This window comes from Patella vulgata, chromosome 9 (genome assembly GCF_932274485.2).
Source record: "Patella vulgata chromosome 9, xgPatVulg1.2, whole genome shotgun sequence".
NCBI classification, from domain to species: domain Eukaryota; kingdom Metazoa; phylum Mollusca; class Gastropoda; family Patellidae; genus Patella; species Patella vulgata.
The window spans coordinates 34,696,602-34,829,678 of record NC_065887.2 but is presented as its reverse complement, the minus strand read 5'-3'; the positions used below and the strand labels follow the sequence as shown (position 1 = coordinate 34,829,678).

The 133,077-nt window shown below is 35.8% G+C and overlaps 1 protein-coding gene across 1 annotated transcript; it reads left to right on the top strand.

Moving 5' to 3' along the window:
- Positions 1 to 20,988: 20,988 nt before the first annotated feature.
- On the top strand, positions 20,989 to 84,156 carry LOC126832687 (uncharacterized). Its single transcript, XM_050563554.2, has 2 exons — positions 20,989 to 21,229; positions 79,142 to 84,156. The coding sequence occupies exon 2, from the start codon at positions 79,182 to 79,184 to the stop codon at positions 80,109 to 80,111; it is 930 nt and encodes a 309-aa protein (XP_050419511.1). The 5' UTR covers positions 20,989 to 21,229; positions 79,142 to 79,181; the 3' UTR covers positions 80,112 to 84,156.
- The last annotated feature ends 48,921 nt before the right edge of the window (positions 84,157 to 133,077 follow it).

Sequence of the window (133,077 nt, the reverse complement as noted above, 5' to 3'; positions counted from 1 at the left end):
AAACTATGCATACTTATTCTTTGTACCCCAAGGAACATCCCTATCGTTTGGGGTGCATGCCCGACCCCAGGGGCAGAGCCACGAACTTTTTCTTTTCTTTTTATGTCTGTGTGTCGCCTATAGGCCACAATTCTTATTCAATCGTCTTGAAAAATTTTCATATGAATTGCTTATACCCTAAGTATGATCCCTATTGTTTTTGGTTTGGTGCATGCCCGACCCCCAGGGGCAGAACCACGCCCATTCCTTATATTTATTTATTTGTTTGTCATCTACAGACCGCATTTCTTAACGTATCAACTTTACATACTTATTCCTTATACCCTAAGGATGATCCCTATTGTTTTTAGTGCATGCTCGCCTCCCCGGGGCAGAGCCACCCCCATTTTTTGTATTTGTTTGTTTGTCGTCTACAGGCCACATTTCTTAACGTATCATCTTGAAACTTTGCATACTTATTCTTTGTACCCTAAGGAACATCCCTATCGTTTTGGGTGCATGCCCAACCCCCAGGGGCAAAGCCACGCCCATTTTCTTTTTTATGTCTGTGTGTCGCCTACAGGCCACAATTCTTAATCAATCGTCTTTAAATTTTTTCATATGAATTGCTTATACCCTAACGATGATCCCTATTGTTTTTTTACCTCCAGGGGCAGAGCCACGCCCATTTCCTTTTCTTTTTATGTCTGTGTGTCACCTACAGGCCACAATTCTTAATCAATCGTCTTGAAAAAATTTCATATGAATTTCTTATACCCTAACGATGATCCCTATTGTTTTTGGTGCATGCCCGACCGCCAGGGGCAGAGCCACGCCCATCCCTTATATTTACAGATCGCATTTCTTATCGTATCACCTTGAAACCTAGCATACATATTCCTTCTATCCTAAGGAACATCCCTATTATTTGTGGTGAATACCCAACCCCCAGGGGCAGAGCTACGCCCATTTTCTTTTTTTATGTCTGTGTGTCACTTGCAGACCGCATTTCTTAATCGATCATCTTGAAAACTTTTTTATACTTATTCCTTATAGCCTAAGGCTACTTTTTATACTTATTCCTTAATCCTAAGGCCGACCTCTATTATTATTTTTGGTGCATGCTCGACCCCTTGGGACAGAGCCACACCTAATGTTTGTGTGTCTTGTGTTTTGCCTACAGACCGCAATTCTTAACAGATTCTTTTGAAACTTTGCATACCTATTCGAAACGTCATTTTTTTGGAATAAAGACATCGATTGTTTTAAAATAAAAATTGTGTTCTGTTAATGTGAACGAAGTGTTAAACTGATAGCAGTCCTACAACCCAGTTTTATTTCACAGACCCTCAATGCAAACTGGACCATATCAAACAAAACAGGAATGTGGACGTATATTGCTGCGTTAGCGATGCTCTTGTTCCAAAAGTAAGCAAACACGAAATCTATGATTTAATCTACGAATTCGTGTGTGAGATCGGTATCATTGATATGATGATGATTCGTTTCGAAGACGCAGCAGTCTGCAAGACGTTGCTCAAGACGTCTCCACACACGTTGACGGCCATCAGCGTGATAAAGATGAAAGCGACTCTCATCACTGAAGAGCACACTTTGCCAGTCTACTCTTCTCCATGCCTGGTGTCCTTGAGCCCATATCAAACGCCGCTGATATCAAACTCGAACACGTTCCACCAACCTTACAATAGTATAGTGGACTGATGACAATTGAAGTGTCTGGCAATAGCACGTGTAGACATGCCAGCCCGGGACATTCCCATGGCTTCACTCCGTTGATTTTCAGTAAGTCTCGGCATCTCTGGCTCGATTCCTTCACACATACAATAACAAATTACGACACATTGACATTTCGCAGTTCATGTACTGCACATTAAGTTGAAAACATGCTTTTAAAGTGCTCACACACAATGCTGCACGTGAATATTGGGTTTTTCATGTGCATCTCGTGCAATTTTTTTTTGTGCACACGGGCCGATATTTTTTGCGTTTGGGAGCATTGTGTGAAACAATAGTTCATAGTATTGCATAATATTATACATACAAAACCACCTAGCAATAAAACATTTGGGAAAAAAAAGTGATAAGTTTTCCATGGCGCTCAGTATATTTGCTGTTACCTTGGACGTTTTGGGTTTTCTAGCTTATTATGTAATTTTGTTGAGTAGTAAACGCTGTTGTGTCAATTAAAGTAATTCGGTGCAAGTTTTGGTGTCAATTGTAACTTTTCAATAAAGATTAATGCTTTGTATTAGGTATCTGTCTGTGGTCTTTGACCAGAAAAGTCCGAAATTAACCTACTCCTCCACTCTATAACATTTTACATTACAAGAACTGGTTTATAGTTTTAAAACAATGATCTCTGGTAAGCAAATCTTCATCTCCTGAGCCAATATTTACTAATTAGATAATAGCCACTTCTCCATAATTAAATACTCAGATGTTATGCAGATGTGGGGCTTAGAGCCAGATCATCAATTACTTCTCCTTATATCGGCTAATTATAATACAGCATATGTTTTTACATTTATCAGTTTCTATTTGAATTAACAGTGCAAACTGTTCGCCTGTATTTATTTTAGCAAGGGTTAATAAAAACATGTCTATTTGTCACAATTCTTTTAACGATATTAGTTATGCAGGGAAAGGTTAGATTTATAATTTCAATACAGTTTCCTAAATTACTTCCAATTTAACGGATCTGCAGTTTGCCTGCTTGTATAACGTCCACAGTTTCCCCGAACACATCCCAGACTTCAAAGAAACAGAAAATTGTTGGAATTTTGAGTGATACTGAGAATAAAAATGGAACTATTGTGTATGGAAGGGTAACAGGGAGTAATTTTGGGTAGTTTCGGCAGACGTAATATATTCACCAAATTAAGAAACAATTTTAAATTCTAGCACAAGGTCCATGTTGATTTTTTTGCTATAATTGAATAAAGAATCTTGCTGATATTAGATGAAATTTGTAGACTTTCCCTAACTCGGTAACCACGAACGTAGTTCGTATTATTCTTAGCTCCCACCTCTAAGCACTAACGAGGTTTTGCATTGACGCAATCTACCAGATATGGATGGTTACGAGGTTGGTTAAGGTGATTAGTTAATTCCAATCTGTATATCTCAAAATATGTATGGTCAACCGTATACAAGTTTTGAAGCAAGATTTGATGCTGTTAAGTTCGTTTCCCATTATATTCAGCATTGGATAACTTCGTGTAAATCGTCCTAGGACACACCACTAAACACTACACAAGGTCGGAAAATTTGAGTAAATGTCGTTTATGCTCTTTTGCTTTCAGGGACATATCTAGGCATTTGAGCAGCTGGGGCTCCAAGGTTAAGACTACGTCAAGTTTGGCGTGAGGTCAAGTGGATTACTTGCGAATTTGATCAAATCCGACGCTCTGGGACAATGTTTCTGCTCATTTAAGTGCATACATGTATATGAGTAGAGTGCGGATAAAACTCTGGCAACTGGCAATGCGTCACACGTTAGTCTCTTCGAGGAGTTATGTCGATGAATGAATAAGGAGAAAAAATGTGAGTAATACCCAGTAGACTGGGGAATATTAATCTTATAATCAATATATTAAACAATGTATACTTTGATCACTGTTAGGGCTAGTTCCCTAAAACTATGCAATACCCTTGACCAGTAACTAAGGACACTATTTTAAAACTGAGCCTGGCATACTAAATTATTTAACTATTCGATGTGAGGCATAGGGACAATGAGAGGATGGGGCCTACTGATTTTCACCGTGCCCGTCCATCTCTTACAAAATGTAGGCTAATCTTGCAGGTACAATATATACTCTTCAAAAAAAGTAGGGGATATTCAGAAACAATACAAAACTGCGGAAATGCAGTGCCCTTTTTATTAGAGGTAACCAGTGTATGTTAATAACGGGCCAATTGCCTACACATGAACATAAACAGTTCATATGGGTGTCTTATCTGACGGCCCCATTTCACTCGCAAAGAGATACACTGTCAAAAGTGAAAATGGATGTTTTTGATTTTTGTCTTAATAATGAGTAATTGCTCCACCAATACTCAGATATTCAGCAATTCGTCGTGGCATGCTCCTAGTCAACCATCCAATCATGATTTGGGGCAGTCTGACCCACTCCTCTTGCAGTGCCACGGCCAATTCTTGCAGTGTTGTCCGTTGACGTCGACGAACACGTCTCCCGATCATGTCCCATACATGCTCTATAGGGGAAAGGTCAGGACACATGGCTGGCTAAGGTATATGGACAATATGGTGACGATGGAGGTAGTCATTCACGACACGAGCGCGGTGGACACGGGCATTATCATCTTGAAACATGAAAAGTCGAACTTCACGTTGAGCAAAGGGAAGAACTATCAGCGTCAGAATGTGGTCACGGTAGTACACACCAGTGACCCTTCATTGAACAATATGCAAGTCCGTTCTGCCAGTAATGGTGATTCCTCCCCACACCATAACAGACCCACGCCCGAATCTGTCATGCTGTCTGACGTTAACGTCAGCATGACACTCATTTACACGCCTCCAAACGCGAGCACGCTTATCGACGATTACCCCAATTTCTACGCTGCCTGCACAATTGAAGCCTGTTTGTCATGTGCTGACGAGTTAATGAAGGCATAACACGCGGTCGTCGCGCATGCAAATGGGCTGCATGTAGCCTATTTCTAATCGTTTGGGCTGTAACTCGAATTCCTGTAACTTGGTACAAATTTACAGAAAGCTGATTGGCCGTTTGTCCTCGATTTCGCAGGACCTGTGTACGAATGTATCGATCCTGGGCTTGTGTAGTGGCTCTAGGACGACCTGGTCGAGGTCTATCATCAACATTGTGTGTTTGTTGGTACCGGATCCACAGTCTGCTGATCACAAACTGTAACACATTAAGCATGTTGGCTACTGCTCGCTGTGTAGAACCCATTTGAAGCATGCCAATAGCACGTAGACGTTCATCATGTTGTAGACGTCTCATTGCAAATTAATCGTCACACACTAAAGAAAAGATACGCTAAACAGTAAATCTTATGCAAGAACCGATAGGAAAGCAAACATGGATAGAATAATCCAGCACGCGGCAGCTTTCATCAACCCTTCCTCGAAGTGTCAAATTTGACAATGAACCCCTGCCACGTGTATGGCGCTATTGCGTGTCGTACATTCAGTTCTGTGGCTAAGTGGGTAAGACGCTGGCTCGCTAGCCTGGAGTCCGAGAAAGTTCATCCAGATTTTCCGGCGTGGTCCCCCCTTGTCAGTGATGCAGGACGGAGGGCCTGACAAGGACAGCTGTCTAGTCCTTTGGACGAGACGAAAAACCGAGGTCCCGTGTATATATTAGAATGCACGTAAAAGATCCCCTGGCAGTTGGAATTCGTTATAAGAGAAGGCGATAGTGCCGCTGCCCGGGCAAAATTTCCCTCATAGCACACTGTATGGCGTATGCCCGTCTTCATTAGCCCGGTATAGGAGCAGAACAGTAGGACGTTAAACCCCATTTCATCTGTGAACATACTCTCAAAGCATGTCAAGTGTCGTGTCCATGACTATTTATCATATCACAACCTTCCTAAATATTTGCATTTCAATATCCCCTAATGTTTTTGAAGAGTATATGATTATGATTTAATAAAAGTTTATAAATTAATCTAAATGCTGCTATTATAATTTTTATGGGCCCACATTTTCATGTCGACGGATTAAGTTGCCCCTATGCCTGTCCGTCGTTCACATTTTCGTGGGCACATTCTTTAAATATATGTTAAGAATCAAATGTGTAATCAGGGAGGGGTGGGTCCAGAAAAAAGTGTCACGGTCGTGTGCTTTATCCTTTATCATCAGATGGTGAGATGGGGAGGGCATTCAGCGCGAGATAATAATATAGATATGTGTGATATCACAATTAATGGTTTGCGTCAATGAAATTGAATCCCAATGTGATCCTATTAATTCATTATAAAAATTAACGCCAACGGGGTGTTGGATTTCTCTCTTTAAAAAGCTCAACGTGTATGTATGCCTTCGTAATTTGAAGACGATGATGGCATCATAAATTGTCAACTGTCAAATTTTCTTAACGGGAATCTGGCAAACCCCCTGCTGCAAAATTCCTGGATCCGCCCCTGGTAATATTTAAAGAGTTGACATTTTACTTAGCTCATTTGGAGACTTAACATACGGTAATGGGGTTTCCCATGGTTACATGTGCATTGTGGAAGGCGGGATTATGGTGAGCATCGTTTCAACTTATTATTATTCAAATTGTGGATTGAATTGGCTAACACCTGCCCTTTAGATTATATTTTCCCCTACCCAACCTCAAGGGTTTACTATGGGCCCTTCGTCTTCCTCGCGCTGTTAATGATCTGATCGAAATAAAATTGTAGATTGAAACGTTTGCGTCACATCAGTCGATACTGCGAGCCAAACAACACGGGTTTTGTTTTGACAGAAATTCTACGATATCTTCAGATGATCATGTGATCATATGGAGTCAGATACAGGAATTTCTGCAACGTCGAATAGTCAACAGATTTCAGGTGAAACTATTACGTTAACAGATATATTTGATCAATTAAAATATCAAAAACGTGAATTGAAGCATTACCTTGATAAAAAATAATTTCATCCTTGAAAACGGAAATTAATGGGGCCTCCCGTTCCGTTCCGTAAAGAGATTAAAAGATGATAACAACATGTATGACGAGGTAGTGGTAATAAGAATCAATTTGTGTATAATTCTGATGTGGCTGATAATGTCATCCAAGCATTATGGGGAATAAGTATTGGTAAATTGGATCATGCAAAAGAAATCATTCATGATTGTCTAGATAAAATTATAAAAAGATCAAAACTTATCAAAATAGCTGATTGATCTGATTCAGGATGGGAGACCGTAAAGTTGTATGGAGCCCATTCCCTTGCTGATGATTCTGAAGATGACAAGAAAATAAACAGCTGAGGCATCCGCTTTGAGAAAAAAGGAAAGAGTAGCCAGAATTAAATCTAAACGTAAATTGCCATACAATGCACAGTTTAAAAATGTCTCTTTTAGAGTCTCTGCAGCTCAGACTAGGAATCAGTATTCGGAGAAATCAAGGATCCTGTTATCCCTGTGGAGAATCCAGCCACTTCAGAAAAGATTGTCCAAACCATTGGATCAGGGTCAGGATCAACCACCAACCCCATGAAGATATTGATTTTTTGAAAGATAAGTACTCGGATTCATTATATACATTCTATTGGAGTAGAATTAACTAATGATTATTATGAATACAAATATGGATCTGCAGATATTATTGTTAATTGAAAGGAGAACAGCTCCTCCCCTAGCAGTTAACCCTTTGTCAGTATCAGTACGGAGTAACGGTAAGAAGAGATTAATTTTAGATTTAAGATTGGTTAATAAACACGTATGGAAACAAAGTGTGAAATCGAAGATTCAAGAACTGCATTGATATATGTAAAAACACATTCTTGGGTGTTTAGTTTTGATGTGCATTCGGCTTACCATCACGTGGACATGTTCCTTACTCATAGATTATTTAGGATTCTCATGGGAATTTAATAACGATATAAAATTTTATAAATTTACTGTTTTGCCATTTGGTTTGACTAACGCCCCCTCTACATTTACAAAAATAACAAGACCTTTGATATCTAAATAGAGGGGGTTGGGGGAGAGGATTTTAATGTATTTAGATTATGGATTGGGAACACATTCCTCGCGTAATAATTTAATTACTCTAGCGCAATAAGTTAAAAATGATATTATTTCATCTGGTTTTGTACCGAAATCCAGTGAATCTTGCTGGGATCCGGTTCAAAATTTAAAATATTTGAGTGTTATTTTAGACACAGAAAATGGGATTATAAAAATACCAGATAGGCGAATTGATAAGGTAAGGAGGCCCTTAAAGAAGGTATAGAAGCCCTTAAAGAAGGTATAGAATTTTTTCTGAATCAAACTTGATGCATGTTAAACATTTAGCAAGTATCTTTGGTGAAGATTATTTCTATGTCTGTTGCTTTTGGCAATTTAACTCAAATTATGTCTCGATTTATGAGTCAGATAATAGCACCGACATTATCGTGGAATGCTTCAGTGGATTTTACTTCTGAAATAGTAAATGAAATTGTTTTTTAGAATGATAATTTATGCAAGACTGTCAGTAGAGCACTTGAATATAACACTTTTTGTGATAAAATTGTTTATAGTGATGCAAGTAATTCGGGCTATGTTAACTATTGTTTAGAATCTCCAGAGTGTTAAAAGTTCTACATGGCGGGGAATTGACAGCAGTATTAAGAGTGTTAAAATAAATAATTCATATTATTAAAGGTTGTAGAATTAAGTGGTTTACTGATAATCAAAGCGTTGTTAAAAGGGAAGCATGAAATTGGAATTACAAATTATTGCACTAGAAAGTTTCAGATTTATGCTTGCTCATTCAATTTCTCTAGAAATTGATTGGGTTCCAAGATTGGAAAATGAAAAGGCTGATTTCTATTCTCGCATAATTGATTATGATGATTGGGACATTTCCCAATATGTTTTTGGGAACTGGGTATACACTGGGGACCACATGAAGTAGCTTAGTTTGCTTCATCCCATAACGCAAAATTTCGGAATCCGGGTTCCCATGGAATCGACGCATCCACCTTTAATTGGGTTGTTTCATAGAGCGTGATCTTTTACATATGAAAATTCCCAAGGCATGTGGAACATTAATAGTGCCATTTTGGTATTCTGGGAGGTATTGACTACTTTTGTCCCTGAGACAACATTGAAACGTTTCATGTTTCTGGGTCGTGATACACACTGTTTTACTATTTGTAATTCTGGAAAGGGGTTGTTCGACAATAAAGATTTGGCTTTTGATATGATTGCATTAGACACTGACTTCAGGTTTTGATTTTAGATATATTGGTTTAGAAGATGGATCTATTTGATCTTATAAGTGTCTATTGAGTTGCCGATAGCCGGATTGTTTTTGAAGTTTTAATTTATTGGTCTATTTGACCATGTGGTCATGTTCATGTTTTCTTTGATTAAAGTGTCTATAATATAATAATTAAGACACATATATATATTATATGACTTGTTTTCCTATATAAATCTATTTTTTCAGGCTTTTGGCAATAAGATTAAAGATTTACCAGACAGTTTGACGGATCATTTTGTAAAATGACCTAAATTGTTAGAAATTTCCAGAACTGAAAGTACAAATAAAATAATATCGATATGGAAATCTAAAATGGAAAACATTGGCTGAAGAAAATGGTGTATCTTTTCAATTACCTGTAGATCCTCTTATGTTTTCATTGTATTTATCTTATATTATTTATAATAACGGTTCTGTCAGTAGGGTAAATGATGCCTTTATCAGTATTCGGTGGATACATAATTTAGTGGGTTATAATTCCCCATCTGAACATTTTATGGTTAAACATAGGGTGGGAAAAGAATGTTAAGTAAACCAATTAAGAAGAGATTGTTACTGTTGATCATTTATCTAAATTATATGATTTATATTTTGATAAGAACAATTTGTACCATTTAAGAATTATACCTAAGAACAATTTGTACCATTTAAGAATTATACCTAAGAACAATTTGTACCATTTAAGAATTATACCTATTATGTTTTAGAGAATTGTTCAGAATATCGGAAGGTTTGAATGTATGTCGTTCGGTTATTATATTTATCTGTATTTGTAGAAAAATCTAAGACTGACATTTATAGGGACGGTTCATGGGTGGTTATTTCGAAAGGGGATTCTAAAGTTTGTCCTCTTATTAATCGTCGTATCTTAAAGTTGCTAATATTTATGATGGCAGTTCTGAGTATATATTTAGAGCTTTAACTAAATGTAAATCTGGTTATGTTTAAAGAAAAACCAATAAATCTGTTTCATATACTCGCGTACGTGAACAATTCATAAAGGTATTTAAACCTATTGTAAATAATATTGGAGATTTTGGTTTACTTGGGATAACGTGCAGGTGGTGCCACCGCAACGGCTAATTTCGGAATCCCCGATCGATTATTCAAACGACATGATCATTGGAAATAAGAAAATGCTAATGATGGTTAGATTTTTTAGATAATGTACATAAGCTTTTAAATGTTCCTATGAATTTGTGTCTATAATTTTGATTTGTTCATTTCGCCCCGGTCTTTAGTTTTTAGCAGTTCAGTAGTGTTGCCGATATATCACATTGGTTATCTGTGGGGAAAGGGGGTACATTTTGAAAGAAGGAAGCGGGAATAGGATGAAAATATCCATGGCATATTAAATGGATTTTGGTAAATTAATTTCGATCACGCGGGTAGAAAAGTCATGTATTATATTCCATGGGGGAATCTATGCCCCTCCCCTACCTCCCACATACACACCCTCTCCCCCTTCCCAAAGAAAAACGAATAAAAATCAAACTAAAACAAAAACAAACAAAAAACCCTAACAAACAAAAACAACAAAGCCGATAACGTCGACATAAAAGTCACCAAAATCATTTTTGTAGTAATGGTCTCTGTCTCGTATAATTATACGCTTTTGTAAACAATTGCTGATAAACAACTATTTATTCATTTAAAAAAATGTTGTTTTAAATGGGGCAATAGCTGGTTTTAAGACAACGCTATAATCACTAGTATTTATTTTATTTTTCTAGCAATATTAATGATATAATTAATCATGATATGAATAAACAGCGTAGATATGTTCCTAATTAATATCATGCTGAGTAGATCTAAGATAAACTAAAAGTTCACATATAGTAAATACAGAAATTATTATGATTAATAAGTACTAATATGTGCTACACTGACTGAGGGTTCTTTGCAAATGTCAAACATGTTAAGTCAAAGGGTATGTATTATAATAGCACAACCTCATTGCGATTAGTATTATTCACATCTGCCCTTTTCTCTAACGAAAATACGATTTATAAACAAGCCACAGGTTGTTTCATCTAAATACTAAGTTGTAATGTAACATGGTTCCTATCGGAGCTGTGATCTGTCAGTGACAGCTCAATGTATAATAACAAGCCATGCTATAACCGTAAACCATTATATCCACAAACGTCTTAGTTTTAGAATTCGCATAGTTTACCACAGAAATAAGCCCTGTATACTAATATAGACAATTGGATTGGTCAACGCAATGTGAACACGAACATCAAAAAGTTTGTGTTGTACAACGTACACTGAACATCAGATTTGAATCAGTTTGCTTAAAGTATGCGACCATTCCAGTAGTTTACATAGAATAGATGTCTACAGAAACCACTGATAAAAATTGACAGAAACAAAGGAAAAACACATAAATATCGAAATGACTAAATCCCTTTAAATATGGAATTATTTGTATTTTAGAAATCAAAATGTAATATCAAAGGAAAATACCAACTGCGATAAATTCAAAGATGAACCTAAGTAACATACAGACCGCTTGAATCATGATGTATGATGTCTGGGGTATATCATTCTTTATGTTATCCTGCCAAACAAATAAACCATGTGACATTTCTTAAGGTTAAACGACATGAAATCGAAGTTGGTCCAAGACGAATATTTTTATAAATAATACCGATTTTTTAAATGTCATTCCCGAAACGAATTGGCTGTTTCTGTATAGATGAATGTCTCAATTTTATCATCGATCTTTTTTTTTGTGACAGGCTTTTCCTCGTTCTCATTTAAAGGGCGTATGACTCTATTTTTTGGAACCTGGGAATAGACAAGACTGGTTCTAAAAACACATATTAATGTAATATGATTGTATGTAAAGTGATTTATATTCAATTTATGAAGAAACAATGTTGAAATTTCTAATCAATTATGTTCGGTGATATACGTGAACAGTAATTACTAATTACTTCCACATTGGGTTGTTGGATATGTTTTTATTTGTTCATTACAAAATGGCGAAACCATAGGGTACACGGCCCGTGTACTGATTATTAAATGTTAATTGTGTCTTAAATATTGGAAATTAGGATCCTATAGTTTCACGGCAAGATAACAACATCACTATTGATTGAAATTGATCAGTATTGAGTTCTAATTTGTGTTTTTAATTTCGAATATTATTGAAAATATTGAGTTAAGAGACTTAACTCCTTTAAATTAATTGGTTACATATTAGTCTAAAGGGTTTAATTATAGAAGTGATTGCTATTGAGCTGTGCGCAGAGGTGGGATTCAAAATATTAAACTAATGAGTAGCTAACTGATTATTTTTCTCGAAATTTGGCATGACCCGATGTGCTGAAATACCCGGCCAAAATCAGTTTCTTATAAAAAAAAATCACAAACGAATGCGAGGGTATAACTAGCGTCAATAGTAACAAATATCAGCGCATACCTAGCAGTCGACCACATGAAGTGTCTCCGCTCAACCATGAATACGCTCTCCAAGTACCCGTCTTCACACTTCAAAGAGGCAATCAACATCTTCAGACCAGTTCCCGTAGAGTTCCAAAGCCAGCATGATTCCACATAATACAAGAAAGGCGGGGGCGGGGGCGTGCAACCTGTTAAGAAGCGGCCAACCAAGCAAAAACTGCATCATCGACCAAGGCTGCATGTCGGGCGGAATCTAGATTCAACCACATCTCCAACCCCTTCCATTACCCCATGACGCCAATGCCGCTAACCACTAGCCCGACAACATTTTTTCCAACCACAACATCTACAGGTGACATGTTTCCCCTTCTCACGCCTGCAATTTCACCCACGGTTGAAGCAGACCTTAAGCCCCACAAACGAACGAATCTCGTGACATCCATACTTGAATTGCTTAGTGAAGTCTCTGCATGTCATGTGTTTTTGTTGTTGTTTTTTTTGTCTCGTTCGGGGGTCTTAAGGTATGCTAAATACATCCAGAATACTTTTACTATGGTTTTAATTAAATAACAAATTCTATTGCGCAATCATACAGTGAATGGTGGCACAGGCTATTGTCATTGAATTACGTATACAGATGTTTTTCACCAGATAACAGTACCAAGGTTTGCTCTTAAAACCCAGTGCAAAGGTGACTAGACATATTGAAACGTAAGAGGTATTGGAAGTGACCCAACGTTCTAAAATACAAAGAAGTCTAAATATATAACATGAGGAATTTCTGATAGTACTATCTCATCGCTCGCTGCTTTCATCGACAACCATAAAACTATGATTTATCTTTTTCTAAACCAAAATAACTTGTTTTTGCAGTGCAGTTTTTGTTATTTAAACGAGAGAAACTAGCTGGAAAAAGTCATATACCAATTTTCTGTTGGCAAGATAAGAATGTTTTTTAGTCTAAGAAAATTTTGAAATATGCCACTTTAAGATAAAGACAACCCATCCCTGTCTTTCATTTAGAGGCGTATTTAATTCAGAATTAAATACTTTTAATGTATGAACAACTGTTATAAATTAAACACAAATGCAACATACAGAAAGATTAGCTCAAAACTACAACGGTCGGAAACGTCATCTCAAACTCTTCCTTCCCCAGCATAACCGAAGTCGCGGACTTTATCTTGCTTATAAACAGTCTATCTCAGAATTCCCGTAAGAAAAACCTTATATTGTGTTTCCTTATGGACAAAAGACTACCCTGGAAGAATAACCCGTTACAGTTTTAAAGAAAAACCTTCAGAAGAATAACCCCAAATTTCCCTGTATATATCCAAAGCCGCCCCCGACTTTCAGATTTACCGTTATAGGTTTAAAAATGTTCCGAACATAAACTTAAATACGCCCTAAAAACGAAACTACAACTAATTGTAAAATGGAAGAAGAAAAAACATCTGGAAAACTTTCACATACATTGCGTTTACATCTAACGTTCCTGTCGTACATGTGTTAAATGTCCAACGCCCCTCAAACGTGTTGATCTTACCGACTTTAACTTACCATCCGTATTCAAATAGTCAATGTAAATGTGTCCTAATGGTCTAAAATTGTACTTGTTAATTCCTTGGAACGGACACTTAAGCCATAACTTCGTTATTCTGTATTTAGATATAATCCAAGATGACGAAATTAAATTATAAAGACCAAAAATAGACTTGCTCGATACTGTATTCTGTCGCAGACTTTAAATTAGGGGGTTCATGTTATTCTCAGACAATAGGTTAGGTATAGTAGATCTTTAAGTGGTCATACTCGCCTTTCATCTCAGATATACAGTTATTGTTTAATGAAGATCAGTTTTTGTCTGGCGGTTGTACATATTTAAACATTAGTTACTTAAATATGACAAATGTCATAAGAATGTCCTTTTCAATATCGATTCTTGTTAGTTGTAGACTTATTTGATTACTTGTAATTCGGGTAAAAGTGAAAGTATTAAGTCGTGACCAGAAGGTTAACATGCCGTTTAGGTCCTTGACCGAATTTTTGATTTCTTATGAAATAATTGAATTTCATCCTTCTTCGGCCAAGCACACAAAAATGTCTTATTAGGTTAACAAAGCTGAACGCCACTTAACCCAATTATTGCGATCGACCGATGGATCAGTTATTATTTTATGCCCAGTAAGCCCAATTTGCATTTGGGTAACAAATAATGTTTTGGGCGCATACAAATAATACTAGAATAACAAGGCATAGTAAACAATGGAAAATGACACATGAATTATAAGGGCCGGACAAGGGATCAAGACGTAATCCGGCTTCAGGTAGGCGGGTAACTAAGGACTGAGATCCTACGCCGTCCAGGAATTGCTGCTGCAGTAGAAGTTCCTGCTGTGAACCGTCCCCGCAAATGACGTTACCGGAAGTAACGATCTTCGGCAGGTGCGGTCACTCTTGGTCGGCCCGAGCATGGACGGTCACGTGTTGAACCTCGCATTCGGTACCTATCCCAATAAAGAATTTTTTATCCTTAGATAATGACACTAAAAACAAGTAAGATTTATAGAAAAAAGCGACCCCGTTGAAATAAAAAAAAATTATGAAAAATGGACTGTGAGCGTTTCTTTTTTGGAAGGTGATATTTATACAAGTGATGTGTCAATGGGGTGGCCCTTTTCTTTCGGTGTGTGAGGGTTGCTTGTAACCTACAGAGTGTCCCGGATCTGCACTTGTACACATGACTGTGTCTATTATGGTTTGTGAACCGGGCCCTGTTTCACAAAAACTTAAATCTCCTTAAAATCATCTTAAACTAAAATTCCATCCTAACTTAAGATAGACGCGTTTCACAAAACCATTTTAAGCATTTTAGATAAAATCCACTAAAATAATATTGTAAGTTAAAATTGTATCTTAACTTAAAATAGTGGCGTTTCACAAAACTATTTTAGGGACAATTTAAACTAAAATCAATTCTAACTTAGGACAGCCGTCACCCTCTCCTAACTTAAAATCACGACATTAACAAACATTGATTAGAGCTACGTTGTGAGATCTATAGCGACATATAGATATATTTGGAATAATGATAATATTGCCTATGGCCCGGGTTATATATATAATTTAAACATACTATCATTCACAAAAATAATTTTCATTCAAATTATTTTCATTGCATCGGAAATATAGCTGCGGCCCACCCGTTTATTTTATTGTAAGGCAATATAAGCAGATGACGCCCCAAATTAAAACCCCAAGAACAAAAAAAGCCCTCAAAACCCCAGTAAACAAAACTCTTTGTTACTATTTTATATATTACCATGATTCAAGTATAAATTATACTATTTTCAAATAATTAATAGACCAAAAAAACCCTTAAAAAATAATCTAAACCCACTTCATATCTAATGTCTAAAAAAATATCGTTGTAGGCCTACAATTGTTTAAAATGAGAGAGAGAGAGAGAGAGAGAGAGAGAGAGATGGGTTTAACGTCCACTAGACAAACTAGATCATTTCGGCACTAACACTTGGTTCAATTTTATTTGAATAATTCGCTTGCGCGTAGGGTTTTTTAGTAGTGGGAGGAAACCGGAGGACCCTGACAAAACCCACGAGGTTGGACGGGCGACCCTACTCCCTGTCACGTACAACCCCGTCAGTCCTATAATACTAGATAGGCTACGCCATATGCAAAGTATTTATGGTTTTGGGGTAATGATGATTTATATAGGAGCCAAGGGTATTTTATATTGGGGAAAAAAATCATTTTTATTTAGTAAGATAGATAGGCATTATCTAATAAGGAGTGTGGCACTTTGGCATTTTCAAATTATTATTGAAAGGGTCCATGGGACTGACATGTCAAATCTAGGCATCGGAACATTGGTTATTTCGTGTATTAGTTTAAAAGTTATCAAAAATACTTTTAAAAATCGACAATACTTTAGTCTAGATTAATTGTTTGAGTCAGAAATATCACATGTTTGTGACAATTTCTCAATAGTTTCTGTTATCAAAAATATCATAAAACTACGAAATTCAAGCGATTTGGTTTATCGATACGCCTTATTTCCATTGAAGCCTGCGAGTACATCAAATGCCAAGGTCACGAAAGCGACATGCAAGTTCAAGGTCAACCAACTGATACATTTCGAAACGAATAACACGCCATAAACTTATTTATTTCATCTTTCTACGGCTGTCTGAACATGTGCAGGCGTTGTTACAACGTATGAAACCCTACTCATTGGTATTGTAACGGTTAGTTCAACCTGGGAACAGTTTTCAGTTCCGAAGCGTGTATGCTTACACCCTAAGTGTCCTGACCGTAAATGTGCACTGCGCGAGCGCAAGCAATTTTAACTAAAATCTATTAAAATTGCATTTTAAGTTACAATCCATCTTCGTGAAACGCATACAATTTAAATTTTCAATTTGATTTTAGATAAAATCTATTTTAGTGATTTTAGTTTAAGTTTTTGTGAAACAGGGCCCCGGTCTCTAATGTAATAATCTAGTGGATTGGTTCAAGTCCAAAAGACGTCGATACCAACACATTCAACATAAAAACCCACTTTCCACTATGAATGAATATCAAAATGAGACATAAAAGATTTATTATTCAAAATATTCATTAATATAAAAGATCTGTCTTGTCGTCTAATCCACCTTAAATTATCTCTGAATCCGGTAATGGATCTCTGATTAATCCGATTGAATCCAAGTCGGAAGATTATCTTGCGTTGATATAGCGTGGATTAAGCTGTATTTTGTCTGAGAAATGATAATGACGATCAGCGACCGGCAATACTATATACCGGAAAACAACATGGTATTTTCCTGTGTTTTCCGGTATATAGTATAGCCCATCCGCGAATTGCCTGCATGATAAAAATTTGGTAACGGAAATAGATGTGACAACCGCACAGTATACAACAAGATTGTAGACATGTCATCCAGACACACAACTATCGGTTTGAATACTAGTCGCCATTCAAATTAAAACTGAATTTCCTTAAAGCTTCAGATAGTTGCGTGCGACTATACATAGTTTTCACGAACAGCCATTACCACTTACCATTACGAGTATTCTCAACCAGTTCGATTTTGCCGAAAAGATGTGATCAATATGTTTGGTTTTTATGATAACCTTTTTCCCACAAATCAATGAGGTTTACACGACTAAAATATATCTGGAGCTACTCCTTTCAAGGTGTACACTAGACGATGCTGATAGTACTGTATAAATAAAACTCACTGCTAATAACAGTTATCGTGTTAAATTGAAATAAATTTCAGATTATGCAATGACATCGGCACACGCTTCGACTTTATCTTGTCAGTCTTATCGTACCATAGCGAAAATCGCAGTGTGTGATGATGGTTTTAAGAATAGATCATTTTGTGACCTTTGTATGTTATTGCAAATATGCACGTTTGTGTACATATACTTTTAAAAAATAACACAATATGACATATCTACGTAATAGTTGTTTATCACGACTAGGTGACTATGTATTTGATTCCTTTGTTGTGTTTGGAATATTATATTACTTACGCAATAAATGTTTTTGTGGAGACTAAATTGGAAAAAACATATGTACTTCTATGGGAATAATACCTTATTTGGGCTAAGATCTTTTAAAAAGGCTAATTCCACCTTATTAACGGGGACAGTATTTTCCATCTTTATGTCATATGACTCTTGGGTAGATTCGTGCTTCAAGAAAAAAAAATACATATGACGTATACACACGATTTCCCTATTACATACTATCTTTCCTGGTTTGATCACGAACTGTTCCAAATAAAGAAGGCGACACATACTGTTTCCCTAGTGCTAATCTTGATACACACTTTATATGTATACAGTATTGATTTTCTGTTATTCACTGACATACGGGACGACTTCACTTCTATCTTATGCAATTTTATCTCTGGCAAAAGTAAACCGAGAAATAAAGTGTGTAGTCTGCTACTGTGATGAATGGGCTCTAATTCTTATCAGGAACTGCGAGTTGGGGTTAAAGCCCCCTCATATCAAAATTAAATAAATTCTTTGTTCAGTTTGCTCATGACTTTTGCCATTGTTTCTATCAGACCGACAAGAAGGGATTGGCAATACTGCGAAATTTCGTAACAAAAAAATCATCATTATTATTCAAAACAACAATTACTGCTTTAAATCAAACTGCCGTGTTGAGCTGAAACACTTAATTGGCACTTCACACAATAGGTAAGAAAGTTTGTAGTTTAAGAGACGTTTAATATTTTTCAATATTTATATTCACCTGTACATTGCTTATTGATAATATTTTTATAGGTATTCGTCATATGTAATTGTTGTACTGTTATTTTGGAAAACCATTTGTGTGGGATTTAGTTTCCCCATTGGATACCAATTACTCGTATAGCGCCTAGGCGTGATTTTCTTTTATTCAGGTGGGGATTGTGGGATTTCTAAGATTAGTAATATTTTCCCTCAATAGTTCGTCTACTTTATAGAAATTCATTCTTTTCGCCTTATACTACCCTATGGAATTCTGTAAATAGTTTAGTCGAGAATCGAAGAAAATGTTTGGAATTTATATTTTCCGTCAGGTTTGGGAGAATATTATGAGACTAAAGGATCAGAAGGGAAACATGAATTCGGGAAATTGAGAGGGTTATCGCCCCTTCAGTAGTTTTATCAAATGATTGTGACATGTTGATGTTTTTGTTGTTATGAGGATCAAGATAATCGGAATGTTAAAGACATGACATGGGTTTAACACTGAAGTCAATGGGGAGTGAACGGACAGTCTGAGCTCATATACAAAATATATTAGTGAATAGTATGGTTCCTTAACATCTGCTGCTCTTTAAAGTCTGGCATTTTAAAACTCCGTACAGCAAATGCTACATTAGTTCTGTATTTGTATTCAAACAGGAGTTGAGTGATATTCTATAGGTATGCATGGTGTTGAAAATTAATGGAATGTGCTTGCACAATAGTTTGATTAATTTTGGATCAGGCGATACGCATCTTGCTGACCTTGTTCTTGTTGTTGTTTATAGGGGCGACGCTTATTTGAAAAAAGACCCAAGTCTCCGCCAATTCAACTACGATCGACATGAAACTTGTCATTGCATGTCTGACTTTGTTATGACCTCATAAGCTCGTACTTGTTAAGTGTGAACAGCGGCGATTGCACATACTTGTTTTCAGTTTCAATGAACATACGGGTTGATGGGACAGATGGGTAGTTTGAATTTCTTGAGAGTCAAAACCTAAAAAAAAACCACCAGCATCAAACAGTCTACGTTGACAGCGAAAAGTAGAACATTAAACCCCATTTCAGGTCATTAAACAGCGACGTCACAGCAATCATACACTCGTCATGCAGATGTCTGGGATATCACATGATCGTTCAAAATGGCGAATCCTTCATTACACCATAGTATTATTGTAGCTGTCTTAACCTATTCATTGGGTGTTTTTAACATATGAACGCCGGGCCTACGTTTAAGGAGGAGCCTGAAATCCCCAGTGGTTCTTCCTGGCCCACGACGGGATTTGAACCAGGAATATACTAGTTGAAAGTCCAGTGTCCTGGTCGCTCGATTACCGCGGTTCGCGATCTTCGTAAACGTACTACGTATTATTCTGGGCCAATGTCTTTAAAATCAAATGGAAATTGCTTTGCAATTTATTTTTCTACATTGGCAACTAACATATAGAGTCAAATCAAGTCCCAGGTTACGCTTGTGTTAAGGTTGTATCGTAGTGGTGTTCTTTTTTATGCCTTACCCCGAGCCTCTCAATTTAACGAACGTTTAACACCAGTGTATACACTAGTTTAGTACCAGTGTTAAAAAAAACACGATACCACAAGACGTGTTATTTTTAAATGTTCCACTTTTTTGTTTTTGTCTCCTGATCTAACGCATCCAATTGTTTGCAGGGACAGGCTGACTATAATAACCACCAAAAGAAAGATAATTGAGGCAAACTTCTAACTGCTGTCGGGAAATTAATTAACTGGGATCTATGTTGTATTTCTGTTGTCTCCATATATGGCTTGAACTGAGATTTGTTTTGACACCTAGTGTTAGAGTTATTTTAACAAGATAATAACTTTTATCAAGCTATTTTTATCGAACAACACTTTAGGTAAATACAAATAATATTGTTTATTGTGTCTTTCACTGTAGACAACAACATATACGCACTAAAGTATTTAATCATGTTCAATCTCCATAGCAACTGAAAAAGTTATTCCAGACATTGCTATTTCTCCACATAAATATTGTGAAATAGTTGGTGTATATTTGAGGAAAAGTATAAATTGCTAAGTCATTATTATTCATCACAGTTTGTAGTAACAGGTAAACAAGCGTGTTTTTAAACCCGAGTTAACAGAAGTTGGACTCTCTTTGATTGTTCTTGGTAGCTTATTCCATATTTATCACGTAGAATGGTGTATAAACTACCTTTGCTATCTGAGAATCCATCTGCAGAATGAGACGTTAGTCTTGTCATTAGTCCCGCTCGTTAAGACGTTCTTAATCATATACAAACACATACCAAAACATAACAACTATAAACACGAATCATTCATTGCCGGCAGTATTATTATACATGTGGAGTTGATGACGGGAACTGTAGCGGAGCTTGCCAAGAACGCCACACGATTTGACTTGAAATTCAGTCTACTTGTAGGGCCAGCTGCCGGCATATAACGGTTATTGGCTGCTGATCATTCTCACAGCTCGCATCCATTAAGTTGAACATCATATGTTCGGCATTACATGGAGTACTTATTGTGTATATATTTATTAAAGGATCTAGCTTAGACCTTCACTTAATTCTCAAGGTAAGTGATTTAAATATATTTTTACCGGTGAAAGCTTTAAGTTAAATTGGCATACCACTTCTACATTGCCAATGGTACATGTCTCGAACTCTCGAATGGTATCAGTAATTATTAAGCTCATGGCGACATTAAACACACGATATGGCATTATATGTATGTATACAATATAGGTACTTATACCTATGATAAAATATATCGTATAGTTGATGCCCGCGTGTCATCCAGATGTTGACTGTTGTTTTAATGTGATGCTTAATGATAAACAGGGGCAGTTTGTATTCGATTGTATACATTGTTCAAATATTTCCTCATAGTTTGAAGTAACAGTTTCGGGTTCCAATCTAAACCCAAACTAGCGGCCAATTTAGAAATATGTAGTGAGGGTGTCATGCACCATACACGATATGCCGAGTCATGCTTGAACACCTGACCTTTTCTGTTGTAATTTAATGATTTTGGATAAGAGTGCTGTCAAGTATAAATGATAAAACGGTACCATCATCAGGTTTATCTGATTAAAACATTGGTTTAGTGGTGGTGGGGGGATACAGTTGTGATTCCGACTGAACTTCCAGGGTACCCTTTTGTTCTGTGGAGATCAATAAAATACGATTTGTGTGTGTGACAAATGTTTAGGTCAGTTTTCGTATCAGGTTCACTAATAAATTACTGCACTATACTAACAACGCAATATCTTGTATTTAGCTATGGGTAATTGTGTTTTCGTGGGACAAAATACAGTGCCCTTCCTTGAATATCTCTGAAAAACGACCGATACACATAGTAATAGCACACCATTTCTATATTACCGTAAGTAAACCCTGGTTGGGACACGACATCCGTCTTAACTGGTACGGACAGGTTGAAAAGTATAGATCAATTCGGTTGAAACAAACTTTAGCCACCTGACGATGAATCGCGTCCAGAAAGGCTATCAACAGCAACCATTCAAGAAAACATTACCCGGGTGCATAACGTGGTGATAGCTGATTGACGATTGACATTCGTAACTTGACATATTGCCATTGTTGTTGCCATCTCTTATGAGAAGGTTGAGCATATTATTGCCAACGAGTTACGAATGACAAAGGTTTCTGCAAGATAGATGCCAAATCTCTTAATTGCGGATCAGAAACGTGTCAGGTTCCTGACGTCCCCTCTGATAATCTCCACCGTTTTGAATCAGATTCTGATACTTTTTTGGCTAGATTTGTAACCACGAATGAGACCCGTTTCAAATAAAAGATAAAGGAACTAGTCGGCCGTCATTTTCCATGTAATGATAACGTCATGTTAGGCGTGAACGACTTTTTTTAGGGAGACTGAAGAAAATTTCTTCCTGATCGGCACCCACACCTTGCAACATCGTTGGCAAAATTGTATACTTTGAACAGGTCTTTCACAGATAGGCTTAGAACTTTTCATCCAAACCTCGTAGCTAATGTTAATGGCGGCATATGTAATTGAAATTTCAAAATAAGGGAGATCTGGCTGCTAAAATCGATTATTCAAAATTTTCAATGGACGTCTTTGATTTTTTGTTTTTTGCTTAATTACACATGTTCAGATATACAACACGTGATAAATTGAGAACCTCGGTTTCCACTCCCATGTGGATTGGACTAAAAAACGTGTTTCAGACAGCAATAATCTTAAACAATTACAGCATAATCAATTATCTCCGAGCAGATATAAATTTTTTGATGGAAGTTCTCAACTGGCATTTAAGGTGCTTTATTTCTAATTCAGCTGGATTTTCTTTCAACATGACTCCCTAAGAAGAACACTGGGTACGCATCGGTGTGTACATAATACCGTTGTGACACCTGTTTTAAGGTGTCTACAGAATTGAAGTTTCATGTAGACACTTACTCCGCTAGAAAACTAAATCGCCATATGACACTATTTTATTAGTATTATGGGCCAGGAGCAACGCCGAGAAGAACAGTAGGACGTTAAACCCTATTTCATTTCATTTATTTCCGATGATATCACATCAACACGTTGATGATACCGGTTAGTATATAGATCAATGACATCGCCGCACAGTACCATTTGTCAACACATTACATTCATTAAACATTTACGCTTGAATGAGAAAATGAAATGAATAGAATAACTTGTCAATATTATATGCCGAATCGTTATATTACAATATACATTATAATTACATACTAGTATAATATCATACTGCAGCCGGTAGCTATTGGAGGTATATGACATTGTTTGGTATTAGGGGCACCGGGAGATTAATGGAGATTTATTATAAGCGAATGTACTTTTAACGGATTGATTAAATTAATGATTCCTCATTGCCACGGAATCATACCATAGGTCCAACAGGTGGTATTCCATGAACAAATGACACCAACTCAGCCACCTAATTATTTTCGAACGATTTTATTCGATATCAAGGGCATCACTGATATTTGATTTAACACACTCTTTGGATTGAATATTACAATGTCACGAAGACTAGACCTACTGTCGTTACCGCATCGAAATAACTTTGATTGACGTTGGAATAACATGCGTCATTCTTCAAAGGAGACGTAATAACGGTTCAATGTCAGTGAATTAGCTGCTAATTGAAAGGAGCTAATTCTCTATTGTTTGGCGTAGAATATTGGCATAAGTATTGGATATCAGAAGCCCATCTTTTCACTGTAAGATAACAACATCAATGTCGATTTAAATTGACCAATAAGTCCTGTTTGCAATGTCGAAGACTGCGGATAATATTGAGTTAAAGACTTGCGTCCTTTAACTCTTCTCGTCAACACGATACTTCGTCATGTTTACAATGGCAACGTATGCTTTTCTACGGAGGTGAATTGTGTCCGGACAGCCGCGTTTCTGCCTAGTTTTTTCTATCGATTTCAAGCTGCCAAAATTTCTTTTACATGCACGAAAATGTACACGCCGGTGGAATTGGTTGGTTTTCCATCTCACTGAACGTCTTAGGCAACATTTTACTTATGAATTCCGCTGACGTCTCCCCTGACTATTGTTCAATGGCTGAAGAAGATCGAAATATTGAGTTCGTAATTTGAATAATTAAGATACTCTTTCTTGAAAGTAGAAGGATTAATGTAAATTAATCTTCAGATGTTTCTTCCTTTGGTAATTTTAAAACTTAAATTATTACGCATTGCTTAATGCCTCTCTAAATATAGGTTGATCTAACCGCTCCGAATCTAGGGAATATTATATTGAAATGTAATAATCAGAAATCCATTTCATATAAAAGTTTTCTTTATTTTAAGAAACAAGCAGAATCGTTTGTTTTTGTTTATAAACACTGCTGCAAATTGTGGATATAATCATATTTCTGTTTCCCAAATTTAGTTTATATTTTAATTTTCATACCTGACCTTCCTTTCTTGTAGTCTTTGCAATTTCGATTTAGACATTAATTTAATTACTTCTTACAAAAACCCCAGTTCAATTAAGTTACGAAATGTGTCAAATCATTGAATGAGATTTTTATCATTTTGTTTTGTGTGGTTTTCAAAATATCATACAATCAGAAATGAAATGAAATGGAGTTAACTTCCTACTGTTCCGCTTCGACTGGGCTACTGAATATGGGCATACGTCGCACGGTGTGTTATGAAGGAAATCTAGCTCGGATAGAAGCGCTGCGGCCAACTCTTATATCGAATCCAACTGCCAAGTACAGTCTCTTGCCAGACTCTCTGTCCAGCATCACTGACAAATCTATAAACGTCATTGGCCAACAAAGGAATCGAACACGGGACCTCCAGGTAAGCCAGGCAACCCCCCTACTCACTGAGTCACTGCGACTCCCTCTTACGATCAGATCAGATTTATTTAAATAAAGCAACACAGAATATGCAAATTGTGTTCGCTTTACCAAAAGTAAAATGACCAACCAGCTCATTAAACAGCGAACACAGGCTCATATCTATCGGAGCCTATAACTACCATTCATAATTTCTACTTTTCGCCTCTTCAAAACACGAAAGTCGAAAAGTAGAAGTTACGACAAAATGTGAGGCGACAACACGCTATACAAGCCAAAATCAACTCGAAAATAGGAAATTAAGAAATGACACACAGCGATAATTGCGCCCCCCCCCCCTCGTTTTTTCCTAATTTCTTATTTTCGAATGGCATTTTGGCTTGTATACTGTCTTGTCGACTTTCGACTTAGTCATATTTTTGTATTTATTGATGTCAGTAAGAAGGCGCCAACACGCTATGCAAGCCAAAATGCAACTCGAAAAGTAGAAATTAGGAAATTAACACACCACGCTATTAGCGACTTTTCGATTTTGGCCTCGGAAGTTGTTGTAGTCTCAGTTTTCCAGGTCGCATTTGAATACGTGCAATCCGGGCTCAAACTGTATTTCATTCTTTTCCGTCAAAATGGATAATAATTTTTATATAATTTGAATAGTAGGGGATATTTGATTTTTAAGTGTTATTAAAGTCACCAAATGAAACTGACGAAGAAACAAATGACAAAATGAAATGAAGTTCACATTCATCGATTTATTCCAAATGATCGTTAGACTAAGTAAGGCACAGACTGACCATTATAAGGGTAAAATGATACCCGGGGTCAAACAGCAAAGTTACCACAGCATCACAACCAAGTCAGTAACGGGTAAATCCTCCTCTGTTTGCCAAACAAGCATTGATCCGACGTGGCATACTCCTAATGAGACGTCTAAGGTCATTTTGGTCCAGATTGTCCTATTCCTGTTGCAACGCAGCAGCAAGTTCTTGGACATTGGCAGGACGTTGTTGACGTTGACGTAACCTTTGTCCAAGCATGTCCCAGACATGCTCGATGGGGGAGAGGTCGGGACTCAGTGCTGGCCAAGGTAATGTGGTGATGTTCTGTTGTTGGAGGTAACCTGTAACGATCCTGGCCCTGTGACATCTTGCGTTGTCATCCTGGAAGATGAAACGGCGGCCATGACGTCGTGCGAACGGCACAACATGGACTACCAAGATGTTGTCCCGGTAGTACGGGCCTGTAACACGCCCTGCAACAACATGTAAAGCCGTTCTTCCAGCAACAGTGATGCCTCCCCACACCATAACAGAACCACCCCCAAATCGATCATGTCTGATGACGTTAACGTCTTGGAAGCGCTCGTTTCGACGACGCCACACCCTCCTACGTCTGTCCAAAAAATCAACAGTGAACCTTGACTCATCTGAAAACATCACATTGCTCCAGCGTCGATTATCCCAGTGTTGACGATCCCTACACCAACGACGTCTTGCCTGAATGTGATGATCTCTCAAACAAGGGATCACGCAAGGACGTTGGGCGCGAAGGTGACCCCTATGCAGTCGATTCCGAATCGTCTGGCCACTCACTCTCACACCAGTGTCTGTTTGAAGACGAGCGCTGATCTGATTTGCTGTGATGACACGATTTCTCAAGGCCAAGGTACGGATAAATCGATCCTGGGCTTGAGTTGTCGCCCTTGGTCGACCTGAGCGTGGTCTGTCCTGTACAGATTGTGTATCACGGTATCTGGATCATAGCCTGCTTATGACAGACTGAGAAACATTCATCGTCCGCGCCACAACCGCCTGTGTTGTGCCGATCTGTAGCATGCCAAGGGCACGTAACCTTTCATTTTGGGTAAGCCGACGCATATCAAAATTTGTTTTCTGGTCACTAAAACAATTAAACTGATGTTTCCACCCTGGAATTCAATGCCACAATGACTGTAACATTCAAAGTCAGAGTCGTGCAAATCTTGGGTTGGACCCCCATGATGATCCCAAGCATCACCTGCATTCCATGCGGTAGCTATTGGTGCGTTTGGGCGTCACATGTAACTGGAAATGTTTCTTCTGTTAGGTTCTATAGTGACTTTTTTCGTAGTCATTTGCATATTTTAGTATTATGCCCCCAAAATCAAATATCCCCTACTTTTTTTGAATAGTATATAAAAAAAATGTTCATATTTTTTTTCTTCCGCCAACTGGGATATTTTATCTGCCAAAAATGTCTGATAAAAAACACACCTTGGGCTACAGCAATTTAATTTATTATATAGGCCTATTATAAAACAAATTTACGGTACCGATATATACAATATACAACAACATACATGGGGATTGGGTGGTCTAGTGGTTTAACACGTGCGCGTAAAATCACAAGGTCTGACATTGATTCAAGTGATGTGGTTTCGATTCCCCGCTTAAAGGCTTCCATACATATGATCATATAATCTCTAATATGTCTTACTATATTATGTTATACACGTTAATAGCATTTAATATTTTAGAATAACCACGTCGTTGAGTATCTGGAATAAACTGATGCAGTCTGTTATCTACAAGTTATATTTGTAATGAATAGACACTGTTTAAGGATTGTGATGCCATACTAGTATATATAACGGTTTTTATTATCGTACTTCCTTTGATCCTCATGTGCCCGAAACAGAATCTATCCTTTGGGATCTAAATTCACTCTTTATACCAATGTTCATAAAAATAAGAATAGCAAAGAGAATCCGGCTTAAATACGACTTTTTGGCCTATTGCATTCCCACATGGTTGCGTCAATAACATTTCTTGTAAAATGCAGTGTTATTGATGACGAGTATAAATAGATCCCCAGTGAATTCGGTTAAACCGAAACTACTGGGCGGCATACGTGCGACAATTGATCTATATACACCCACAGTTTTATAATGTTTTAGCGGATCAATGATTTATAAGAATTAAATTTAGACTAAGTACTTTGATTCTATTTGCGGCTTTTGAAATCGAAATTGAGTGTGTGCTCTGAGACTTGTAGAGGTAACATGTAATATGTAAACTTTCTAATTAAGAGCACGACATAAAGTTCGATTTTCAAAGTGCATTAAATCCTAGTGGGGCTCAGAAATAGCACCAAACGAAGCTACCGAATTCCTTTACATCCCCAAACTATGAAAACCTCATCCCTAAAGGCCTCTTTACCCTTCTAATTAACAGGTTTTAGTTAAAATTTCATTTCTTAAAAAATTTTGAGCGGACCGACAATAGTATTCCACAGTTCATATCATATTCTCCTCGCCGTTTTGTCTCGATTTGAGTTTCTGTGTGAAGCATTAATAGGATCAGCTTATGTTAATTCCACGCAGTTTTAATGAATATATTATGTCGACAACTTTCATTGTTATGACGATCTTAAATCCGACGGAGTTGTAATCGGATGTATTGGAGCATCCAGATGTTTCTGTCGCAAAGATAAAAGAAAGTCGGCATAAATGTTATTTAAGTACTGATTTAAAAACAATCATGATTTGTGAATTTGACCGTAAGTTCCTACATATCATATCAACAAATTAATGGTTTGGCAATGGTATCAAGAGTAGGGCCTCTTTTAACACAATAATGTTCAGATGATTACTTTTAAGTAGCATAATATATATATATATATATATATATATATCAGAGAAGTTGTTGATCTGTCATATTGATATTGTTCAGATGGGGATACTATCATTTCTCGTCGTTCTTTTAGTAAAAAAAAACTTATTTCATTTATATATTAACTTTATACGGGTACGACACAAATGAGATTGTAAATTCCAACCAATTGTCGTTTATTAGGCAGTATAGTCTTTATATTGAAGCCAGCTTTGGTTTTCCCGGTTCGATATGCGTCCTAGTTCCGTTCGCATGCATCATTTTATGTACCAGTCACAATTCATATTTTCTTTAAAACCGTAGGCAAGCCACATTTAAACAACTAATATCCAAACCTGACTAATTCAACATCTACAGTAAAATAAAAGCCCATGGACGGGGTTAATATTATGATTCTCTATGGAATAAAAACAATGTGAAACTGCTTTGATTATTGTTAACCCGTCATCAAGACATCAGTCCTAATAATTGAATTCCTTTCTACATGTAAATACTTCATGTTTCCCCGCGTACTTTTATATCTGAATTCAAGTCAGTCTGGCGAGTTCCGGCTTATGCAATAGACTGCGTTGTTTAATCTAGAGGGCTGATTGATGTTTTATTAACACCGTGTTTTTCTTGACCTTTTCATTCAAATTGCTTGGCCTGTTTCATCGCTGAATAAACATAACTAGCTAATGTCTGAGAGTGTAGGTGTCTTCCATGACGCAGACATTAACTTTCCGATAATCCTGGCAAAATATGTCATTGCCGTGACTCTAGTCAGTAATCTTGAAGAGTTTCGTAACTTTCATTTATGGAAGACCAAACAGCTCTTTATTCAGTGTTCTTAGTTCTTAATTCATAGTCCTTAATTCTTATTCCTTCATTTGTTGTCGTACTTCGACATTTGTACACTAAAATTAACATTTGTATCTTAAAATCAATATCTGTTTCACAAATCAGACATTTGTCATATCAGATATGTAAAATGTAATTTTGTTTAACTTAATTGTATTTTAATATGAAGATAATTTCTTTTTAGAAAATCAAAAATTTAGCCTACATTTACATTTCATCAAAGAAACACAACGAAAAACAATTCTCCAAATACAAATCTTGCAAAACATTTCTCCAAAAACATTTCTTCCTAAACAGTTCTCGAAATTCATCGAACCGGAACATTATGACGACATGAGCGAAAATCAACCTGGCATACAAAAAGTCACCATACAATAATCGGCAATCGAGTATAAGCATTTGGGCAATAAGAAAAATCGATCGATGATCGCGACCCTAGTGAAACACCGTGCGTAGTATGGCTAATCGGACCGGGCCTTCGATAAAGAAAATAAATTGAAAGTAGTGTATTTTCCGAAATTAGGTTTTGTCTGATAGCGACATATTTCTTTGCTCAAAGAGAGGGGAAAATGCGGTTTAACGTGCACTCGACACAACTAGGTCATTTCGGGACTAACACATGGTTCAATTTTATTTCAATAATTCGTTTGCACGTAGGTGTCTTTAGCAGTGGGAGTAAACCGGAGGACCCAGAGAAAACCCACAGGGCTAGACAGGCGACCTTACTTCTTGTCAAGTACAACCGGGGAATCGAAACCACGCCAGTTGACTCAATGGCAGACCTTATGTCACAGCGCGCACGTGCTAATCATTCGGCCATCCAACCCCGCTTCTTTGCTCAAACGAAAGAGTGTTTTATCTCTTCTAAATCATGTTTTCATGAATGTGCCAGAGAATAAGTAATATATTGAAAGAGGGATAAATAATTACTTCCCTGTCATACACTACACGATAACGCGTATTTTAACTTTTAAATCCCCGCGCCCACCACTAACTTAATATTTAGCGTCATCCAACTGTAATACCCTTTTCAAGCTATGTAAAATTAAATGTGCAAGAATATAATTTACAATTCTGAAAAGGTAAATGAAATTGCTTTTTAGTAGTATTCTGTGTGGTATCTGGAATGTCGCAGTATGACCCGTATTTTGACATTTAAGACCCCACCCACCCCCTACCCTTCACTTAACAGAGTTTAATACCGTAAACCTTTTCAAGTTATTTTCTGGCACAGGATTATTTAAATTTAAAAAAAAACGATATTAATAAGAAATTTTCGATATCTATTCATATACTGCCGGAAAGTATTTATTTTTACATACCTTGAAAAAAGAAAAAGACTGACTAGCACGTAAATGAGGAGGAGGAGGCGGGGGTGGGGGGGTATTTAACGTCAAAATACGGGCCATAACACGAAATACAAGATATAGGGATGTATACCATTAAGAAGGTCCAAATACATTTTAAAAATTCCAAAATATTTTCTGTTATATTCATATTTACGTACCTTGTTAAAGCAGATAAAATTCGGATCGTCTGAACTCTATCTAGTGAAGGGGGGGGGGCGTATTTAAAAGTCAAAATACGCGTCTTAATATGAAATTCCAGTCATCGATTTATTTTATTTAATGCTAGATCATATTAACCAATATATTTATATATAGAAACATAACACGCACGCGATTTCAATAAAGTCACTGTCATCGAGCTATTTTTCTTGTTGTATATATACGCTTGCTCGATTCTTCTTTATAGTATGGTGACTTATTGTATGCCAGGTTGATTTCCGCTCATGTCGTCATAATGTTCCGGTTCGATGAATTTCAAGAAATGTTTTTGGGGAAATGTTTTTGGAGAAATGTTTTTAAAGAAATGATTTTGGAGAAATGTTTTGCAAGATTTGTATTTGGAGATTTGTATTTGGAAATTTGTTGTTTGAGATTTGTTTTTAAGATACAAATGTTAATTTTAGTGTACAAATGTCGAAACACGACAACAAATGAAGAAATAAGAATTAAGGACTATGAATTAAGAACTAAGAATTAAGAACATTGAATAAAGAGCCGTTTGGTCTTCCATATTCATTGGCCCAGTTTGTCTAATACCCACAGTATAGATGTATTAATAAAACGAGCACCAAAATGTACAAATATATACAATGAACAGTCTTAACCTAAGAGGATATATTTGTTACGTTTAGAGCAGGACCGGAATTGGCTCAGGGCAACGAGGGGGGGGGGGCGGGAAGTGTTCTCAGGGGTGCTGTAAAATTGACGGACAATGTATATCTATGGTCCACCATTTTTGTCACGGGGGGGGGGGGGGCTGATTGAGAGATAATCAGCTAGTGGTAGATTACTTGTAAGTTGAACAATAATATAAAAACAGTGGGTATGAGTGGGAAGTACCTATGTTAGTACGCGACCCAGGTTAAACCTGCATTATGTAAGAGCTAAATCTGCTTATTAGAGGTCTTTTTTCTCCCTTAAAATCGTATATAAGTTTTTATTTAGACATTTATTCACATGAAAAGCCTATAATCAATCAACTGTCTAGTCCATCGGATGGCTGAGATTTAAATGGATTTGAACACCCACGAGATTTAAGAATATAACGATGAATGGACTTAGTCTCGGTTAACAAATACCGTTGCTACAATAATAAACGATCTAGGCCACATCTTCAAACAGTTATAAGTTTGGTCAAAAGAAAACTAATTTGAATGAAATTTTCAATATATTTATTTTTCATTATCTATTATTGAACTAGTATAGTAAGAACGGCCAGCTTCTTATGTAAATCTTACATAATGCATCTTTAAAGTACAGGAGTATTTGCGTCTGATTCCGCGTGATATGATTTCGCACGTGGTGCTGACCTTTGTACTTTGTGGCATAACAAATTACAGCTTTATAATCGTATCCATAGCTGTGTACATCTCTTAACGGTGGATGAAATTTAAAGATAGGACAGTAGCACCGTCTGTTGTCCATCAACTGTTGGTTTGAATAATTGGATTTTGCAACCATTCTAGTTTTTATAAACCTTGGAATTTTACCAAATCAGATAAAGTAATTACACTTAATATATTTAAGAGAACCACTAATTAGCTTGATTAGAATCTAAAGTGTGTTTTACTTTTTTTTAATTAGATACAATTATTATATGTTTAAGCAATCTTTGTTGGATCAGTACCGTATTGACTGTTTGCTGCTTTATATAACTTTATATTAACGGGTCATTCTTTGAAAATAGAAACCGTGCTCCTCATTTCTTTGACCTCAGTAAAAAGTCGCATATCCGAATCCAGAAGAGATCCAAGGTACTGAAATTGTTAAGTGATTTAATACTTTGTACTTATTGACAAAACCCTGTTAGTAGCCAATTTACGAATATAGTATTTAACATAGGTTTATTATCTAGCGCATTGTAGATTAAAGTTTTATTTTCCCTATGTACAAGAAATCTAAAGTTAGAAGCCTATGGAGTCGATATGTGACATATAATCGTTTTTCTAGAACCGTAAAACCAATCTAAAATATACATGGCAAAATTTCAAATCATTATGGAAAGTTTATTTAAAAACTATAATCCTATGTGTATAATTACACCTTCTGTTCGAACTTAATTGAAATATAAGTTTCTAACAACCACGAAAAAATGATGTTATATACTCAAAAGTAATTGCCTAATAACCTGTTTTAGAGCAACAAAGCTCACTCATTCATGTTTTGTCTTTAAAAAAAGTTCTCTTGAATTATCTTGAAAGACATGTAATTAGTAACCCATCTATTTTACAGGCTGTTTAAACATGTTTTCTAATCAATGGTTATTTATTAGGAATCAAAACTGACTTGGCTGGTAGAACTTTGGGTTCCCGTGAGCCGGAGAAAAATACGAAGCAAACGGTTCTTGCTTTTTATGAAAGGTCTATTTGAGGAGAGGGGTTCACTAATCCGCGGGTGCACTAGTCCGCCGCTATAAGATATACTATATAAATATTGGTATCAAAAAACTAAGCAGGTATGGTGGCTGATTGGTATGTCGTGGTGTCGCCCTTCATAAGGCGATAACCCAACATCACGACATTTTAACCCGACAATACATTTTTTACCCGACACCACATTAAAAATGTCGTAATGTCGTGTAAACATGTCGTATTGTCGTGTAAACATGTCGTATTGTCCTGTTAAAATGTCGTGGTGTTGGCCATCTTCCTCTCAATATACAGTTTGATTATGTACACTGATCCTGGTGTTGGTCAAGTAAGATCCCCTGGATTTTGCAGTGTGGTTTCTTCCTGTCAGTAGTGCAGGTCGAACGTTGTGGCAAAGGATAGTGTCTAATTGGTCTAGTTGAGTAGATTGGACAAAAACACAAATGCCATATTCCATAGAAAATTTCCGTCATAGCACTCTGCGTAGCGCATGCCTATCTTCAATAGTCTGATTGGCTGCGCAGACTGCTATGAGGGAAATTTTAGAACCAAGATCATTGTATATAATCATACTATATACTGAGAGGAAGATGGCCGACATCACGACATTTTAACCCGACACTGCAACATTTTAAATGTCGTGGTGTCGTGTGAAATGTATTGTCGGGTTAAAATGTCGTGATGTCGGTTTAAAATATCGGGTTGTTTGGTTGTCACCTTATGAAGGGCGACATCACGACATGATACCAATCAGCCACCATACCTGCTGAGTTTTTTGATACCCATATTTATAGTATTTTTTATAGCGGCAGACTAGTGCACCCGCGGACCAGTGGGCATTCCCCTATTTGAGTACAACTTCAGGGAAAAATCCACCAAAATTTGCCTTCGACAAAAAATGTTACTGACGTTTTGGTTTTCGTACCCATTCAACTTCTAAAAGTTTTTCGGCAGCCTGAGAATATATTTGTGCATTCCAAATTTTTGTCTTGGAGTACATACCTTACAAAAGAGCAATAATCATTCGTTTCGGATATTTTTCCCCGGTTTGAAGTGTAGACAAAGAAATGTATCTTTCAACAAGCTCTTTTATTTAAGTTCTTTGCCTTCTTGTCCGCGGTGTCTAACCTTAATGTTGTTATTTATGATAAAATCTTATACTTATTTAAGTAAATTTCGATTAGTTTTGCTTTTTAATACATGATTAACAGTTTCACATTTCCATATTTATCCATGTTTGCTTTACTACAAAGTGCCCGGAACATGTCAAAATATAAACCCTAAGAGAACGGATTTTCTGTAATAATGTCTCTATACTGTCAACTGTCTTTATATTGTCAATTAATGGGTCTTCCCCTGGGACCTAAACTTAAACCTTCTAACCATAGCCCTAAGACGTAAATTGTCGGCGGATTGCTTACTAGAGACGTCATAAACGTTTAACCAGTCCCTGTAGTATTGTACATCACAATTCAAGAAAGACCAACATAATCCTGATAAACATGGTAGTTTCGGACAACTACATATAGATTTAATTATAAACGTGTTCGGATGGTAAAAAATATAAATATTGGCATTCGCAGTACATGCAATGTAGATATTTAAAAAATATTTTGGAATAGAAGAAATGACCAGCAGACTATCGGATTTCTATAGATATAATACCCCCTGCCACATTCCGCATTACAATAACTAATTACAATGACGTCTATTCCATTGTATATATCAAATATGGTTACAGCCTTTGTATTGTCCTTATTGACCCTAAACAGGATATGCTGCACAATGCAGGCGGTAGCGGATCTAGAAGCTGTGAATTAGGTGGGGGGGATATCTAGGGCGCCATCCACAATCGCACCCCACAATCCCAACAAAATAAGGGTTATTACACAGATAGTATTGCCACAAAGAAACTCTCTTCAAGTTGACACAAAATACATGTCCTACCCCCTCCCTCCTAAATCCCGAATGCTGGCTATTTTCGGAACATATGTTACTTGCCACTACATGTGGGAAGGATCAGGGCACGTGTTTAACAGCTGGATTGAATTTTTGGTGTCATGTTTTGCAGTCGTCACTGTCTTTCCTGATTCCGTTAGATACCTTGTTGATGGGTTGGGTAGTAAAGTTGTTTGTTAGTTTTATATGTTACCTCAACCCGTTTACTATAAACTTGATTATAAACCAATTGATGTAACAGCTGTTAGTATACATATAATGATGATTTATTTTACAAAATTATCCAATAATCAACAGGATATACATTTACCAAGAGACAGACGATTTGGAAAGCATGTAAATGCTGAAATGCCCCAGTTGAGTTTTATCTTGCTAATAATGGCCCAAACGAAGTGGTCTGATATTAGCTATATCATATCTAATCTAACGAAATTCCCCAATCAAGGATATAGTATCTGAATAATGAATTGGAGTTATATGGATCTGTTTATTAACAGAAAATTGACATAGGTTCAAACTGAGAGGTGTAAGTTATGTTTTAGTGAATAAGACTTGTCAACGATATCCCAGTCCTGTGTAAATAATATCTGCAGTTATGTGGTAATTTTCGACGAAATGTAAACTTCCAATTTCTATTTGGGTTGGCCAAGTAAAAGGCGTTTGTTTATAATAAGTGGCATTAAACAGAGATAAATAATGGACAATATTCGAGAATATAACGAGAACCCTGGTTTAAATAATATGCCTATTCACAAATTACACGATTAACAATTTAGTTACTAGAAGTCTATTGGATACAAAGGGCATATATCTTCATCTGTTCATATGATATTTTATATTTCTGCGATCCGTAATGAGTGCCACGTGCAATTTTAATTATTCGCAAATCTCCAGGAAAGTCACGAACTCGATTGAATAAGATGAAAATTTACGATAATTACTATGAACGTTACAGCCCTGGCTCATTTTGTGAAATTTTATGAACGCTCTAGCGATAAAAGTTATATCGACTTTAAATTTATTGGCATTGTTGAGATTGACCTATATAATCAAAGTTGGTAATTATCTATGAATTTCATCATTGTACACAGATGCTGCAGACATTCTTTTCAAATATATTCGTTACTGTGGCCCTATAGTCGAAGTTATAATATACAATGTTTTTGTATTGTTTTGCATTCTTCTACAACGACAAGTTGACCCACACCAAATCGATTTTTATGTTTAAAAACACTATCATGTATATAAATAAATATGCAATATTACTTGATGCATCATCGTTTCACAAACAAGTTTATCGTATTGTGGTTGTTGAACATGTTGAGTTTGTCTCCATTTAGCAGCATCCATAATAATGCAATAATCATTAATTGTTAATTCCATTATTAAAAACTACACAAAATACAAAATAATTTCCTTGTAAAAATGGTTTTGAAGATATTTTAAATCTACTTTACTTTCTGTCACAAGGGCGGAAACATCTTGTGCAAGGTGGATAACTCCCACGAACCAATTTTGGACACCCTGTCGTTCCGGACAAAATTATGCTAGCCTTCGTATGTTCTGATATGCTATTCAGGAAGATAGAGCTGTAGATGTAAATGACTTTGCCATTGGTGTTATGTGGTTATGGAGAAACTTAGACAAACGTGATCATGCAAATATATAAAATAGGTTTGATGCAAAATATATATCCCCTGCTGCTTTATGTTGTCTATTCTGAGAATTATGCTTATAGATTTTGCTTGCAATTTATACAAAAGGGAATTGTAATAATGTAGTTTTCAAATAATAAAAGGGTCTACATTATTACATGATCAAATTCTGCCAATGTTATACAGACGAAAATTGCAGGAATTACAGCTATTAGACAGCTGTTTGTTTGCCCATAGTTATGTTAGATTCGAAAAAAAAAAGAGTCGACTCAATTACCGAACATAATACCCAGTTCCAGTGCATACTGCGCACCATGTAGTTTTATTTCCTAATTTACTTATCGTACAGTTCACGTTTTAGTACACTTTTACGTTCATATGACAACCTTAGTGTAAGTGTGCGAGACCCATCCCACAAACTGTATTGTCGGAACAAGGACTATTATGTTTGAGATGTTCAATTCTTATAAATAATTCTGCTGTATGTGCTGTACGTATCTATCTATAAATAGTTATAACAGTAAAAGCATGGTGTTACTATTATGGATATCATATTTCTCTCTAATACCATTATGTATGTTTATTTACACATGTAGATATGAAAATCATGATGATATATTTGATATGTAACATATGTAACGGCATTCTAATTTCCTATTACATATTCTCTATATGTATATAGTGTCTGGATTTGTTACCATGTGTTACAGATATAGATACGTGCGTGGTGTATGTGTTACCATTTATTAAAGATATAGGTACGTGATGTGTTTGAAGGTACCATTACCAGTAACTGATAACTGTTTATGTATATCAAAAAAATCGGTGATATTTTGGTAAAATCCTTATCATTGTTAAAATATCCATCAAATTCTATCTGTTTATGACATGGGTTTGGTAGACCAAATAAGGTAATGTCTTCACCCTGGTCTTAAGAGAATGGGAATGTTTATTCCATATTTAGGAAAGAAATTAATGCCAAGGTCAGTCTATAACGTGCAAAAATAAGGGGGTTATAAAGGAGGGTGTTGAGCGAAATTGATCAGAGCTCACCCATATATTCCGAGCAGCTATCATCTATGCATTATTGAGAACGTGGGAGCTTCGAATCCAACCAGTTTAACAATAAAGTTGTAGTTCTATTTACGATCACAAAGGAAACACAACAAGGAAGTCCTATTACTACACTACAAACTGGTGTACTATTTCAATTGCTGGTCTGTTCGAGTACCTTTCAGCTATATAAAATGGCGGCTTTACTGACAGCTACATTTCTCCTTTAATTAATACCAATGTGTGTTTTTTTTAATTCTTTTAAATTCGAATTTTGTTCCTTATACTGTATAACGTTAGAATTGGTGACATTGATTCTGCGATTTCTGTTTCATTGAATAAGGTGAAATCCTTCTGTATTTTATGAGCGTCTGCAATGTGTGGATGCCTTTACGCATCTTTCCATTGACGACCCAAGAATATTGCTATTATTATACGAGGAATTTGTCTGTTTAATCATACATTTATGTCTCACAATGTAATATACCTTTAATGTATTATTGGTCTCGTTGGTGGCGGCGGGAGTCCCTCGTAATGTTCCAGTCTGGTTTTCCCTTGCCAGTCCAACCGGTGAAATTTGACGAAGCTAAGTAGAAACGCAAAATTTCCCTCGCAGCATACAGAATGTTATTATCCGGGTTGGTACCGAGAATTATACCCCATTTCATTTCGTTTCCCTCTTTTTAGAAAATCCTGCTGCTATTTATGGATTCAGAGAAAGCTATTCAAAGGCGGGAAAAGGAGCCCCCCCCCCTCTCCCCTTAGCATACACCATACATTGCGCTATGAGGGCAATTTTGCCCGGACAGCGGCGCTACGGCCAACTCTTATATCGAATTCCATCTGCCCTCTCCACCCTTAAGCATCGATTGGGATGGTTCATGTTCATGTTCACAATGTATTTTTATACGGCCGCATTGAAATGTGGTCGTATATTGTCGTCGCCCCCGTCCGTCCGTCGGTCCGGCGTCCATAATATTGACGCTCTAGAGGCTAAAGTTAATATCCGACTGACTTTAAATTTATCAGCAGTGTTTGAGGCCATGGGACGGAGAATCCTGTTGATTTTCAATGATTTCCGATAATTACTGCCAAAGTTATGACCCTTGATCACTTGTGACGCTCTAGAGGCTAAACTTATCATCCGATTGACTTCAGATTGATATAGAGTTTAAGGTCTTGAGACGAACAGCTAAATCCATGGTATAAAAATGTTTCGTATACGAAATATTAGCATGGGGCAAACTTTATAAAACCAAACAAATTCTAATGATTTTCTGATAATTACTCAATGAGTTGTTACTCTTAATCAGATTTTAGTGTATTATAAATGTTTCATTACCGAAAAAGTAAAAATCAACTCTTGTTGACTGCCCGGACGATTAAGCTGCTGTGGGCGTATGTTTCTTTGCCTGGCAACCTATCTTTCTTTTAGCAGGGTGGGACAAGATTTAATAAAAAAGTAAATCCACGCAATACGATTTTACCATTGAAGAGGCGTTTAAAATAATAACTGTTTCTTAACAAAACGCAGATTAAGAGCATGAGAAAAAATGACAACTTAAATATGAGATATTATTTTGAAAGGCATCGGGGATATCCTATGATATATTTATGGATAATTGTTCGATTTTAAACTTTTTGAGCTCCAGATAAGTATAATGACCGGTGTTTCTGTATGGAAATAAAATGAAATTGGGTTTAACGTTCTACTGTTTTGCTCCGACTGGGCTAATGAAGACGGGCATACACCATACAGTGTGCTACGAGGGGAATTTTGCCCGGACAGCACGCTACGGCCTACTCCTATGTCGAATTCCAACTGCCAATGGATCTTTTACGTGCACGCCAATGTGTACATGGCACCTCGATTTTTCGTCCCATCCGAACGATTAAACATATGTCCTTGTCATCCAACACTGGGAGCGAACCCGAGACCTCCAGACTTGCGAGCTAGCGTCTTACTCACTTAGTCACTGTCGTTCCATTTCTGTATGAATATTCATATAGGCTTCGATATGAAATTAAATAAAGTATATTTAAAAAAAAACTAATTATATATTCATGATGTATTTTAATGCCCCTTCTGTTGTATTTCTATTTTTGATTTGTTTACTGAATGACCTTCTCCGTACAATAAAGTTAAATCTAATTTGATTACTTACCATGAAAACATATTTTTTTGTTTTACGTGAAAATGAAGCAGTTTATCACATGTCACGTAAGCTGCTGAATTCATTATATTATCATGATTATTCAAAACACGTGTTGCACATTATGAATTAGTTACAACATTGTTGAAAGCTATTATCTACTGCATAAAACACTTAATAGGCCGAAAGATGAATAATACAAATAACATGTATTATAGTATACAACAGCGTTTTATAGTATACAACTATTAGTTAATCTGGATTATTATACATGTTATTCATATCGTACTACCTTAATTCAGAAAATCAACTTGCTGTCGTTGCTTGATGGGTTTTTTTAGCCACTGTTAATGGTGATTTTGTTTGATTTTTAGTTTTATAGATCTCACCAGGAACACCTGGTAACAATTTCTCTTAATTTAAAATCAAATCAAAGTCAGGTATTACCAAGCAAGTTTCAAATACTCGTGCCATTTGTCTTCGGGTAATCGTCATGTTTTAAATATCAATTGCCTGGATGCCAGGCGAAATAAGGTTTGGCTCACCTTAAGAAATGAAATGAAATGAAATGGGGTTTAACGTCCTACTGTTTTGCCCCGAACTGGGCTAATGAAGACGGGCATACGCCATACAGTGTGCTATGAGGGAAAATTTGCCCGGACAGCGGCACTGCGGCCTACTCTTATATCGAATTCCAACTGTCATGGGACCTTTTAGGTGCACGCCAATGTGTACACGGGACCGGTTTTTCGTCTCATCCGAATGACTAGACAGCTGTCCTTGTCAGGTCGGCTCACCTTAAGATGTACTTCTTTCATGTCCAACTTCCTTAAGATGTACTTTTTTCATGTCCAACTTCTTCTGATATAACCTTCGATTGGAGACTATCAATTGGCTGAGAAAACCATTGCTTAATACAGTATACCTTTCGATTTGAAAAACATCTGATGGGTGGAATATAAATACAAAAACTATTTACCAAACAAAGATACTGGGTAAAATATAAGACAAACACTAGCTAACAAAGATACATATGGGTGAAATATATATACATGTTTAAAGGCTGATAAATATCCATTTAAATATATCGGTCAGCGAAATAGCTAATATTGCGTGGATAAGAACGACGTACTAGATATTTATTAACGGTTGAATGAATCAATTGTGATCTGGAATTGACTGAAACACGAATTTTATCATATATTACTATTCTCATCGCATATACAAGCAAATAATATAAAAAAACACAACTTCTGTTGTTTACGTGGATTGCTATCATGTACCATCTGTTTCTTTTGTTTTTGTTTTTGTTCTGTATTTTTTTGTTCTAAAAACACAACGTGTTAAATGTGTTTGTTTATATATGAAGGAACTCTAATCCATGGATAAAAATGACATTTAATGTGAGAATGTCAGACAGATTCCCGTAAGTTATAAAACAGTTATAAATATCTACTCGTAAATACGTCTACATTATACCAGAATGACGTCAATGACATCTGAAATCGCATTATGGCCTGCTATGTTTGGCAGATACTTTTACTACTTTTCACATTTTATTAAGTTTAAGCCAATTTTAGCGAGATTAGTAGCGTCTTTTACGGTGGCTTGATATTTTTAGAACAATATGTAGAATGTTTTGTTCGTGTCGTTAACGTAGGTATACGTGCTGTCGTGTTTAGCGATTTCGATCTCCACGGAGTCACGATAACAGAAACCTGAAATCCATTCCCAGACATATCAACGTTATGGCTAGATATGAAAGTCGTCTGGTAGTTCGGGTGATACTTAAACAGAGAGCCCGTGTGTACAGTAGGCATCATGCGAAATAAGCACCATGTCTCCCATGACACACTGTATGACATATGCAACATGGCGTATGCCCATCTCCATTAGCCCAGCTGTTGCAGAAAAGTAAGACGTTAAACCCCATTTCATATTATTTCAACCAATCATACTATACCTATTAGATTCAAAATTATTAAGCTTTGATAATTCGGCTATAAAAGTCCATAAGTACAAACCAAACAGTACCACAATATACAAATACAGACAATTTCATTGGTCGATAAGCATACGGGATTCAAATAAAATAATTATGTTAAGTCCGACAGATCATGACTCTTGACACATGTTTTCTGAGATTAACGAGTCATACTGCTGAATACATTATAGGATAGTACATTATAATGAATTATGATAGCTATGAAGGATGAAATTCATGGAACAATTTATGGTATATAATTATTATTACATGTGTAGATCTGTAGTCGCGAAAATGCACAATTTATGTACTCTATCTCCTTTTAAATAAGTTATATCGGTTTGAAAATGGCATCTTCATATTTCTCACACCTACAAGCCCTTGTTATTGGTATTAATAGAATAATTTCCGTGCCAATTTCTGTCGCCATTTTGAATTTTGGCCGCCAAGTTAGATCAACCGTTTGTGAGATGAATCGGAAACTGTTCATAATGATTCCAGTTACCAACAAAACCTATAAAATGATATATCACACGGACCATTTTGGCAACAATGTTTGTCAAGCTCAATCTCAGGCCATTTTTGGCCGCCATCTTGTATTTTCTGCAAACTGCAAATATCTTCACTAGGGTCTCTTCTATCGGAAACCATCGCCAAACCTTGTTCCCAAAGAAATGGTCATGGATCTGGGAGTTGTGACCCGACTATTCTCTTTTGGCCAGTAATAAAATTAGTTTTAAGCAGTCTCAGCAGCTATAGTGTAACTTCAAAGAAAACAGCTCTTCATGTACTGTTAGCCAATCAAAATTACAACTAGAACGAAATGCAAATGTGTACACTGGAACTCGGTTTTGTATTGCTTTTATTTTGACCGGACGTTCTGTACCTTCGTTAGGGGATTGGTTATTATCACTCCAGTGATACTAAAATGACTAAATAGATTATGTTATAATACAATCTAAAAGCACATATTAATGTAATATGAGTGTATATAAAGTGATTTATAAATAATAATTTCTAATCAATTACTTTCGGTGAAATACGCTAACAGTCTAAACTGAACGCCAACAGTTTACGCCTAATTAGCTCATTCTTCACTTTTTTTATTATTACTTTATAATTTGTGAATCAGCCATTACTATTTACTACCACTTTATAATTTAGGATATGTTTTTCTTTGTTTATTGATTTTGAGCCTGAAACGATATGGTACACAACTCATGTACCATATTTTAAAACGTTCACTGTGTCTTAAACACTGGATATTAGGAACCTACATTTTCACGGCAACATAACATCAATATGGATTGAAATGCACCAATATTAAATTCTAATTTGTGTTTTTAATTTCGAATATTATGGAAAATATTGAGTTAGAGACTCTAAATAAGATGTGTTCTGGACCAATGATGGAATCATAGTGACACCATTGACCTCGATTAGACAGCAAATCAAATCAGTTGGCGGATCACAAACTTTCGAAAGGAAAGATATATCAGCGCATAAGGTCCAATAGCGCGAAAGATATCGCATTTAGGTACTATATCAACATATTTTGATCGTTGAGATGATTGTCTTTTATGGGGTAAATTCACATCGACCCTTATATGCTTCCATACAGAGCAGACGTCTAAATATTAATCAGGTGCAGAATGGTCTATACTTCTGATTCCAATGTGGTTGTGGGTTCCAATGAAAGATACATGGTGGAAGCAATGTTTTCTTCTTCCGTATTTGAGGGTGTTGAGGTCTGGGGTCGATAGTCTTAATAGCCCCCACCCTCCGCCCGATTTCTAGTTACATAAAACTGCTAAAGAGCACTATGCGGAAACGAATTTATAGATGAATATATTTCATATTGCCTTGTTAATACCGGAAAGACCTAGTTTTGTTAGTGAACGTTTAACCCCTATAATCATCCACGGTTTATATTCTGCTAGTAATTGTTTAGTCATATCTTTAAAGTGATCAGAAATTCCCCGTTACATATGTATATCACATTCATAAAGCAATGGCTACGAGAGGCGCTATCTTATTAATAGATAATAATGTTCGTTACCATTGCTTTAGTAAAACGAGAAAATTGAAATTCAAAATATATAGCAATAGTACTAGTGTATCATCAATTTTCAGACCAATTCTCAGACAAACGTGACGAAACATAAAACATTTTAAACAAGACAGAGCTGTCTGTATATCCAGTTAATCTTTTACAAGTCGGCAATTCAGATAAGATGTGTGTTTTGGACACTTTTTGATGTTGTCCATTCAATGTATTGAAACACGGTTCGCAGTCAAATACTCCATTACCAATAAAATTAGATTAAATGGATTTATTGAGTAAAGACGGAATAAAAAATAAATAAATATAATGGACATTTTCATGTTCACGCTTTAACTTAAATGTTATTGATAAAACTGATGCTTTAAAAAGGACAGTGGGAAATTATCTGTCAAGTTGCAAGCAAATGGGTTATTATTATTCTTAATGCGCTTGTATATGTTGAATAGTGGGGGTTCATTATGCCATTAGCATCCGAGTAGAACTGTGACTTATTCACAAGAAAAGGGATGCACTTTGTCAAAATTTCTATTACCAATGATGTCATTTTATTATGAAATCACTTAATATTTGGATGTGATGTAGAGAATATGCATATTTATAGCATGCTTTTCCTTGTCTGCTCACTTTTTGCAATACTTTAAGGCGATATTGGCAAAAAAATTTCTCTTGTAGGTTATTAGTAGGGCCCCAAATAAGACACACGAACGAAAGTCGGACATTCAAGGTTGTTTGTTCTTGTGGCTTAACCGCCAGCATGATGAAGATTTCATTTAGCGAAAAAATACAAAACTTTGAGAGTATTTATGGATCATGTTAATTATTAAGACTGGTCAGTTTTCCTTCAAATTTGTTTCTCTCTAAAAAGAAAAAAGCCACAAACCCCCAAAATGCAGTGGGCTTCTACATGTGTATAGGTGTCGAATTTCTCGATTAAAATGCGGATTGTTGGTATTAAATAAAACGAGTTAAAATATAGTTCGCAATTTTTTTACATACCGTGTGGCAATTTGTTCACACTCGAATTCAGATGTGCCATAAACTCTTGTATCCCCGTCTACTCAATGTAAAAATATGTTTATAATAGATATAATTAGCATTTTTACGGGATGATTACAGAACAATGGGCTATCTTTCCTACTTTGATTAATTAAGCATATTTTAAACTGAAAACAGCTAAAATAATTTATTATCACAGGGTGCAATGCGCCACTTTTTAATCATTCAATGCGCCACGTTTGGCGCATGCGTCGTCTGATAGCCATCCCTGTCTTAAGGTCACAAAATGAAAAGGTAATCAATAATATTGTGATTGTCTGCGATATCACCTCGGTGGAAGCGGACGTTAAATAAAGCTATTTCACACACTAAAAATGTTCTTGGCAGTTTAATTAAAATTATACCAACATTTGACACTATTAATGTTTCTGCTGTCATTGTACAGAGTTTGTTATTGGTCGACTCAAGATCGTTTGTTAATACCAAAATCGAAAAAATGCCTCTTTTAGTTCAAGGTTTAATGAATATACATTCGAACACTTCTAACGTTTATGTTGTCGCCATATTGCTAATACATACACCCGATCATGGTTAGAGATTCAGACTTATTTGGCAGAAACGGTTTCGATTGTAAAAATTTAATTCTTTATGATGCATTTGATCTCTTTGAACGGCATAAATACATAATTTTGCATATCTTTAACGAATTAAAACCCGACAGGCTAGTAAAACCAGTAAATAATACGACATACATAATGTTTAAGATTAGAAATGTGATCGCGAAACGTTATTGATTCAGTTTGAAATTATATATAATTCGCCTTCCGCAACAGACAACATGTGTATATATATATATTTGAGGAAATTATTTCAATGAATAAAGATGAATTCCATTAGAGACGGTTGTGTTTAATGTTTTACCTCCTATATGGTTATACTTATAGTCTAAAATATGCCTTTGTTAAAAATATTGATGGCGTGTTTTCGTATATAGATATAATGGATGCGTTTAATGCGTGTGATCTTGGTAAATTTCAGTGTCTGCTTCATGGTGACGGTATAGAAATTTGTATATAAAAGACTAATTCATACATGAACAAATAACAAAACACACTCCGTGCAGTACAAGAATTACACCAAATGAATGAATGAATGAACAACTTCAAAAGTGTTAGTTCGCGTGGTTGAACCACCAGTGTACTAAATCATTTATTAACAAGGCGTTGCACAAACATAAATAAAACACAAATATAGAGTTCGGGGCCACCCACAATTAAAGGTACTTTTCTTTAAAAAAGGAAATTGTCTATATGACATAAGTTGTGGCTATTAAGAGCGTGTCTGCGAGAGCACCATGCAGAGGGTGATAACCTTTGGGTCGGGGATTTGAACCAATTTTTTCCTCTATCGTTTTAAATATCATTTGTGTGAGAAAACAATCTCCAAGAAAACGACACAGTACGGAATCCGTCTTACTTCGTGTTCATAACCGGTGTCGCTAGTTTTATTGGACTTGAGTGCGGCATTTGATACGATAGATCAATCAATCCTACTCGGGAGGCTTGAAACTCCGGAGACGGACTGACGTGGTTTGAGTCTTATCTGAGTGGAAGACAGCAGAGTATTGTTATTGACACATCTCAATCAATGCCTAAAGTTCTTGATCTTGGTGTTCCCCAGGGATCCGTATTGGGACCAGTTTTGGTCACAGCATACACTGCACCAATTGCAGATATCATCCGTGAGATGGGTCTTAATTACCACCTCAATGCGGATGATACCTAGTTATATGTTGAACTTGATCCTTCACCAGATACCACTACATCAGAACTTGAAGCATGCATTGAACGAATTAGAATCTGGATGTACTGCAATTTTTTAAAATTGAACGACGACAAAACAGAAAATATAATAATCGAGAATAAAAAAGAACATTGACATCAACCATGTTAATACTGGAAGCACAGCCATAACCCCATCCAACCGTGTCAGGAGTCTTGGTGTGTTCTTTGACTCGTCCTTCGATATGAAAACCCATAAATCCAGGTTGTGCAAAAAGGCGAACTTTCACCTGTATAACATTGGCAAAATCCGACCCTATATTGACCTTGATGCCACTAAAATGTTATTCTGGATTGTCTGGAGTGCCATATAACCATTTGTGATCTATGCCATCTTCCCCTTCGGAGATTTCAATATTGAAAGCATGGTGGTCTCCCAAACAAGGACACCGCCAGATACTAAATGCCTCGGGAACATTTTTTTCTTGTGGTTCTTCTTACATGAGAATGTGGATAACAGATATATCAATTTGATGATAGTCATGGCAGCCCATAAATCTATACGATGATCTGCTCTTAAATACAGACCTTAATAACCGTGGTCTAATCACTGCAAAATTATGCATGACTTATGACCTTTCCTTCGGCTATCCAGCGGGCGTGAAAGTCTGATTTTGTCATGATTTTTGACCAAAATACCAGGCATGTTCAAATAACGAAACATATAGTAGTAATTGTGATGTTCAGCGGTCATTTGAAAATAATAGTTGGTCATTAGTGAAAAACGCTGCTTTGGTTAGATTGTGCTGATATAAAAGCTTGCCATGCCAGCCCATACATTTTTACAATTCCCTGCTACTAACTACAGAATACAAATGTGAATAATAGTTGTCTGATTCTGCAAAATTATACACCAGTTACGCCCCTTCCCTACGATGATCGTGAACGTCCGATTTTGTAACAAAAGCTTTATGATTTTTAATCAAAATAACATATTTGCCGCAAGGAACGCTCAAATAACAAACTATAATACTAAAGTTGATAATCGATGGTCATTTGAACTCTTTAAGATAGTTGTCGGTCATCAGTAAAAGAAGAATCGCACTGATTTTTACACATTTTCAGAACATTAAATTTCAATAACTTCCGTTCATTTCTCCTGGAGTTATGGCCCTTGTTTCACGTTGTTGCACCTTGTGAACGCTCTAACGACAAAAGTTATCCACCGATCTGTATGAAATTAATATGCATCATTTAAATTAGTAAAACAAAGAATCCTATTGAATTTCAGCAATTTCCGTTAATTACATCTAGAGTTATAGCCCTTGTTTCACTTTATTGCACCTTGTAACCGCTCTAACGACAAAAGTGATCAACCGATCTGTATGAAATTTATATGCATCATTTAAATTGGTAAAACAAAGAATCCTATTGCATTTCAGCAATTTCCGTTAATTACGCCCTGAGTTATGGCCCTTGTTTCACTTTGTTGTACCTTGTGAATGCTCTAATGACAACAGTTATCATCCGATCTGTTTAAAAGTTATATGTATGGTTTAAATTAGTAAAACGAACAAGCCTATTGAGTTTCAGCAAATTTCCGTTAATTACGTGGGCGTATGTTATGGCCCTTGTTTCAGTTTGTTGCACCTTGTGAACGCTCTAACGACAAAAGTTATCAAACGATCTGTATGAAATTTATATGCATCATTTAAATTAGTAAAACAAAGAATCCTTTTGAATTTCAGAAATTTCCGTTAATTACGCAGTGAGTTATGGCCCTTGTTTCACTTTGTTGTACCTTGTGAATGCTCTGACGACAAAATTTATTATCCGATCTGTATGAAATTTATATGTATGGTTTAAATTAGTAAAACGAACAAGCCTATTGAGTTTCAGCAAATTTCCGTTAATTATATCTAGAGTTATGGCCCTTGTTTCACTTTGTTGAATCTTGTGAACGCTCGAACAACAAAAATTATCACCCAATCTATGTGAAATTGAATGAAAGCAATGCCCTTGTTTTACTTTGAACCTTGTGAACGTACGAACGATAAAAGTTATCATCCGATCTGTATGGAATTTATATGCATTATTGGAATTAGTGAAGCGAAAAAGCCTGTCGAATTTCAACAATTTATGTAAATTACTTCCAGTGTTATGGCCCTTATTTTAGTTTTTAGAACCTTGTGAACCCTCAAACGACGAAAATTATAATGTCATCTGTATGAAATTGTCTATTAAATGCCCCTAATTACCTACAAAAGAATAAATATGTGACAACTCTTGTCGACCTCTCGGACGATTTAGCTGCTGTGGGCAACCTATCTTTAGGACGTGTGGGCGAGACTGTATCAGGAAAAGTACGCATACACTGTCAGTACTTGTAGACACTGGGTAAACAAACGCTCGAACTCTCGCCCCAGAACAGTTTCTAGAACACTGGATGTCACTTCCAGTTTATTTAAAGCGAGTTCACTTAGTTTTTAATTTGACCAGTACATCATTCAATAAAATAGAAGTAGAATATTGGACAATGTTAAAAGTGTGTGTATAAAATGAGTATTTATTGTTATATTGCATGTGTTTATTTATTACTACTGTCATTAAGACAGTTATATTAACTGTTAACGTTATTGATGAGATAAACCCGCGAGGATATAAAACGTTTTAAGCAAATTTTAAGTTACAAGTAGAAATTGAATAAACACAATTTGTCTTCATCAGTACTTTATTTAAAGGGGAAGACCAAAGATTTTCAACAGTGTTTCAATAACTCTCAAATATAATGTATTGATAATTAATCCCCTCTGTAAACCAGCAAAAATGTTTTGGTAAGCGAGAAATTAATTTTTTTTTAAAACCGGAAGTGATGTAGTTGGTTCAACACGCTCACTGGTCTCTATAGTAAGCATACAGATTTGGCATAAGTTTGCTGCTGTATTTTGTTTACTCGTCGTCGTTTGGATGAGAATCCGACCAAAGGAACTGTTTATTTGGGTATTATAAATATGGAATTATGGTTTGTTTTTTTAACGTTTAATACACAAATCCGACGCGTACATTCACTCATACTGAACTGTACGTTGTGGGCCAATTCACGCCACACGGCTAATTGTTTACATCACGTGGTTTGTTTGACACCCGGCAAGAGAGATATTTCGTCTGATTGAATGTTTTTGTGCGTGCTGAGTCTGCTGACAGTGTTTGTATTTATTTCTACGAACTTGTGGCACATATATATTTACATAAATATATAAATGTCCAAAGTATGTCAACGTCAGAGACCAACCTATGGTCTCTGTGGGTCGACAGTAATGCCGTACAGATTCGAGCCTAGCCATTCTCAAGAGGAAATGGAAGAAAAAAAAGGAAAGGTCGTTATATGTCTCACCTGCCCATAATTTTGGTCTGTCTATGTTAAAAAAAAAACCAGTCAGCAAGCACAAAAACTTCGAAGCAGACGAAATACATGTCACTTGCAAGCTGTCAAACAAACCACGTGATGTAAACAATTAGCTATGTGGCATGAATTGGGCCACAGCGTAATGTTCAGTATAAGTGAATTTACGCTACGGCTTTGTGTACTAAACGTTGAAAAAAAAATCCTCATAAATTCGGATTTATAATATCCTAGTAAACAGCCTATTTGATCAGATTTTTGACCAAAGGACGACGCGTGAACAAAATACAGCAGTAAACGTATGCCAATTCTGTATACTTACTATAGAGACCAGTGAGCGTGTTGAACCAACTACGTCACTTCCGGTTTAATAAAAATTAATTTTTCGCTTACAAAAACATTTTTGCTTGGTTTACAGAGGGGATTACATTTGAATATATATTTAAGATTTATGGAACCCTTTATGTTCCCCTTTAAAAGAGATATTACCAGTTTTTCAATTGTATCTATTGGTTATACCTGTTTCTGTTAAGTATCCGGGATTCTTTTTCAGGAATAACAATGATTGGATATAATTGAACCACGAATGTCTCAGGCTTAAAAAAAAATTGACCTTTATTTTCAAAAAAGTTTTAAAAAAAGGGTTGCTACCATTGTTTGCACAGTATACATATTTGTGTGGTACTTATGTATTCTGACCCCGGCGTGGACTGAGAAGAAACGATTGTCACTTGTTAAGGGTGACTGCAGTTGGGCTGATAGTGAAAGTCTGCATAGTGGTTCGAATGGACTAAAAACTCGAGGTGCACCCGTTTAAACCTTAATATTCTTATAAAATAAACCTTTGCAATTGGAACTCAAAAATAGTGCATGGAATGTGCTTTCCGGACTAATTTCACCCACCTCACGTTGCACATAGTAATGTAAACCACTTTTGTTTCAAAATGGCCGACGTGTTGCGTGGACGCAGGTCTCACGAAAGGAGGGTGCAGCCGGTGCACCGCCCAAGGGCCCATAAGAGACTATGGGGCCGATGAATATCAAAGTTCAAAATTGAAATGGGCATTATGCATGAAATTTTATTGTTCCTTTAACGCTTATATAAGGATGTACAAAAGTTTTCACTTTATCGCAATCTCCCAGTGGATCATCTAGATATGACTAGTAGTGTTGGAAAGGAGAGTGGGGGAGATCTCGCCCAGCACATATTTTTCCTCTCAAGGGCCCTGTGAGGACGAGACATAAAATCCCATTTAATTATATTTGTATGACATAAGAACCGAAGATAGCCACCTAATGGATAACGTACAACACAAATTACTATATTACAATTCTTATCAATAATAGTTTAACATTATATTAGTTAAATGTGTAGTCAAACCATATAGTGATGAGTTGAACTAATTACTGGTAATGGGAGGATGTCGTGTTAGATCTCTCTAAACAGGTTTACCCTTTACCTTCAACCCTCTTATCTAATTGTATTGTTTGTACAATAATCTGTTTTGGTTTTATTGTTCAATAGTTTCTTTTTTTGGGAAACAGTTTTAAAAATGGCTAGACTACTGTAATCTGGGTCAATTTGTCGATTTCTTTGGTTTTTATATGTTAATAACCTATTTTATGTTTTCGTTTAAAGTTTTAGATGAAACCAATGAAAACATCTATTGTGGGTTCTGTTGTCGCAAAATCTTTCGAAACAAAAATTTGATCGTGTATAGCTTTTCCAAAAGTAATCGAATAATAAGATCAAACCAATTCACTATCTGATTTTAACTTAAAGGAGCTAAATCGCTAACATGTATAGCTTTTCCAAAAGTAATCGAATAATAAGATCAAACCAATTCACTATCTGATTTTAACTTAAAGGAGCTAAATCGCTAACATTTTGGGCCTAGAAATTGGCACACATGGGTCGCAACACATATTAAAATGTAATATGAATTTATATAAACTGTTTTACATTCAATAGTTTCCGTTTTACTGTGAATTGTCTCAGCCGAAAGACAGTTTCAAGCGTCTGGTTATTCCAGTCAACACCGATAGTATATATTGCGCATGCTCTCTAAATAAGAATATGGCATCACCGTTTGACATGACTTGTGGAATATGTCTACCCTTATTCTTTGAGCACCTTGTTACAAATGGCGCTGAAACGTATTATGGTACACGATTCGTGTACCAATGGTAAATTGTTTATTTTGTCTTATATATTGGATATCAGAAGCCCATCTTTTCCAGGTAAGACCACAACACCAATGCTGATTTAAATTGCAAAAAAATTCGTGTTTTCAATGTCGAAGATTTTGGATGATATTGAGTTACGGATTTAGCTACTTTAAATAAAATAAAACAAGCTTATCTACTGGACTTTAAATTAAACTTTTTATGGAGATATATTCACATTCCAGAAGTTTCATTTGATAAAATATCAAATATACAATTACAGCAGCCAAACTAAGCAACCTTTTAAAACGACGGTACATATTTTAACCAAAAAAAATGTTAATGCACTACCGAGACGTAAAATGCCTTAACTGTTCGTTTAGATTACACATTTTACATGGGTTGCAAACTATAAATAAACAGGAGATTGCAATGTGTCTTTCGTTAAAAGTATCAATCTATGTGAATCAACTGGCTAAATATCTCTTTTAAATAGATTAGTGTCATTAGCTTGGCTAAGTTCTCACTGCTCATTTAATACACCGTAACAATGTCTAGTCGCTCGAATGGGACAACACTCGACATTAATTTCCCTCAAAGCACACAGTATAGCGTATGCCCGTCTTCATTAGCCTGGTTTGTGCAGAAAAGCAGGATGTTAAACCCCATTTCTTTCATTTCACTTCAGAAACACATGGTGCGATACGATCCGACTCACGATTCACATTACACCATAACCACAACCGGAACAGGATCAATTTATGTAGTGTCACTCGATTACAATTCGGAACTTTCCGGGGTGATATTCGAGCATTCTCGAGGTTTGCTCAGAAAAAGAGGTGCACAGCCTACAGCTCGACGGGTGAACACGCTTAGCAATTGGCACATATGTATGGAAGGGTATCGCTGCCAATATTAAATGCTCTGCTACAATGTCTTTTCTATTGATTATATGTAAAAAGTACAATGTACAAAGTCATAATACCGGTAATGATAAAGTCAAAATACCTCTAAGGCAAGAGTTAAATGTAAAGTTGATGCTGTGCGAAAGTTGCTATGTAGAAAGCGTGAAGGACAAATGGGATGTGGCAGAGCGCAAATGTAAAATGTAATGAGAGTAATGTAAAATGTAGACACGTCAAAAAAAGCATTTTCCCACAAAACATTTGTCATTTAACACTTAACATTTGACGTTTTACATTTAACTCTTGCCTTAGAGGTATTTTGACTTTATCAATATCGGTTTTAGGACTTTGTACATTGTACTTTTTACATATAATCAATGGAAACGACATTGTCGCAGAGCATTTAATATTGGCAGCGATACCCTTCCATACATATGGCACTTCGTATGCCAATCACCATACTGATTACATCCATGTGGGGCATACCATCCAAAGTGGCATTATGCTTACTTGAAACACGTGGCGCTTACTACTAAAACCTGTAATATTACCGAATAAAACATTGAAATAGCTCGTAACATATTAAAGAATATAAAAAAGGCCAATGTCAGATTGACAGATTATTAAGTTAACAACCGCATGTTTTAAACTTTGATCAATTACCTATATTTCCTGTTAACGCGGTCAAGCTGAAGATAAAATCATAAGTCAGTAATTATATAGCATAATGTATTTAACCATGTCAACTTACAAATATGTTTGAAGTTATATGCTATTTGAGCATTGAAAGAAATTATGCTTTATCGTCTTTTAACACAATATTTTGATTATTTGAGACTAAATTACCGGTTTTTTTTCGGTGCTTCAGCCTACATTTGATTTACTACCAACTGTGTGTGTTTGTGTGTCGCGGTAGGGGTTATTTTATTTGGATGGGTGAACATTTTACTTGTCAGTTTCTCAAACACTTTCCCTGACACGTGCGAACCGAGCTTGAAATATCCCACAGTTCTTCTCCGCCCTTATCAGGGATGACCTGTCTAGTGAAAATGATATCAATCGACTCATAATTTTGGATTCTTCTTAATGTAATTAATTTTAGGCCTTTTGTTTTGTACTTTCTTCTATTTTGATCATCATGTCTATGTAAATAACCTTTTCAGCATCCATCCCTTTTTTTAAAAGTTTATTAGCTTCTCTTATTTTCATATATTTTTCATACTTGAAGTCTGTCCTACGTCAGTGATTACGTCACTCCATATGTCATTGCTAAGCAGTAGTGTAACTGTAATATGTAAAATATTTGAAAAGATTGTTAAATATACCATCGTGTCAGGTACTACGCCATACCGAAGTGTTATCCACTAGAGAATAATGCTAAAAGATAACAAAACCATAACATTGCACAACATCAATCAAGGATTTGACTTTTAAAAACTAAGTTGATCGATTACATAGCTGTAGAAAGAGATTTTGTTTGCATGGTGTTAAGGTGATGACTAACCATGGATTATAGAAATCATAAAATCAACGTTTTTTGTTCTAAACTTGGAAACCATATTCACTGTTATATTATTAAAATACCAGGAAACAGATTCACAAGAAATATAATATGAAATTAATTGCTAGAGACGTGAGCTGTGGATGAACTACAAATCCAGATTATAATATAAGAAAATATCTTTTAATTTGACATAACACGAGCCCTTCCAAATATAGCTTTCTGTCATGAAAAGTAATAAATAACTCGTGAATAAAGTCAGGAACTTAAATAGTAATGGAATGTACCTTTCTCAAATGTTCATACATATTTCAAGTACCTACTATACCGTACACAATCTGGGACGGTTCCTTTTAGGTCCCAGCGGAGAAACTTCGCCGAGGAAGTTCATCTGGATTTTCAGTGGTGCAGAAAGGCGGACAAGGGACGACGTATAGTCATTCGGGTAGGAGGAAAAACCGAGGTCACGTGTAAACATAGCCGTGCACGTAAAATAACACTTGACAGTTGGAATTCGAAATAAGGGTAGGTCGTAGTGCCGCCGTCCGAGCAAAATTGTCCCCATAGGACACTGTATTTCGATTACCTGTCTAAATTAGCTCAGTCGTTGCAAAACGGTAGGACCTTAAACCTCATTTCATTTCATTTTAAGGTCTTGGCAACCTGGCCTAGTTCCCAAGCCACAAACCACTAAGTAGTAAATACATGTACGTGTGATCTACGAATAATATCTGAAAGTTAAACACGATCATTTACATCGCAGTTGATTACACTGATTACAATCCTCCAATTACTTTATCAATGATTGTGCCGTGCATGTTGCTCTGTTTATTCTCGATAAATCGCGTATCCTCCAAACAAACACTGTCTGGTCCACCGGAAGTATGGATCTGATCCTCGCTAAATACAAAATAAACTTTTTAATTGTTCCAGATTTAAAGGAAACGATATCTTTCGATTGGCTTATTATTAATAACTAGAAGATCTTCTTGATTGTACAGATGACCCAGCGAATCTTTAAATATGGTCACATTGTAAGAATAAAAACTGTCTGACCTACCGGAAGCCGCTCTCTGGTGCATGGAAAACACAAAAACAACTCAAATTCATTTCCTGACCTTACTTCGGAGAACGCTAGATCGGAGACGGTCTAACACATATGTCGTCATATGTGGAGGATCCACGGTGGCTAGGTGGGTAAGGCGCTGGCTCGCTATCCTGGAGGTCGGGTGTTCGATCCCTGCATTGGCCGAGAAAGTTCATCCCGATTTTCCGACGTGGTTTCCCCTTGTCAGTGATGCAGGACGGAGGGCCTGACAAGGACAGCTGTCTAGTCTTTCGGATGATACGAAAAACCGAGGTCCTGTGTAAACATTGGAATGCACGTAAAAGATCCCTTGGCAGTTGGAATTCGATATTAGAGTAGGCGATAGTGCCGCTGCCCGGGCAAAATTTCCCTCATCGCACACTGCATGGCGTATGCCCGTCTTCATTAGCCCAGTATAGGAGCAGAACAGTAGGACGTTAAACCCCATTTCATTTCATTTCATTTCATTTGTCATATGTGGAGTGTGGGTTAGGGTTCTCCATCCACTTCTTTATAATTAATGGAATCGTTTTTATTTCTTCTTTGCATCCTTTTGTATAAAATGAATTTTCTACTAAAATCAGATGTGAAATATAGAAGAAGAATGTCATAATGCCATGGCCTTTATTACCTTATGGCACTAATCTGAAAAACAATCAGCTAAAAATATCCAGAAAATAAGCAGATCTGTAATTGTTGAGTGATAGCTACAGCGGCTTGCAGGTGATCTTGTTGAAGTTTATTAACGCATCTTAAACCGACAGAATTATAAAAACGCAACAGCTTCTGTTTCTCTTCAACACAAATACACGTCACGTGAGAAGTCTTAAGACCGACAACATAGCAGAAGGCCAATTAAACATGACCTTATTCACTATCAACAAAAGTAAGGACTGAAACGTATTTTTTTTAGATAGTACTTTGGAAGATTCAATAAAAAAATCACAGGTTAGACAATTTAATTGCTTTGATGTTGGTGGACATAACATTCTAGATACTAAACTACTGTAATATATACTTGAAATGATCATAACTTCCTTTTTGATTGGTCGATATTTTATACCTTTGATTGGGTCTATATCTGCTGTTTGTTCTGGAATGCTTCCTATAAAAGTTTCAACAAACCCGTTTTGGTAGTGTTATAAAAACCGTTTCTTCCGACACTGAATGGTATTAATAATTTCTACTTAAGCTAACAAACGAGATATTCATGGTACTGTAGAAACATTAGTGTTTTTGACATATATCTTGAAAGTTGAATCCGACGTAATACCGAGTAGCACTTACTAAAACTATCGATTCTGTTCAACGTAGTTATTACCAATCATCTTGTTCAAATATTACACTTGAGACTCTAGTCTGGGTTAGTGCCTTTCAAACCTGATTAAGACAGCACCATGCCAACATTTCATGAATAACATTGCCGAAAAAAACATATCCATAAACGCTATTAAAAAAACAGACAAACAATTTTAAGTCTGGCATTCTTAGTCCCAAAATAACAAAAGAAATAGCTGATCTGATGTCAATAATGTGATTCCATAATGAAATAAAATTACAAAAGAATTCATAAACGGGGGTCTAGCTATTGCTTAATAATTCCTTTAGTAATGATTTTGTTTGACTTCGTTAAATATATCAAATCGTTAATGATATAGATTTCTAGTCTGCATCGTTTTTTCTCCCCTAGCAAAAATTAACAGTATTTATGAGTTATGACTACTGTCATCTTCACATAAGTAAAGTGATAATTATAATTTATATGATAACTATTCAGTTATCAAGAAATAGAACCCTATGGACGAACTGGATAAAATTAGTCAAGAAAAAGAACCCTATGGACGAACTGGATAAAAAAAAATAGTCCATAAATAGAACCCTATGGACGAATTGGATAAAATTAGCCAATAAATAGACCCAAGTGGACGAACTGGATACAATTTGTCATGAAATAGAATTCAATGGACGAATTAGATAAATTAGCCAATAAATAGAACCCCGTGGACGAAACTATAAAATTAAGCCAAAGAACACAATTAGTTTTCCGAGATGCAATTGTAAACTATTTCTTTTAATTTGTCTCTTACATTCTCATACACGATCTGTGACAGAACAGAACTTCAACAATATTATCAACATGCTCAAAAACAATTATTCGGAACCCAAGAAAATATTTTCTGATGTCATCCAAAGATTCAAATGTTTATGAATTTTTATTGAATGAAATATGTAATTATTGACTGTGCTATGTATATAGCATGTGTAATATTGTATATAGCCATATAATATTTTGTACGCATAGCATAGTGTATAGTTTGACGGTATCTACACTATATAAATACTTTTTTCAATATATTATTATGTTTGTATGTTTATGGAAGGAGATGTGATCTCTAGGTGTCAGCCTGTTGTCCATTCCAGTTTCTGTAAATAAATAATAAATATTGTTTTTAAAAAATCAGGAAAGTTTGGAAGCCATAACCTCGCCTTATATGTTTGACAAATTGTTGTTTGGTAACTCCGTGTATCGTATGGAATACTACAGACCTTGATAGATCCTAACCAGTATGTATTGCTAACTGTAGATACTAGACTGAACATTGGATAGAGAACATATGCTGTATCTATGACAATTATAATCTATTTAACTTACTTTACCAACACACCAAGCTAGTTTCTTCTAGACAAGTATTTCTTCTGTATATCTTCAGAAGCTACATGAATTTGTCACAAGGATACTTTATGAAAATTGGATAAATTTACATACTGCTGAAGAGAATCAATAATGCTGCACGTGGCTGTTTTACCGCGAGGTTTTGTGCTGTTTCTGAATCTCAATATTAGGTATAATTATTCGTCCATTCCTTACGCCATATTGTTTTCGTTCCCCACTGATGGTTCTTAGGATCAGCATCAAGTTTGGGTTATGCATATACACCCCCTCCCCCTCATCGCGTTGTTATTTTTGTGTTTCCATAGAAATGGCAATTCTAGAATCCAGATCGAAAATCGTTAATATAAAAGGAGCTGACACGTCAACATATATAATTCTTATGCATGCAAACATGTCTTCACTTGTGAGCAAAAATTCACATATAGCTATATGGGAAGTGGTATCAGGTTTTAACACCCACCAATATGGTTGATTCCATCCATATAAATTTATCCACATCTGGAGGCAATAGTACAGGTAGATGTGAATTTCCCAAATATGTAAGTGAAGTTAGGTGTTCTAGAGTAAGCACGGTCTGCTACTTGCAATCTACCCGTTACAACTTTTACTACTGATATTATTGGTTATGTGGTACCAAGTATATCCCGGTATAAACGTGATAATGAAATTAACGAATGTATGGGGTTTTTTTTTTATAATAAACCAGGAACAGCTAGAATAATTATTATTATATGGTTTTTATTTCTTATAATAATTTTATACAACCAATTATAATAGTTATTTAAAACGCCCATAATTACATTTTGTAATATCTTAATTGTTTAAACTAATAACGTAGAAGTTATTCATACTCTTGGGTATTCTAATATTCCGTTTAGCTTTTTCTGGAGAAAGAAGTATAATAAACGCGAGCAGATCAGTTACGTTTCTGTGGTTAAATGGCAGAGGGTTACAGCTGACGTGTGCGTTACAGCTTTGAAAGACAACAACTTTCGGGTGATTTGATCGATAAAAGGGATAACATTTTTTTCGAACTGGTAGATTTAAGCATCTGGTTGTTTGTTGGGGTTTTTTTGTTTGCAGGATAGTTGGTACATCTCTTGGCAATGACGTCTGAATGCCAGTGATGTATGCTGTCGATGAGACCCTTACAATAATCTTATACAATCAATTATAATAGTTATTTAAAACGCCCATAATTACCTTTTGTAATATCGGAATTGTTTAAACCCGATCCACTATTATTTCCATCTAAAAGGAGATAATGATAACGAAATAAATCGGCCTATAAGGTGGTAAACGGCAACCCGTTACGATTTTTACCGTTCGGTAAATTTATCCGAGCTTTTGTTATAGAGTCAGTTTACAAGACCCTAACCCTAGCGAAACATAGGTCCACCAATCACACGGAGGCTTTCAATCCTGGGACAGTCGAGATAACCCCACGAAAATAAAGATATTTCTAGATATTATGGATAACTGAGCATAAAACATACCCATAAGATACGCATATTGTGGAAAGTGGGCCTTTATGTCCATATTATGATGGAGGTCATAAATTTACCGAACGGTAAAAACGGGTTGCCTTATATCTTCTTATAGGCCGATTTATTTCATTATTATTATCCCATTCTAGGCGGTAATAATATTGGAACGGGTGAAGATTTTAATGCGGGCATATAATGGCGTAACGAGAGATCTCCGAATATGGTGATACGTGACCTATATAACCTTCTTACCAATTTAAGTGCAGCCATAGGCCAATTATTTATGATTAATACTACATGCATGTCTTGATTATTCAACAATATGCTTATTTCTCTTACACACATGTGGGAAAAATCAATGTTTTTGTGGACAATAACATATATATCTGTCAAATTACGATGTTTAACCACCATTTCCAGGGTTATAATTTGATTATTTTCATATATCGTTAGCTAGCATGATTGTTTGAAACATAGACCAGCTCAAATCACATTATACACAAAGGCTGTATTCCTTGACATAGAAATCAACTTTCTACAAAGGATTTTTCTTTTATATGACTAGTTTTTAAATTCAGTTAAATCTGGTGCAATAGAGAAATTAGAGCATTCTGCATATAAAGATATTTTCTCAATTTTTTGGAGATTCAGTATCATTTGTTTTATAAACCACTAGCGGGTTAGTTTCTTTGATTTGTCGGTAAAATATAAAGCTTCTCAGTCTAGAAAACGTGAAAGGAAATCTGTTTTAAATTGATACATTCTGCACCACCTATAGACTTACAAGACCGGGTATGGTACATTCTAGAATGAAATGGTGTTTAGCGTCCTTATTTCCTGCACCAATTGGGCTAACGAAGACTGGTATGGTACATTCTAGAATGAAATGGGCTTTAACGTCACACTTTTCTGCACCACTTGGCCTAACGAATACTGGTACTTTACATTCTAGAATGAAATAGGGTTTTACGTCATACTGTTCTGCACCACCTGGACTAACAGAGACTGGATATGGTACATTCTAGAATGTTTGTAACATCCATAATGTAATCGTTAATATTGTCCATAACATCACCAAATACAAAATGAATAGCACCATTAAATTCCTTGTAACATTCTTCTTATTATGATGTTGTTTTAAAATTTAAAAGGTCAACGGTTTGGGTTCTAATCGCGAACACACATACGCACACAAACAAACAACAAACAAACTATATATATATACATATATATCTATATTGACACAGAGAGAGTAACGACTTTTTGTGGTTTTATATATAGATATTGATTATAAATAGTATATCAAATTTACAATTAGCCTACATTAAGGCAGCTAACGAACCTTACATAACATAGGAAAACATATTCTATTAACCGGTAATATATATATATATATATATATATGTGTGTGTGTGTGTGTGTGTGTGTTACTAAAAACCAGTTGGTGATTATTCAATAGACGCTCTTTTGGATAACGTGGACGCCATAGTACATAATACTTGCAAGGCGATACTTGTTCGAATCTTGGTGTTACCAAGCAACGAGTGAGGAACTCATCCGCTAAGATATCATTGACTGATTAACAGTTCGCTTCTTTTTTTAAATAACAAGTATTGTTCGGTCAATAGGCAATTTGATTATTAAAAATATAATTTGAGATGAACTAAGTTTAGATGTTGGATTATATGGCCTAATTATGCCAGAAGGAATATATCTTGAAGAGGCGTTATTAATTTGCAAAAGAAAAGAAATCTGTAATATCGCTAAAAAACAAAAACAAAAAAATAACAAGAAGATAAACACTGCGGGTGTTGAACACAAGAACACCAGCACTTTCACAAATACATTTCATAAAAAAATACACATCAAATTTTATTTTCTGTTTATATCCGACTCCGTCAGCGTCGACAAAAACATTATACACAGATATTTAATCCAATTACGACGTTAAAGTCCCACTGGGGGTTTCGGTATCATAAACAAAAAGGTGTTTGTCATGATCGACTTTTAAAAATATCAAAATGAAAGAAAAGGAATGGATAGAAATTGATCTATTCATTTAGGTTGAAATAAGTCAGCGTGACTTCCTTGTTGAAACGACCCACAGCAACAAATATCTATTAGGCTAAAGGCGTGAACTTGATTGATTTATTTAAAGGAAACTACCCGTGGTCTTATAGAAGATGCGTTAAAACAAAAAGAAAGAATAAACTATACAGACAACTCAAACAATTATAAAGAATAAAACCTACTGGTATGTTCATTGTGAATATATTTATCTACAGTTTTTAATAGAAATGAGCTAATCCTCTTTGATTTAGGTGAAAATAAAGTATTGAATTTTGGTTGATCTGATGTATTATTTCGATTATTGATGGGACAAGCTCGATACGATTTAATTCATGTTTCGCAAGATTAAGCGGAAGTCAGTTTGTTTAATTATTGTAGTTTCGGTTATTGAATACTGTGTTCACACAATCAGTTACATCCCAACTTGGCTTTATCTATGGACCCAAAATTTTAAAAGAAGACGGGGGCGGGCACTAGACAAGACAACTGAACATGTAAAATCCCATGATGTAGACAAGGGTCCTAATTTAAAATGATACGAGAACTCCTAGCTGAAATCTAAATAGTTCAGGGAAATGTTCCCACAAACTGTTGAGTCATTTGGCGTCTTCCTTAACCCCGTCGGTGCAGACAAGTAAGACATTTCATCTCATTTCATCTGGCAAATGACGAATAATATGATCACTGAGTTTTGGGGGTATTAGGTGATATAATGAAACAATGTGAACACAAAACGCGTTATAAATTTGTGCAACGTTTTCAATGTGTATTAAAGGTCGGGTGTTGGTCTGATGTAACTGAAGTACTAGCCGCAAATTACTGGGTTTCTTTCCTTTAGTTCCATATATTTTCATATGTGGAACTTATAATAGATTTGTATAGAACGAATTGGGTTTACGTTAGCTATTTTCTCTTCTGAAGTTTGTTGCGCCCTGGGGTGTTAGTTTGACATTGTAAGCTGAACAAGTTACACGAGAATCAAGGTGATAAATAGATGGATTTAGTTTCTTGAACAGATAAATGAATGCTTGTATAAATATACATGGCGGGCAAACAGTGCTTGTTTGGTGCATAACATAATATCATTTCCTCTTCAAAGTCAGAAGCTGTTTAAGTATTAAATGTACGTATTATAAACATACATTCATAAATAAACGAAACCTAATAGGTAATAATTTTTGTGTTGGTAATTTAAATGTTGCGTGTACTGTATTTTCACTATACAAATGATGCAACGTAGGTCGGAATTTCTATGATCCCAGGAAACGCTAAATCATGCACAATACTAGATCTTTGTACGATCTGAGAAATATCTTTATCTAGGGTTAGGGTTCGGGTTAGGTTTATAAGTTACATGTCAAACGTACAAATTGAAGCTGTAACAACGGTGGATCATGGCTAAAACTATTCTGAAAGTTAGAATTGTGGGTATAAACACGGAAAGATATTTTTCAGATTGTACAAAGATCTAGTATCGTGCCTAAATCATAAGTATTTTATTTTATTTTAAGAACAAAAACATGTTTGTTATGTGTGACAGTTGAATAATTGAATTATGAAGAACAATAGAGAGCTAGTTTTTGGGGTTTAAAAACACCACCAAAAAAACCTAATTGTAAGAAATCTGCTTGGTGTAACAGATACCCATTTTAGTATTCTATAATTGAAGAAGTATATAGAACAAAACAATAAACTTGTGACACCGGTTTTTTTTTAATCAATTGGAAGTAAAAACCAGCTGTGTTATCTATACTATCCCACGGTGGCTTTCAGTGTAATCGGGATTCCCGGTGGCGCAGTTAATAAGATGCTTAATCACTCACCAGGACGTTGAAAGTTCTTCGGGATTTTCCAGCGTGGTTTTCCCTTTAGTGCAAGACGGAGGGCCTGGCGATAAACAGCGTTTAGTACTTCAAACGGTGCGAAAACCGCTTGTGCGTTTTGGCGTTTACGTAAAAGAGCCGTTGGCATATGGAATTGGATTAAGATTAGGGGTAAATACCGCCACCTGGGCAAAATTTCCTTCATAGCATACAAACATGGTGTATGTCCGTGTTCATTAGCATGATTGGCCCAGAAAACTAGGACGTTAAAGTTTAACCCTATTTCCTTTAATATGTAATCAAATTGTCACCTGTTGGGGCTGAGAGTTTACCTTGTCAGGTAATTTCCTGTACGTTGTTTAAGTTAATTATTTAACGCCTTTGTAAATATTTTAAGGAGATGGCATATGTTTATTTTCCCTAGAAATATGCGCTGTTAGAACTTTGTCGAACTCGCCGGGGTATTTTCTCCTTGAGAACTTTAACAAATGCTGTCATTTTTTTAATGAACATTCATAAATGAATCGGAGAAATATAAGTATCCAGTGATATTCGAGAAAGCCTGACAGACGCTTAATATCATTATTAAACAAATGACGCCTGTCCTATGAAAGATATTGTATTGTAAAATAATACTATAAGTTATACTGATGTCTACATCAGATATGGATAAATGGTATGCTTGTATTATTAAACTAATTAGGTCGAGTAATTCTATACTGATGGTTACTCCAGTGATTTCATTAATATATATTTATAAATGGACACTGAAAATATTATTTCTCCACACAATGAATTGCTTTTCAGAATTGAAAGGGACAAGACATAATAAATATATTTTTGAATGGCGAAGTATGAATGGTTTTTTTTTGTTTTTTTTTTATAGATTTCAGATAGTTAACACAGTTATGTATTTGTTATAACTTTGTATTTAGATTTAACTTTTATATTTTGACTTTTGTATTTAAATTGTGTATTGTTATTTAACTTGTGTATTTGTATTTAACTTTTCTATTTCGAATTGTTTGCATATTGCAAATTAACTTAAGTTCTACATGTGCAGACCATATATGATGGTCTAAATATACTATTCAAAAGATGTAGGGGATATTTGATTTTGGGGGCATAATACTAAAATATGCAAATGACTACGAAAAAAGTCACTATAGAACCTAACAGAAGAAACATTTCCAGTTACATGTGACGCCCAAACGCACCAATAGCTACCGCATGGAATGCAGGTGATGATTGGGATCATCATGGGGGTCCAACCCAAGATTTGCACGACTCTGACTTTGAATGTTACAGTCATTGTGGCATTGAATTCCAGGGTGGAAACATCAGTTTAATTGTTTTAGTGACCAGAAAACAAATTTTGATATGCGTCGGCTTACCCAAAATGAAAGGTTACGTGCCCTTGGCATGCTACAGATCGGCACAACACAGGCGGTTGTGGCGCGGACGATGAATGTTTCTCAGTCTGTCATAAGCAGGCTATGGTCCAGATACCGTGATACACAATCTGTACAGGACAGACCACGCTCAGGTCGACCAAGGGCGACAACTCAAGCCCAGGATCGATTTATCCGTACCTTGGCCTTGAGAAATCGTGTCATCACAGCAAATCAGATCAGCGCTCGTCTTCAAACAGACACTGGTGTGAGAGTGAGTGGCCAGACGATTCGGAATCGACTGCATAGGGGTCACCTTCGCGCCCGACGTCCTCGCGTGATCCCTTGTTTGAGAGATCATCACATTCAGGCAAGACGTCGTTGGTGTAGGAATCATCAACACTGGGATAATCGACGCTGGAGCAATGTGATGTTTTCAGATGAGTCAAGGTTCACTGTTGATTTTTTGGACAGACGTAGGAGGGTGTGGCGTCGTCGAAACGAGCGCTTCCAAGACGTTAACGTCATCAGACATGATCGATTTGGGGGTGGTTCTGTTATGGTGTGGGGAGGCATCACTGTTGCTGGAAGAACGGCTTTACATGTTGTTGCAGGGCGTGTTACAGGCCAGTACTACCGGGACAACATCTTGGCAGTCCATGTTGTGCCGTTCACACGACGTCATGGCCGCCGTTTCATCTTCCAGGATGACAACGCAAGATGTCACAGGGCCAGGATCGTTACAGGTTACCTCCAACAACAGAACATCACCACATTACCTTGGCCAGCACTGAGTCCCGACCTCTCTCCCATCGAGCATGTCTGGGACATGCTTGGACAGAGGTTACGTCAACGTCAACAACGTCCTGCCAATGTCCAAGAACTTGCTGCTGCGTTGCAACAGGAATGGGACAATCTGGACCAAAATGACCTTAGACGTCTCATTAGGAGTATGCCACGTCGGATCAATGCTTGTTTGGCAAACAGAGGAGGATTTACCCGTTACTGACCTGGTTGTGATGCTGTGGTAACTTTGCTGTTTGACCCCGGGTATCATTTTACCCTTATAATGGTCAGTCTGTGCCTTACTTAGTCTAACGATCATTTGGAATAAATCGATGAATGTGAACTTCATTTCATTTTGTCATTTGTTTCTTCGTCAGTTTCATTAGGTGACTTTAATAACACTTAAAAATCAAATATCCCCTACTTTTTTTGAATAGTACGCCCAAATTGTCAGGCTATGACCCTACCCCACAAGTAGAAGCAATCGCGTTTAAAGTGTATGTATCTATTGTTGAAAGACGACAGATCACGAACTTTAGCCGACGTATTGTTGCGTTAAGATATTATTATACTTATTTATTGGTATTGATTACTGTCAGTATACAGTAACTAGTGGGTCGATTCCAGACTGATGACTATGTCGAGACTTTGATAATATCGTCTCTTAAGAGCAAGCATGGATCAAAGAGACATTAAACGGTGATGTTTGCCTGCCAGTCTGTCTTAAGTGCACTTAAAGAAACAAACAACATGTTTACAAATTGGTTTTCTAGCGATTGGCTATAACCGTTATAATTTGTACAATAATTTAAAGTTTTTAAAGTGGCATTATCACTTTAACCACGAAAATAATTGTAATAATATTAGACCTTACCATATTCTCACCTAATTAACGAAAATCCAAGTGACCTACCTATTTAGATCAAAACCAAATTTAATAAAAGCGCCCTCACCCCACCCAACCAGAGTATAATTATTTAAATCATATCAGCGCCTAGATTTAGAAGTTTTTGTCGTGCTTCATGTAAAATATGGTTAACCCTTCCCCCATCCTCAAGATTCTATGGGTGGGTTTTTCCACTTCCTTTACATAGGTAGAGTAACCCATGTGCTCTACAGAAATACAGTCCACCGCTGATAGTTCGAGACTACCACTGAAGCGTGCACATTCGCCGTGCCGAGACCAACTTTCTGACAGTATGATACTATAAATAGCCATGGCTCGTGCAATTCTCTACAAATCTATCAACTATTACAGCCGTAAAAAAATTATTGTTGACGATTTTGAATAGCAGTGAAATTAAGCTTCTTGGTTATTACAGCAGATTTAGAAATTACGTTCGTTTCATTTTTTAAATCGCTTTATCATTAACTGTACCGTTAAGAGCGGCATCTTTTGGTTTAGTACAAATAATATCTCTGAATCACTCGGGTTAGACAGGAACATGATACTAGCAGTAGTTTCATTTTACTTTTACAAGGTTCTTAAAACGATTGTTGAGCTACCTAACGTGCTTATTTCTAAATTCAATTTCTTGTTCTAGCTTTTTGTTATGTTTCGTAAAAAAGTAGTCTTGATTATCCCGACCTGTCAATCCGACGTAGAATGGTCGATAGACTGGTTAAGCGAGACTAATTTCAAAACAAGGGCACGTAACCTATCTTTTACTCAAAAGTGTCTGGATGTTATGGACGACACTTGGAACCAGTTTTCAGTCTATTATTTATAGATGATTAATGGTCATAGCTTATTAAGTACAACATGATCGTTTATTTAGTGACTATAATTGTGTGAAACTGATTTGAGGCTTGGCATATATATAAATATTGTGGCGTAATTGTCGAGATATATGGAGATATATGGAGATATTTATTTATGGTGGGTCACCCTAACATAGGCATAATTGTAAAACTCCATTATTAGGGTGACCCGTGCACTCTACAGAAAGTTGGTCTCGACACGGCTAAATGTGCACGCTTCAGTTGCGTGTCTCGAACTGATTTCTGACTTCCCCGCACTCGCTTTGAGTCGATAAATAGCCATGGCACGTGCAATTGTCTACAAATATATCAACTATTACAGCCGTAAAAAATCTATTGTTGACGATTTTGAATAGCAGTAAAATTTAGCTTCTTGGTTATAACAGCAGCTTTAGTAATTACGTTCGTTTTATTTTTTAAATTGCTTTATCATTAACTGTACCGTTAAGAGCGGCATCTTTTGGTTTAGTACAAATACTATCTCTGAATCACTTTCTTTAGCAGGAACATGATACTAGCAGTAGTTTCATTTTACTTTTACAAGTTTCTTAAAACAATTGTTGAGTTGTCTGAAGTGCTTATTTCTAAATTCAATTTCTTGTTCTAGATTTCTGTTATGTTTCGTAAAAAAAGTAGTCTTGATTATCCCGACCTGTCAATCAGACGTAGAATGGTCGATAGACTGGTTAAGCGAGACTAATTTCAAAACAAGGGCACGTAACCTATCTTTTACTCAAAAGTGTCTGGATGTTATGGACGACACTTGGAACCAGTTTTCAGTCTATTATTTATAGATGATTAATGGTCATAGCTTATTAAGTACATGATCGTTTATTTAGTGACTATAATTGTGTGAAACTGATTTGAGGCTTGGCATATATATAAATATTGTGGCGTAATTGTCGAGATATTTGGAGATATTTATTTATGGTGGGTCACCCTACCATTATATTGTGCTTTGTCCCTTTTTCGAAAGTCCAAGATGGTACTGATCGGGAAAATAGTCCTATGGCTGACAATTAATTGGTAAAAAAATTGGGGGGTTTAAAATTGATTCAGGATTCATTTGTAACTACTCTAAATATTCTGTTGATTTAATCCCAGATTTTACAGGACATCAAAAATAAAAGTAGGTTAAAGTATGCAAATCAAACGCCATAATGTTGCATGAGAGACTTGATAATCGCGACGATCACTTACTCCATAACTTCTTTTTTAGTTACCGAAGGGTGCAATATAAGGACATGGGGCCATCCTCACTGGGAAACTGAAAGACTGTATTTATTTGAAAAAGCACCATAGAGATGCAGATAGTACACACGCCTTTCATACAGGCCTTTCATTCCGACAATTAATGGGCTTTATTTATCTATCCGAGATGTCGCCTTTAAATTCTAAACTTCATTAAAAATTGAGTATAAAATTCTGTTTAGAAAAATCTAAGATGTTGTGTCCCTTTAATGAAGTTCGTAGACCAACAAATTGCTTCATTCCTTGAGGTAACACATACAGTTAATATTAAGTTAGATACCAATCAGTATTACCCATCTGTATAGGTCAGTAGCGGCTGATGCTGAATCTAGTCTGTTAATCAAACCGTTAAGTCACATTTAATTTAATTCCATAATTATTTAGCGATCGAAACAACAGCTGTTATACAAAAATATTTTTGCATAATATAGTAGATATTTTGACCCACCTTTGTATAATGTAGTAGATATTTTGACGCACATGTGTATAATATAGTAACTATTTTGACGCACCTTTGTATAATATAGTAGATATTCTGACGCACCTTTGTAAAATATAGAAGATATGTTGACACACATGAGGCAGTTTCTACGTTGTGTAGGAATTGAAACCACTTGTAGTGGAATACTTGAAATTATAGATGTGAAATACCTGTTTCTCCTTTTGGATTATAGTTCATAGACACAGTACCCTCGTTAGTCTGAAGACGTTTGGGAACAATCATTTCATTCAATCTTTAATAAACCCAGTGGAATGAATAAAACGTTCTATTGGATCAGGAATAGAAAATGATTATTCGATTACAAATGACAGTAAAGCGTTTCACCACAACACAATATAATACCAGGGGTCTTTTTTTAAATCAGGAATTGGTTAACCAAATAAAAATTGGTTGCTTTACCAAAAGTGACAAGTTTTTTTTGTTTAAACTATGTCTTCATGTCACCAGGGAATATGACAAACAATACGAAACTAACAAAGCCTTACTGGTTACTCAATTTAATTAACCATCACTACACTGACATATATATTAAACAATCACGTGGGGGATCTTTATTGAAAGACGTCCCATGGTGCCATTTTATTGCCTAACCATGGCCTGTATCATTGACTCTATTACGCTTAGTTAACCAAGAATGATGAATGACCAAGTCGACCACTTTTTTCCTACTTTGTAACACACTGTTCCGAATTCCCTAAGATGTTAGAAACCTTTTCACAAATGTATTTGCAACAATTCCAGCTTCCATCACACGAAGGAGTTAAATCAAACGCCATTTCCCATTGATTGTGAAATTGAAATCGAATATATTTCTCGGAGCTGTCGAATTCCATCAGTTCCACTGGATGAATCTATCGACTTCTTAATTTGACCAAAAGGTGAGGAGTCAATCTTATTTAATCCACGCAGCTTCGGGAGTCCAGGAACCCTTGCTTGCGTTTATTGATAACATTTAAACACATAAAGAAAATTGTCTCTACAAATCGACTATGTTTAAGCAAATAGCTACAATTCTCCCAAGGAAATTTATCTAGTGATGGCTGAAGATGAACCCGATTACAACACACGAACACGATGGTAAATGCTGAAAGACGACCGGGACTAATGTTCCCTTTTGTAATTACAAACGATCTATGAAGCCAATACCTTCGGCTAGACGACCAAAAACCTAATCCTTCATATTTGGTTTAATATTTTATTGATCAATGGCAATACTTGACCTTCATAGAATTGATTATAAGATGTTATCTTTAGCTTATTCTGGGGGCCATTTAGACGCTTGTTTATAGACCGTTTTGGATCCTTTAAGGATTGTATCTAACAAGGTCATAATTATAGAAAGCTAACTATGACGAAATCATCTTACTTGTCGCTCAGTACTCTTAGTGCTAGTTGTTAATATATATTAACTTTGAGACCTAGAAAGGGTTATGAATTAAATCGAACTTCTTGGGTTAGTGTGGTGGTTGGTTCACTTGTGTTTATGAAGTCAAAAAAGGTCCTTTAATTGCATTACAATGACCCACTGTCGAGCTGCAATGAGAGTAAAACCAATATATTCCAAGAATTCGCCAGACTGTTGGAGATCATTGCTCCAAAATTTTCCGAGGGTATCAGCCCCTTCGGCATACAGAGCGAGGACACATTGCTGCCTGTCACTTCCTTTGCAAAAACTTACCTGGTAACTACAGTACCGGCAGTTTTTATAAATGCTTTTTGTGCAAATAAAAAATTAAGGTGCCCGATGTGAACGTCAAAAGTTTTCAAAATGATGAATGAAGACATGCCACTCCCTGCTCACATACACTGACATCTCTCTCTGAAGAAACTGCAGATGTAGAATCGAAAATGTGAATAGAATTTCCAAATTCCTTACACAACCATGCGTACCCCAATTCCAGATTTTCCTTACTCTGTGTCCCTTTTTTACTTTCAATTTATCTCCTCGATATGTCTATCGGCTTATTTCAAACAAAGGAGTCGTGGTGGGTCCGTGAGTAGGCCACTGGCTCCCTAACTAGGATGTCTCGGGTTGGCTCCCACTGTTGGCCGAGAAAGTTCCGCAGAATTTTCTCCGACATGGTTCCCCCTAGTCAGTGCTGTAGGACGAAGGGTCTGAAAATGGACACGTAAAGGAAACTTTGACAGTTGGAATTGCTGTCCGGGCAATATTTCCCCCTATTTATCATCCCAGTTGGTGCAAAAAAGTAGGACTTTAAACCTCATTTCATTTCATTTCCATTTACTTCAAACAAACTGTTGCCATAAATTTATTTAATTTTTCACAAATGGCCGATTGTATATAAGATATGACAAAAATATAAGGAATATTACAGTACAAAAACAATAAAATAAACTCGTGCCAAATTCCCGTGTTGTAAACAAATCTAGCTGCTGTAGCACATCAAAGTCAGATTGTCGACATAAACAATCGTCAAATAAACTTTATTTTACGTCATTCTTTTAATGCCATTTTATTTCAGTTGCCAAAATACTCTATTCAATTACCGGGCACCTGTTGTGTTCCTCCGAAGTTTATTAAAGAAAACGAAAGTAGATAGGAAATAGTTAATAGGTTTGATAACTGGTCCAGTCCATGCTCTCTGCCTGCGGTGATTGCGTGGATAGGATACTGGAATCACAAGAAGAATGTGCTGGTGTATTCCGAGAAGACCTTTGAGAGTTTTCATGTCCGGTTCTCATTGCTGGCGTCTGTGGTTTTAAAAAGGACGCATGGCGTGGAAGTCATTGGTCGTGTGCAGAAATTGAAAGTGCATTTAAAATATGTTTGAGGAGCTGAAATTCGATGTTAGGACACAGTTCTTCTCATCCTAATGCGAACGTACCCACCTATGTAAAGTGTCGACGTTGGCCAATTATATGACCGGTGATAAATTTGGCTATTGATCATGTGGGAGGTTGGGTGGCCGAATGGTTAACGCGTGCGCGTTGGACAAGAAGTTCTGTCATTGAGTCAAGTGGTGCGATTTCGATTCCCGGCTTGAATGTGACAAGGAGTAGGGTTGCCTGTCCATCCTCGTGGGTTTTCTCCGGGTCCTCCGATTTCCTCCCACTGCTAAAGACCCCTACGCGCAAGCGATTTATTGGAATAAAATTAAACCATATGTTAGTCCCGAAATGACCTAGTAAAAAGGGCCGATTCAAATTTACAGGAATAAAAGGTCGTGTCGTGTCGTGTTAGAAGTTATATTTAAAAAATGAAGTTATATAATTGCTACCGGTATTTACCGTGTCATAACTACGACGAATATTTTAGCAGTATAACACTCGATACAATATTGTGACTGGTAGACTGAACAACATATAAATTCATCATATTTGTAATGTACAAATGTAAATCTGTTTAGCCTACAGAAACAATAGATATCTGACATCTGTTTTTAAAACTAGCACACAGATCGATATTCAGTGTAAATTCATAGTTATCTAAAACATTGTTCATTTATAAAACACATTTTTATCGAACTAAAATGGACGTGGGTCAAACCATTTGAAATCCAGATAATCTCATTTCTTTTCGGTTTTATTGTTTATTTTCAACGTAAGTACCACTTAAAGACATAATTATTCGGTTTATTTTATGCTGTTTTTTTATTGTTTTCTTATCTCCTAGTCTCTATTTAAACCTCAATACAATCTAGTATAGAAACTGGGAATCCAGTTTTAATGGGATTTTAATGTTGTGTTTTGAGATATGCAGTAAATTAGATAAAAACTAATGTGTCGCCGTCTTGGTTAACTTGAACTTTTTTGTTTTTGTTTCTGTACGTGTTGTTAAGTTTCAGAGGTATAAGCACTGCCCGGGCTGTGACCATCACGAAATATAATTAAAAGAAAGGCTTAAAGACACATTATTCAAGGACTAAAATGTGCCTATAGTAGGTCTTTTTGGGGGGTCTTAAATGTTATATAAATTATCAATTAGACACGTATTAACATGACAAGACCATAATTACCTTTCGATGCCATCGAATGCTCGAGATTTTAACTAGATTAGAACGGTTCGGTCAGGTAAGTCTCGAATATACCAGTACCGTGGTTTCGATAATAAACAATCAATGCACACATCTCATCAAAACTACTAACAGTGATAACTTGGCTCGGAATAAAGTAATTTGAATGAAATTTTCAATATATTCATTTTTCAATATCTATTTTTGAACTATAATAGCGAGAACGACCAGCTCTCTATCGAAATCTAACATAATGTATATTTAATTGAATATTGATGACAAACGTGTTGGGACTTCTGTCTTGGTAGAACCTGATGCCCAACATCCAATTTAATAATGTTCGTTTATAGTGCGATATTTGCGTCGTAATTTTGGGGTGTTCCCACTTAGCCGGCAGGCTTTGATGTCAAATTTTGCCGCTAATCCAGAGTTAATCCTAGAACAATGGTGTTATAAACTATAGTCCATATCTTTTTTAAGACTAAAACTGTATTGATTTTAACAAATTTAACTTTTATTAAATAACATTAAATAGCTTACACATATAAAAATATATTGATTTGAACAAATTTAATATTTATTTAAATAAATGCCTTACAACATAACAATCATTTTACAGCCCCACTAAATAGGAAATATTTGTTCCATACCGATTTACACTTAAAGAGCCATTGAATAACTGTGTTTTCAAATGTTCAATTATTGTATCAAGTTGTCGATATTTCTTAACTCGAGGCCTTTTGGTACCACCAAATAATATCTGTGAAATGGTAAATAGTGAATTGAATTCATGTTTGAAATCATAACGCCGGCATGAACTGTGATCAAAATGTCATTAATTAGTTGGTTAATAAATTTTATTAAGAGGGATTAAGAGCTCATTAACGCTGAACACTAGTGAACAGTTCTTGAGTGACTACTTTTAAACAGACTATAGTTTTAAGATCAATCAAAGGATTAACAGTCTGCCGGCTAAATGGGAACACACCGTAATTTTATCAGTCAGTGTGTTATCACACCACATGATTAACTCCCCAATCGGATAAACTTAGGGTACGATACTGAAGCCCTTAACCACTTCCTTAATTGATACCCTGTGTTGCCCTACAATGATCAGGGAAAGCTATTTGCGGGGACATCTCACTGTACCCCCTGCTATTGTTCTCATGGGGGATTAATCAAGCAAGGGGATTATCGAATACAACGGTGTTAAAAGTATAGTCTGTTTTTTTAAACTACTAGTTTTAAACTAATTAACAACTTTATTCACAATAAATTTCATAAATACATGTATCAAACATAAATCATAACCCTACTAAATGCGATATGGCGTCAATATATTCAATTGCACTTTTTACTCCATTTAACAGATCATTAATAAATTCTTCTACTCTTTTATATTTTCGTCTTTTAGGGGGCAATCGTCCCCCGTTATCCAATTGAACTATTGTATTTTCAGTAAAAGTCTGCTGGTGCTATTGGGTTTTGTATATTTTACTCTGTACTTATACCCCAAATTAACTAAATTTTGACCTCCTTGAGAATTAGGAATAAACCCTATGCGAACTTGAGCCATTTTAAAAGATATAATGTAATTGGGGGTGACAACTATCCTTATATAATGATAGTGAGTTTCTAATCATATATTTGATTGATTTATGAGTACTGTCTGAATGAAAGGTAGGTGAATAATATTTAAGATACTCGATAACCGATGACACATGAATTTAACTTATATATTTTAATCATTAAAATAATTAAATTTTAACTAGGTGAACAGTACTAATAAGGATACAGTCTATAATCCTTTGTTTACTTAAATTTTCACACCACTACCCTATAACACCAGTTGATTGGGGGGCACAGTGAGATTAAACCCTATTTGCTTGTTAAACTTCTTTTGTTGCGTGTTGTTTCAATGATATCAATCCAACTTATGAGAGGTTGGATCTAAGTCGGGCTTTCTTTTGCTAGTCGTATTGGAACGGCGAAATAAAGCAATTTGTGAAGAGGATGAATTTGTAAGATGCGAAATGCTGTGGATCGAGACTATGCAAGAACATTTAAATTAAATGGTTATTAGTGCATCATCGTATAACTAGACGTAATCTAACAAATTGGGGTTTTCAATCTGGAATATACTAATTATAAAATACGTTTGAGTCAGGGGACTATTTTGCAAACAGAACTGATTCAGTTTGGAAGGTCTACTTACAATTTCATTATTTTGTTCAATTCGTGCATTGGTGTAACTGTACATCTTTCGTTACTATGTCTGTCCAGTTACGATAAGTTCATTATGCACCTTTCACTCCCTATTCCGTTAACCCAAAGTATGTATTATTACATCTCATAATCAGTGAAAACTCAAGGGTCGATGTTCTTTCAGAAAAGGTGAACCAACAAAAATGTGTGTTTGCTATACCAGAACTTAAAGATATTTCGAGTTCTTGCTAATACATGTTCCTATCCTAATACTTGACGTGTTCGTCTATTATTGTTCTTGTATCCCCTAAATAATAGGCCCGAAATCATACCATTTTCTTGTCCAGAATAAGCAAGCAATTTCTGAAATAAGTTTCACTAATTGGACATCATATACAAATTGCCAGAACCTAATATAAAAGACTTCTACTCCTACTTAAAGAGTTGGCTTATGGTCCACATTGTAATTATTGGTATGGTTGATGTATATAAAGGGACATTTGGTTCATATTCGGTTCTGTTCTTAGTTATCAAATAATGGAAAGCAATCAACGTGGAAATCTTGATAGTATTATCAAAATGAATAGGTGGAGGTAATCATGTCGCGTTTGTGTACGAAGCAAGCAAGATATACTTACCATTTTCAACAACCACGGGGGGTTGGATGGCGTTGTATCATTGAGTCAACTGGCGTGGTTTCGATTCCCCGGTTGTACGTGACAAGGAGTAGGGGCGCCTGCCCAACCTCGTGGCTTTTCTCCGGATCCTCCAAGTTCCTCCCACTGCTAAAGACCCCTACGCGCAAGCGAATTATTGAAATAAAATTGAATCATATGTTAGTCCCGAAATGACCCTCTCCCTCTCTATCTCTCAACGACCACGTAACCCTCATTTGGAAACAAGGATGTGATTTACAGTTTACATCATAAAATTCTAAATAGGTGCATTACCACAAATATCTTACATGTTAGTCATAGGAGATATCTTCAGCCACAGTTTCGTCCATCTTACGAATTGTCCCTTTATCTGTTTGAGTGTAATCAGAAATTGGAATTAGGACTCAAGTCTATGTTAACTATGAAACACACCGTGTTTAGTGCCACTGTTAATTAGGATAATTAAGCGGATTAATTAGTATGCCCGCGTTTTACTATTGATTGTAATCAAGATTCCATATCTAAACGTAACATACCAAAGCATTGTAAAAATAGACAACATGCCGTACATTTTATCGTATACAAACGCTATGACTGGATATAGCTATAACTGGCACACTTTTACTTTCAGATGCTTCCTTAACACTTACAATGCCATTCGCCTATCTCATTGTTGTTGTTTTTCTTCTCCTACGCTCTTCAAAAAGAGCCCAAGGCACCTTTTCCATGTTGACGATTTTGCGGCGATTCCACACGCGTTTTCGCCGGCGAAACAGTCGGTCTAATGCAAATGCAAAGGGGCCGTTCCCGTGTAACCGGCGAAAACGCGTGCATGGAAATGGGGCTTAAGGTGCTACCAATTCAAGTACGATAGACATGAAACTTGGCACTTTTGATATGATAGCACAACTCCAAGATGGCTACTGTCCATATAGTACGCTTGTACTTGTTATTTCCACCTCGGGTGGATCCGCCGGTTCTGTGTTTTGTCACTAAATTAGGCGTCTGGGCACGGGCTGTAGACTTTGGTGCAATATAAATACCATCTATTATAGCTAATACAAAGCGTTTAGATTTCAGCAAAAACCAGAATTAGTTAAGTGAACTGGCCGAGTTAAGATAACATCAACTTATCCACCATTATTAAACATATTACACACTATTATTCCAACATGAAACAGTATTTATCTTGATGATTGTAATCTACAAAGTAAATAAACCATGTTAAGAGGGAAAGACAAATAAAAAACGAATCTTTAATCGATTTTGTTCCTGGAAACACAAATATAACTGAACCATAAGATCATGTAAAATTCCAGATAAGCAATGAACAAGTTCAACAATGTGCACGTATAAAATTAGTATATAAAAATTAAAAGCTTGGAAAACGAAGACACCTTCGTACATCTGATTTTTTTTGCAAAATTATAAACTTAGTATATAAAAATTAAAAGCTTGGAAAGCTATTTTTGTTCACAACGAAGACCCCGTCGTAAATCTGATTTTTTGGAAAAATTACTTTGTCTTATTAAAGTATAAGAATAAAGGTAATATTATAGAGACATATAATGTCAATACACGTGAGGATTTGCTTTGTCTTAAGAAACCGGGATTCTCGAATTTTAATTAGACCCAGAAAGTGATACTCTTAAAATCGAAAGAAACCCATAAAAATCGAGGAAAGGGTATTTCCCAGTCTTCTGTTTATTTTGTCACGTGACAAGTTTTGTGTTTAACAGAAACCACATACATGTAATAAACTTTTCTGACATTACAAAATCAAAATATGGAACCGATCGAATATGGTATGGTGGCTAAATTTACATAACCAATTTATGAATTTTATTCCTCTGTAGAATGTGTTTATGGTCTTCGTGGAAACTGAGAGGATGTTTTTCTTCGAAAAGTATCAATGATTTTCAGATAATTGGACAGGACTAGGATAAAGGTTTCATGTATAATTAACCTGTTTTAGTTACTGGAACGACTCCTTTAACGGCTTGGCTTGCGTTGTCATTTTGGATCGTATGCGCTGTTATATTAAGCATGCATTGTGTTGAACAGTTAGAGCTTACAGTGAAGAATATTCTTTCGATCAATGGATTTAAAACTTGAGACATATTCTTTGATAACAAACAAATATCCTTGTACGAATGTTCTATTGTACATATAAAGTTATCCCCCTGGATATGATCTGAGTGAATGGTAATACTTAAAACCAGTATTGTTAAGACATACTTGATCATTTGACCTTAGAATTGGGAACATGTGTAAGTACATGGTCTCGCACACTATTCTGGACGCGATGTCGGTCGTTTAATTCGGACAAATAATGTCTGACTGTATTTTGCCCTATTCAAAATAAATTAAGTTAATCAAATTGCACATACTTTCTAATGTTATTAATACCTTTATTTGTCTTTTTTTTCAGAATTACAGTATGAATTAGATGAACCTGTAAGCCATACAGCATGGAGAGTCCTCGCAAATCACCATCTCCAGACGACCCACGTCATAGTAAGGAGAGGGGTTCTGGCGGGACGCTCAGGAGTGGAAGTGACACTCCAGATATAGTTGCTAACACAATGGAAAATGCTTCCGCCGAGGAAGCAGGGAGTGCTGACCAAGGCCCAAGTATCAAAAACACGTACGCGACAACCCCAGTGTGCTGCATAGACAGTAAGAGTCACCATGTGCCCTTGCCGCCATATGAACTTGTCACTAAAAAGAACGTTAATTCCTATCCAATCTGTGATATACCTATGCAGTATTTTCCTTCCGATCCACAACAACAAGTGATATATGCAAATACTCCAAGCAATAGGGGAGATAACTGGCAAAAGACAACATCCCCTGGTGCGAGGAACGTGGGAGGTGACCATCCAACTTTAACGCAACCAGCACCTGGTCAATCCCCAGTAAAACCCGATGACCTATACGCAAAAGTCGACAAAACGAGGAGAAAGGACAACTTTAAGCCAATAAAGGTTCAACCTACTTATGAAAACACCGAAAGTCTGACTACGGTAGTTGTCAAAGATCCGAAAACAAAAACTACGAAAGTCACCACAGAAAAGACATCACCAGTTGAGGCTGAGGATCTGCCTAAAGAAATTCCCAACACAAATATAGCTGTTGGCTTTTTAGTCACAATGTGTTTTAATATCCCCATTGGGGCTGTGGCCATATTTTTTTCTCTAATGGCCGCTAAGTCGTACCGTGATGGGAACACAAAGCTTGGAGAAAAACGTACACGATACGCGATGATTATTAGTTTGTTAGGTATCGTTGTTACTGTACTATTTGTTATGGGAGCTGTGTTATATCTTGCTATGTCATCAACGGAGAGCAAAGAAAGAAAACATGCGCAAACTAAGAGTCAAAGTAGTTTTAGCTTATGAATGACTTGCTCGCTTGTGACTCGATAACAAATACAACGTAGAGTAAATGTCGGTATTATGGTTTAGAATAAGACTTAAATGTTGAGAGGTGAGGCGAGAGTGTACGAAATGTTTTAGCTGTGCGACGTTAAGTATGTGCATTGTCGAAGAGATAAATGTTATTCTAAATGCGGCTAGAAATATTCTCAAAACGCTGCATGAAAACTACATTACCAGCAATGTCTTATTGGAAATGTAGAATGGTGTGTTTCGAATATAATTACCCCCAGAAACTGGGAATAACCCACAATACCCCTACACGAAACGCATGTTGTGTTTGGAACACAATAACAATATGAGATACTAAAATGTGTAGGCCAGTTATGTCGCAGTCGTTTACAATTCGTATCAGTTTAGAAAGTAATTGTGTTCAAAACACACAGCTTTATCATCAATAAACGTTTTATTTTAATATTACCTGTAGGGCGGTTTCTGGGTACGGGTTTTGTGGGGTTACACATCTTAGCGTCTCTAGATCAGTCATAATTCTTGTCGGAGATCGTTTCATATTTTTATGGTAATTGTGTTCAAAACCCACAACGTTATCAGCTTCATTTAACTAAAACCGGTAATATTGTTTTTATTTAGAGTTATGTGCTTTAGGTTAGGCTATTTGGGGTACGGGTTACCCTTAGTTATACGGCTTGAGGTTTATGGAACATTGTTTTATATTTAGGTCCTGGCTTGAGGTTTATGGAACTTGATTTTGAGATTTTTAAGTTCAGTTTAATGATATTGGGTCGAAAATTAATGAATAATATTTATTTATTTGTATTTACGTTGGGTATGACTTGATTTGTAACATAATATCAATATTTTTTCTAATGTTACAAACCGTTAATTCGAAATTTATTCATTTCCAATTCATCAAATATTCTAATATTCTTTATTAGGTTAACCATTGGATTTTTTTGCGCATGTCAACTTGATTCTGTAACAATGTATTTAAATTTTGAACAACCGTTCAAACAAACCCTCATCATCTAACTGACGGATAGGGTTTATTTTTGTCTGTTCAATAAAGCCGGTTAAAGGATAGGAAAGTATAGGCACATGTTTATTTATAAAACTCTAGTTTAAGATCTTATGTGAAAGCGTTATGAGTGGAAAGTATAAAGCAATCTGTCAACCTGGACACCCACCATTATCGGTCGTGTGTAGATTCACGAAACCTGGTATGACCAGCGTAAGAAAGAGTTGATCCTAACCATGTTACAAAATTCCGGCTACTGATCAGTTAACGCGGACCACGTTTCGGTTCTAAGATTTTTTTTTTATCCTTTCCAAAGAGTAATTGATTTTAAATATCTTCCGTATCTTTGAAATAGGGAATATTAATTCGGCACATTTTCTGATTGTTCTTTTTTGTCATATTCTTAAAGTGCATCATTTCTTTTCCGTTTAAATGCATAGTTCCATAAGCTGACTTCGATAAGCTGACAAAACTGGCAGAAAACTCATTAATTATGTAACACTTCTATGAAGCATGTACCAAGATTCAACTTTTTGAATAACTGCCGGGTTTCTGATTCGGGGGTAAGAAAGGAAACAAGAGTCCTCCCACAAAGGGTTGGTGTTTCCAAAGAGCTGGACGGATTCGGAGGTGCACTGCATAACTGACGAGCTTCTCTCATTGGGTGATATTATTGTTATGACCTTAAACAAACATCGAATTGTTGACAATATTTGTAACCTTTTGAGAATGGGGTTAATTGTAATAATTGTACATAGATTATAAACATGTATAGATAATGATATTATAAATTTGTATAAAGCTATTAACTTATTTTAAAAATATCTCTCTCGTTACTAATTTAACATTAATAACAGTGAGTCAAACTAAAAGCGCCTAGATATTATCAAATGAATGACTCGGCTCGATAGCAGCCCAACGTTTACGAATTTAATGATAAATGTTATTAGAAGCCCACCCCTCATCATTGTTAATTTGTGTCTTCCTCATGCCTTGATTCGAAAAGGGATTATTATCTCGAGTATTTCTATTCTAAACTGAATGCATTTTTCTCGAGTATTTCTATTCTAATACAAATGTATCTATCTCGAGTAATTCTATTCAAAACCGAATGTATCTATTTTGAGTATTTATATTCTAAAACAGATATATCTATCTCGAGTAGTTCTATTTGAAACCGAATGTATCTATTTTAAGTATTTATATTCTAAAGCAAATGTATCTATCTCGAGTAATTCTATTCGAAACCGAATGTATCTATTTTGAGTATTTATATTCTAAAACAAATGTATCTATCTCGAGTAATTCTATTTGAAACCGAATGTATCTATTTTGAGTATTTATATTCTAAAACAGATGTATTTATCTCGAGTAGTTCTATTCGAAACAGAATTTATATATATCTTGAGTATTTATGTATTAAAACAAATTTATTTATTTCGAATATTTCTATTCGAAACCGAATGCATTCATCCCGACTACTACTATTTGTGTTAACCGTCTGGAGAATTTTCACGCCTTGATAAGTCTTTCTTTTATCGAAACCGAATATTTTTATCCCGTGTATAACTGGAGGCAGACCACCATTAATTTCCCCATTGACTTCAATGTTAATTCTGGCCTCTTTGCCCACCTCCAACTTTTCCCAAAATTTTCGTTGGACTGAATGCTTTTCACTACAGACAAAGGAACAAATGGTCATGTCTTTGCACTAAAATTTGTATGGGGTTGACCACCAAAATTTTTGAGATACACAAACCTGAAGAAGCATACTAAAAACATGTAACTAGTTGCCGAACATCACCGTAGCCAATATGATAACCCCGTTATCCTTTCGCCTCACAATCATGAATATTTACCAAAACCTGGCAGAAAATGTTAATTCAAACCCTCTTCATCCATTCTAGACCAAAAAATCAACCAAAATGGGCATGCAAAAGGGGAGAAAAGATACAGAGACAGAATTGCTATAAATAGACGAACTACAATTTAATGGTGGTCTGTATCCAACTATTTGTGTAAACTATCAGGAGAGTTACTTCCCTTGTCCCAATGTTATTTCGCTTTAACAACCACAAAGAGTTTTGATTAGATATTTCCCATCGATTCTGGCAGAATTGTTGCGTTTTTATTTATTACTTTACAGCCCATCTAAGTCGTCACTTTATTTTCCTAGAATAATTTATATGAAATTTGTTATATATGAATATCTAAGTATATCTCATAGTTAAATATAAGCACGGATTTTGTTCACATGATTAAGTCTAATGAACTGCCGAGTAAATCTATTATAGAATACTAATTATAATTATGTAGATCGTTGATGTAGGTCTTGGGCCTTACTGTTGGACATTGTATGTCTTAAAGCCCCCGGTCGACTTTGCTGACGCCAACAACTTATTTTTTTTATATACGCATAATAAGTGTCAGATGTTTAGTTTTGATATGGGATCTTTCGAAGTACTTTGAAGTAGTCGATGAAACTGGATTTAAATTAAACTGACTTTCGACCTCAATGATCGGAGACTATGTGCTTTAGAGTGGTACAGAACAGACCTGATCTAGAAATTCTATGATTACACCTAAATATATTCCATACTTTGGAAAAAAAAGTTTGGCGCTTTCTTCCAACTTTTTTCTAGATTTGATAATGGATTCGTGTGTATGTCTGCTGCATTATATGTTTTACAAATGCATGTTTAAATAAATATTTGTTTAAGTTATACGGGATTCAGCTGTTTTTGTTGGATTATTTTTTAAAGTGGACCTGGCCTTTCAGATAATTTAGAACGTATTATCTTTATATTGTACAATTGTTATTTTGACTAATTGTTGTTAAATTATAAATTGTGTATATAATAATACTTTAATGTGCCATAAGTGTTTTGTACATTGCGTCAAGCTGTAGTACTAACGCATGTAAATTATAAAATGCATAAATATTTTAGGCTTCAAAATTTGACCATATATTGAAAGTAGTGACTGCCTGTTTGTTTCAGTGCCTTAACTGTTCCTCAATAAAATCATGTTAGATTTTTGGAGGTGTTGACTTTTTATTTGATCATTTTCTGGACCGACATCATGCTGGACTGGGGAAATATATAAATAAAATGAAAATGAAGTGAAATGAAACGGGGTTCAATGTCCTATTGTTCTGCTCCGAATTGGGCTAATAAAGACGGGCATACGCCATACAGTGTGCTATGAGGGAAATTCTGCCCGGACAGCGGCACTACGGCCTACTCTTATATAGAATTCCAACTGTCAAGGGATCTTTTACGTGCACGCTAATGTGTACACCAGACCTGGGTTTTTCGTACCATCCGAACGATTAGACAGTCTGTCCTTGTTACGCCGGGAAATATATAACATGGAAGATTGATATCAACATGTAACTGTTAGATGGGGATTACAATAATTATTTGTCAGTATATATTACAAGTAATGCGTCCCGTAAATACTAGGAACCATAATTTTAATATGTGGTCATATATTGCCGTGCCCCGTGTCTGTCGTTCGGTACACTGTCCCCTTTATCAAAATTTTCCATTATGAATATAATTACGTATGATCAATATCCTATTCAAAATAATGTCACTTAATTATCCAAGAACTGACCTACCTAGAGTAATGGATGTTGTACGACCCCTTTGCTAAACTCCTCTAAAACCACTGAAGCATTTTTTATATGATTCATAAATTGTTAGTTATTACGTTTACCGTTCAGTAATGGATTGACCGATGTCTCTTACATTTTTCATGAAATGTAGACTTCCTAAGAGCACAGAGTGGGATACAAATGTCGTCAAGCCGAAAACCCATACGTAAACAGTATTCTTCGGAAAATTATGTTAGGCTGATGTGATAATCACGGTTTAAATTCCCAATAGTAATTGCTTATTGTATGATCCAAAGTTCTACTCATGTTTTCGGTTAGGCACAACAATCTTCCAAACAGCATGGCAAAAATGCCTGTGCAGATCCTAAGAATCAGTTGCTAGTACACATTTAAGAAGCCTTCGAGTTTAAATAAACCGTGTTTTACGTATATGTGTATGTTGCATACTACCATTTAAATTTCTAGAGGGTTCCCAGGTCCACTCTAGGATAGGAAAGGCCCCTTATATCTATTTTGATAGCGGACCTTATTTTTGCCGACTACAATGGCGTCTTTTTAAAATACATTGCTCTAACCATGAAAGTTTAATTTATTGGAGTTACTTCCCTTGTAACGCGTAAATAAATTGCCTGCCCCCAGCCAAACATGAAAAATAAATTGACGTCCTATTTTTCTTTTCACACCGGAATAAAGAAGATGGGAAGACAGACGTAGTACATCATGCTATGTGCGCAATGAGGGGAAACTTTGCCCGGACCGCGTCTTATTTTGAATTCAAAATGTCAAGCTAACTGGGTAAGACGCTGACTCGCTAGCCTGGAGGTCGAGTGTTCGATCCCTGCATTGGCCGAGAAAGTTCATCCAGATTTTCCGGGGTGGTTTCCCTTTGTCAGTGATGCAGAACGGAGGGCCTAAAAAGGACATCTGTCTAGTCGTTCGGATTGGACGAAAATCCGAGGCCCCGTGTACATATTGACGTGCACGTAAAAGATCCCTTGGCAGTTGGAATTGGATATAAGAGTAGGCCGTAGCGCCGCTGCCCGGGCAAAATTTCCCTCATAGCACACTGTATGGCGTATGCCCGTCTTCATTAGCCCAGTTTAGGAGCAGAACAGTAGGACGTTAAACCCCATTTCATTTCATTTCATTTCAAAATGTCAAGAGTTCTTTCAAGTGTACACAGTGACCTCGGTTTTTAGTTCACGCGAAAGACTAGACCCAGTGTCATGTCGGGCCCTCCACCCTGCACCACTGACAAAGGGATACCACACTGGAAAATACCGGGGAACATTGTCGACCAACACGGGGATCGAACAAGGATAAACCAATTCGGGAGCCAACGCCTTACTCACTGAGACACTGTGTCCCCCTGACACTCAAAGAAGACACAATGGTGTCTGAGCTGGCCAAGTTTAAACATATATTTTTTTTCCACCAAGGAAATACGCCGCGGTGGTTGGTACACTGGAATCACAAACAATACGTCCGTAGTTCGAATTACGAGATCATTTTATGCCCGGTTCTTAGTTGGCGTGTGCGTCGTTTGTGGGCCGGACAAGGTGCGAATATCTAATCGTTCGTCAAATTCTGGTCCGATGTACTAGTTAAAATTGCACGTAAAATGCCCTGGCGAAATTAACACCAAAAATAACAGATACCGTGTGTTAGTTTCAAAATGACACAGGTAAAGGGTCGACAATACCTTTAACATCATTCTATACCACTCCATTCCTTTCCACGAAATACATAAGTATGTTCTAAACCTTTATACCATTGAAATAATACCCCAGTTGCTTTTATAAACATCAGATTTATTTCATTTGCGGAAACAGTGTGAAATGTGCTAGTTCTATTTCTTACCACCAAAGACAATACCTCAAGATTAGATAATAGTCTACAGATTTTCAGAGAGAAATATGCAGGACAGAATCCACATGAGGTATCCTATATTTCACAAGATCAAAGATAATCATAGCCAGATAAAATGATAAGAAAGAAGCTGCACAAACAATGAAGATTAAAGAAATATATAGCGTTAATGTCGAACTGTTGGATACAATAAACATCTCTGCAGATTAATAAAACAATAAAACCCTTCACATTTCTGTGTTATCAGACATCCCTTGTGTCGCACTCTAAAAATTGAATGCGATATTTTACGAAGAATAATCACACATAATGTCATAACTTTAAGAATGATATCCAAAATTGGAGAAATTTATTTAAACAGGCATTATGCAAGAGCTAAGTCTGCCAATTGCAGGTCTTTCTTTATGCCTTAAATGTTATATAAACTATTAATTAGATATTTATGAGCGTAACAAGACCATAATAAACCATCGGTGCCATATGATGGGCCCGATTTTAAGTAGATTTGAAAAGTTCTGCCATTTAATGATTTAAGTTACCTTTTTAAAATAAAGAATAAAACCTTTCAGTCAGTAGTTGTTCTTCAAGTACACGTGGCCATATTCCCCGCCTTTAAATGTTATAAAAATGATAATAGTAGAAATGGCATGCAACACCACGGAATATTAATATCAAACCCTATTTTTAAGTGTGTGTGTGGTGTGTAGGCCACCCATACAAACACTATTCCCATAATCAAACGTTCTCCGCCATTGATATCCAATACGTCATCAATAACATCAAAAGGTGCACCATATTTGTATAAAATAAATTTCCACTTTCGACCGTGTTAGTGAAATCATCCGGTTCTTTTAAACTATTCCTTTGAGCTGCTAATTTCAAAGGTAGCAAAGAGAACGTGTAAATATTTTACTTGTAATTTTAATTCAATAATTTCTACTAATTGTGAAATGTGATATAATTGATACACACGCACGTGCCCCGCACGAGGTGACACCTTGAAGGATATCGGATGATGATCATAGTGTTATTGTTCTTGAACTGAAATAGACATTCCTTACAGATCGCGGTGGCTCAGTGAGTAATACGTTGGTACGCTAACCAGAAGGTTCGGGTTCGCTGCCGGTGTTGACCTAGAAAGTTTCTCGGGATTTTCCGTCATGGTTCGTCAGTGTCTAGTCGTTCGGATGGGACGAAAACACGAGGTCACGCGAACATATTGGCGGGCACGTAAAAGAACCATGAACAGTTGGAATTCGAAATAAGAGTAGACCGTAGTGCCGCTATCTGGTCAAAATTTCCTTCATATTGCACTGTATGGTTTATGCTCGTCTCCATTAGCCCAGTCGGTGCTGAAAAGTATAACGAAATCTTTATTGAGAACCTGTTCAGTGACGAAATAATTAAACTTTCCTCTGAATGCGGAAAGTCATTGTCAAAATACATACCACCATGATATACACAAATTGCGTCATGAAATGTCCTAATGGGCTTCAATAATCATTGTTGTTTTGTCTATTCACTTTCAACCAATATACAAGTAAAAGGGTATCTAGTCAACTAAGTCATAATCTAATATAATTTGATCTTTTATGACGATGGTCTGAATCCAGTCCAAGAAGTGCTTGATACCTGGTTTAAACCAGAGACTAAACTGACAAGAGCTAGACACAATAAACAAACTAATTTATAAACAAAACTATGTGAAGAATCAGTACCAATTACAGGTTAATGTACGTATTGTTCCTGATTACATTGTTTAGTCTTCCTGGTACTGAATATTCTTTTGTTTTCTAATTTTAGTCTGGTTGGAAGATATCAAGGAACATGGTGAATTATTTGGCGATTAGGTCCTATTTCAGACTTAAATATTCGATAGTCGTTTGATTATGCAATACAGACGTGTACAAATAGCCTGTTCATCATGTATCAAAGTTTAACCGTGTGGAAATGACCGTCAAAGCAGTTTGTATAGTGGTTATGTATTCGGGCCCTCGGACAACTAGGCGTGGGTATTTCTTTGAAAACGTATCGCAGAGCTTCAGCAAGTTGCTTGGGACTAGAAAAAAGAGTTCTAAGAGTCTTCCAAATATAGTTAACCATATCTATATCTGGGAGTTCTCCTTTACGTAGAGAGTAGTACACTAATCTGGGTTTAAATATAAATAAACCAAATAAACAAATCTTCGGATTTTTAGACTTGCATTCAATAAGGTTCCCACGGGGTTAATAAGGAATGGGTGTCGTTTAGATTGATTTCAATGTGGATTTAGAAAAAAAAAATTATTTGCATAACGTCGTCCCCTCAACTACGACATTTTTACTTATATTTTCATGACAATATATCAACATATTTGTTCCATTGTGACAGAACATCAACTCTACTGAATAACTCCAGGGGCTATATCTATACAAGACTAATGTTTTAGATCGACATGGCCATTAAGCTATTTCCGTTTCCGCTCCAGGTTGCATTCTATGTAATGTAGGCAAACTTCCGGTTGATAAGAATGGAATTTTAAAGCGACCTCTATATCATTTTCGTTTTTGTTTTGTCGTAAGTATTTCAATATTCTTAAATATGTCTCCAAAATTATCATGGACACACATCTTGCCTTATTGATCCAAGCATATCTTAGCACAGGGAAATAGCACAACAAAATACAGATGGATCAAACTGTGCATCACAATTCGCAGAGACAATATAAATCGAATCAAAAATAAAAGAAGACTATTTGACGAAATTAAACTTCTTCTTTTCATACATTTCATTAGATTTCAGTTCGATCGCACAAATACTTCTAAAAATGCACCAATATCATAATTTCTGAGTTCATCGCGGCGTTGTTTTTTTATGACGAAAACATTCCACAGTTTATGAAGATTAGTTTTCACCTTTGGTTTAAAGAGATTTTCATAAAAATAATACATCATTTTAGACATGTAACATCTATATAGCGCGAAGAAAGCTATCATTACACCCACCTAACAAGCAGAACGAACTTGTTATTGGGGTTGAACTATCCATTTAGTACACTTACATGTTGATGTAGAACTGTCAAAACTAAATATGATTTTTAAAAATATATAGACTTAACGCTCAGGTTAGGCATGTTCTTGGGTACGTACTTTTCTTAGTCCTCTTATAACCATAAAAAATGTTTAACTGGGATATATATCTGTGTCTTAAAGGGATACTTTCCACCTAAAGCCTGGTTAACAACCCGACGTACGTGTACTGAAACGCACGGGTGAAAATAAAGTCTCTACGGCCAGTCTGTGATCTTCTGCGGTGCCGAACACAGCAATCGACGCCTAATTCTCACGTAGGGTTTACTAAAATTCCTCCCGTAGACAGCCTATTGTATAACGTATGGCGGGATATGAGCCAGACTTAAAACGAGTGAGTGTGGCTAAAGAGTAACAACCGGATTCGGGGGATGATAACTGATCAGAAGCCCCATTAGCAATGGTTAATGAGAAACTTAATTCCCATAACCATTTCCTCAAGAACATGGGTTAATAAAGACGAATCAAATTCTCTAGGATAATGATGAAAATCATCCAAGCTCTTTATATGTCCAGCGGACACGACTGCTAACTTCAGATTCACACGCCCTCCAACATGAAATCTTGGTAAATAATAAAGTTAATAACTGATCTAGGTGTACTGACAAAACAACACAACTTTTATTATCATATTATGATGAGGTAATAGAACTATAATAATGTCATTTACGTAAACGGCAATTTATTTGATAATATCGGTATGTGCAAAGTCGGTCTGCTGCCAGTTATATTATATTTTCCACCTTCAATTATAGTAATCAGAGCAATCATGCGAATTTGATATTTCAAATAGGATCTCTTATAAGGTTGGCTTTTTTTGTAGTGTTTCCCCTTTAAATTCCAACGCTAGCCAGTTGAGTGAAAAAGACGAAATCGAGATCGGCATGAACGAAAAACCTTTGAAATTTTTTAATCTCATAAAAATAGATGACGTTCTCAACAACAACAATATGTCCTCGACTCTGTAATTGATGATTTAAGTAGCCTTAAAGAGACATTTCCGTAAAATGTCAAATCGTGCAATTATGTATTTATTATTGTTTTGACAGGAGTGGGTGTGGTATAATAAAATGTGATTCTGAGGTTCCCTTAGCCATTAGAGAATATCGTCCTAGACACGATGTTATTTTGATTACGGTATATATATATCCAGGGCACTCTCAGGCCCGTAATTAGGGAGGGGAGGGGAAGCGCAGGGGTGGCGAAGTCCCGACCCCACCCCCATGCAAAAAGTTTCGCCCCCCCCCCCCCTCTCCTGTGAAAAAGTTGTCGACCATAAAAACAATATACAGCACCCCTGAGAACACTTCCCGCCCCGCTCGTTGCTCTGAGCTATAGTTACGGCCCAACGGCTTACCATTATCAGATGCTATCGTCTGTCATACATGACATGTAATTTATGTCACTTTAAAACTGCCCTATCTGTATTTTATGTGCACTGACATTGTTGACTTCACAAACAAAGAGTTGACAATAATGTATTAGATTAAATATAATAGTTATGTCAGTTTAACCATGTTAAGTAGGCCCCCTATATTGTGTAGGCGAGGCGAGTGTAGAGATTGTTTACTAGTAATATTGCACAATAAATATTCAAATATTAATGTAATTAAACACATGCTCGTATCAAACACCTTTATGTCGAATTGTTTATGCGAATTTCTTTTTTAAATTAATCTTTCTTCTCTTAAGTTACAATTAATCGATTTAAATAATCCTTAGTCTGGCATGTTGTAGCTTTTTGATCATATCTTCAAGGGGTGGGGGAGGTGGGGAAGGAACCAGTAACACTGATTGTAAACAACATCCCGGGTTTGGTATATGAAGCTTATCCAACATTCTGTGAACTTGACAAACATAATACACGTACATGATAATCACAACGTGGTGGCCCTTCGAACCGCGGAAGTGTGGGAGGTAGGTAGCGGCACTTTAACTATACTTTGCTTCACACCCCTTGTCTCTTTTTATTCCGACTTAAGCCCAACCTAGGTATAGCCTACTATTCTCAACAAATGCTAATACCAAACTATACACCATCTGTCTGGAACTTCAACATATTACACAAGTAATAGTTTATAACGAATCAAGACAGTTGTTCTATGTTGTTTACCAATTCTCCTAAAGAATGAATTAATGTTTATAATAGAATCCGTTTGATGTATGACAAGAAGATCTGAGTTGATGAAATACAACCTCGCCTCCACCTGCCTGTTTAAGGTTAAAGGTCACATTGCATGCGGAGCTATTCTTGCACGTACTCTTAAGAAAATGGCGGAGATTAGGTTTAGAGAAGAACAAAATGAAACGTTCCACTTTTCTTCACCAATTGGAGTAATGAAGATGGATATTTCCCTCTCAATAGCGCTACGGCCTACTCTTTTTTTCCAAATCAAGGCTCCTCTTACTTTCACGTCAAAATACATGTGTATACGCGAAAATCTTCTAGTTTCAACCCATCCGAAAGACTAGTTGGAGAATTATAGAATGATAGATAAGCCCATACATAGAACTACCGTAGTTATATCATACCGTTCTGTTGCAATGATAAAGAAATGTATTTGGCGAAGTGTCTGTTGAATAATAAAAAAAGGAATATATTAAATTAAATAAATACCTGATGTAAATATTTGTTAGCTATGTCAACTCTTCAAATAGAAATGGTATCCGATGTTCCCACTTCTGGCTAAGTGAATCAATGTTATGAACTGTATTTCAAAAGCTAAATGCGTAGATATCGATGTAAAGAATTTCGAATTAAGCACATGGAACGAAAAGCTAATAATTTACGAATAATTTACAAGAGCAGTTTGAGAGAGGATATATTCAGCAATGAAATGTTGAAATTTAACGTTACGTTTGTTGGAAGGAATGGTAATATACATTTCTTATGATGAACAAAAAATAGAATTCCTCCCACTCTAATTTAGAGCAAGGTGCGTGGTATCTAAACAGATATGGGTTGTTTACTGGGCTATATAACTAATATATTAGTATATTTTAATGACTTAGTGAATGATGGTTCTCATTATCTCAAACTTTATGTAAACTCTGTAGAATAAACAAAGAAGAAACTAATCGACTAAAGATTGCTAAATATTAGTCTGCCTGTATTTTCCCCTTGTCAAGTTGGAGAAGATTGATTCTTTTCTGTCTCGAGAGGTATGGAAGCCGATTGAGAAAAAAAATATAATCTTATTTTCTGCATTTCTTTTAAGCGCCCACGACTCATCGACTTGATTTTAAGTACTCGTTGGAATTTGTAACAAATAACTGAACTCTATTTACGTGGAGACTGTATAGCAAGCTGTTGAACTTTCACTAAAACAGGTACCGGTACCTTTCTTTCAATTGTCAAAGTGTACGCTTTTGTAGAGAATACATCCTACCCAAATTCGGAGTTACATACAGAGTTATTGCTCCTGTTATCAGAACCTCTGGGTCAGATTTGTGATCCATCCTCTTGGGATTATTTGATTGCTATAAAGGACGAACCATTTCAGAATATTTTTGGACAATTATCTTTTCAGATTTGCAAGGAATGTTGAGAAATACTGCAAAATATTGAACAGCACGAATGACTGAGCTACTGGTGGGCGTATTTTCGTTGCCTGACAAACTGTCTATTCATTTACTAATCTGTTTCCGATATCCCTCATATCACTGACCTTTTTAAGTTTCAAAGTTTAGATATGTTTCTTCTTTAACGGGCTACATTTTTTAATTTATGAAAATGAATGAGGTGTACGCACCTAGCAGTAACTGAATACAGAATATCAATAATTATTTCATTTAACAGAAACAGGCTTCCATACATTGTACACCACCTCTACGAAAATCTGAGAACCAAAACCTTCACAGATTTAGTTTGTTGTCGGTAAGATGAAAGAAAAGGTGAAGCCAAGTAAACGAAATAAATATCTTCAAATTAGTTGCTACTGCCATTCAATCTGGTTGTTTAGAGAAACACAAGATGCATAATAAACAACGGCTAAACTAGAAAATACTTTCAATCTATGAATACTTTATCAAGGTCAATATCATCTCAAAGGAAAAGTTGAGTTTATATCGGGTATGAAATTATCGAAAGACCGAACAAATGTTTTGGTATTGGTAAAAACAGTAATAAAGGGACCATTAATGTACGTTTTGGTTTTAAAAACCAAGTGATTGAGATGGTTAACTCTTAGTTTTTCATACGGTAGATATTGACATAGGGTCAACAACGGATCTGATATCGTTAATGATTGTATAAGGACTAGTGTCCTAAACAATTTTCAAATAATTGTGTAATTTTAGTGTTGGCGAGGCATTTGTCGATGACAACAGCAATCGTTTTTATGATACACGAGTCACAATTCTTTGAAACAGAATTACTGCTTTTGACTGAGCGACATTTCGCCTATGCGTCTATATCAAGCAATGGTGACGTTGTTAAAACGTGAAATGCATTAATGAGAAAGACTATGTTGACAAGAGCTACTAATGGTGTCCGACAGATACTACCATGACCAGTACCGTCAATCGCCTGGCACGTCAAGGTTACCCAGAACGTTGACATAAGGGATTCGTAAATTGTCCGTAAAATACATTTACATAACAATAAGATAGAACGATGTAAACGGACTGTATAAACACCTGTTTACGTTTTCATCAAAAGAATATTAAGCACAATTTATTCTGTATAGATATGTTAAATTACTGTTTTACTTCGCTCCATAGATACTTTGTTTACATTTTATATGGAATAATATTAGAATATCAAATAAAATATATGTTATTATTTCAAAAGCCGTATATCTTCCCTTTAAAATATTAATTTTCCTTTTAGATTTTCTTCAAGATTGCTAGCTCTTAATAAACGGAATAATAAACATATCTGGTTGAATTTGAATGTCTCAATTTGCAGTTGCTCTAAAAACGAAGACTTTTTTTATTCGACCACACTGAACATCATCGTCGAAACGTTGCGTGTTAATATTGCTGATCAATTACTAAATGCCACTCAAACGAGTGAATATGGGTGTGTATTGTCGTCACGCATGTCCATCGGTTCATAGTTCTGGTAAACACTGATAAGTCAAAGGTCATAAAAGAGGGACCTTACGTATTTGACAGACGCGCATTGATTTATCATCGTTCCCATCACCGGGCTCTACAGTTTAAAGGGCTGCTGGGATTGTAAAGCTGTGTATCTTTGTATAATTATGTCAATGTATGTATCCTTTGTTTGTTTCATGTATCTTTCTATTATGTTTATTTGTATATGCACATAACCTTGTAAGGTTGTTTTATGCAATAAAGTTTCTTCTTCTTCTTCTTCTAGTTGTTAGGAGGCACTCTATGAAGTAACAGAGGCGAAGATCATTTAGAGACATGCTTTATGGACTAGCATATGGTTCAGTTTTAATTCTATATTTTGCTTGCGCGTAGGAGTCTTTAGCAGTGGTAGGAAACCGGGGGACCCGCAGAAAACCCACGAGGTTTTACAGGAGTACACCCGGGGAATCGAAACCACGCCAGCTGACTCAATGACAGACCTTATGATACAATACGCACGCGCTAACCATCGGGCCATCCATCCCCCTCCCCACGACTTTATGCGAAGAAATGAGCTTATTTAATAACTCGGTCACATTTTTTGGCTTACTGTGTCGACAAACGAACACACAATCCATTGTATCTCAACATTGGCTTTATCCAATGATAACTCAATGATATCAAACATTTGATATTTGAGCTAGCTTAAAGAAGTCTAGTTACTTTAATGCATTTGAAACCTTTTGAAAGTTATTATTTTACTTTCTCTTATGAAATTCACGACAAAGGGTGTAATGTTGATTTGTTTTGGGTTGTTTTTTGTTGAGTTGGGGGAATGTGGGGGGATATTTTTTAAGGTTTCTGTTAATTGGAAGTATTTGTTTATTTTGAATGAAATATCCTGTTGATGTATTTAACAATATGGTATATTTCAAACATTTAACAAAAAACATCCAATTATATATCCAATATCTGTTTTCTATAAAACAGTAAAAATGTTGATAACTTCAGACAGTGGCGGCATCTTTGATGTCGGTAAGATCAAAGAGAATCTACGTCCTTGTCTTTCTACATCTTCTTTAAGACAGAATACATCAATATATAAACATATATATATATATATATATTTCTGTGGGCAAGTTATAGTGTTTTGAAAGCGATAAGAAAGTTTAAAATACAAACATTAGTAGCGCTACTATCTTATTTTCATTAAATTTGTAATTCATCGTTGCTATTCTTAATCTGTGAGCGAGATTCCCGTTGGGTTTTTTTCGTATCTGACCCGCCCGTCTAGTCGGTCACAAACACTTAAAATTCTTATGTAAATGAGAAAATAATATCACATTTTGTGGGTAACTGCGTTCAAAGTTATTGACGTGCGGTATTTATTGTAATTCATTTCTCATTTAGTTGCTCTACTGTTTTATGTTTTTATCGCTTTTAAATTCCCCCGTATCCTTTACTGATGCTAAACATAGACAGAAAATATTCATTTGAAACATCTTACAAGAAATGCGTCATGGGATTTTTTTTCGTATATTTAGTATAATTTAAGTTTGTGATTACGAAACTCAAACTTGGCTTGAAGAGTAATTATCTTTAATAGATCTACAGAAACTTGGAGTTGAGTGTTGTTGCCAAGTGTTGTTGCACCGACAACCTTCCGCCTTATATACATGTACATACATGGGCTCTCTTATCGTTAAATTGTTTTATGACGTTTATGTAGGTTCCCACATTAATTATCATCATAAATTATGTTAATATCGCCTCGTTTTTCATGCTTGATATATTCTAACGCTATTATCGTTATATGATTAGTGCATTTCTTGAAACAGTGACGTAGACGGGTGTGTGTCGCAGGCATGATCTGTCGTAAACAAGTAGAGCTGTCAGTTGATTATCTTGATGAACGATGTAAACAAGTGGAACCGCCGTTTCCTGTAGCCATACTTAACCAGTCTTTAATAACATTTTTGTTTTAGAAACAGCGACCTGGTTTGTCTAGCCTACAGTTTCAGTGGATATATATAACAACCTCTGGTGACAGGCTCCTTATTTACAAACAACAGGGGTTCACAATAAACACCCAATATGTCCAGGGCCGCAGACGTTACCCACAACTCATCACAGCACGAGTGCTGCCATCTTGTGGTCAAATTAGGGTCAGGCGAAGTAAAAGGCACAGTAGGTTGGAGGTTAAAGCAGTTGTATAAATAAATGTCAGAGAAATAAATCTTGATATAATTTACACTGTAAACAAAACAATCTGGATAATTTTATTGAAAACATTTCGGACAGGAAATTCCCAAAACCCGACGCCTGTAGATTGGTAGAACTGGAATGCTGTCCATCTTGTGATAAAAAAAAATGCTTAATATTTACAACTGTAAAATAAATGCAGCAATACATATTGTTGATTACCGTAACATAGATTCCCCTGTCGTTGTCGATATACCACATCAGAAAGGAAAATGACACAGCCATGTATGATGTTCTAAAAAACCATTGGATTAAAGAAAAAATATATCTCTAGCGGTATTTCTTCTTGAAAACTGTTGGGGGGGGGGGCTAGATGGTTAGCGCGTGGGCGCTGTATCATAAGGTCTGTCATTAAGTCAGCTGGCATGATATCGATTCCCCGGTTGTACTTGAAAAGGAGTAGGATCGCCTGTCCAACCTCGTGGGTTTTCTCCCACTGATAAAGACCCCAACGCACAAGCGTATTATTGAAATAAAATTGAACCATATATGTTAGTCCCGAAATGACCTAGTTTGTGTCGAGTGGACGTTAAACCCCATTTCTGTCTCTTTCTTGAAAACTAAAATGAATATATAGATAGGTTCAACTTATTTATCAAATCCTGCTGAATATTTAGGTTTTTGTATGTTCTTGCAAGAGGGACTAAAGAGAAAAACTCTATCTTACTTACACGTGTTAATCGCACACTTATATTGAAAGATGTGTGTCAGTGTGCAGACTTTAGAAGGGGAATATATTTGAAAACATTCCTTGTTCTCTGGGTTGAAAAAAAGGGGCGTTACCACAATGATTCACACATCGTTCCTTTAAGAAATGTCATAATTACGTAATACAACCCCAAAAACATATGAGCCAAGAAAGACATGAATGGGAAAAGTGAGAACAGTCTTGTAAAACCACCTTTTAATGGATGTTTCTTTTATACCATCATGTCATGTGACTCATGTCAAAAAGGGTCATATATCACGTGAACAAGCTGCACTATAATCGTTTCGCCATTACCACATTTAATGACGTGCTGGGCAACAAATCTTATTACGTCATCAGTTTTTCTCATAATTCAACTAGATGGGAGCGTGCTGCCACCAAATTTCATTCTATGGTCTTATTTGCAGCTGGATTTTTACCACGTGCGCGTCAGCTGTCGTAACGTGTCAAAAATACCAAAAGAGTAACATTCCGGTGTAGCGTCCACGACAGACGCTGACCAATCAAAACATCCCTTAGTCATCTGACAGGCAGGAATACGTCATTTATGCTGAAGGTGTCAAGTCAATGTTTGCTCAAACTGACCCGTTCAAATACTATAACTGGCCAGTGGTCAGTTGTATTTACTTGACAGTGTAACAAAATAGCCAGACAGATATTTGATCTTTTTTATAGCAGATGTCTGAAACAGCTTTAGTAATAGATTTAGGACATGGCTTTGCAGATTTGTTTTGTTTGAGCGGACAGTATCAAAATCTTTCCAGTTTGCAATATAAAAATTCTTCTTTAATACTTTATCGTTTATAATGATGATATCAAACATCTGTATTTACAGGTCAAATATTAATTAAAGATATATTAAAAATTGAGAGTAATTTTTAAAAAAAAAATCTTTAATATTCAGTTTTAAAAGTATTGTTGCCTTGATGTATTAAAAATTGAAAATACATTTAAGATAAAATCTTTAATATTTTGCATTAAAAGTTTCTCGTTATGGTCTTATTATTTTTCTTAGGCGGTAGGTGTGCGTGTGTGTGTGTGTGGGGGGGGGGGGGCGTCGACTCAAAATAAAGCTAATCTGATAATGACAATGCTATGTTTGTTATCTTATCTAAATCATTTTGGTTTGAATATCTCCATTTAAAAGAATGCGCCTAATTTAATTTGATTAACTTTTACTACCAACCATGACTATTTTACAAGTTACGCCAACAAACGTAAATCTGACAAGTAACCTTTTAAGCCACCGGGGATCCAAACTGAACAAATAGAGGGTCTCGTATGGTCAATGACAAGAGGTGAAAGGTCATGCGGGCCTCAATGGATTAAATTAACACCAGTGCGTCTAGTAGGGGTAATTCTAAATCTATTCACGCCTCCCCAAAACAAAGAGCAATGCGATTAAATTTTACAGCCGGGCAATTAATATTGTTTTGTTGGGAGAAATTGATTAGAAATGTCAGAAAGCGAGGAAATTTATCCCTCGATTTATCTTAGTAAAACTGACACAGGCTACATTAAAATCGAGCTGTGAATCTCGTAATGGGCGAGATTTGAGGAGACAGTAAATTATCTCAAGGTGCTTAATGATTACTCCCTAAACATCATGGTGGACACGTTGATAACGTCTTTTCTGTCTTTTAATAAAAGCGAGTGACAAAGGACCAGAGAAGGGATACTTTATTACCGAACCCTATATTTTATTAAATTAAAGTTCAAGAAAACAGAATTAATACAAGGAAATGCTCAATTTGTTGTTTTTTTTAAAAATAGTCTAATCTTGTAATAATAACACATTTTAAATTTGAATGGGAACATTAACCAATAAATGTAGTCATTTCTTATTTGAGGGCCGGGGTAATTTCCGATCCTTAAACAATAACCTCACGCATATTTGGTAAACTGGAAGGTCTGTCAGCCAGAAGATGCAGGTACTTGAGGCTATTTGCTATACAGAGACTACACTGATTTTGCGACTGACAAATCTTCAGTAACAATCAAAAGTATGTGTAATAATACGAATAAAGTAGGTAATACATCCCAGAGACAAAGAGTCCATAAAAACAATTGCAAAATCGAGTAAATGGTATAGGAACTGCCTTATTGGGAAAATGTCGAACTAAAATAATACCCAATAATATCCAGGTGCCCATGTAAGCATGTTCTGTCCACGCGCGCGATAGTATTAATAAGTATTAATCAAAGAGCTACGTAGAATATTCAGTAGTGGGTGACCGAGGGAATAAGCCCTTAAAAAAGGTGGGATAATTCTTTCGGTCAAGAAAGCGATTTACTCCGAACCGCGATTCTTGCCCTGGCCGATATTATTCAGTACATGAGTTAGTAAGTTGTTAAGAAAATTCGAATATTATTTATATAGAATCTATATGGATTAGACAACGACTGCTGTTATAATGCAATATATTATTTGACCTTTACATTTTACTGTGCGCCTTATCAGCAGTAAATGAATGATGAGGTTATCAGAACGAGGTTGATATTGTTTTTATTAACGTCTGCCTTGTGTCTTATTACCGTTTGAGTGACAACATTTATTCCTTTCTAATTATACATCACAGCCAAACCAATGCACTCAAAGACTCGAACCGTAAAAACATTTCCTTTGATATCCAACTCAAGAAAAACAATATGGCGTAAATTTTGGCCGGGGTCCATGATCTTTGATAAAGTTTTATTACCTGTGCAAATTGAAAAGTGAAATAAAATCGTTTAGTCACCGCGATGTTCATGATTTTAACAATATGGGGTTGATTTTTGACGCCATCTTAATTTGCGTTATCTGTATCCAATATGGCCGATGTAAAATCGGATCAGATGTAATAAAGGAAAAATGCAGTGAAGCAATGAAGTTTATTACGCCTGTTATTTTTATACTGACATCTAAGGGAACCAATAATGTTAGTTGATAGAACGAATTGCAATATATAAATAACTCAAGATTGACGTTTTCATGTAACATCAATGTAACATTCAGAAATTTACTTCTAATTGAAAAAGAAATCATTTTCAATTTTGTTTGGTTTTAAACTTCAAGTCAGTAAAACAGTCCATTTTTATCATAATCATCGATCTACCGAAATAATGATGTGGATGGAGCAAGGGAAAATTTACATTACAGAAAATCAACTACATGTACCTTCTTTAGAGAATCTAGAATCTGAAACAATTTTCATTCTTTATTGTGTGTGTGTTAGTTGTATTTTAAGTCCGCTTCCACCGAGGTGATATCGCAGACAAGTTCGTTCTTTAGTTATATACAGATTATTGATACTACATATTAGCCCGTTCAGGTGGGCATGGTTCCGTTAAGCTAACTTTACCCGTGTCGACTGGGACAAATAAGCTAGCTGATATTCACATGCTACAAAGGTAGCACTAGAAAAGGTTAAGCTGGGTTAAAATTAAGATTTGAACTGGTAAACTTAAAATGCCAGCTTATTTCCATTCTCGGGTAAATGGCAGTTGTGAGCACCATATGTACATGCGTAAATAAATATAACCTGATCATCAATATCAGCCATGCTGGATTGCCTTATAGTTCGTAAACTTTCTTCTGTTTTAAAATCATAAGGGGCTTTTCTTTCGCCGAGCAAGATGGCGAAAGAGAGGCCCCATTATGGTCTTTTAGTTTCAATTTTTAAGAAAAACAGAACACAAACCAGTCCACGACCCTTTGATTATGTTTTACACACCACAAGGATGATATTAAAAGAGGCAGTTAGCGCCTTATGGGTCTTTTGACAGTAAAGTTGGTAAAAAAGTGTAGCTTTACGAAACATTGATTCAAACATTAAAGCGTATTACAAATTTTAGTCTTTTATAAGAAGAGGTTCAAGAACACTAATGCGAATGAACTATATAATAATATGTAATGGATAGATCAGTGCTTTGTTTTTTTCGATATGAATTAATATGCCCTCTTATGAATGTGATCATGGGTAATATTTGTACATATTGTATTGCATAAAATAAGCCTGACCAAGGAGATGTAGATAATGACATGTGATATTATCTGGCCAACACGATCAATATATCATTATTGAAAATTATCCTTGCAGAAAGCCACTAACTATATATCGATCAGGGTAAAAACCTATTATAAAAATCTTGTCTGTCACAACATCATGACACCCCTTTATTAGATAAACTAGAGTCGAGTATCTTACACGGTGAAAACAGAAAGTGGTTATATTAACTTTTCAGACTAGATTAATGTAATGGAGAAAATGTCTTGACTTGGAGGATAAGTGCAAATGGGGTTGCAGTCAACTCCAACAAGGCGGGTTTTTTTTTTTTTTTTTTTTTTTTTTTTGTAAATTCTAAATCTACGCTGTTTTTTTTCTACGGATTTTCTGATTCACATCACGTGTTGTCGATTCGTCAGATCAAACATGACGATTAATTACTAGTCAGAAGTTAACAGTATCCCTTTAAACATAATTAAGATTAAAAAAAAATAATTTGCAACTCGCAGCTGGAAAGATAATAATATCGCTCTATATAATTCAACTAATATATCTCAGGGCATTTAGGCGACAGCAAAGTTATAAATCGGGCATTTAATATTTAGTATGCAGTTTTATGTAATACCACAATGACATAGTTTTATCTAATAACATAATGACATAGTTTTAAGAGATAAGATATTTTATCTTACTATCCAGTTAAACATATCGCTTCCCTAATCAATTTGACATGTAGCGTGAAAAATTTAATGAAAATGTCTAAATTCGTTTATAACAAAAATGTTAAAACCATTATGTTACCTTCGGGTGTGGGATAATGCATAGCTTATATTTCAGAGATTAAAGATTTAAATTACAATGCTTAAAAATAAACTAAATCGATCATTCTGACTCCAATGGAATGGATCGCCAACATTTTCATCGTTTCAGTCAGTAAATATTTAAAAATTAGGAGCCACCCTTAATTGTTTCTCATATTGTTTTTTAATAAGATGATCTATCTATTTCTATATTCTATTAAGTAGATAACGATAATTGCTACTAGAATCAAGTTTTAAAAACAATTGACTTCGTTCAAACACCATTGGTGGAACCAGAATAACGTCAAATGGAAAAGGTAGAAACACTACTAAGAGATACAGAAATTTCGTCTATTTACTAAATATCGCCATTTGTTAGCTGTGAGTCTCCATACGGAATATCTGGTATCTCATTTTACCCTTCAAGTAACGATGTCGCGCGGAATTTATCCGAGTAGCTGTCTTTATATATTTTGTTAGAAAAAAGAAACCGATCGACCATCTTTAAAGAAACTGGAACTAACGTACGCGGTTGGCCTCGGGGTCGCGAACGTTACAGAATGGGATTGCGGGATTGAAGATTGAATCTTGCTGCAATAGTTACAAGTGTTGCTCAGTGCTGAAAAACAGAGAAACAATTTAAATATAAAGACAGTGCCAGAGATACCCTGGTTAAATCACAAAAACCTTTGATAACTTTGTTTATCAGAACTATTTCTGGCTTCAGTCTCTGAATGATGTCTGCATTAATTCATTATAATTACATGTCTACCAAATACCTACCTCTATTTTTATGTTGTGGTTTATTCTAAATATTACATCTTCATTTAACCCGGGCTGTGCAGTAAAGTAGGACGCAAACCCCATTTCATCTATTCTATATATTAAATGGAAATTTCATTTTAAAAAGCGAATATTATGTAACCATTTAAAGCGAATAAATATTTTCCAGATTTCTCGAGTTATTTTCAATAGTCTTGCGCAAATAGCTTTTATTAATTTTGACATTTTGGATTTTTATAGTAATCGTAGATCTTATTAGGGTATTTATATGAATATACTAACATATGCAAAGTGTTTACCTGTGTGTGGTTGGAAACGTAGATATCCCTAGTTAACAATGTTTTATGTGAGATTTAGATAAAGAAATGGCCGATTTTGCTTTAATAGTCCAAAAATAGATAATGAAAAATGAATATATTGATAATTTCATTGAAATTACTTTATTCTGAGCGAAGTTATCAGTGTGAAGTTTTGGCAATGGTCTAGGGAGTTAATTATATGCTTGTCATGTAAATAAATTTCTAAATAAAAGTTTACATGTATATAAAATTTGAAGCCAAAATAAAGACCTGCAATAAGCAGATTAACACTTACATAAGGCATCTTTAAAGAATGTGTTACTGATATTTGGTAAATATATTTTAGAACACAATGTTGTATCTGTAGATGATCTAAAGTTAGGTCTAGACAGTTTATAGACACAATTGAGTTGTATCGTGTATATAGTCCAAAAATAAAGCCTTGTAGACTGTTGTGGTGATTTTATAATCTATCCTGACTTCTACGGGTAGTCCAATGAAAGACAACTAACTTTTCATTTAAAGTGATCTTTATTTGAGGTTTTCGTTTACCACAAGGGAAGCTGTTGAAAGACTTGTTGCTGTTTCACGTCCGGTACCACAATAGTGATATACAATTACAAGACAAAAGTAAAAATTTCGATCACCTGCAAGGAGAAATTGCTTTAGTACAGGTACCTTTACTAAAATATTTCCTAATATGTGAAATTGTTTCGTCGGAATATATATTTTCAACGAGGTTGATTTGTGGAAATGATAGCATCGTAACGTCCATAACATCTCAAATTCTATCATTCTTGGTTCATTTATAATACAGATCCAGAATTTTCAGACAGGGCAAAATTTGTCAAATTATTTTGTTTCGAATTCAACCGTTCTTCGTGGTTCTAGCCTTTTCATTAAAAAAAAAAGCTGGTTATGGTGCCGCCACTGACGTCACGAACGAATGGGTCACAACGCATATAATAATGTAATGAATGTCTATAAACTGATTTACATTCAATCGTTTCTGTTGTTACTGTAATTTCTTATCAGTTATGTTTGGCGAAATATGCGAAGCGTCAAAATTGAATGACAGTCTTTGACGTCTGGTTATTCCAGTCTACACCAGTAGTATTCTCCTGTGGGGTATGTTTAGCGTCGTTCAATAAGTCGCTTCATTACAAAGTGCGCTCGAAAGCATTCTGGCACGCGATTCGTGTGCCAATTTTAAAATGTTCATTTTGTCATAAATATTGGATATCAGAAGCCCATTGTTTTCTCTCGGTAAGATAACAACGTCAATGTTGATTGAAATTGACCAATAAGTCTTGTTTGCAATGTCGGAAGACTGCGGATGATATTGAGTTGAAGACTTGTCTACTTTATAAGACCTATATACATTACTATAACGGCTAGCGGGGATTACTAATGTATCAAATTTACAATATTTCAACTTCAGTGTAGGGATCCTTTGTTTTAAATTGTAAATCTAGAATCTACATCATCTGCCGGTCTTTCGGTCGTATAGGCGGCACCTTGAACTTTTGACCTCTTGTCTATCAAGATTTTGGTGATTGATAAGTGTAGAAGATTGTTAAATGACAACCTATGACATGTGGAATACTATCTATGTTAAATACTTACCACCTAGAAATACTAATATATGCATGAAGAAAACAGAACGAGCTTGTGAAATTCCGGGAATTTTTGATATCTATTAACAGGAGAAACGTGTGAAATAAAATGGCGTTTAATATCTCGTCAGCACAGAGTAAATAAAATTAAACTCAACAATTTTTGTCTTTTGTTATAGACGGAACGATTTGTAAACTTTGGGGTTTTAGTATTATTATTTCAGATGACTATAACGATGATGATTAGCTTTTCAATTACAAATTGGAAAAAACAGACTGGAATAACGTAGTTACATGAATACTGGGAATGTTATTTCCTGATTAAATGACAGTAATTCTCTTATTCTAAATGTTAAAGAGGATAAATTCATAAAGATTCTGATACAAATTACGAGAAAAACCTTACAGCCATAGTTAACCATTGTTATATTTGCTCTAGATTCCTGCTGAGTTTCCTGAAATATTACATCCATACTCAATAAAGTACCGTATCAATTGACACTTTAAGGCCACCCATAATGTTATATGAATCTCCCTTGATCTGAAGGGAATTCTTGTTTTACCAATTATTGCCTTTTTTAGGGTAAAAAGACCCGTTATGTTCAAGCCAAAGGTTACTGAAAACATATTTAGGGTTCTTTCCATTGTTATGCAAAACTCGTTAATTAAACTAAAACGAGTTCAGTTGCTGTATTTAAAACTTATCTTGCAGTTTTTCCAACTAATTTGTTACTCAGCACAGATTAATATTTAACTATTTTCTTTATCCCATTAGACGTCATGTTATGGAAGTAACTACTTTTTTTCCCAGAAACGAAAACACAGAACAATAACTTAATAAACAAACAAATCTCATTTCGTTGTTTCTGTACAAACAAAACATCGCATAGAATAAATGTGTCCACATTATCTAATTAAACAACTTCCCTACTAAATTAATTAATTTATTTGTCCACAAATACTTGTTAATCCCCTAGTCATTTAGTCATAAATTATTCTATTTTCGTTTTCTTTATCATAACCCTTCATTTATTATAATAGAACCAAAGAGAAAATTTATATTATTAATATGAGCTCTTGTGTTTGGAAGGCCTTTACTAATTAAAAATTGGCCCTATTTAACTGGAATTTAAGCCAAATTAAGAAATATGTGTGTTCAATTAACTCATTAAGCCGACAGACAAAGAAACGTCATCCATTAGGGATGCAACTGACCGTACAAAAAGGTCAAACAGACCATACCAATTTTGCTCCCTGAAGAGGCAATCGGGTGGGAGTTGGTGTTCATAATTGAAGTTAGATGTAGCAACAAAACGCCGCCTTGACACAAGGGACATGAAAAATGGCGGGAATATTTCATTAGTAAAATGGACACGGTATTCCCCAATGTCCCGTCGTTCACGCTGGTCTTTATATATGGTGGCATGCCAAGAGGATATGAGGAACGAAAATCCCCTTAATTTAACCAAATCAGCTGGAAATATGATACTAGTTGCAAATGGACACTACGGTCCCCGTAGAATATTTAACGAGAGTTTTACTTCTAATATTGATTCGTTTACTTAAAGATAGATTCCCGCATGGGGTTTTCTTAGCGTTATTTAATGAACGAAAATCGAATTTTTAAACCCCACGTGCTAAGGAAGTGTGTTTTGGGTTTGTTTTTCTTTAGCATATCACCAATAATTTCAATGGCTGTTTTCTTCACAATATTCGAAGGGACAATGCGCTTTAAACCAAAAATTGGCGGTAGCTGAATATGCACTAATGGGATCGAGTCAGTTTACGGATAGAGTCGTGGGTTCATTTTCACATACCAAGATGAGTTTTTTCCAGCTGAACGTCTTGTGGAGCCCTCAACTAGGTTCTTTCGAGACTAACATTTGGCCATGTGTATTACTACTGTTCCGTGTCAAGTCTATTCGTCTTTTAATTCTATCTACCAATGCTTCTATACTGCCAGCTCTGAGGTGGGATCCACATTTATTTTTGCCCACTCCAGGATTCAAACATGGACATTCTAGTCTATAGTCTAGTAAAAAAGTTACAATTACAATGTGCATATCTGATAATGTCTTCAGCTTAATGTCCCTTTAAAATATCTATTAAAATAGCATCAAAATGTGATTATGCGATCATTAGGACAATATTTCAATCACGTGATCAAATATCTTATACTCCAGTGACTTGTTTTCATACAATATACATAAATCTATTAAACTAATAAAGATTCTATTCCCTAAATTCTACCCTTGACTCATTGTTATCATGCGGCCATCTTTAACACCACATAGCACACATTGTCTCGTTATCTCTCGCGTGATTGACAGGGTTTAAAGATATACCATCTCTTTGATAATGATACTTAGCGAAATCTCGCCAACTTATTTTAAAACCCGGGTATTTAAACGAGATTTCTAGTCTCGGTTTAACTGTAAACATAAATTAAAAGCTATAATAGTGTCATAGAATAATTTCACTCATATTGCTCTTATCTTTTTTTATGGCCATACATGTATACTAGCCAGATTTTCACGTTTCTACTTAAAGATAATTTACGACTTAATGGACATTTTCTCCTTCTTGTCAAACAAACATCAAAGAAAAGAATGACCCGGTATGGGTCAACAAGTTATTGCATGTTACATATTAAAGTTGTATCTAGACATGTTTTTATAAGGAAGGCAAGTACCTGTTTTAAGATCTACACTTAAATCATGCCGTTAAATAACTTACAAGTGAATATGTTCTTAAGAAATATCATAAGTTTTTATTCACCATCTTTTAATGATCAAAGTAGTACTATGATAATACGAAGTCTAGTTTATCTAAGTTGTTTTTGATTCACTGGCATCAACTTATGTAATGGAACAACTTTTCATTTGGGTTAAAATAAAATTGTCAATTTCATTGGATTTTGCGTTTTGTGTTTGCAACAGTGGGGCTAGTGTCCCCCACCGCAATCCCCCCAAAATAGATGACACATTAATTAATTGCACTCTCACCCAATTAGAACCAAAATTATCGTGTTCCAAAGTCTAAACCAAACAAATGGCTTATCTCTGCTTAACCTTAATGGAAAATGCACATGAAACTATACACGAAGTTTTACCACTCTCAATCAATTAGAATCAAAGTCTCGACCAATCAATTTGCTTATCACTCTGCCTACCCTGAGCAGAAAATGCGCATTATCGAACTTAGTCAAGGTATTGATGTAATAAAACTATACGCCAAGTTTCATCACCCTCACTTAATTAGAACCAAAGTTATAGTGTCCCAAAGCATCAACCAATCAAATTACTTGTCTCTGTTTACCCGAAGCAGACAATGCTCATCTTCGAACTCCATCACGGCATTCTCCTAATAAACACCTACACCAAGTTTGAACATTCTAGCTTGATTAGAAGGAGAGTTATTGTGTACCAGAATGTGTGACGGACAGACAGACGGACAGGCAATTAAAATGAAGTGCACAAGTAAAATTATCAATTGATCACATCAAATGTATTAGGAACATGGTGCTTTTAAAACGGCTAATTATATTCTTTTTATGTGCCATGAAAAATGACGTTCTGTCTATAAAAGTATGCCATAATATATGCCATAACAACGAATAAAGTAAGACAAAGCGCTCCTGCTTCCACTTTGATTTATCTCTTAATTCAACCCTTTGCTTATAAATCTTGACTGAATACAGGAAAGGTCTGTATAATGGATAAGACGCGTATTCTAAAGTCATTTGATTTCGATGTCTCCGTTCTTTAAATGAACTGACATATGGTTTCTGTATAGGCAGATACCTGCTTCTGTTCGCTTGGCTGAAAAACAAAATATTTCAACTTCATGTTTTTCTTCACCGTCTCATCTTCATTCCTTCAACACACGAGAGTTCGGGTAATATAATGACTTTTGCGTCTCATTTACTAGGAGAGTTTACCTTTCGCCATTTGTTTGATGTACTTAAAGCCTGTTGGAGTAAAAGAATACAGTGAGAAGATGCTCCTGCTAATTCTATTATTATGACCTCAATGAAAAACTGAATACAAATAGTCGTTATTTATATTCACGTTTAACTCCCCTTTTATCTTAACCCACAATATCAGCTGTTCAAAGGGGAGACTACTCTGCTGTTTATTCGAACTTCAAAGTCTATTTTGCTGTCTGTATCATCAATCATGCTCTATTTAGAATTCTTTCTTTGGTTCATTTATCAATAGGAAATAGATAATATTAGTGAAGTGGGAGGAGGTATGAACTCTATTTTCGTAGAAGACATGATGAGATACACTAGTGGCCATATTGAATAAGTTGTTGTGTTTTCATTTCATTCAAGATTTATCAAAGACCCCTTTATCAATATTTATAGTATGCATATCCAAGATTAACCGTCAAAGGTTTATATATAGTAACATTTTACTTCACTGAACCAACCAGCTTTCATAACAAAATTATTGTAAAAAATTGGAAGTCTAAATTATTTATTCGAACACGGAGACACCAACGAGCATAGAAATACTATCCAATGTTGCCAACTGTGGGTATCTCAAATTGCAACCATTTTTAATCAACTGTTTTAAAAATTAAGTCCCTTTATTCAAGAAATCACCCAAGGGCTATAACTCGTTTTAAATGTAAACTATCTGGGAAGCAGTATTCATATCTCTCTTCACAGGCTTACTGATCTCTCGGTGGCATAATTTAATTAATTTTAGGGCGTATTACTTTGGCGGATGTTTTGCTGATGATCAGCGAAGCATTGTTAAAGTACGCCAGATTTGATGACATAGTAGACAGTAATGATATTTAGTGTAGCATGAAGGGCCTTTTAAGCCATTGTTACTAAGATGCAGTCGAGCATATAAAAGATATGCACAATATCATGACATACTGACATTAAGTTAGAAGACTTGGGTGATTAATAATGCACATGCTTTACCATATTTAATTCATTTACTTCGACTTCAGTGCTTCTGTATGTCGTCATGCACACGCTTCATTGATGCCTGTCACACCGTGTCACGTGATTGAGTGGAACACGTGGTCTGAATGACAAAAACAAATGGCTATACACTAATGACTATACACGGAAATTCATATTAATTGGTTTAATATGATAATATGTCATTGATGAATATAAAGATTAAATTGTGATTAATGGTCATTAAAATGATTGAAAATGCAAATAGTTACAGTTTCACCGTGAAGAGACAATACTCACTCTTGGTATATTGGGTACACATAAGGTGGTGGGTACAGTAGTTAGTAGTTTACATACCCAAACTCCCACCCAACTCTATTATAAAGCACTGTTACTGATTTTTTTTGTCCAGTGAACCTTTTGCAATTACCCTCCAAGAACATGTTTTTAAATTATATATATAAAAGAAAGTTTGTGTGTGGATTTGTTATATGAAATCAAAATAACTTCCTAAAAAACATTTTTAGAGAGAATTTAATGGTGCAATATTTAATGATTAAATTGACAATTAAGGACTATTGACAATTTTGTCAAGGGCTGGGGTGTGTGGATGGCAGAATGGTTAGCGCGTGTGCGTTGTATCATAACGCTGATATTGAGTCAACTGGTGTGGTTTCGATTCCCCAGAGTAGGGTCGCCTGTCCAATCTCGTGGGGTTTCTCAGGGTCCTGCGGTTTCCTCCCACTGCTAAAGACCCCTACACGCAAGCGAATAATTGAAATATAATTGAACCATGTTAGTCCCGAAATGACCTAATAACCAGTCTTTGTTATGCTCAGATAAAATACGTTTTGGGTTTGTATGACTGACCTATTAAACCCCAACGGAACGGGTCTTTATTTTTCAAAAAGTTTTGTAAGGTCTGGGATATACAATTGTTCAAAATGTGGACAATATTGTTCTATTTGGGTTACTTTCTTCGACCTGTCAATTACAATCCAAGGTTTTAACCGGTTGGCCTATATTATCAAGAAGAAAATAATCAGGACAATGAACTTATGGGGATTTATATAAAATGTTATATTTATTTTGGAAGTGGGTTCATCCGAGATATGTTAAACCAATAACTATTGCTAAATTGGCAATTCGATACACCCAATACTGTAATATAGCCCGCAGAAATTCATAACGAAAACCCGACATGTGCAACACTCGGTACGTAGAGGCGAATTTCATTTCAAAGAGAGTGGAAAGTGGCTTCCGATTTCTTTTTGGGGGAAACTGTACTGGTGTATTTTCTAAGTTAGTTTGTAATTTGGAATATGTTTAAACTACATTGTGCTTTTGACAAGTTTGATTTATCTTTTTAAGCAACGCAACCATTTACATTTCATCAGCCTATTATTTTGTTAATATATATACATGTGCAAATTACAATAATCTTTTATTTGCGTCAGCAGAGTTTCTATGTTTTATACAGCACGTGGCCTGGCTTAACGCGCCGAGAAAAAAAGATGTGTTCTGAATGTTTGAAGTCTGTACACATCTGTAAATGATCGGTTTTGTTAGCAAGGGGAAGACGAAATCGGATTCTATGTTTTACGATAAATAAACATTAGTTCTCCTAAACGTTCAAAAAATGTTGAATCAAAGATGACGTAAACATTCCACTGCTCGTGGCAAAAATCAAGGAAACGAGCATCTTCAAATTAAATCTATCTAGCCGGAAGTTTAAACTATTTCTTAAATATGGGGCCTATGAGGCCATGTATACGCCCCAAGTTTCGAATTTTGATACCTGGAAGGAGTTTGTTTCATCTGTTGAACACATGTTCTTCAATCTCTGAAAATAATAAAAGTACATACAAAAGTAGAATAAAAGCTACGTGAACTCCTCATTTGAGAATTAGTATTGGTGTTCTGGAATAAGTAAGCATACCCTGTCTTGGGTTAGAAGTATTCTGCGCCGAAATGCAGGCAGTTAAAATGTAAAACAATGATTAGCCTCCATTCTAACCACATATAAATAATATTTCCATTTTCGTTTACCTAAAATTAAATTGGTTTCGAAGGAATTATCCGTGAAGGACTGTATTTTCTTGAAAAATTCCGCAAGAAACTGGTCGATTAAGGCAAAGCTTAAGTGAGAACTAATTAACGGATCTGAAATATTTACTTTCTTTCATACAACACTGACGTCGGAGTTAATTAGCCTGGGAGGGGGGGGGGTAGCGCGTACGCGTTGTATCATAAGATCTGTCACTGATTCAAATGGCGTGGTGTTGATCATACCTCGGTTATTATAATAGATCTTCTGATATATTCGAGAATCAGGGTCCGTGGTAAAAACTTTGATGGTAGATATTCAGCTTCAGAAGACTGATAATCTTGAATAAAATGTAATGATAGCCTCTTAAGAATCTTTACTTTCGGCATAAGTTTAGGCAATTGGGTTTTAAATTAGGTGAATTACTTAATGTAAAAGTCCTTGACTGGAGAATCAAGTCTTGCAAGACACGCCAGATAGTACCGTTTAAATATAAGGAAAGACAATCGATACTGTCCTGTGAACAATATTATTTCGGGTAAAGTTGACTTTTTGTATTAAATGAAGAACAGTGTTTAGGTAGAACAATGAATATCAAACGCCAATTTTAAATTTGGGGGTTGGATGGCCGAATGGTTAGCACGCGCCCACTGTATCATACGGTCTGTCATTGAGTCAACTGGCGGGGTTTCGATTCCCCTGTTGTACGTAACAAGAAGTAGGGTCGCCTGTCCAACCTCGTGGATTTTCTCCGGGTCCTCCGGTTTCCTCCCACTGTTAAAGACCCCTACGCGCAAGCGAATTATTGAAATAAAATTGAACCATGTGTTAGTCCCGAAATGACCTAGTTTGTGTCGAGTGCACGTTAAACCCCATTTCTCTCTCTCTCTCTCTCTCTCTCTCTCTCTCTCTCTCTCTCTCTTTTAAATTTGTTGAAATTATGGATTTGAATTTGATTGTGCTGAGTTTACCTATAGGAAATAACCAATTTTCTGTTATAATGGAAGTGTCTCCCTTTTTACTGTTAAATGATTAACCCGAGTCGATAGCTCGCCACGATCATCTTAGTTAATGGAATACAGCACTATCGAGGCTAGCAATTTATTGAATATTGAGAAAGCGTTTATATTGTCGGCTCCTTTGATCTTTTACCAATTTTCTAAGCGCGCTCTTTATGTAAACATGATCATGTTGCATGTATAACCTTTTATTTCAATTGCTCTGTTATACGTGGGATAGATAGCACAACATAAAACATTACAGTGAGCGTATTATTCTATCACTGCATTCGATTATAGCAAGTATATTGAAAATACGGATTCCGTATGTAAGATGTGGGTTATAAAATATATGATGAGAATTAGTCATGAAAATTATTAACCTGGAAGTAACAAATATTTTATTATTAAAATTGTATTAATACAAAAATATATACACTGACATGATTGAATATGTGGAATTTATTTCTGTACAGGCTATTCAAGTACTAGGCAATGTTCTAATATAAAGAATATTGTTTTTTTCTGTAATGGTACTTTAGACACTGTACGTCAAGAGAATATAGATGATTTAGTTTCTACCCCACCTACCTGTTCCCACTCTATGCCACACCAACCTATCTCTCAAACATAGTTTCTTAGGAAATATTTGTCTGCGATATCACCGTAGGTGGAATCGGGCGTTATGTATTGTTTTAGAAAAGTTATTTCGATTGTGCATAGTTTTGTACTTTTATGTAACCTTTTTTTTGGGGGGGGGGGGGTCATGTCAGGGTTTTAAATGGCCGCAATTTTCGTTACACGTGATTTGGCGGATTACATGTTTATGGCTGAATACTTGATTTTATTCTGGCGTATTTGATGAAACAGGTTTTAAACGTATTTTATCAAAACCCCCCGAATCTCTTATTTTAAGCAATTTCATGTAATTATTTCTCATTTGAATAATTTGTTATTGAGTAACAATTAATAACCTTTAATCCCAATAATTACAAATTCGTCAAAAATGCATAACCTTCCATGTGGTATTTCATGGGACAGTTGATAGCATAACTCTATATTTGAACCGTAATTGACATTTAAATGTTTCCAGTAGCGGGGGAAAGAAAATACTTATAATATAGGTGTAATTATACATTTGTATGTAAGTTGTCGGTAACAATAGATATATATACTAAATGTCAAACAACAGACCTCTGTTGTTAGTCACCTTTAACTGGTGTATCACACTGCTATTTTAACATAATTTACCTTAAATTCAATGATATACTATTAAATACAGCCATTAACCCAGTGGGGTATAATTACGTGGACATTTTATAAAATAGTTATGGCGATCTAGTCCAATAAATAAGGCCAATTTGACACATTTATGTCTTTTGAAGATAATAATAAAAGGAAATATCTAACGTTATTTGAGCTTTACAAATTGAAGATCCGATTTGGTTAAATGGGCCGAAAAGTTCCGGATTAAAATTCCGACAGATGAACTTCGATGAATTGTACAGATGCGTTATTCCAGTTATTGCCCTTTGTGTAAAGCATTGCCATTAGCCGTGTTGTGAAAAGCCCTTTTTGATTTTTCAAGGAGTTCAACGATTGCTCGTGAAAAATACATTAGACTAAATGTTTACGTTGTTGCTAATTAGGTACGTCTAAGATTATTTCGAACATGTGAAATGGTATCCATCAAAAATATTTTAAAAACATGTTTAATGCTAGGTTCCCACTGTCGTGCGATGCGTAACGATTGTTCCGATTGAGTCCACGATCTGGTACGTGAAGATACCTTTCGATACGATCAACACGATTGTTACGACTGACCACAATGATAAGACCTGATAGAATCCCCAGATTACTCCACGATTTTAATCGTAGCGCGAATCGTAATAGAGGGAACCTAGCATTAATAATGTCCTACTCGTTTCTTGTCTGATTAAATGTTATGCATGAACTCAAATTTTTCTTAAAATAAAGTCCAAGATGCCGTTCTCTTTAAAGTTTATCACATCTGCGCCCTAAAAATAACGATGCCGCATATGTTTCAGGTATTCGTGTTAAGTATTCAACATAGAACATTGACCACTATTGTTAACAAAGTGTAGGCGATTATCTGTTAAGCTTCTAGTTTGTTACAGTAAGGTTTACATACGAACACCTTCAAACTTATCTGGTATCAAAAGGGTGTTTTATCATGTTCAATTCGTGTATTTTTGGGATTAAAACTAACAAGAAACAGAGACGACGTTGAATAGGTGAAGATCATAATAAACTGAATGTTAAATACAATACATCTCCCTATTTCTCCTTTGTTCAAATCTATTTGCACTTTCAGCTTTGATCTTGGATTTTGTTGTTGATGTAAGATGGCGGATATTTTTGTAACCTTAATTTTAAGTGGAAGGGAAATAGGATCGCTTGTCTATGCTGGTGGGAATATATTACAGTATAAAAATAAAAAGGTTTTATTCGTTTTAGTTTAAAATCCTATGTTAAAATGTTGGTGTCAGAAGTGGGATGAGATTTGATATACTTGCAGCTGCTGTGATTTAAAGGGGAATCTGACGTTTTCAAATTACTTTAACCTACTTGTACCCAAGAGCACTGCCTTTTGAATAATGTTATGAATGTTTCAATACAGCACCAGTGGACAATGCATCTCACAAAGCACAATTGTGCCTTTAATCAACTTTCTTAATCGCCCTTCCATCGCATAACCAATACTAGGCGAGTCTCGCATTTCTGACTGGTTCATCTTCTCTGCTATATCGCCCCACGAAAGAGCGAACGTTTTCAAACATCCCATAATTATGAAATGACAGGAACTGGGGTTCAGCCTCCTATTCTTCTGTCCCATCTGAGCTAATGAAGTGCCCTATGAGGGAATACTTTGCCCGGGCATTCAGAAAATGTCTTACATTAATACGGGTCAGTACAAGTGCAATATGTAATTATGAAAATCTCATTACGACCAAGTGGAAATGTTACCATTTTTAACATTATTCATTTAAAAGATAATACTGATATTTAGTACTCTATGTACTCTACTACATTTAACGGCCACGTTAAAAGGGGATCAAAACATATCTGAATGTTACAAGGATCCCGTTACCTGTGAAATGTCCATTAAGATGGGCAATATTAACTCTACAGTACCTTTATTCTGGTGAATTCTTGATAGCAATAATTGAATAATTAAGTCTCCTATTAGAAACGTATATAAACGGTGTGGCGAGACATTAGTCCACTCAGTATTGACTGATGAAGGCGAGCTGAGTCATAAAATAATTGGTTTGGTCTCTGAATGAATGATAACTTATCTTAGGAAGTTTCCAATTCAATAACCGCTGGTCTGAATTGAGTTAATTTACTCCGTATTTGGTATACTTTAATACCATAATAAGGAGACTAAAAACTCTTGCCTGACTATCATTTGCATAAATTCCAAGATTTGGCAATGCCAATTTTTCATGAGAATTAGTCGTTTAAAGATAGCCTTTCGACAGTGGGTAATCGTATATATAACTATCAATTATATATAAATATATCCAAAAGGATTACAATTTATAGATTTTAATATAGCTGCCATAATCTCGGACAACAGTAATGTTATGTAAAATTTTCACGAATCTTAGATATAAATATTTGAGTCGTGTGAGGTATGTTGTAGGATCAAAAAAGAACTATCTGTAGATGGTAGAAATGTTGAGACAATGATGAAAAGTCAGATATTCACTGTATTGGGTGAAGTATGGAAACCACGTGTAGTCTGGTATTTGGTAAAAAGTCAAACCCAGGCTAGTATTTGTTATTGTAAGAGAAAAAAAAGCTAGCAACAGGGAGGAAGTGTGTAACTGTCATAATTCTATGTCGGTGGCTTGTATTGTAAAAACTGCCCACAAGATGCTTCATTCTTTTGACTGGTGCCATGTTATTGAAAAGGTCAACCTCATCTAAATGCTCTATATAAAGCTTGATTCTTCCAGAATAAAACTACAGAACGGATTTTTATGTTAGCTTCTTTCGAGGGATTAGATTATATCCTCAATTACAAGTTGTCGTGCACGGGATAGGGTGTACTTAAGCCTACAAGAACAATGAATACCGCTATAGGGTGATCGGCATCCTCCAAAAATAGTCATATCTTATAAAAACAATATTGAGATGATGTTACCTTTGTTAAAATACAGATCTATATTTCGTTTCGTTTTTTTATACTTTCGATGGCCTACACTACATGAAGATCTGACAAGTTATAGCGATATGTCATGTCAGGGGTCAAAAGACCGACTTGTGACCCTATGACGTCAGCCATTTGATTAACCAATCAGCATTGATGTTACTAGTGGATTACTCACAGTTCCGTGAAAAACACGCCTAAAGCTCGCCGTAACAGACAGTTTCATCGGCTTATCCCCGGCACCATCCAGAACACAAGTTAAATAACAACTCTTCCAGTTCCAAGTGTAGTAAAGACAAGTAAAACGAAATTTTGAACTATAAAAACAAAACGAAATAGGATCTGTGTTTTAACCAGATTGCCTTTGTTAAATAATAGAACAGTCCAGCCGAAATGCAAAATATATTAATATTGGTGATCAGTAATGATTGTGTTAAGCTTACGTAGCTGACGGTTCAATTCATACTGCCATTTGAATTTTGCAACCTTTTTCACGTACCTCTTCTGTCGACTGTCCGACAAATTTTTGTTTCGTAAAGCTTGATATAGCCCAATGTCCATTGAATAACGAATTAAAACAAAGCTAATCTTGCTGACTCTTCTCGGCAGTGATCCGTCACACTGCGGACGATTTTAAATGTTCAACTATCTGGAAGGGATTCGATAGCAACTATGATAGAACCAGCCATGTTACTAAATGTTGTAGGATTGAATACCCATTAAACATTCAACTGAGTTGCCAGTGGCTAAATTCCGAACGACATCAACACCAATTCAAAGGCCAGCTGACAATCTCCCGTCCTTATCATGGTTTAAGGCAGCAATCGAACACTCTGACTGGCATCCATTATCAGTTTCATCGCTTTATTCTTAATGCAGCTGTGTATAATGGTAGATTAAAACGTCACCTTGACATACCTCTCATCCCCACCATTTTGTATTGAAATGCCTTTTCCTGGAATTCCTATTGCTATAGGATTTCTTTTTAACTCCAAGCTTCACCCATGGTGATAAGCAATTTTCGACATAATTTGGTAGCCACCTAAGTCACCGAATTATAGAAGCTCAACACTTGGCAACATTACGAAAGGAATGGGATTTAAACTCTCGTCAACACAGTAATTTTGTCATTTTTAGGCTAAAATATGGTAATTGTCATGTATATGGCTACGTAGGGAAGTGGGAAAACATTGCCAGGGACATATGCGTTTCCCTCTAGTCCTCTTAAAATTGTCAACCGGGCTTGGAAAATCCCAAGAACTTTTCTAGGTTCACCTCGATGTTCGAACCCGGGACAATCGAGTCGAGGGGCATGAAATACAATTATTAAAAATATCACTGGATATAGCTAAAAGTCACAAACGCGAAAGGTCATTTTTTTCTATTAAATTATCTGCACCCAAAATAGACCAATAGTGGATGAAAGTAGTTTTTACATGTTTTTATTAGGGAGTGTGACCCACGACCCGGATCAGCTGCAATAAAACAATAATAGATTACATCTACAGGTATGATAAACGTTGCCTGGATAGGAAGCTATGGCTGAAGTGGAGTTGTTTGAAGTATGTTTGTCCAGTTGATGACTGACAACAATCTTTGATAATAATGATATGACAATACTTCATAATACCACAAACTGTGATCCTAACTTACCTGGATTATCCCTCGTAGATAAAGAACTGTGGGGATTAGAGTTACCACTCTATTTGTTATGGTGTATGGTATAACTGTTTCCTGTTGCCCCAACTGTCGAATGATTAGCCATGTTATATAAGGGTGGGACAGTCGACATACTGTAGTGTAATATTAACTGATCCTGTGGATGGGTCTTTCAGCCTGCACCAGACAGGTATTTTCTCGAAGGTCGTAATTCTAAACACACAACCATGGATTTTCAAACTACCAGGGAAATGTACACTAATATGCTACCAAAACATATCTTTCTGGATGCTTTAATACAGTCTAATATTAGACTTGTAAGACAAGGAATCTACGAATAGTACATACGCTAATATATCTTCCTCCATATGGGTAACTGAAACTCTATAATAATTAACTTGATTAAGGAATCTACGAATAGTACATACGCTAATATATCTTCCTCCATATGGGTAACTGAAACTCTATAATAATTAACTTGATTTTGTTGTCAAATTTGAGTCTATAATTGAAGTTTTATACCCATCATGGATGAATTATAATATCAATTTAATAGTTTAATGTGGGCGTATAAAACATACCAATACCACATATAATCGCATTGTCCATTAATCGACTCTTGATTAAAACAGACTGGATCAGATCGAGAATGGTTTCTTAAAAAGTGGAGCTCAAAACCCATTTGTTGCGCATGGGTGAATTTTATACAACTGACAACCTCTATAGCTAAATTATTGAGAAATAATATCCAATAAATTGTTTGTACAAAGACTGTGTGTATTCTCTTGTCATATTGCAGGTAGTTTATGTAGCCTAAATATTGTATTTCGTTACACTGCAACAGAAAGCCCGTCTATATTCTTTTGAACTGGTTCGTTTAATGTGAGGAATATTCAGCAATTATGCCTAACTGTCATACAAGTGGTCGATTTTATTTGTTGTATTTGGGATAGTTAGGCTCGGCGATTGACAGTAGGTAATATTTATAGCAGTTATTAAAGACCAATGTTTGTAGAACCGGAACTGTCTGCTTGACATACCGGAAGTGAAATGACAGGTTTATTAAAACATGGAGGGGAAATCAGTGTAGCGGCTAGAACCGGATATCAAGCTATGGCTGAAAAACACGACGGTTAACAGCAGCGGTTATTATCTAATATAAACATTGACAGCTGAAGTACGTACTCAGAATATATTGATTAGATATTGCGCATACACGTTTACTTTTTTTCTGTATTTCAGAAAGTGCACAATTGTTTTATTAATATTACATGTACTACTATATTACGAAAGTATGAAGTAAATGTTTAGCTGTGTCACACCGTAAACAACTATCGGGTGTTTTTAATAGAGGTATCATACCTATGGGCGGATACCCCCCACCCCGCATACACTCCATCCGAAAAAGTGTCATTAAAATAAAGGTAAACAAACGGGAAATAGCCACTTGTACTCTGTCATCTCAATATGCCAGTAGGCACTTATTCTTTATTACCAATAAATCAGAAACGATGTTGCTGTCGCTTTCCTATACCTTTCTAAACTATGATTACTCCCAGAACACCATGATAACACTTTTCATTTGGAACTTTAGCATATCAAATAACCATTTAATGCATTTTTGTATTTATATTTATTAACAAACAAACTAAATCGTTAGAAGTGAACCAGTAGTTTGCTATAATTATAATTGCACGGACCACAATTCCGTGAAAATATATCACACTACCACATCCGGCTACAAAGTCACTAGTGCTACGTTTTATATAAGTTGATAATAAGAGACTTTGTGCGCAAGTCAAGAGAGATAAATTTACCATAAAACACTATAATTATCAACCCATCCCCAATCTACAAACAATTTAACATACACGATGTTAATATTGCTGGCATTAGCATCAAGTAACCTTTTGACCTATTATGGTTTCTAATGGTTGTCATCTAGCTCTATATTGATTTTTGTTATCCAGATTATCAGATTCCTGGAGACTTGGTATACAATCATAAGGTTCGATTAACTTTCTATTAGACGTGGAAATGTTTAAATCACGTGTTGTATCAATCAAGATGTCCATACAGTACATTCTTACAACAAAATGAATTATAATCTTAAATTCAATCCCACAAGGTGCCACTCTGGGATCAGCATACATCATTCCCCACAAATTTTATTCAGATACTTTAAGCTATTACGAAGAAGTCGAAAATCTGGCGACGGGTGAATATCATGTGATAAATCCAGAGTCTTAGCAAGATGGAACCAACAGTGTTTGGAATGCTACTTGATGAAGCTGAGCTCCCACGATTATTATAAATTAAAGTATGGGGTTATAAAGGTTAGGCTCGAAACGTTATATATATATAACACCATCCCGAGACATCTGGCAAACCGTCGGGAATAAAAAGAGAAAACCAAGGACGAAACCCGGGACACAACCGTTGCAGATAAAACCCCGAATGTGCACAACCAAGCTAGCAGAAAGGAACACCCAGGGGCACAGATAAGTAATGGCTATAAAAACCAGAATGTGCATATAACACGCAACGGAGGACATGAAGTTAAAACAACATAACACCATTCTCGCTAAATAAAATAATATTAATGTTTGTAAAGCATCATACTTCATTAATATGACAAACCTATTGGAAGTGGGGAGTCGCGGTGCCTCAGTGAGTAAGACAGTGGCTCGCTAACCTGGAGGTACCGTGTACAATCCCTGTGGTGACCGCGAAAGTTCATCGGGATTTTCAGGCGTGATTCCCCCTTGTCAATGATGTAGGACAAAGAACCTAGCAAGGGTGAGACGAAAAACCGAGGTCCCGTATACACATTGGCATGCACGTAAAGAACACTAGAATAAGATTAGGCCGTAGCGCCGCTGTCTGGGCAAAATGTCCTTCATAGTATGGCGTATGCTCGTCTTCATTAGCCCAGTCGGAGGAGAACAGTAGGACGTTAAACCCCATTTCATTTCATATTGGATAGTATATTTACTACAGTTCTAACACAGACTGCAGTGAAAATTAACTCACTGTGCCTGTGGTTTCCCCCTTCAAATAGACCATCGAGACATATTGCATTTCAGAAGAATCTACTCGCTCCGTTGAATAAATTGAATTCGATTGTAGTTCAGATTTTAGCAGATTTCTACATTGGGCTATTGAGACATATTTTATTTATATGAACCGACGCGAGCTCTTAAGTACATGTCTGTGAATTAGTTTTATTGAAATGCCATTTCCAGTCTGTATTCTAATTCTATTGAAGTATTAGCTTTAAGTAAATGATTTTAGCAATTCTCTAACATTATTGGTAAATTATAGATTGTTCAGACAGTAGAAATTTAAATAGCAAGATTCACCTCATCCTATTAACAACCTAGAACGGCAATAAGTTTGCTGTCTTTAAAGGCCATTCTTAGTAACTTTGTCCAAACGAAAATTCGAAACATAGCTTTTGCTAAATAGTAAATATTAGATTGACAATTATTTCAGGTACGGGTCGGTTTCTTCTTAAAATGGGTAGAGACAAGAGTAGATAAGCAAGCTGGGTCGAACCTAGCCTCAGAATCTTTGGTTAAACTTTCGGGACATGAATAGTTTATGAATTCTATATTATGTTTTTCGGTTACAGATATCATAGTCGGAATTAGACTCAACCGTTTTTATAAAAAGTCAGTAAATGTAAAATTTACGATAAATGCAGTAAAATGACATTAGATTAAAGTAAACAGATGCTAAGAGGTAAATTATTGAGGTTTAAAATAGCCTCTTAAGCATGATAAGAATATACAGCTGCTGCTATTCAAACGCTTTTCAATTTTTTTGTTCTGTTTTAAAACCTTTCTTGTGCTTTTTCGGAGGATTGAAATAACTGTTTGAAAGCTTCTTTACTGGAAAACCAGCTGTGCTTAAAGTGAGACTTTGCATATTAAGATACCTAGTATGCGAGCCATTATCCAATCTAACAGTGTTCGCGTAAGCCTAACGATATTCACCCATAACTAAATGTGGTATATAAAAATCCGATATCCAGAGGACTAAACTGTGTGTGTTGCACTGTCGTTTTCAGATTTGTTAGTGTCTGAAAACCCATCACCATATTGAAAACATTACCAATAAAATTACGTTTCCCTCCTGTATGGTTTACCTTTATCTTCGGCATTTTCCCTGGATAATGTACGAAACCACGAGGAGAAAGGAATATTTTGATTGGGTGGAAATTCATCTCAATTTAATGGCATAGATAAAAGCAGTAGCACGACGCTATGACACCCGAAACGAAGTTAAGATATTAAAAATGCTTTTTCCGTTATGACAAGATTTCAGATTTCCTACACTACCTGTGTTGAACATTATAGAATATCAACCAGATAGGCGTAGAATAAACATTAATAAATCCATTTAGTAATGAAATTGTATATTACAGTCCACCCTGTACTCATCCATAGAGTATTAATATAAAGATGTTTCCTATCAAGGCTTTTTGTGAACGTAGATCCAGGATTATTTCGTTACCGTAATCTCTCTACTCAGTAAAAATTCTTAGCAGCTTTTCAAATTTTCATGAATATGTGGTATTGAGGTAAATATTTTGAGCGTTGTAGAGTTATTGTCATTGACTGGTGAGATTGTTGATAAAAGTACATTTACCTTACTTACACACTACACAATGCCATTTGTGACATATTTCCATCAAATTTTCAGAAATGGGTGCGGTGAAAATTTGGTCCAGAGTTATTGCCCCCTGATTGATACTCCATATCTATTTTCAGAGTTTTCATACGAGAATTTCCGGACTAACTTATTGGTTAACGGATAAAGTCTCTGTTCAGTCACTCTATAGAGTTTAATTCCTCTATAAATGTCACAAAAGTTGGCCCCAAATCCAATAACCTTGTGAATACGCTTAACAACTTGGGGTAAAATCATGTAGGGGGGGGGGGGGGCTTTTTACAGTACGGACGACAAAGCTGTGTATTGTACGTATTACATATGTTTCCGATCTTGACATGACCTAATAATCTATATGGCTAGTCATTATCGGTATTTATGAGAGAAATAATGTTAACGATCCACAAATTTGAAAGTATTTTAGATTCAGACTCTCTGAGTGCTCCATGTGGCACTACTTAAAGTCAAGCCGGTCGGAATCTCGGCTTCCTTACTTTGTAGCAGAACACGCCGTCTTTGCAGTGTTTGAAAGTTAATTAAATTGGTGGTCTTATCAAGACCAACATGCTGAGATTTCAACTCCGTGTCTCCGAGGTCAAAGGTACATGAGTGGAATAATATTATTCTGTAGAAACAGTAACAAACCCATCTGCAGAATCAATGCAATTAGTCGCCAAGATGCGCGGACTGACTATGGATTAGCGAAAGGTGATTATCTACAAGTGCTTGAAGATATGTCCAAATAACGGACGAACTAATCACTGATTGAATTGTATCGATTGGGACCCACTCGTAATAATAGAAGATGGTTGGCAAATTGACTTTATATGTGAGTTTGATTTGATTGTCGTGAGTAAGTGATTATATGTAAGTAGCGTGCTGCGTTCCTCCTCCAATGCGCGACATTCAATAACATCTTCTGGAAGGTCTTCGATAGTATTGCCCTGCCAGGTTCTCAGCAGGATGACTAATTATTTTCCTTGACAAACGAGTCGACAAACAACCTGGCACCAGCACAGTATTGACACTCTACAATTGAAATATTTTGAGTAACCCTGTGGTAAATATTGGAATTTGTCTAATGAAAGAATACATATGAGTGTTGGTGTTAAACAGTGGCGACAAATGTCTTGTGTTTCTCATTTTGTGACATGATTTGGTGTTTATTGTGATAAAAATAACCCAAATTGATATAATTTTGTCATATTTCTCGTTTCATTTTGGAGGACCTTTTTCATAGCTTTTTTTTTTCAAACTGAATATAGTTAAGGCGATTTCTTTCATAATCGATTGCTTGCCTCATAGACAATGGATTTTTTAAAAATATTTATATTGTATGTAAAATTCTATACACATTTTAATCAATTGATATAAATAATAGATGAGATTTAGCAAACGATCATTACCTTTTTTAGATCCATGTGTACTTCGTTAATTGCACTGCTATTGTTCTATTACAATACTGCGGACAAGGCACATAACATACGGGCATTGTCAAGTAATTCATCAGAGAGCTACCAAATCAAGGGAATGGGTCATTGGTTCACTTTGCTGTACAGTCCCAGGCCAGGTCGACAGGCTTTTCTCGAAATGAAAAAGAGAGCATTTTGCAAACATTGTATTATTCTACGGTGCACCATGAACACCAAAACCAAGTTTGAACTTTCTACCTCAATTAGGAGCAGGGTTATTGTCTTCCAAAAGGTGTGACGTACATAGAGTAATTCCTCGCTTTCTCCGAAACGCAGCGAATAATTAGTGTAATATGATGCAACCAAGAAATGTGACCGATGGGCAGACCAGTACATTAGTTTAAAACACACCCTAATTCCATCCTTATCGGTGCATTTAATTTCTAATCAGTTATGTTCGGCGAAATACGCGAAGGGTTCAAATTGAATGGCAATCTTTGGCATCTCTGTGGGGTATGTTTAGCCTCGTTCATCGAGTCGCTTCATTACAAATGGCACTCGAAAGCATTCTGGCACTGGCACGCGATTTGCATTTTGTCTTAAATATTGGATATCTGACGCCCATCTTTTCACGGTAAGATAACAACATCATTTTTTATTTAAATTGACCAATAAGTCAAGGGTGAAAAACCCTTATAAACCTCTACCTTAGGTCCGAGCGACTAACTCAATATACGCGATACGGTTTCAAACAACTTATAACCGTCTTCATCTGGAAATAGGGTCCGGTGTCCCAAGCTGTGTTATACGGTATGTGGATAAAACCAGACTTTTATTTTATAAAAAGATCGTGTAGGTGAAATTCGCCGTTGATTATCAAGTACAGCACGTGGGTCATGCACTGTGTAGAACTCTTAAGGAACGGTAATAGATTATCAGGTCACCCAACGAAACAATTGACTGGAAATCTTAAAAGGGTTACGTGTCCGGATGAACGGTTTTGAAGTTCACGTCCAAATGACTCAATGTTTTGAGCTGAAATTTTCAGAAAAGGTAAATTCCTCTATATTTTTCCGTGTGTTTCATACGTACACGGGCTTTTATTTCTGAGACTGTTAAAATCAAAAGGGTCCCTTTAAATCAGAATTTGTCCATTCAGTCAGAATTTTCGATATTAAATTAACCATTTTTCTTTTTTAAAAAAAAGGGGGGGGGGGCGGTTATGGTGCCTGTATTTTCTTCCTTGAGGACATATATTTATTGTTTTATTGTATTAATTGTTTCTGTCAGCGTCGCTGATAATATATTATGGTTTAATATTAATGTGCTTAACAATTAATACGACATTATCAACTAAGCGTAATGCAAAACAGTGCATATTTCCGTGTGGGCGAACATATAATAAACTTTATCTGACAAACCACATTTACAGCCGTCCAAAACAACGTTTTTGTTATTTTCTCATTAAAACAAAACTCCCACAGGATAATATTGTTTTCTGTTGAGTTGACATTGTACTTAATAGTGTTTTTCAAATTCCAACAATTCCTCACATCAGAGAAATAACGTGGGGTGGGGTTAACCGAGTTTTCGCTTGTCAGGGGATGCGCATGTGGGGCTGACAAGGAAAATATATCTAGTTGTTCGTATGCTATGAAAAGGAAATTTCGAATACGCGAGTTCAAGATGGTAGCGCAAAAATATCCTTTGATATTCGGAATTCGAAGAATGTAGTATGAGATGCCACGCGCATTGCACACATAATAATTTTAAGAAAGGTTTAGTCTGAAAAAGACGAAATGATGTTAAATTCCGTTCCATTATTTACATAGTTTCTTGTTGTACAATATACCTGGCTTTCTACATTCATATAGATATTAAAACAATTAAACATACATTATGCAAGAGCTAGGCCTGAAATGTTATCTAAATTGTTAATTAGACATTAATTAACTTATCCAGACCATAATTAATTCTCGATGGATTAGGTTCCGATTTCCTGTTCGACTTCCATTCATAGTTTAATCATTAAATGGATAATCAAAACTATGTTGTTTATCCTACTGACTTTAGTAATGATGATTGAGGCTAGGCCGAAAATTCAATCGCTAAAATCATGGTTCATAGTGGATCAATTTGACTGAAATTTTCAGCAAATTCCCTTTACATTATCTAGTTTTTAACTATTATAGTGAGAACTACCAGCTCTTTATCTAAACTCCCATAATGTATCTTTAAAAGGGAAAATAAAACGAAGTTTTCTAAGCTAATGTCTGATTATTCCATTTGTGCAGGAATTTTTATATACTTTCTCATCCGCGTAGTTAATCCGTTTGCCGGTCCAGATTCTTTGTTTCCTTTCGCAGCATCTCACAGCTCTATATGGACAGTCAAAATGAAAAGACCCTACAAATTATTGGGGGAACTCTCCGATTCGGGTTTCGTGAACTTTGAGTTCCTTGCCCTCGGCGTGGAGAGAGTGGACGTAACATTAATCCCAACCCAGCATCACAAAACAACCCAACCATTGTCTCGCGGTGTTCTTGAAACATTCACGGAGGATTTATCTGGGTGATCGCGTCTAATTCACTAAGCTGTTTGAACATTCTTTAAGAGAGCAGTTTTTTTTATAAAATTTGAATTTCATTTTTGTGTGGGCGACCAGAGCCACCCGTGACAGACTGAAAGAAGTAAAAGGTATTTCAACAAGCGTGCTAAAAGGATAATTTATGTTGAACCGTGCGTGTTGGTATTGTTTGTTGTCTATTTCCAGACAATTGTGTTTAGTAGAGGGAAGGTTGTAGGGGACAGGATGGCTACACGGTACTAATTAAAGACAGACTTGTGACAGCGTGATAATCATAATACCCACATTGTTTACACTGATATCCCACTAATTACTTGGACCAACATGTTATGTCATGGTATGCAGCCAGTACAGTTTGAATGTTTGGGTTTCATGCTATGTTAAGTCGCCACTAGATCGAGAATCCGGTTTGTTCTCTGTGTCATGTTAAATTCATGCGATACTATTTGTATGCAATTAACCAGTGAATAAAGGTCAAAGTGGCATATTCGGATCGAAGAGAAACAACAATTAAGTTTAAGGTCTTCAACTACAGTATAGCAAACATTTGCTGGCTGTGGAGCCTTCTCAATTCAATAACTGAACACCCCCTTTCACTATTTAGTACATACGAAAGTTATGCGGTCTAATATTAGCTCCACTTGAGAACAAAGTAGATAATTCTATGTGTGCAGAATGTATTACGTATAGACACTATCTTCAGATTGAAAAAAAAAATGAAAGTAGTATTGTTCCATAGTGACGTGACGCAGTTCAGGTGGTCGAAAAGGCCAAGACACTGGAATCTCGAGTGGAATGTCACGGGGTAGGTCGGGAAAATGCTTTGGAGTTTTAATCCCGATTTTCAGAAGCTAACATGGAAAGTGTGCCTGGTTGCTCGGGCGTGGCAAAATGGAAGTGTACCCAGAAGTCTAGCCATAGAATAAAACCAAATACCACGTATGTCAGACATTATACACAGTCTATCTCCTGGTATTATATAGAATCCTATATATTGATGCAGAATAAAATTGTAGAAATATTAAAATGCTCAGGAGCTTTTGTATACCAATCATTTATGCCATTAAAAGTGTATCTATGTGTAACTATACTAATCACATCTGTATTTTCATTTAATACAGTCTTTTCTTCTTGTTATTTTTCTTCTTCTTGATCTGAAGTGACAACAGTACATTAGCACCATGTCAATAAATTAATTTCTTTGTTTTTCAAAAATATTTCATTTTTAACCCAGACTAGTCTGAACCAACCGCACATTACGAGCGAGCTACATTCAGGAAAAACGGAAGCGCCATTTTTAAGGATTTATTTTAGTTTAGTGTTTCGTTATCGCGATATTGTCACTAAGATCAATAAAGTATCTGATCAAAACCTTGAAGTGTTCAGGGAACAGTGAAAACAGATGGGCGACAATACTAGAACAGATAATTATAATGGGGATAAATGGAAATATATATTTCTACCGTACCCATATTACCGTTGATAGAAATCCACCAGACCAATTTGCAAAGTAATGACAAGTATACGTAGCAATTCCGTACTAATGGTTTAAGTTTTCTATTGTTAACGAGTATTTTTTTCTGAAAGCTATCGCTGTATTAAAGATACATTATGGGAGATTAGAGAAATAGTTGGTAGTTCTCACTGTAATAGTTAAGAACTAGATAATGTAATGGGAATCTGCTGAAAATTTCAGTCAAATTGATCCACCCTGAACCGAGTATTTAGCGATTGATTTTTTAGCCTAGCCTAAAGTCGGTACGATAAAACCATAGTCTCGATTATCCATTTATTTTATTTAATCAGAAGCAGCAGACCGGATTCTAATCCAGTAGATATCGCAGGCTAGCGATGCCATCGAGAGTTGATTATGGTCTGGATAAGTTAATTAATGTCTAATCAATAATTTAGATAATATTTCAGGCCTAAAGAAAGACCTGCATTTAGCAGATTTAGCTCTTGCATAATGTATGTGTAATACTTAAAGATCATCACGGATGTTCTAAACGTTGTTCAAATCACTTATGGAGCTATTTTTGATAACGAAGGTTAAGGTTTCTTAGAAACTGAAAATGTAAAAACCTAGTTTTACAGTTTTGTACATTAAGTGTATCATCCACATAATTTCATAGATTTTTGAAGAAAGAAAACAAACACATTTTCCGCTCTTAATCATGGAATCAAACAATAAAACACTAAAACCAAAGTTCAATTTTATTACAATACTGAGGTTGCATATATAGGAGCTTCGCTCAAGGCTTTCTGGGGACGGAACGGAGTTGAATATAGCCACATCTTACCTCAGTGAGCAGGGTTTGTTTTTATTCTAAAAGACAGAGTTCTATATAAAAAATACGAACCTGACCAGCCTCTTTAATTCGTGAAACGATAAATCTTATAAAAGTAGGCAGACGCCGGGTAATGATCCAAGATGGCTGGCGATTGGCTATGTGCTATGAATAGAAATAGCTGATATATTAGTTAAGTGGTCGGGTGCTACTGAACTTAATCGACCAGTAAGATTGACAATTTATCATGATGTTGTTTGTAAGCAGGCCTGTCTTAATTTTATGTGCCTTGGTTAAAATTTTGATATTAGTAGAATCTGCGATGAATCTTGGTGTTCGTCATATTACATTGAAGTATTGGAATCCCCTCTCATCATAAAATTTGAATAAATTTTTCGATAATCATTAAATTACGTTACTATTAAAGTAACGATGCATTTTAGCTAAAATATCGAATTTCTCACGGCGTAATCCACGCTCTTCATCCACTCTAATATGTACTCAGGAAAAAATGCAAATACCACCGCTAGATAAGAGGGAGAGAGAGAGAGAGAGAGAGAGAGAGAAATGGGGTTTAACGTTCACTCAACACAAACTAGGTCATTACGGGACTAACACATGGTTCAATTTTATTTCAATAATTCGCTTGCGCGTAGGGGTCTTTAGCGGGGACCCGGAGAAAACCTACACCGGGGATTCGAAACCACGCCAATTGACTCAATGACAGACCTTATGATACGGCGCGCACGTGCTAACCATTCGCCCCCCCCCCCCCACACACACACACACGGGCTTGAATTCAATCGGAAGCAGAGATCGATGAAATTTCAATTCAACATATCATTGTAAATATTTAACGCAATTGAACCGTTTTAGGCCGATATCTTATTAGCGTTTCATCCTTCATAATATTGTAGTTTGCAAGGGACTCCTATTGTACTAAAATGACACAACAAGACTTTACGATTAACACGTTTACAGTACTTGAAATTGTAAAGGGGTTGAAGGAGCCGAAGACCCTCCACCCCCAGTTATTCAACCTTTGATAAACAAATGAAATCTGTAAATGCACATCAATAATTGACCTAGATTTGTTTCTAAATGTTCAACATGGCCCCGGAGGGTATACTCCCCACCCCTGTATCAGAACGATTACCATTTTAATGTTAAAAGAGGTTATTTACTCAACGTTCTCTTAGTTTCGTATTTCATTCTACCATCGTGTGTAAATATTGTAGGGGTTAGAATTAACATGGCTGTTCAATTTACGTCATACATCAAAGTCAGACATTTTTTATCGGTACAATAATCCTACAAGATGAGCTTGTTCTCCCTGTTAAACGTTACCACGTTATGTATACAAAACAACATTTTTGGCAAGATAGGAAATAAAGTATATAACTAGTTGTTTGTTGTATTTTTTCTCTAACTTATTTCGTGACTTAGATATTTACAACAGCATAATTAAACAGACTAGAAGTTTTAAAAAACTTTCCTCTTTCTAGATCACGATTAAAGTTATGTCAACTGTGTTGTGTTTTATACAATGTTACGTGGGCGTTCTTATTATAAAGATAACAAATGTTTAAAACAAAAAGTCGATGTCGAACATGGGATCTCGCTTAGATGGTTTACGGGTCTTAGGTATATTAATAATACTTTATAGGTCTCGTTTTGTTCAAACTGCTCACTAAACAATATGACTAAACTAATAGAATTAGTACATTATCAGGAGATACATAATATCCATAGAATGGAGGCTAATATAGATCCTGATCTAGATTCGAGTTCCGTCATTATAATCCAGTCTTAGCAGGCTAAATGGTCTCGTAAAGGAAGATATTTTACCACCATATTTGCCACCTCTGGTTGTCTACCAACCAGGAGTACTGCAGGAGATAAACCCGAAGTCGCCTATCAAAATGGTTTATGTGAATGCAGATATTTGGAGTACTTAACTCCAGGAAAACAGTTCAGAAGAAACTCACTACTAACATAGTTTCGTAATCTTCAAAAGAATTTCTATTACATACAAAAGCCAAACCATAAACCGTCAGTGTTAACTTAGATTCTTATCCGAAACTATTGAGTTCGGGTACTTTGATTCGAGTAAATTCAATATGAACATCGGCCTAGTAATGAACGAGGGGTGTGACGAACGTGAATATCACCGTTTAAAACTACACATAGATAATTTACAAATGTGTTGTTTTCCCCTCGTTTGTGATATCAGCTAGTAATCTAGGTTGAAGAAGTTCCGTTTCAAACATAACGTTACCATCAGACGTCTTGATGAACAGTCTATGCCAACCAGTAAAGTAATTTGTCTTTGCGACTTTTTATAACTTTTCTATTTGCACATTACTTTTAGAGTCCCCAGTAGAAATTTGTAAAATGTAGAAAGGAATGCATATTGCTGCCATGACAATGCAAATGAAATCAAAACTAAGAAAAATATAACCATTTATTTCACATAAAAATAATAATTAATCCATGGTTATTCAGACAAATAGGTAATAAAGCCCAGTTTATGGTCTTCATATTAATGTTTTCATGATGTTCTTCTCTTGTAGTCCTGGAAACACTTGACCGATACCCCACTACAAATTGGTCAATTATTTTGTACTCCATGACCTGCTGGTATCACGATCCGGAACTAATCTATAATATTCTTACACTTACATATATTTAACCCTGGCTCTACTTACAACAGCTTGATGGCTAATTAATTCATTATCATTTACATCTTATTAACATAGATAAACAAACGTATGTAAATATGTATTTATCTTAATTACAGTAGTCTCTAAACCTTGGACCGTACTCCCGATAATTTAAAACTATCATACCGGGTCCTGCTAAAATACAGCTTTTATTTTAAAAAGTGGACAAACAAAAAATACTTTTTTTTTATTGATTTATCTGTTCGCGAGTGAGACAGGTTTGCATCTAAACTAATTTAGTCTAGGTTCTGATCAACAAGGATCAGTGATATCACAAATTAAATATTTCGCTGTTTCCCATTTCTTCAATAGTTTCGTAAATTTCTGATATAAGTATATAGGGCGGACAAGACTGGACATCTCAACACAAGTGTGTAGCAAAAATACGGTTGAACATTTGGTCACCTTCTGCC

What these genes read in the sequence shown, in the direction of transcription:
- LOC126832687 (XM_050563554.2), top strand. Translation starts at nt 79,182, where the DNA reads ATGGAGAGTCCTCGCAAATCACCATCTCCAGACGACCCACGTCATAGT.